At 37.5% G+C, this 132,508-nt stretch overlaps 4 protein-coding genes, 1 long non-coding RNA gene and 1 pseudogene across 5 annotated transcripts in view; 3 read left to right on the top strand and 3 right to left on the bottom strand.

The window, feature by feature from the left end:
- Positions 1-10,401: 10,401 nt before the first annotated feature.
- Positions 10,402-15,357, top strand: LOC139723403 (uncharacterized). Its single transcript, XR_011710350.1, has 3 exons — positions 10,402-10,572; positions 13,760-13,830; positions 15,053-15,357. It is a non-coding gene; the product is annotated as an uncharacterized lncRNA (long non-coding RNA).
- Positions 15,358-25,795: 10,438 nt separating this feature from the next.
- Positions 25,796-27,179, bottom strand: LOC139723402 (uncharacterized). Its single transcript, XM_071634647.1, has one exon. It carries the CDS (start codon positions 27,161-27,163, stop codon positions 26,099-26,101), a length of 1,065 nt encoding a protein of 354 aa, XP_071490748.1. The 5' UTR covers positions 27,164-27,179; the 3' UTR covers positions 25,796-26,098.
- A 12,488-nt stretch (positions 27,180-39,667) lies between these two features.
- On the top strand, positions 39,668-77,456 carry LOC139723386 (uncharacterized). Its single transcript, XM_071634633.1, has 23 exons — positions 39,668-39,807; positions 42,234-42,319; positions 45,067-45,231; positions 50,866-50,948; positions 51,750-51,827; positions 52,806-52,860; positions 53,030-53,128; positions 54,277-54,396; positions 54,802-54,911; positions 55,884-55,965; positions 56,389-56,461; positions 57,429-57,492; positions 58,156-58,266; positions 58,864-59,071; positions 61,646-61,777; positions 62,339-62,477; positions 62,843-62,922; positions 65,777-65,806; positions 68,651-68,746; positions 71,476-71,628; positions 72,163-72,265; positions 74,517-74,723; positions 77,278-77,456. The coding sequence occupies exons 1-23, from the start codon at positions 39,747-39,749 to the stop codon at positions 77,454-77,456; spliced, it is 2,514 nt and encodes an 837-aa protein (XP_071490734.1). The 5' UTR covers positions 39,668-39,746.
- A 6,318-nt stretch (positions 77,457-83,774) lies between these two features.
- LOC139723413 (mitochondrial genome maintenance exonuclease 1-like) lies at positions 83,775-98,521 on the bottom strand. Its single transcript, XM_071634658.1, has 7 exons — positions 98,403-98,521; positions 95,801-96,335; positions 95,275-95,409; positions 89,704-89,796; positions 88,798-88,924; positions 88,224-88,356; positions 83,775-84,962 (listed from the first exon to the last, which is right to left on the bottom strand). The coding sequence occupies exons 2-7, from the start codon at positions 96,315-96,317 to the stop codon at positions 84,789-84,791; spliced, it is 1,179 nt and encodes a 392-aa protein (XP_071490759.1). The 5' UTR covers positions 96,318-96,335; positions 98,403-98,521; the 3' UTR covers positions 83,775-84,788.
- LOC139723414 (pre-mRNA-processing factor 39-like) overlaps positions 94,629-132,508 on the bottom strand; it is a 444,659-nt gene continuing 406,779 nt past the window's right edge. Inside the window, exon 15 of the mRNA XM_071634660.1 lies at positions 94,629-94,765. Coding sequence (XP_071490761.1) covers positions 94,649-94,765 — 117 coding nt within the window. The 3' untranslated portion in view covers positions 94,629-94,648. The remainder of the gene's footprint in view (positions 94,766-132,508) is intronic.
- Positions 109,157-109,709, top strand: LOC139723379 (uncharacterized; annotated as a pseudogene).

Genomic DNA, 132,508 nt, shown 5'->3' with positions numbered 1-132,508 from the left:
GATGTCTTGACTAGAAAGTGTTCAGGTTTGGTATTTGTGCCAAAATGAAGAAACAAACATATGTGTGTTTTTTAAAGGAAATATGTGATTGGTTGGCATGTACTCTTTACATGCTACTTACTAATGTAAAAGAAAGAGGCTTAAATGTGTGTTTGAAGTGCCTTCTCATTGCAAGTAAAAAAAAAAAACCTGAGAGTTATGCAAATGTTTTACTACTGATTTCCCAAATTGAATTATATTTAAAGCAAGTATTTAGCTGTCAATATAGTGATATGTTTCTTCAGCAGTTCTACTCTCTGCTGTTTCTTCTCAAAATCTGTCTGATGTGGAGCAAATTGTACTATAGTCTTAGTCTCTCATCAAGTGATTAATCATGTTTTAAAACTTGATGGTGTCATGGCACCTTTATCATTGGAATGGAATAAAACATAATGTTGTGCAGGATATGATTAGATATACAGCATTTCTCAAGTACTACAGATAATTTCATGTATGGTTTTATTTCAGCATGGTGAGCATCTGAACTCTTTACACTGTCCTGTCATTTCTTCATATGCATTATTTAGAGTTGTTATGAAATGTCACCCATGTGTAGATATTGTAGCAATCAAAGTGTGTGCATTGTATATTTATGTGTACAAATCATGTAAAAGCCATCTTTGGTTTATAGGCATATTTTTCACCATGTGTTTCTTGTATTAGTATGAAGTAAAATACTTGTACACGTAGTTTTTTTTTTTTAAGGCAGGGACTTTGTTTTGTAGTGATGTGTAAGGTCTTAATGTCATACTATTATTACAATCTTGAGGAAACTGTGTCAATGATTTGAAACCAATAACATGGAAAAAAAATGTGAATACAAACATTGTGTGCTGGACCTATTAACTCTCAGTTATACAACCAAGTGGCCTTCTTATACACCCAGAGAATATCAATATCTATTATTAACTTCACTAGAAAGCACTCGGAGAGGGCAGACCTCCGCCAAGCAACTAATTTTCACCCATACACACATGCTGAAAATCGTCCAATTTCCCAATATAGAAGCCTTTTGTTACGTCATCAGCTTCCAGCTTCATGGCGCCTCGCTCGAGCAGAGCATGGGCAATAGAGTGCGTAGCAAACCTCAAATACACGCAACTTGAATTCCCAAGTTCATTGACCCTATCTGCAAAATGATTTTAAAAAATCCTTCGAAAATCTGTAAAAATTCGCGGATTGTGACCAAAATGTAATCCTCTGTTTCTTGTGTCATTATCAACGTTTCCTGCAAGTTTCATTAAAATCCGTCCACAAATTTTTGAGTTATTTTGCTCACAGACAAACAAAGTAACTAACAAACAAACAAACAAATGCTGGTGAAAACATAACCTCCTTCCTTGGCAGAGGTAATTATTTTGCTGGTTATAAACCAGACTTCTCTCAAAATCTTCTTTTCTCATACTTCAGAACATTGCAAATTGTCTTAATATTAGCCTCCGACTGGAAACAAAAAGAGACAGTCTCAGGTTGTTTTGTATATCAAATATGCAATTGTCATGACTGTCATTCAACTTTGGCGATATAGTGTTCAGAGTATAAATAATTATATTTGTACGAGGTATTCCTTTATTTGTACTCCCTATGTTGAGGGTTGCTGTGCTACCAATGCTGATCGTTGTACAGACATTCCGATGTCTTAAATACTCTATAATACCTTAAATTACACAAGCATAACATTTCTGCGGATTGAACTTGTAAGACAATGACACTAGTGATTACATTTATGATTGGGAATCATGAAGGATTTGAGCCTGTAATGGAATTAGAGCCTATTGTCTTTTTCAAGAAGAAAAGTTACCCATTTCCCACCTTCGCACTGATATAGCTACATTGCAGTCTGTTATGGGAGGCAACACTTTGGCTTTTTGATTGAGTGTGTTACTGTGATACATCATGAATTTCAGAATCTTAGTGTGCCAGTTCAGCTGTTAATGTTATGATGCACAGTTGATTAGAGAAATGTTCGAAAATAATAACACTACTGCAAAATAATTTGTAAAAATTATAAAACTACTGCAAAATATATTTACAGTGTACCATATACAGCATTTTAACATTATAAAAGATAAGGCTTTTGTGGTAGTAAGTGTGTAATATTTAGCAGTCAGCAGCAAACACAGGGTCTTGCATTTCATGTTCTATGCCAAGCATTTTATGTCATTATGAGTTATTGATTATTTTTAACTACTGTCTGATTGAATGTGGAAGGTTTGTGCACTTAAAGTGACTATTATCTTGTGCAACTTGATATCAGTTGTAAGGTCATTTCCTTGTCTGCTGTGGTTGAATAAAGAAGTTTAGTTTGACAATACTGGCATAATCTGTTGTTTTTATATTATTTGTGTATGGTAGAGTGTAAAGTGCTGCTTTTTAATTCATATCGCAGATTTATACTAAAATATATCTTTCTAAAAGTGGTTCTTTCTGCGAGGGTTCAATATTTGTGAATTTCACGAATCACTGTTAGGCTGCAAATTTAACAGCACATGAAAATATTGCGACCCGGTCATGATCACATTAAATTTACTGAGTAAACAGACAGGCATTAGTAGGCCTACACTTACGATAGCCTCGATGTTAATCCTGAAAACGACACCTTGCGAAAATGTCTGTGACCTCATCATTAGCAAAAATTGTATAACAGCTTTTACAGTAGGCAACTTGATATTGACATCTTACACATTGGTATGACTGTACCAACAAGAAAACTGAAACAAAGACAAACTGATGAGACCAAACACAACAAACACAATCTCAAGAGGGGGGGGGGGGGCATGGGATACAGTTAAAGGGGAAATGCAGTCCTAATATAATTTAGTCTGATTTTTTTTTTTAATAGTAAAATTTTATGAGTTCAATGATAAAAATCTGACTGAAATCGGATGTAAAATAAGGAAGTTATGACATTTTGAAGTTTTGCTAATTTCTGCAAAACAGATCTTGTTCAGTGGATATGAATATGTGAGTGAGTGAGCTAACCATGTCATGCCCTCACAATTTTCCATTGATCGTATACAAACTAATGACAAAAATTCAATGTTGCTGTCATTGAAGTATGAAACATGATGTTATTCCTGGTTGAATATCTTCAGAATAGTGATCAGGTAGATATACCAAGATTTGAGTCTTGGGCATAATTGCGTTTGAATGAAAAGCTGGAAATGTCACAATTTTATGTACAGACTTTATGGCAAGTTCATTCATTCATTCATTCATTTATTTTTCATTTCCAACAGAAACACAAAAATATATTACAAAAATTGAATACATAGATTTCATCATAATACAAAATAAAGGATAAGTTTACAGAAAAATTGTAAGTATACAAAAATGTTGGAAATGGGGAGGAATGCTAAAAAGTTGGGCTTGTAGGGTGCATTCCCCCCCACACTAAGAAACTAAAAGACAAAAAGACCTATAACTAACCTAACTAATCCAAAACAAAAACCCTGAACAAGTTGTGCACGAGCGAATGACATGCTCATTTTGCCGTTCACTGTTTAAGAACTGTTCTGAAAAATTTGCAAAAATTTGAAATGCCATAACTTTCTTATTTTTCACTTGATTTTGATCAAAAGTTTACCGTTGAACTTTTAATATTTTACTCTTTCTTATGAGACAAACTTACATTTGACTGGATTTCCCCTTTAACACACCTTTGTCCAACTAAACACTGAAAAAATAGGAGGCTAACGTGACAAACATAGAACATGAATTTTCTTCTTTGTGCATATCATGATAAGTAAGCAGGCCACATTCAAACAACACCATATCGTTTAGCCTATCTTGGTGGACATTTTCGGCTTCAGGTTTTTGAAAGTGTAAAATTCCTGTGCTGGGCATCACATAAACTTGATCTGAGTTCAGAATTTACTGAAGCTATGCATGTAACTATGCATACCAGCCGATACTAGTAAAAGTGTACTGATTCTGAAGATAAAAATTCTGGTGAGAAAGTGCTGCATTGTGGTCTCAAACATCATTCAACAAATCACTGAATTAGAATGATCACCTATACTGAAATCATCGAACAAAAACTAAATGTATCACCTATACTGGTTGGAAGTGGAAAAAAGACATACCTTCTCTAAAAATTAAGTAATGGGTCAGTACAAGTTAGATACTTACAAACATAATATATAGATACATCATACAAAGATTAATAAAGTTATAGCTATTAAACCGGTGCTTCATTAAAATGTAAATATCTCATAGTGAAGACAAAAGAAATTTAAATGCCAGTCGAATTTAAAATGAAAGAAAAAAATAATAAAGCCATTCGTGAGTGGTTGAAAGTTAGGTGGTTGTTCTGCCGGTGGCCGGCAGATGGCGCTCTTTCTCATCATGTACGCAGTTGACATTGTGTGCTTATTAGGTTCCACCGTTACTATACTGACGATGTGTACTATACACTGCATTTCCCATTTCCAACTCAACTGTTGTTATCATTTTCCATTGATGTATCCGACAGTTCTGCCTTGAAGTCTTACAGAGTACACAGTTTTCTTTTCTATCTGTCTTTTTTTTTTTTCATCGACATGTGAATTCACAAAATGTGTTTTTTTTATCCATGTTGTTGGTTTGTATATAGTTATGTGTGTATGCGTGCGTGTGATCCAAGAACGTGACAAAAAGGGTGCAAGTCACGAGTTCGACACCCACGAATCATGCAGCTAAAAAGTCATAGAACCCATGAGTCCTACAGTTCACGAGCTATACAGCCCATGAGTTCGACCCGACGCGAAAAAGGCCCACGAGACCGACACATCAAGCCCCGTGTTGTTATATAACTCGTGGATTGTTTTTACCTATAGATTGGGCTGTATAAATCATGGACATTCTTTCAATGTCAAACTCATGGGCTGTATGAGTCGAGAGTGTTGGTCTTGTGAAATGACTCCACAAAAACAACTACACGCTATGCATCGGTTGACATTGGCTGACAAACCATACGAAAGATCATGAGATTAAAAAAGACAAATATGTATGTAATAAGTAAATGGAAAAAAAAAAAACATGCACCGGGAAGTATTCCTCATCTCCCACTGATCTCTGTTTCTATTTCCTGCAAGAACAAAACCAATTTTAGCAGTTTGGGTTGAAAACAGGATGCGATAAGTTTTTTGTTTACCGGTAACCATCACAATCGCCATGATAACACACCACAACATAAACAGAACTGTACTATCAAATGATTCTGAATTATCGTACATTTGGTCGGGAAGAGGGTAGTCATGGCAATAAGGGGGGTTAGAATAATGAAGCTGGTGTAGTGTGGTGCGCTGCGGAAAATAGAAGAGAGAATTGTGCACTGAAACTGAAATTGACCAAGAGATGAAATTTAAACACTGCGGTTAACAATAATCTACACGAAAATGTCATGAAGACGAAGACAACGCAAAGAAAGAAAGCGACGACGGCGACGACGGCGACGACGGCGACAGTGTCATCAACAAGGACCGGATATGGGATGGAAAAAAAAACAGAAACCGAGATGATACGCATTCAACACACTACTAATATTGTAACTTAAAAATCTAATTTCCATGTACTGTTTTCTTACATAGGCCTATTCTACAAATTAGAAAAATATTTTGTAGCAATGCAACAAATTGAGTGTGGTAAATCCTGAAAAAAAAATAGTTTTTTATATTTTAGCGATTAGTTTGCACGTTTGTGCTTTCGTAGGCTTATTTTTACTCAGTATCAGAGACTCTAGTAGTATGATGTCCATCCAAATGAGATTTTCATACTAAAACCATTCTAATACCCCGTTAGACCTTTCCTTAGAGACCAATTACGGAGGCATTGTGAAAGGAGAACATTCCGTGATCAGAACTTTGATCAATCTGTTATTCGTTCAAAATAATTATACAGAATTTTTAGTTGTCCATATTCTTCCCTGCGTCATTTTCCTTTCGGGAGAGGAGACTCCGACGAAAAGGCTTATGGATCACTTCAGGTAAAAAGGACTAATTAAATAAGATTAAATCAATTTAAATTAAATTACATCATAATCTGACCTTCCAAATCTTGGCCAATTGAACAGATGGACCGTATTGCTGCAATTAGTATAATGACATATTTTTTTCCTTTTCTTGGCATCTTTCTGCTGGCCGGAAAGCCGACAAATTGAGTGTTAATCTTGTGACTTCCGGTTAACAATTGTAAGTCGATTCTGTTTTCATTCTATAAGAGGAGATGAGGGGGAGGGGAGAGGTATGCCCGGATGACAGGGTCGAGCTTTTGTGACATACGTTTTATTTCAGCGATTTGATCACGGGTTGACGCTCAGAGGTTATAGCAGCCAAGTGCAACATGCCCCTGCCAGGAATTGCCAAAGCTTGCGGCGAGTTTCTGACAAACCCAAATTTTTGTTTGTCCGTCAATACGTATACGCCATTAAAATAACTTTCTGCGAGGCCATTAACATAACTGTCCGCGACATACCTACAAAACAAACGATAACACATCAAACTGACGTCATCTAGTGCTATACCTGGTGATATGGTCACGCGGCATAATTATGTCAGTGAGTCTACACCGTATCAGATTTCATCAATGACACAGCAAATGCTGATGGTTGCTAAATTCTTTGAGATCATGACTTTACTCCTTTTTTAATTCTTATCACATTGAACTTCACCTATGTACTGCGCATACTGGCAGAGACAATATGCTAGAAGAAAGTGTCACCATGATAATAAAGGTTTAGCAAATGGGGCTGAAAATTAGAAATGAAGCATTTAGCACACACACAATCACACACATACATACAACTATACACAACAAACACACTTACTCCTTGTAGGCCCTACACAAACATGATATAAGCATTAATTGTTCTTGATACTGATAGACAGAATCATGCCACCACATTAAAAAACACCGGCAAAAACACATCTCGATTAAACCTCAAACCCGAAATAAACAAAATGCAAACGAACAAATAAACAAAACAAACACACACAAGCACGAAGTATTATTTTGTGGCGAGGTATATGAAGATCGGACCAACTTTGCCGCTGTTTTAGCTACATCCTGTAATCTGTTAGTCATCGACAGTTCGACGAACCTCTTTTGAGAAGCAAAATGTTTGTGTCAAAATGTCATTCCTTTCAACAAGCCTGGGAATGCCTCAGAAGCATGACGAGGCGAAGGACAACCTCGTCATCCTCCACCGCCCCCTTGGAGGACAGAATCGACGGAATGCTGTACCTATAAAATAGGAAAATATGAGTATTCTTTCACATACAGTAACCAAACTTTACACTGAATAAAGAGAAAAAGAAATTGATATCATAGCATGTCCACACATTATTGATGATTCTGTCACTAAAGTCACTTTAAATGTTGATGGACTTGTATAGTATGAGATATTTCGCTTTCTATCAAAATCCTCTGCAGTGCTGTAATATAGCAGGGCTCGACACTAAATCTTTGCCTGAGGGCCCCGTCGGACCACTGTAATCTGTGAATTTGAAATTTTGGCGACCTGAAAAAGAAATGTAGTGGCCCGAAGTAAAAGGAAATAAGGATTATGGAAAGTCATTTTGAATTTTAACTGCCTGATTGGGCTACCAAAATATACATCTTTTTTTTGGGGGGGGGGGATTTGGTGGCCCGACACCAATTTTTAGTGGTCCCGGGCCACCCAGCTAGCCATCGCTAATGCCGATTCCTGCGTAAATATCTAGCTGAGAAATATTTATAGCTAGCCAGTTACTGGTAAGTAAAACCAGAGAGGGAGAGAGACATCTCAGTGCTTAAGAGATCAATCAGAGTTTTGCCAGAAGTCTTGTGATTTCTCACTTCCGTTTATCCCTGGAATTGCACGTTAAAGTGACGAAGCTACTTTAAGTGAAATCAAACAGAATGGTACAAGTATCTTGACATCAGATGTCAATAAATCAATAAGAAAATCATGTCATTAAAAAAGGACACACATGATTTTAACTAATAGTGATGCTGCTTACAATGTTATGTGCAAATTTAAATGACCTGCAAGTAAACCTCGGGGTAAACCTGAGCAAAAAATTCATTTTAAATGAAATCAAGTTAGCAGTTGCTAAAGGATAACTTGACCAAAATATGATTTATTTCATATTGTTTTCTGTAAACAAATATAAAAAATATTAGGAGATAATATAGTTGTCTCTTCTAGTTTGTAAATTATGTGTATAGGCCCGGTGCGACAGATATCGAAAAAACAAACAAACAAGAAACTATGACACTTTATCAGTTCATGATAAATTTCTAATTTTCATATCCGAGTTGAGATTAACTTTCATTTTCTATTAGTTCGATTAAACGCGCAATAGTTATCATGACAGAGAGTATAGACTATTGCTTTAAAATACGACTCCAAGGATAAACGGAAGTGTGAGATAATACGAGACTGGTATTTTCGTTTTCTGTATTAACAACTTGAATAAGCTGTTTCACATGGCATTATATGGTGTGATGGCAGTTACCATGCGGAAATAACAAACTATAGGGGAAAAGGAGCAGAGAGAGCTGTTAAAAGTTTACATTGATTTCGTTCGTGTTTACTATAAAGAGAATATCTTGTTGTTGGGTCTCTGCTGTATCATTGATTGTTAAAGCCAAGCTTTTCCAAGCGGCTCGTAGATTCATCAATTTACTTTATATCGCCAACTCTGGAGTAGCGAATAATTATTTATGATTATTGAAAACATATTTTTACATATATATGGATGATTTTGTCATTCCATGAAAGCAACGCTTTATATAGGTACCCATAGGGCCTATGCACCTGGAACAAGAGCGACAAAGCTAGTAATGCACCAGATAGGATTCAAATGCAGAATTTTCTGTTGATAAGACAAAATTGAGCACCCTCCAAAACAACAACAAAACAAAACAAAACAAAACAAAGCGAAACGAAATAAACAAAACAATACAAACAAAAAATGGCGAGAAGACCCTGCTGTTGACGAAAAGAATGGAAAGAAGAATCAAAATCAATTTTCACTGAAGTAAAAGTATGATAAAATGTTGATCTATCAGGCTTTCTTGTTTGGACTCTTTTTTTTTCTCTCGACTTGTGACAGCACAAAAAAGCGGGGGTTGACTTGTCATTATTGTGATGATGATAGCACATCATGGCGGCACATGATGCTGATATAACAGCTGTTTCTTTATTCGGAAAAACACACATCAATTCAATTGTGTGATCGAAAAGCAGCATGATTCATGGCGATTATGGTGATAATTCCTGCACGGTAAAATGATAACGACAGTGATAGTATTTATGATGATACTACTATAGGTTTCCTACTACTACTACTACTACTGCTACCTATATCCTTATAGGTATACTTAAGATGGTGATGATGATGATGATGTTAATAACAATGATAATGATAATAATGATAATAGCAATAGTAGTATTAGTAAAAATGATAACAATAATGATAATATCGATAATAGCATTAACAATGGTGATATATATATACTCATGGTACCCATTTCAATGATAGCGTTTATTTTTTTTCCAACTCAAATCAATTTTGTTTCTAACATCACATTTTATTTCCAATATATTTCCAATATATTCTCTTTGCCTAGAATATACGCCCCGGATATGGGAAACTCAAAATTTCAGTGACAGACATTTCCTGATATTGACATAAAGGGAAAACGAAGGACCTGACGGAAAACCCAAGGTGAAAGTAAAGAAATCATGTAATCTGGTAGTTTATCATGCAACTGTGTCTTTAGCAGAACTCGGAGCAAATGCAATCCCCTCAACTGGGATTATCCATTTTATCTTCAGGAGCACTATTCTCTTGAAAGACTTCCTTTAGCCAGAAAGTTCCATATCCTGAAAAGAACGCTTCTGTGAATCCCTTTTACGCCTTCCCCGCCCTTAAACACAATGTTAAAAATGAGCAAATCAACAGAAAACTAAGCAATTTCAATCTCTTGATCCCTCTCTCGCAAACATGGAGCAACGCAAGACTGTAGCAAGTGCACATCCAAACCAGAACCTCTGATTAAAACCAGAGGTAAATCTCCAAGGCAAGTGCGTTGCCCCCCCCCCCCCCCCCCCCCCCCTCATATCCCGCTCCACAGACAAGGTTCATTGCGTTTGCTACGGATCAAGGGCGTGGCCGCTCCCTCTCCACTGCTCGGAGCGGGAAGCTCCCCATGGAGCTACGAAGCAAGAGAAAAGCTCTCTGCTCCAACCACTGCTCCAACCGAACGTTGCGTGCGTAGGAGGCTGACGTGCTGCAGAAACCAATCTGCGCGTTGCGCACGTCAGACGAGAGTGATTAGGCTGCTGTACATTTTACATCACAGCTTTGGCACTCCCCACCTCGTTAGCTTGAATGACACACCGCTCCTTAGCTGCTTGCCATCTCATCTTCTCGCTGGATCCTCTGCATCCAAATCAGCAAGATGCCTGATCTCGGTGACATGAAACCCAAGAAACCCAACAAGTGCAAGCTGTGTTTTCTGAGATGTTGCTTCTGCTGCGTCCCAAGACCATCCATACCTGGACAAGTAAGTGTTTTGAGATTTGCTAGATATCAGTGTGATTAATCATCCCTTGAGCTTCGTTATATTATAGGCCTACACGGTATCTAATAATATGTATAACTCACCATTCCATTCGTACGGTCAACAGTCATATTTCTATGAAATTTGCAGAAGCATTTAGACTGTTTTTGTCACCTGTCTATCATCAACACGAACCACGTATGTTCACGAAACTAATAGTCTCAAAATTAGCATTTTGCTCTGGGAACTCTGTGCAAATAATGGACCGGCGGGTATAGTGAAAAGCCCATCAATAAAACCCAAGTGGTCATCCAATGCGGACAGAGGGAAAAACACGGGGCCCGCAAATGCCTGCATAATTTCCACAATTCACAGCAAGGCTTACTTTCACTATCTAGTACAGTGAGACATTATTAGCCAACTGTCCTGTGTGTTGCGCATGTATCATGAGGGAGATCGATTTGAGAAATATGCCGAACGTGCTGGTATGATAGCTATGGTTGGCTTAATTGAAATGTAATCTGGGAAGTAAATGCATTGCGGGTTATAACCCTCACCAATCACTGAGGAATGGGTGGTATTTCTGTCAGCGTTTTTTTAGTAATAAAAAACAACTTTGACGGCTCCAGCGTAATGATTCGGTATCTCGCCGTGTGACGTAAGTTATAATCGAGATGTTGCTTACTGATGTGCATAAAATATTCCGTGATATATTTCCTCGTTAATATAAACCCCTATGCCGTTTTGAAAATATATCTTTAATTGCGCATCACAGCTCAGGAGAAAAAGACAATAGATTATAACAAATTATTCCCATAAACATATATACACATACAGCTTTTGATATTCTAAGATGAACGTTGATTGCCTAGATAGAGGGGGGGGGGGAGGGATGGGAGACAGATAGATAAATAATTTGGTTATATGCGGATAAACGTGAGAAGGTTGGATACAGTATAGCTTGTGGAGATAAAGATATGATGATATTAAATCCCTCTGTAGGAGAAAGGGGGAAAATTGCTCCAAATTATTGGCCTGTTGTAGCAAACAATAAAGAAAAAGGGAGAGAGATCAAAGGGGGGGGGGTCTGCACCTCAGAGAAAGTTGAGGAAACATGTGACTGAACAGACATGATGAATAAGTTCGAAATATAAGTTATGAGCAAGTAGAATATAAGTTTGACTCACATTAAGTTATAATCGAGATGTTGCTTACTGATGTGCATGAAATACTCCGTGATATATTTCCTCGTCAATATGATAAAAGCCAATTCATAAAAGGAAACTTATGTCCAGCATAACACTGTTGTATTGCCGAATATATCGGAAATCACTAAACACTGCTGGGTCAGCAAAATAACCGCAACAAAATCCAATGTAATAGGACACTTTCAGTAAACTCATTGCCATCGCAGAAGAGTGACCATGACCAGGGGCCCGTTGCATAAAAGTTACTATTATGGTAACTTTGCCATTCAATGGTAACTTCCATGGAATTCTTGATTTTGATTGGCTGTTGAGTATTGTTGCCATGGTAGTTACAATTGGATGGCAAAGTTACCATAATTGTAACTTTTATGCAACGGGCCCCAGCTGTGGTTACGCCAAGTTTCGCTTCAGCATAGATGTATTTGTCAACATGATTATAATGGAGCCGCAGTATGATCAAATACTTTTCACACAAATTGGCGTATAATGGATCATTGGATTTCTGCATCGCAGCTGCTGCGTTTTGGATCTCGTAGATGGTATACTCATTCCAGAACAGGGCGGGATTTCTGCCAGCCTTCAGCATTATTTCCGCACCATTTCCTCAGTCAACACAGCTTTGCCGTCTGCATGACCTACACACACACACACACACACACACACACACACACACACACACACGCTAACAGCTTGGGCTACTTGTTTGTACTAATTTCTACGTTCCATATTCAAGTAATATTTTGAATGATTGCGTAGGAGGTCAATAATAATGAGAATATTCCGGTCAAGTCACGTCTCATTACAGACGAATATAATTCAAAATATCCATTGTATTGAAAGTTGAGATAAACACACAACTCCGTAAACCTCAGTCGCAGTCATCATGGGGAATAGGAAATAATGGGGAGGGGTTAGTTATGGTGAAAAGTGGAATTATGCACTGGAATGACAACAGCATTATAGTCATAGATTTCAGTACATATCAAAATAATCTCCTTCATTTCATGATTATGACTGAATTTTTCTATGCACAGAAATCAATCTTAAGGACGTCATACTCAGTATTTTGAAGATGATATTCACGGAATGGTTTCAAGCAGCCACCAACAGAAAAAAACCCGAGATGAACTTTGACATGACCATTGTGCCTTTTTGAAACCAAATTATCAGGAAATGACATTGTAATATAGGAAGAATAGATTGAAAGGGATGGCGAAACAGGATACCCACCTATATACAGCATATATGTATATTCCCGAGTCAGAAATCGTGGATGGAACATCGTATAGCCCGTATGTATGCATTGCTGACTCTTGGTGACTAATGCAGCGATAGCATTCGTTTAATGCGTTTAATTTCGATATAAGCCCCCTATAGGGCAAACGGGTCCCATGTTAATCCAAACAGATGAAGAATATTAAGTAACGAAAAACACTACCCAAATGCTGTAAAACATTTGCATATAAATTATATTCGTGAATTTGAATTCCTTAACGGTCACAAGTGCGGTGCTAGTACGAATTTAAAATTATGCTGTTTGAATGAAATGAAATGAAATTAATATAGGTAGCAAGTTTGATGTTAATCTTGATCATTCAAATTCGCACAAAATATCGCATCTGATGCTTTGTTGACGAGATTTGGCGGGAAAACTTAAATAAGTAGGAAAGAAACCAAGGTATATGTATCACGTTTCTCTCTCTGTGCGTTGGCAATTGGTCGATTGGGGATGAGCTTGTGTTATACCAGGGAGGTGAGTGTCTCACCTCCCTGGTTATACACGGTGATTTGTATACCGTCCGTGATGGCGAAAGTGAATGAGAACCTGAATTAATGTTGCGGAAATTTGGAAGCTGTGCATTTCTGATGATTATTGTGATCTAACAAACATTGAGGGAAATATGGAGTGTATTCATATGCCATCAATAATAAAAAAATCACTATGAAAATCATCTCCCTTCTGCTTTTATTTCTCTGCACAGAAAAAGAAGACATGCGGATGTTGCTGATGATCTCCCACTCCATGGAGTAAAGGAGCTTCTTTGTAAATAGGGTATGTACCATTCTCATAGCTCATCGCTTGTACACTCCTATGACAGGTCTTCGTGTTCATATTTAATTCGTGCAATGTTTATAGGGGCAAGGGTTGTCGTGCGTGATGTTTATGCCTTTCCCTTTATAAGGAAAGAAAGAAAAAAAAAACAGATTTGGTTTGGGAACATATTAACTGCAGCAGGTAAGATTGAGTCACTGCGGGTAACGATATCAGTAAATACGTCAAAAAAATTGCTCTAAATTGCCACTTTCACTGGCAACATGCAAAGTGACATGCGTAACGATATCAGTGGTGTTTTAAAGGGTGGTCTGGCGCCCGACTGGCGGAAGCGTAGAACCATGTTTCTAATCAGCTCGTGTAACTTGCTAATATGACACCTGACAATTATTACGTAATATCGGTCTAAAAACAAGCAGGTGGTTTTGATAAAAGCAGATACAAAGCTTGGATGGATCCAGGATTTTGGCAGGTCAATTGGATGTGGGGTAGTCCTATCGGTCAAAGAGTGGGGTTGAACCGACACTTTGTAATGGATAATGTTCTTATATGTATTCTATAACGTTTTTGTATCGTGTGTAGAATACAGTGTGTATTCATCTTTATTATTAATATATGTCATAGAAAAGTGACCGTTTCTAAGCAACTAAATGTTTTTGGTCATTTTCATTTGACGAACAATGTCTGTTTAGTGCCATAGAAATAAACTGTTTTGTCTGTGAATGACGTTACGACTCCCACTGCCTTTAGTACTGCAGAGGTTCCATTCATGTTACTTGCGCTGTTATAATGCAGCGAAGAAGGAAACTCGTTCGTTATTTCATTTGGTGTAAGCATTGATGTGGTATGTTTCTAGAACCAAAAGAAAGAGAGCACTAATAACGTAAGACTTCGTGAAAATGGACAGACTGCATAAAATGCACGAGTGATGGTACGTACTGCATTTCACTGTGTTCTTGTCTGAATTACCGTAAAGTTGTTTAATTTTCAACTCTGCGAGAACAGTGTTCATAAAGCATGAAATTGTCTCAATTCATGATAATCAGTACAACCTCGGGAGCAGTAATCATCAACCAATTGAATGAACAATAATAATTCTATTTGATGCCATGGTATAACTATACTCACTGAAATAGATTCCATAATACATGAGACCTGCTGGGATCAGTGAATGAATAAATTTTTGTTTGTTTTGTGTTTGTACAATAATTATCTGTCACAGGGTGTAATTCAACCGGAAAAACAAACTCGTCTATACAGCGAACCTCACAGCCACGCTAATCACTACGATGGAACGCCAAGTTCTGAGTCATCGGTCATCTCACTGTGTATATAATTAGCTTCGTGCCAATCGAAGGGGGCCCTTCATCCTTACAGGGAACACCTGCTGGTTAAGGCATTGGACCAATGGTTTTACCGAACAGACACCGTCCGCCTATCGGCTATTCGCGACGGCGCAGGCCTGAGGGGTGCAGGACGAACATTGGATTCATTTAACATAGGCCATGTGGCGCCAACACCAGAAAACTTCAGATGAACATGGGGGGGGGGGGGGGATGGGGCAGAGAGTGGAATAAAAACTAGTTGTTGTTCAGGGAAACGAAATTATATATAAGGTGGATTAGTGATACGTATATGCCTATACGTTCTTTCTTGTTCTTGAGGGGCAAGCAAACGAAATTAACGGGGCAGTATTATAAACCTACTTACATTTTAGAGACGGGCATGTTAGTTAAATTCAGGCTCTGGTATGAATTACAATGTATATCGTTTTGGATATACTTTAAAGACATTATATAATCGACAAACCTACCTAATTATGGGGCATATATTATAACAAAAGGGATCAGTTATCAATATTCATTCAGTCGACGACAATCAATTATTTCACGTCTTTCTTAGATGTAGGTACATTGTATAGGTAAGGCATAATAGTTGTCGATGATCCGTCTTCATTGCCTATTTCTTAGTGGTACAAAATGGTACACGACTTCTGTAAACAGTACATGATAATACAAATGTGTTTGTGTGCACACGGTCTGGTCTTGTGAATGCGTTCACACGTGACAGTAACTCTGCAATGATGCAACTGTCGTATCACGGAAATATAGAATATTGATAGAATGCGGTCATTAAACGGGAGGCATGCAAGGCTATTAGAGAGAATATTTCTGAAGAGGTGGGAATCATCCACTCAGAATCGACATGGTCGCTACACATCACGTGATGTCATGGCTGCATGAGTTAGTTATTTATTCATCACGTCGCAGTACAGCGACGGAAATTATATTGTAATGACCTTGCAACTCATAAACAGATTAAATATACCGGGTACTGGTACATTGTATTTTAGATTTTAAAGGCCTACCAACATTTCTTTCATTCACGCCTTGATTTAATTCTTTTACCAAGTTTTCTATTATCGATCTTCGATTTGTTACGTTGTATCTTGACCGTTTCTATGCACATGTACAATGTATACAAGTTGTACATGTATTGATTCGAAATAAAATAAGAGGTCTACGACATCATAACACGTGATCTTTGGTCAAAAATGTGTGTCATAAAACTGTTGTCCTGTATACGATCATGACTGTGCATGCAGGCCCATATTCGTTCTATTCAAGACTGTGACATGAAGACATGTGTGTTGACATAGTGTTTGTACGTGTGTGCGTCGGCGAAGGAGAAATTGAAGACAAAACTTTTGTGTTAAAGAAGATGCTGGCAGTGACCCAGAGGTTGAGAACATTATTGAGGATCTATATTTTTACGAGTGCAATACACCATATACACGTGGCACCAGAAAGTGCATTTACGGGGCGGGGAAAAGAACCTTGCAAATGGGCCTATCGTGTTTATGTTAGAGGGCTCAAGATTTTCCCTACTGATGTGGCTAGAGTTGACGATGTTTATTGCCAGCCTGAAACGAGTATTTGTCAACATTGTGCGACATATCCAGATATTTGGTTTAGCTAGGTACTTTATTGGTATGAGAGTATAATAATGAGCGATGAACAAAGAAGTATGAGAACCGATATGAGACAGAAGAGTTTGTGATGACGTAGAAAATTTGAGGAGGAGGGCTATGAAATTCAATTTAATTCAGTTAAATTCATTGAATTGAAGGAAACGAAGGTGAGAATTTTTTTTTCCTGGTGCCACTTCCGGGTGTCATTTCATTTTGGGTTTTTCCTTTTTATTTCTTTTGTTTAAAAAAGTACAAAAGGAGCTAGGGGCGCACCCGGTGCGCCCCTTCTGGATCCGTTACTGATATCCCCGCTCCAGCATCTCAGACTCCTATGAAAAAGAGGTGAACCAAGGTTTGTCGGGTACAAACTCGAGGGCTTTTTGCCAAAATACACCTATAGATCTTCATACACATGCACCACATTTGACTTTAATAGCTTGAATGCTTCAGTTTGATACAAAAAGTGTGGTTACCATGGAAACGCTTTTTCCACTTTTTCCCGATATGACTAACACAATGGTGTCTTGCATATCTACACCACTGAAGATCATACATATACGAAATTTGACCTTAATTACTTGACTGCTGTGGAAGTGTATAATACGATTCACAAGGTTTTGGCAAAGTTGCCTATACCAGTGGAGGATCCAGGAGGTAGCGTACCGGGCGCACCCCCCCTTTTTTTTACTATTATATATATATATATATATATATATATATATATATATATTTTTATTTTTTTTTTTTAATCAAAGAAAAAATGGCGGCGTGCGCGCCCCCTTTAATTCTTGTATAAAGGTGCCCCCTTCCCTTTGTGGAAATCCTGAATCCGCCCCTGGTTACCATGGCAAAGGTTTGTCTGGCAAACACAAAACTCATGTCTCCACATCTATACCTCAATGCCATAATGTCGGGCATAATGTCCACCAAATTCGATTTCAATTGCTTCACAATTAAGGAAGTACAGCTGATGTACAATGTAGTTCACGTCACAGGATTTTCAAGAAAATACGCAGTTACCAATGGCAACGCTTTGTCGGGTATCTTTCATAACTACTTGGATCATTATAAATAGATGAATAAATAAATGAAATAAATTGCTTAAATAGGACCTACTGTGGAAGTAGTTCGCTCTACAAGGTTTTGGTAAAATTGTGGTTACCATGGCAACGCTTTCTCGGACAAACACAAAAATCAGGTCTTGAACATCTACACCTCAATGTCCACAAAATCTGATTTTAATTGCTTCAAAATTGTGGAAATAATTTACTCCATAAGATTTTCAAGAAAATAATATGCAGTTACCATGGCAACACCTGACATGTCGAGTACAAACACAGTGTCCTGCATAACTACACCTATCAGGGCCGGCGCAGTGTTATCAAAAGTGTGGGGGCGGCCCACTTCCGGGTTTCATGAGCTAACAAGCAAAAAAAAAAAAAAAAAGAAAAGAAAAAGGTCCTCAGCTCATCTCTACCCGTCCACTTCCGGGTTTCTTCAGCTGGCAAGCAAAAAAAAAAAAGAAAATGGTCCTCAGCTCATCTCTATCCGGCCACTTCCAGGTTTCTTCAGCTGACAAGCAAAAAAAAAAAAAAAAAAAAAAAAGGTCTTCAGAGTAAAAACATATCCCTACCGCCGCCATACTTCAAGATCCCTGTCTATTTCTATTTTAGTGCCACTTACGTACTTCCGGGTTAAAAAAAGTGTGGGGGCCCAAAGTGATCACACCTTATGTATTCCTTTGTATGGTGCACAAAAAGTGTGGAGGCCCGCCCCCACGGCTGCGCCGGCCGTGCCTATAGATCATTATACAGTACATGTACATGTACATAATGTACATGTACCAAATTTGAAATAAATTGCGTACACTGTGGAAGTAGTTTGCTCCACAAGGTTTTTGGAAAATTGTGGTTACCATGGTAACACTTCCTCCAACAAACACAAAAAAAATGTCTTGCACATTTACACCTCAATGTCATCACTTCCCCAACTTTCATTTAAATTGCTTCAAAACTGTCGAGTTTGCGACGCAAGATTTGCAATGGACCGCCCACGTTGCCGATTCCTATACAGCTGTACTCCCTTATTACACTCAGCAAAAAAGAAAGTAAACACTTTTTCGAGATCATATTTTTTATAGAAGATCTTAATGAAAATCAATGTATTATATACCATATTAAAGGTAATTTAATTGGCTATCATGTTGGTAGGTTGATACAAAAGGAAATTTTACGCATGAGTGAACACATTCATTTTTGCCCGCCAAGACACAAAAGTAAAAATTACAAAATTTGGCAAGTTGTCTTTCATTTGGTAATGCCCTTCAAGATAACAATGACAACAAAAAGCCATTTTAAAACAATGAGAGACATATATGAAAAAGTATAAACAAGTTTTTGTTCTCTTTATCTCTTTATAACCTCAAAGAGAAACAAAATGGGAAACTAAAGGAGAAAAATGAGAATTTCTTGTCAGCTTAGATTTCAAACGACATAGGGAGTAATGGCATAAAGATGATTAAATAAACAGAATTTCTTTATTTTACTCATTTTAGTAAGTAAGTCAAAGATCCATGAGATAAATTTTAGAGCAAAATGTCATTTACAATTCTCCTAATTTGAAAACAAATTGAAATTTATACCATTTTTGTTAATATTTCTTCGTCTCTTATTTCGTCTTAATTTTTGCTTGACCCAAGATTCTTCATTTTTCTCCCTTATTATTTCCTCCATTGATATTTGGGCTTCAAAGATATTATAGAGATCAAAGGTTCATTTTTGCAACTCAATTCATGTGTCTAATTGTGTTAATTTGTCTTTTGTTCTTATTGTTATATGGATAAGCACTTGCGCATGAATGACAACTCATTCAATTTTGCAATTTTTGCTTTTGTGTCTTGGAAGAGAAAAACAAAGGTGTTCACTCATGCGTAAAGTTTCCTATTTTATTGACCTACTAGGCTGATAGCCAGTTAAATAACCTTCAATATGATATATAATACATAATCTTTTAGCCAAATATTCTATGAGAAATATAAACTTGAAAGTGTTTACTTTCTTTTTTTTTGCCGAGTGTACTTTGTGTATGCAGGGGTAAACCTCCAGATCAAATAAAATGTTATGAAATTTTGCTAATTCTTTTATAATTCTTTTACATTTGTACGATATACATGTAATTAAATTTATATTTCTTATTTTAATTCCTCATCTCAACCAAAACTATACAATCCCTTAACTTCCTTAATTTTCTTGCGATCTTGAGCAAATTTTTATTGTAGGAATATTTTACTCCCTTTTATAATGAACTTTCAACTGCACTGAAAATCCCCCGTTACGCCCTTATAAAAGTCATAATTTCCGTTTGTTTTAAATCTTTTGTCGGGCTGTAATGTGTTCCAAAATGTGAGTTAAGGATTCAAATCACCAACATGAAAGTGATTTCCAGTACATGTACATGTTTAAGTTACGTTAAGTATTTTAGAATACACTGTATACATTGTATAAAATACATACACCTGTATGTATAAATCACACTAATTCTGGAGATTTTCCACGGTCGATTCACAAATTTGTAGGCATATCATAGGGCGCCATCACACGGTTGATCACCGATAGCTACACACCATTGATTGCAGCCACGGAACTAAACCATAGCGAGTGCAGCAGATTGATTGGGATGGTCCAATCTTCGCCTTCATACGCCGCAGAGGGCGCATTTTGTGGAAGTGACTACGCAATCTTGGCTGCCATGGAATCACTTGTACAGCGCATATCAAAGGAGAGAGAGAGAAAAAAGATAATTTAACTTTGGAGGGCCACTACATTGTACAAAATGTATACAAACTGTATTATAATTGTCAGCTATGGAGAGCCCAATGTTAGTCATGCAAAAAGGGGAACTCTTCCTCTTTCCATTGATACCTAATTACATGTATTTTGACAACACCATGTACGACTGAGCACATAAACTTAAGACAAATTGCAACTTTGTCTAAGTTTAGTGTTATGTGCTCAGTCATGCATGCCAATTGTCAACATAATTAGGTTTAAATGGAAAGAGGAAGAGTTCCCCTTTTCTCACAACCAAGATTGTGCTCTTCATACCCGACAATTCTGAAATGGTAGTCCCCCAAAGTTGGATTACCTTTTTTTTTTTATACGCTCTGTATAATGTACTCTATTTAGTGTGCAGTTTTGTCTTTTGTTTCCACTGCCAAGTTGTTTTTTTTTTCCTTCTTTTATTGTTGTTAATGTGTTCTTATACTCTGAATGTGAACATTATTTTTATCTGTATTGGGGAATGGGGCAAGAGAAAAAGTAGAAAAGTGAGAGACTGGAGGAGAAAAATCAGTTGAACTGTACATGTACAACACACAAAATGAACATGCAGTGTGCATGTCTAATGAATGGCAGGGTCTTTCAAGATTTCTTAGGTATCCTGGGACATTGTACAGTACAGTGGACCGGCAGTTTTCTTTCATTGTATCGAAATTTTGTTATAACTGAACAAAACAAACAATAAAAATACAAAGAGTGGATAATGTTGCAGCCTGAATTTTACTTCATTGTAACCGGAATGTTGTTATAACTGTGTTCGTTTATATGGGAGTGCACTGTACAGGTAACATGTACATGTACATGAACTACAATAGTGTCATGTACATAATACATGTACATACATGTGTGCCACAGTCTGTGGAACAAAACTTCCATTACACCGTACTTGTGTCTGATTTGTGTGTAAAGTCCAATGCTGTTTAATATTACTCATGATTCTCAGTGTCAACTCACATGCAATGAGGAATTGCGCTTACACTTTGTACAGGGAAACCTCATTATAACGAGCTCGGATATACATGTAGCGACATACCGCTTAAAACGAGGAAATTTTACTGGTCCTATTTTCATTTGCACATATTAAAATGGTAAAAGACGAATACGTTTATAACGAGGTACCTGTTATAACGAGGAAAAAATGGTGGTCCCACCGACCTCGTTATTACGGGGTTTCCCCTTACATGTACATTGTACTTGGAAAAACTAGGATGTCTGTGGAGTACAGTGTACATTGTGTGTGTCTGCAGTCCTGGTGTATTGCAAGACTGTTGATGGTGCAGCACTAAACATACACACTTGCCTGTCCACATGAACACACAGACCCCCACCCAAACCCAAACAGACACACATACACAAAGGGCCCCCCCCCCCCTTGAAAAAAAAAAAAAAAAAACACACACACACACACACACACAAAAAAAAAAAACCCCAAAGAAACACCCCCCAAGAAACAACCCACTAGCATTATTCACTACCAGGGGTGGATACAGGAATTCAGTAAAAAAAAAAAAAAAAGGGGGGGGGGGGCGCAACTAATATTTCTAGTGCCACTTCCGGCTTCAATTCATTTTTTTCTTTTTTTTTCTTTTGTTTTTGAGGAAAAACAAAGGGGGGGGGGGGGAGGGCGTGCGTCAGTTGCGCCCCCCTCTGGATCCGCCACTGACAACCCTTCCCTACCCAAAAAATAAATAAAATAAATAAATAAATAATTCAAATACAAGCTATACATGTAAATACAAATTACAATCTTAAAAAGGTTCCCCCCCCCTCCCATTTGGAAATTAATAAAACAAAGCATTAGATGAAATGTTGTAGGCCAATTGTCATCAAATCTATCATTCCTACAATGGTACCAGGCACATTGTACCTTTGTACATGTATTAAATCTTTGCCAATGTGTTGGTTATGCTCTCAAAATTGTACGTACATGTCACAATATTGTACAGCTGTATCCATTATCATGTTGGGAGAAAATCTTGACGAATTATTGACAAGCTGGCAGCAATGACTATGTTACCATGGTCTTAGAAAACAAACCCCCCCCCAAAAAAAACATCAACAAACTAACTATGACTGTAAAAGCAGATACCTAAATGTGTTATTCAGATATTTGTTCTGTATAACTTGTGTGAACCACTGTGTATCTTGCACAACAGGACCACACTTGACGAGGGTTGGCTGTCTTAATACTTAACCTTTGACCCAGAGCTACATGTCTCCCATTTGACCATTTCGGTGATCTGGCTCTGAAAGAAAGAGGAACCTGCAGAGAAACTTTCACAAGATGTTAACAATTAAACAAGGAAATCCAAGAGGTACCATGTACATACTGTATGTTACAGATTTATTACAGGAACATATAAAGGCACACTTGTTTTCACTTTGCAGTGTATAACAGACTGAGATTTTCTGCAGGCAGTTTGAGAATGTTATCCAAAATTCTGTCACACTATCAACAATCCTTATTCATACTCATTTCCTTACATTTTGCACTTGCAAACACAAACATTTGTAGAAGGAATACTACACTGTACAGCAAGTATCTTTACGGCAACTGCTAACAGTCAATTAACGCTAGATTAATTGGACATTCTACCCACAATGAACATTTTATCTAAAACTACATGAACACCATATGATAGCTGTATGTAAGTTTAACGCAAACGAGTTTCAAACCTTAAGGTAAAAGAAAAGATACTGATCTCGTCATCACTGCTTACTTAAATGATGCCACATGCCCTCATTAGGAAGCTTTGAAAAGGATATCACTATAGGGTTTTACATTAAATATATCTCATCATTACCTCTCAAACTGCAAGGTGAATTTCAAGTGAAGAGTTTACTCATGCAAGAAAATTATACTGAATTCCTAATGCAAACATGTGTACAGGTGTCACCTGTGCATTCCTTACAACACACCTGCCATAAGCAGGTCATACTTACTGTTTATACTTACACACTTGCCTCCGGGTTGTGCAAGGAGGGACAAGCGCTCACAGTATTGTTTTGTTTTTCTTTTCTTTTTTACCTCAAGCTTTTCATCAAATTGTTTGAAAATCGCCCGTACAGGTTCCCGCAAACGAGCAAGGGGGAGGAAAAATGCAAAGGGAAGAGTGTTAATTCATAGAGATCTACAGATCAACAATTGAAGCAACTGAAATATCAACACACAATTTAACTTTTCTTTCCATAATACAGTGCACGATTGTATTTTCAAACTTCAATTTACAAAGGGTATGCAATGTCTATCACTGTACAATTTTGACAAGACATTGCATGTAAACATCCCTTTTTGGTAATGACAATTGTGATTAGAAAATCGAAACAGAAATTGTGTTGATATTTACACGCGACAATTGCTTACATTTGTATGTACAGAAACAAGAGTAACACCATAACCTCATCCCTGGCTTTGTACATTGTAACCAATACTCTAAGACAGAGTCATGTCATAAATTCAGTAACAAAAACTCAATACACTGTACTGTACAAAAACAAGTTTACTAGGTGTTTCTTTTCAAGGAAAAAAAAAAGATTGGGTACTGCAAAGTCTACAGGTGTACTTCTTGTCATGTTACCAATCTATCACACACTCTGTAATCCATTATATATGATGCAGTACACAAGTTCACATCCTAAGTATACCAAATTTCCACTACCTGCAAGTTCAGTTTACTACTCTAAAAAAGCAACTTCAATGAATTGTTTCGGATGAATTTTTTTTTTTCCGAAAAAGGGGGGGGGGGGGGATAGAAGGCTTCACCATTTTCATTCTCAGCCTTTTTGCAATGTGATCTTAGGAGCTTTAGAGCAAGGACTAGAATCTATTAATAGAGAGTGCTTAAAACTTGGATTTTGGATTGAAGAGGCGTGACACTTGCAATTCACATGAACAGGGCCGGCATTTGGGAGACAGGGGAGAAAATACCTTACCAGAAAGTGAAGTGTGTGAAGGTACTGATACAGCTGATCCATGATCACTGCACCTAGAGAAGGAAAAAACAATCAAGTCTTTCTGAAAATTTCATGTTCATATTGATAATAGGACCAGCATGTCAATCTAGTAGCAGGAATATGTGTGCCGCTTCATGGTACATTGTAGATCGTTTGCCATTGGGCAAAGCTAGGAAGTGGCAACAAATGAATGTTTCAATTATGTTTTGCTTTTGTTTGTATTTTGTTTCTGTTCATGTCTCTACCCAAGACAGAAAACAATATGAAAGGGTGCATCTAATACAAAATAATTAAACGTGATACAGTGTATTAAGTTAGGTGAACCGTATGGAAAGATCATAAAAATAAGTTTTTGTGGTATTTTCAGGCTTTTTTCTTTCATTCCTTCAGATAATATGAGAAACAATTTCTTCAAATGCAAGATAACTTAAGTAAACATGTAAGCAACTCTGAACATCCTGCTATCAAATTCACATGTTGATCCAGGAGTTAAACTACAGTACATCTGTAGTTCGATTTTTTTTTCCCCTTCAGTTTTACAAATTGTACATTCTGATATACTTATTGTATTGCCACCGAGCACAACTTATTTTAGTTCCTTTCATCATGTTAAATCATGCTGCATGAAAAAAATTGCAATATGCAACAATGTTCTCAACAGAAAAAAACAACACAAGAATAAAACTGAACATTCAACTGGACAGTAACCGACCATAATGTCCCTGCAATATTTGACAGGTGTACTGTAGGCTGCTTCTTGTTAGTGACAGGATGAAGGGTTGCAACGTGGCTAATTCTGAGGTGAGGCCGACATCTTTGTTTCCCACCCCTCACATCACAGGATTCTGGTGACCTGCACAGGAAAAAGAAGAAAAACTTCTGAAAGCAAGATTAATGAGTGCTCTTATATGAAATAAGGAAAGTGTACACAGAAGCCCTTGGCTTATTTTCACAGGGAAGCCAAAAGCAAGGCGATGAGCGTTGCTGTTGACTTCTCTTCACAATCACCATTCTGTATCTTTGCTTACATACACATGGTAGTTATTGTTATTCTGATTCAGCTTTTTCTAAGCCAGTTCAGTATCAGTTCACAAACAGTTACACTTGATAGTAAAATACATTCGGATACTAATACAAAGTACCTCTACTACAACAGGTTGTACTTCCTTCAAGTTCATCATTCTTCACTGTTCTCTTATAAACATGTCAAAACTTCTATCTTAGATTACTGAGTCTACAAGTCTTGTCTCAACATGAACTTGATGTTACATCAGTAGTAAACGCAGTCAATGCACAGTTTAGAAGTTTGGGGTAACCGACCATTTCTCATGTTCTGATACACATTTTTCCACACCACAGCACTGAAGATTTTCCACAACTGCATGACAGACAGGAACGCGACCATGATCCCGTGTACATCTGCATCACCCTTGATGAAAACGAACGCGAATCCTAGTTCCTACTTGTCATAGATACATGTATTGTTGTATGAATCACTGTCCATGATTTATGAGGAAAAGGTTCTTAATTTTGATTGAGACTGGGCTTCTTTTGATTTCTGACTGCACTTTGAGCAAAACTCCAGAGAAACACAGCCATCCGACACGTGCAAACAGACGCCCGCTCCCTGTGCATCAAGAGAATTAGCTGCAGAATGAGAATGTTCTCTCTTCACACATTGACTTGTGTTGGGCCGAGATCTCTCCTCATATTTGGCAACTTTGCTTGATGGTTCCTCCAAGCAGTAGTCATGGTCACTTGGCCGATTTAGTCCCTTCCTTTTCACAGAGTTATTGTTCTCACCGATGTCTGGTTTCTTGTTCAACACCGATACTGACATTGATGAATGAAATTCCAGTCCTGTAGCCTTTATATTTGTAAGGAGCTGTGACAGAGCACTCTGATTTGCAAGCACACTTTTCACATAATTCAGCTCGCGAGCCAAGACACCGACCTTTTTTCGCAAACGTCCATTCTGCTTCTTCAGGGCGTCGTTTTCAGTACTCAGGAGACCGACTTTTCCCTCAAGGCTTGACAGAAGCTTCTTCTTCCTTTCTCGATTTAACTTCGCCATCACGGCATTCCTGTTTGGACCTTCCACTTCTCTGCGAATCCCATCATCGTCGATGATAGTCACAGTTGTTTTTGGCGGCTTTATTTTCCTACGCACTGACCCACCTTGGCTCGGACTTGGCGATGGGCAACGTGGTGGCGATAAAGAACTGGCGGAATCATGCGATCGCTTGCGCTTTTGCGAAGTTTTGGTTCCATCTGTTTGTCCAATTATGTATCTTAACATCTGCTCTGGGTCGTCGTCGGAGTCATCAGATAAATTTTCCATGTCGTTTGTAAGCGAAAGAGGGGACGATCTATCGCTCTTTGCAAACATTTCCTCGCCACCGCAAGCACCAGCGAGAGATTCTAACGCGCTGTCAGCCAATGCTTCAACGTCCACCATTTCCTCGGGTTCGACACCAGTCAGCTCGGGAAACAATTCCTCAAATTCGCTCCCGTCGTACGGCGGACTCAGGGCGTTTTCGATCATCTGGAAGGTGGAATCGGAAGAAAACATGATTGAGATTGCTATTCGGCATAAAAATGTGAACAATCTTGGTAAATCAAACTCACAAAATCACAAAAATCATGCACGAAGTCGCCCTTACAGTTCACTTCGCTCCTAGACGTCGACGATCTCTCTGGCTGTGTGTGTGAATGCGAATGTGTATTGTGTATACGTACCAAACTAGTTTCCTCGATACGTACATGTACACACAATAAAATGAATGGTGCATGCACGAATGGTGGGTGGCACGTCGAAACGTTGTCCCAACGATTTGTTTCCGCTGGGTACCACGTGATCAGTCAACACGGTACCGTAGTCTTGTACTCGTATTCAAAAGCCTTTTTTGCCTATTCATAAAGGTGCATTGACCGAATCTTATGAATAGAGGTATTAAAATAACACATATCTGCATGGATTGTAACTATGGAATATATTCTACTTTATCTTCATCAGTGCGCCAAATAGATTTAAGTCTTCACGTACTAGTATGTTACAGAAATTTTGATCTCACTTTGCTCTAGGGATTTAGACTACTAGTATTACAAACCCGAAAGTACTTATTGTAGTACATGTACAGTGTACTAGCAATCAGGTATTAAAAACCAAACCAACTACAAAACAACTAATACATTGTACTAGCATAATGGCACTACGTGTCTACGTCATATCATTCGCCAGAAATAGCTTCGTGTCATCGTGGTTCGGTTCAACAAACTTCATGTCCTGGTCAATGTCGTGTGATTGGCTGAACGGCTCAAAACAATACTCAGTAGTCAAATATTAAGAGACGAGGGATAGGAAGTTGATAAAGCTACAATAAATAAGCAGTGAAACGACAGCTGTTGCATTTGTATGTTACTTATACAAAAACGAGAGCAAATCGCCAAATTCATGACAACTCTTTCCACCTTCAGAAATCTGTTTATTATCATGTGGTAGCTATGTTAATTTACATGATAATTGTTTCAAGACTTCAAAGCTTACCATACTGCAGACTGAAACATCATGAACCTATGTATTCCATTCCATTAATAATAATGATAATAATAATAATAATAATAATAACAATAATAATAATAATAATAATAATAATAATAATAATAATAGTGGCTACTTGTATAGCGCACAGGTCCACTTTTCAGTGCTCATGGCGCTTCAAAAATGAAAAGATATCATATATTTACATGCATATACAAATTCAAACACAAATATATACCAAATAAAGAATACAACATATACCAATTAAAAATACAATATTGATCCAATTAATGGCATACAGCAATTACAGTCCTCAGTATGAAAGGAACAGATAAGTTTTAAGTTTGGATTTGAATGACTCTGTAGATGACAGTTCCCTTAACTGAAGAGGTAACTGATTCCACAATTTTGGTCCCATAACGGAAAAAGCACGATCACGATACCCATGTTTTACTCTGGGTGTTTGGAGTAAGAATGCATCTGATGATGAACGTAGCCTTCGTGTCGGATTGTATTTTTGAACAGAATTACTTATGTATATGGGGGGGGGGGGAGAATGAACTGAATGATGTACTAATAACAGAATCTTGAAAATAATCCTTTTTTTCTACAGGTAACCAATGTAAGGAACGGAGAACTGGTGACATAGAATCAAACTTATTAGTAATCGGGCAGCAGAATTTTGCAACCGTTGAAGTTTTGTGACATCTTTTTTTGGAAGATTACACAACAATGAATTCGAAAAATCCAACCGAGAAGAAATCAAAGCATAAATAAGTATCTCAGCTGCAGATTTAGACAAATATTTTCTTATGAAACGTAAATTACGCAATTGATATCGAACATTCCGCTGAATATGAGTTACATGACTTCGAAATGACATTTCCTGATCAAATATGACGCCTAAATTACGGGCTGTTTTCGACGGAGTAATACAAGTGCTGCCGATGTTGACATGACATGACTGATCCCAATAACAGAAACTCAGATTTATCATCATTTAGTTTAAGGCCATTGGATGTAAGCCAGATTTTCAGATCTTGCAAACATGCTTCGAGTTTTGCAATGGCGGATGACAATGAAGACACAGTGGGTTTAAAAGACAAATAAAGTTGTATATCGTCCGCATAACAATGATAACTAATACAATGCTTGCGAAATACTTCACTAATTGGTTGCATATACAGAGAAAAAAGCAGCGGGCCTCCAACAGAACCTTGAGGTACACCAAACTTTGTTATAGTTTTACAAGAGGTAGAATCACCAATTCTGACATAATGAGATCGATCACATAAGTAGGATATAAACCAATCAAGAACAGTTCCTTTGATGCCCAAATATCTCAATCGTTGAATCACAATAGCAGGATCGACTGTGTCAAAAGCTGAGCTCATATCAAGCATGATAAGAGCAGTGATGTTACCACTATCTAATTCTCTGAACACAATATCTGATAAGTTGACTAACAGTGTTTCTAATGACCAGGCTTGTACGCAGATTGAAATGAATCAAGCAATTCATTATCTTGCAGATACGTTGTCAGTTGTGAGAAAACAACCTTTTCAAGCAATTTACTTAAATAAGGTAAATTTGAAATTGGGCGGTAATTTTTTAGACACTCCTGATCTAAGCCTGCTCAAAAGGAAAGAGGACAGATAAAACAGTTTGTGAAATATGCTTGAAGTTGTGGATGCGATGTCAATCATGTGTCAATCACGCACATACTACTTAGTAATATTAATCGTCTTGTCATTGATTTAGTACGTCTCACCATGGTGGGCTTTCAACCTCCCTTCCCACCTCCCTGGCCCACACATATACTCCTCCCCTTTTTCTCCCCCTCTTTCTCGCTAAATAAATACATCATAATGGTGTGATGCTGATATACATGTATATATTGTATGTACAATAGTATACCTTTGTCATCTCGGGAGCGCAGAACAACTGTGATGAAAATGATGACAAGTAGAGCGATGTTGCAGGATGGCATATGTGTGTGTGTGTATATATACAAGTATGTATATATATATATATATACACATATATATATAATTATATATATATATAAGTATACATATATGTATACACACACACACACACACACACACACACATATATATATATATATATATATATATATATATATATATATATATATATATATGTACAGTGCGAGAAGAAGAGCAATCGTGGACGTAGCTAGTGGTCAACGTGCGTGTTTATTGCCGAGCTTTCGGTCCCGTTAGGACCTTCATCAGGGCTGTAACGATACAAAAATGACTCACTCGTACATATACAGTGTAACAATAATAATAATAATATTAATTATACAAATTTGTATAGCGCAGCTACTATGTAAATATACTTTACTACGCTGTCATGTAACAGAGCTCCTGACATTGTTACTGGTTAGACACACAAAAAATAAATAACAAATTAATCAAAGGCTTCTGAAAAAAGGTAAGTCTTAAACAAAGACTCGAAGACAGCAAGTGATGGGGTCTTCCTCATTTTCTCAGTTAACTTATTCCAAAGTTTTTGACAAGCACAATTTATACATATATATATATATATATATAATACAGATACATTACAATGACATAGTTGTACACATCAACTCACACAATGATGCATATCAAATGTGCAGAACCTAGATACATATATAATTCTTCTGTGCAGCAAGAGCTCATGAAGCTGTGTTTGATGCTAAAGTTTGCTACAGATTTGACAATCTTTGCTGATTTCTATTAGCAAGTTATTCCAAAGTTTGGGGGCTGCACAGGCAAATGCTGAATCATGAAAATGTACTCTTAAATGATATATATATATATATATAGTAAGTTGTCCACATGTTTGCGTGATAATATCATCAAAAACAAGACTGAAACAAAGTTCATGCTGTATTCACCAACAGTTGGCACACACATTTTCAAGTGATTCGCTCTTTCTCAAGTTTGATACTCTTCAGTCATATCAACACTTGAGAAAGAGCGAATCGCTTGAAAATTTGTGTGCCTAAATAAACTGTTGGTGAATACAGCATGAACTTTGTTTCAGTTTTGTTTTTGATGATGATGATGATGATGATATATAATTATATATATATATATATATATATATATATATATATATATAAAACTTTGAGCAAAGAAAATGGGGGTTTTTTGATCAAATTTTTAATCATTTATTATTTGTTTCTGGTAATAATAATAAATAATTAAAAATTTGATCAAAAAACCCCATTTTCTTTGCTCAAAGTTTTTCTATGAGATAAAAACCTAAAATGGCAATAGATCTAAAAACGCTTTATCCTGGCGAAATCATGCGCTTTCCTTGACAGGATAAAGCGTTTTTAGATCTATTGCCATTTTAGGTTTTTATCTCATAGAAAACTTTGAGCAAAGAAAATGGGGTTTTTTTGATCAAATTTTTTATTATTTATTATTTGTTTCTGGTCAGTTTTCCCTTTCTTGTTTCAATACTGACATTATACATTTTACACATCATAGGCCTGTATGTGTGTGTGTGTGCGTGTTTGTGTGTGTGTGTGTGTGTGTGTGCATATTAATGCTGTCTGTGTTTTGTTGTGTAAGCATTTTAATGTCAGTGTGGACCTTCAGTTTCTTTCAAAGATAATGTCATTGCATTTCATTATGTTAGACTGCTTTCTTGCAGTCTTTGTCCGTAAAACATTCACTTATTCTTTACGAGCTATTTTTCTCTTATTTTTGACATCTACTTACTACTTACTACAATATACAGCTTTAACTTTAAACTTTGACTTCAAAAACATCACATGTCTGCATATACAGGGCTCGACACTAACGGTGGCCACCAAAAATGAAAGTCGGGCCACCAAATTTTTAAAAAGGGAATATTCGGTGGCCCGCCTCGGCCCACCAAAATTTTTTGAAAAGTATGTCAATAAATTTGTAATTTTTTTGCGCCGGAAATTAGCAGTTAAATTTGTTCAAAGGATGGATGAAAAGGACTGAGTGAGTGTTGCAAGTTTGTTGAAGTTTATTTATGAGTAGATATGTCCAACTTCTAATTCTTACTATCATAAATCTTAAATATTAGACTCATTGAAAAAAAAGGACTTTTAATGTTTTTAATTTTTTTTTTTTCGGGACACCAAATTTTTCTCTCGGGCCACCAAAAATTTGAAATTTAGGATTTTGGTGGTCCCATCGGGCCACCAAACAAAAAAGTTAGTGTCGAGCCATGGCATATACATACAGGTATTCAGTTTATCATACATGATTTCTGTTGTAATGAGTTGGTATCTGGAGTATAAAAAGAAGTAGAGTACACTTTGTTATACCATATGTCTGATACGAGGGTGTGAAGAAGAAAATTGTGTATATCAAGAAACTTTAAACTTTGAGGCAAAACAAAGAACTCTCTTGGAAAATGAATGTGTAATCACGTTCTTTATTATGAGAGTCCACTGTACCACATTCACAAGATAAATGACCAAGTTTGTTACATTTTTGTACCAACTGTTACAAAAGAGTAAGCACCTTCGGGGGGGGGGGGGGGGGGGGGGGGTAAAACATGAAGAAAGTTTGTACCAGCCAAACTTTCTGGGTTCAATATGATAAATACATGCATTTGAAATACAATCATTTAAGTTTTAAAGTCTCTCCTCTTCTTCCCTACCCCCTCTGTCTCCCTGTTATTTAAATCTTTGTCAAATATTTGAAATTCCAGGCACAGAACTGAACAATAAATATGTATAACATTTATGTACAGTGTGTGTGAGTGTGGATTATATGGTTACTTGTGTTATTATGGTTCTAAAAACGGATTAAGGGTGAAGTAGGGCAAGAAAGTCTGTACAGTGAGTACATGTACCCTCTTTGATTCTCTTTTCCCAATTTCTCCCCCTCCAATACTCACACATCAAAATAGTTATGAAATGATATTCCCCACAATACGTGAACAAAAGATATAAATACACACCGATGTACTGACAAAAAACAAAACAAAACAAAACAAAACACCGCTGCTCTGAGGAGAAGTCCACACATTGTTTTTGGAAGAACAGGTCTCATCATCTGCCTTTTTCTTACATGCTGTGTGATACACAATTTACTTGGTAAAATAAAGCATTTGGTCAGATTGTTGAATAAATTCACTTAAATACCTGCATAAAAAATGACTAATATACACAATACACTAATACTATAATCTACACATACCTGGTAGTACAGAAACATGAGCAAGGACAATACAGCGCATGGAAATACCTACAGTGCACTCCCGTTATAACGAACATGGTTCTAGTGAAATTTTGGACACAGCAAAGTAAAATTCATGTCCCAAAATTTTTACCTATATGTCTCATATACATCTTACTGTATCTCATACATCCTATATATCTATACATTATCTGCTTGGCTATAATGAAATTTTGATATACTGTAATGAAAGAAAATTGCCAGTCCCGAGGACTTTGTGGACTAACGGAAGTCACCAGTACGATTAATTCTGTGTGTACAAATGATCAACATAATATACAACTTTTGTTGCCAAAGAATGCCAGCGTTCTTTCATGCTTAAAGGGAGTGTACAGTTATGGTTGAGACCTAATTTCAGGTTTCTAATATTTTTTGGTGAGATAATGAGAAACCTCTTATAAAATGTGAAAGAGCATGTAATTCTATGAGGAATTCAACGTTTATTTGATGAAAATTGGTTTTGAAATGACTGAGATATAAATAAAGAGCGATTCTCATAAAGTGTGGGACCCACACTTCAATACGATCGCTTTGTTTTACTTTGTTTTTTTGATGTTTCAGTCATTCCAAACCCGACATTCGTCAAATAAACTTTGAATTCCTCTTGAAATGGTATGTTCTGTACTATATCATAAGTGTTTCCTTGGTATCTCGCAAAAAGTTAAAAACCCAATTCTCATCTCCACCAAAACTGTACTATCCCTTTAATTTCACACAGCCTCAGATCAAAATGAAATCCTCAGAGCGGGAAAATTTTTTATCCATAATTCTCTTGTTGTCATCGATCAAATAATTCTTGACTTCCTCTTGAAGCTTCTCTCTTTGGTCCATCAAAATGTATTGTCTTGTGTACAGCGCTGAGAATTTCCCTCAGGGTTTCCAGTCTGGGCATGGTATGCTGTATGGAGTAAATATGCAATGATGATAACACACTACAGTCAAACCTGCCTTAGCGGCCACCTCTCTATAGCGGCCACCTGTCCATAGCGGCCACTGAAAAATCCCCCCGAGAGAAAAGCCATGTTAAAGACCCTGTGTATAGCGGCCACCTGTCTAACGCGGCCAGCGGCCACAAATTTTGTTTCCCGCGGTAGATTTTAACCTGTCTATAGCGGCCAAAAACCCGATGGAGCCGTAGCCGAGCTGATAATTCAGGGTGTTTTTCTGCTTTTTAGCTGTGCCAGTCATTTCTGGGCAACATTCAGTGATCGCCACCGTTGCATTCATCACTTAATCAGTCACAATAATGCACTAATTCATGACTGTGCACATGCTACATCTAGTGTACTGTGCAACAATTTCATAAACACCGGCATTGTTCTATGCATGATACACACGTGTGCATACGTACACACATAAATGTACATGTATATACAACGATGATACATGTACATGTAGGCAATGCACACAAAGTTGGATTACCTGTCTATAGCGGCCACCTGTCTATAACGGCCACTTTTTCCGTATCCCTTGGGTGGCCGCTATAGACAGGTTTGACTGTATTTCATTAGACTAAAGAATAATAATCATACTCGTAAATATTTGCATAAGAGCTTTTGTTGAGCAGTAATTTCACTCTTTAGTGCATTGCCATATTTTTTGGTTAAAAACATATGCAAAATGAATATTAGCTCGGTGCCCGGCAATGCCAGCAAAATATAGGAAAGCACATGTATGAATACACATAAATCATTACATTACAAAACTGCAATTTCTGACCATGTCCATACATTGCGGGGGGAAAAAAAAACAATCAAACTTTCAAGGATGTTGAGTGCAAGTCAGACAGAAACTGTATTAACTTGTGCAGCTGTGTTTTCTCATTCAATCTTCATTTCCTAGAGCCAACAGCTGCAGTCCCCATATCTAAAGTTAATGTCAATCAATCACAGACATCATGCAAACATGGTGGATTTAGACTATCCTTCTATAAATGACTGTGAAATTCTGCTAACAGATACAGCCCTTGCATCAAATATCCAGTGATGAAATAGATCATTTCTTAATGTGTGTAAATAAACAATTTTGTGCTGCTTACTGTAAAACAAGGGATGTTTGTGAAAATTCTATGCAGTGAATATATCTTGTTTTTACAGTAAATGATATCTAATAAAGCAGTCTTCTACTCTCGCGGCAGCCTTTGCTTTCTCACCAAAAATACAGGAACGACAGAATCTGGTCGTCTACTGTCTTGACTCTTTCTCAGCAGCACAGCAACATAATACATAACTTTGTGCTGAAAAGACAAACAAACAAACAAACAAACACAGAAACTCTTAACATTCATTCCACCTGAAGAAATGCATGTTTGTTGTGGAAAAAATAACTCAAATACATGTACATGTATGAAGAAACAATATTCATCATCAGAAGAAAGGTATTACATGTATACAATGTTAATTAACCTCCCATGTGCACAGTGAAGTGGTAGAAAACATCTTTTTTTTTTTTTTGCCCTGTTTTAAAGATTTGCACACAATGCTCAACATGCTGTACTCAGGAAATGCAGAAATTAACAATGTGTCTACATGTACCTGTCCATCGAAATAATTTTCCAAGTTGTTATGATGATTTCATCTTGGTGTTTCTGCTACAATCCTGTGGTTAAGGTCTGAAGATCTTAAGCAAGTTACCCGACAACAGTGACTGTATGGACCTGATCAGTGGCAGATCCAGAGGGGGGCGCACTGGGCACGGGCCCCCTCTTTATTCTTTTTTTTTTAAACAAAAGAATTAAAAAGAAAAATGGGGGGGGGGGGGGGAAGAGGGCGCATGTGCCCCCTTTGATTTTTATAAAGGCACCTCCCCTTTACGGAATTCCTGGATCTGCCCTTGCTGGTAAACCACTTATAATATCAGAACACTTTACTTGAAGCCAATAAAGCCAATCAAATGGAATAAAAGATGTACACATTATTGTCCTAGCCACTAATACTGAATTCCCCCACTCAGTCGTTTAGATCCATCCAAATCTCTGAATGCCAAACTCATTTTATATTGCAGTAAAATCAGTGTTAGGTGATTTTTATTTTGTTTTTGTTTTAATGGACGCTTCCAGTTTAGTAGAGATAACTACATATAATGTAATCTTCCCAACAGGTTCACAGCAGTGTAAAGTTATATTATACCTAATGCGAACCATGCGCATTCTTGCTAAATCGGCATGGTACAATTTTGTCACCTTACCATTGTCACAGCCTCATGAATGATAACATCATGCACTGCTTCAAGTGGAATGAACTTTGTGGCCTGGCGACCAGTGTAACACTCAGATGAAATCTGGAGGCCTAGTGATTTGATCAGTAATAGAGATTCTGCAAAATGAATAAACAAAACAGTCACAACAAAATGTGAAGTTGCATGAAAGGGCTGGGATATAATGAAAGGGGCTGCAAAAAAAACAAAACAAAACCAACAACCCAAAATCATAATACATGATAGACGGAATGCCACTTCAATGTACTAAATCAAGAAATATCAACAGCATTTCTACATAAATATATAAACAATGAAACATTACAGGCAAAAGCTTTGATCTTTTATAATTAACCTGCAAAATTCTGTACTTAAAGGACAAGTTCACCTTCATAAACATAAGGATTGAGAAAATGCAACAATATTAGTGGAACACACCAGTGAAAGTTTGAGGAAAATTGGACAATTGATGCAGAAGTTATGAATTTTTTAAATTTTTGTGTTGGAATCGCTGGATGAGGAGACTACTACAGCTTGTGAGTCATATGCGTACAACAGTATAAAGAAAATGTAAAAGAAAATTCAACATATTTTCACTTTTTTCGCATAATAAAAGAGCACTTGACTTTCCTCTTTCTAAAGGCAGGGAGAATAATATTACCCATAACATTTGTCGGTAACAAGTCAGGGGAATGTGTACTTTTTTCAAAAGATGGAATTTCGTGAAATTCTCTTTATGTTTTCCCTATATTGTTGTACGCATGTGACATCTAAGTTATTCATACACTGCAGTAGTCTTCTCATCCAGCGGGTACTGCACAAAAACTTCAAAAATTCATAACTTTTGAACGGATTGTCTGATTTTCCTCAAACTTTCAATGATGTGTTCTACTAATATTGCTACATTCTCTCAATCCTTATGTTTATGAAGGTGAACTTGTCCTTTAATAACAAAAACAATGACAAACATGAGTTGCATTATTATGCGATATTATATGGATGTTCCATTTCTTTTGTGCAAAGGAATACCTACCTTTAGAAATTAAGACGAAGTGTAGATAGAGGAACAGACATCCTATGGACAACGCAGCTATAATACAAGGCTTCCAGGTCTGTATAAATATAATAATATATAATATAATAAAGATGATACAATGCTGAATACATGTATGAGCAAATTTTCTTTAATGATGAATAATTCAATGCTCTAGGAAGTGATACAGATAGAAGAAACAGTAAAACAAAACAAATCAGTAAGAGTAAGACTGAGAGAACAAGATCGAAACAGTATGACTGTAAAAAGTCAAATATTCAGAAATTAAATGTCTGGGAACTTTGTTATTGATACAACAACTCGCTGTATTAAATCTTTGTCACATTGTGTTCCGATAAAATCTGCAAGGCAGACAAGGTCTATTTCTTTATTTACATTACATTGTATGGGTGGGGTGGTCATGTGAAAAAGACTACATGCACCATTGTACTACTTAGCAGTGTTCACAACAATTTTTTGTCAATATACACAATTTGACACTGTGGTTGGTTTCTTTGAGTGATGTTTATAAAGCTTGTGCACCCAGCATGAAAGGCAAAAGCCTTAAAATACTCTACACTTGAAGAGATCCTTTCAAAAGGTGCTAAATCTACTTTTCATCAAATTGGATTTTTTTGGCAGCGATGTATTCATTTTTAGTAGAGTATTCCCACGTCCGTCCACACAGTAAACTCTTCACAGTAGTGAAATTCTTGTGAAAATAAAAGTTGAAAATTGTTCAAAAAGGTGCTAAATCCAGCAGGATCCAATCAGAAGCCTGTGTGCTTGCTTGACTGCAACTTTGGCCCAGAGCGAGCAAGGCCAGCTAGGCTGGCTACCTAGCACTACACTTAACTTACAATGAATGTATTCCTGCCTATGCAGCTTTTCAGAAGACCCATATTAAATTACCTGATAATTGCCTTTAAAATGAAATGTTTCGTTATCCATGATTCTAAGTAACTGTAAGGATCAGAGCTACCTAAGAGCTACCAAGTCTCACGCATTCTGAGTGAGACTCAAGCATTTAGGGGTCGTCTCACGATCTCACGCAGGGGACCCATTTTTCTCACGCATCGAGCAAAGTCTGCAATTTGGGCCCATTATAAGGAGCATAGATCAAAGGATTAAAGTAATAGTTACAATTGAAGGTATATTTTCCTTTTGTCTCTTAAAATAAGTAAGAAATAGTCACTTAAGTATGCACCCGATTGCACCATTAAGACTAAGAGCTAAAATTGAAAAAGCTCCCTACAGTGGGAGGCCACCGGTGGGGGGGCTTGCGCGCACATTCGCTCGCCGAGATGCCGAGTCATGAAAATCTCACTCATAAAAATTTTTTGAACTTGGCATCCTTGAAGGATCCATATCATGGCCATACTCTCCTCTAGTAAGACAGTCTATAGAATATACATAGCAAATACACGTGTATGTGTATCATTATCGGCTGCACAGAGCAAGAGTGAAAGTACATTTTGCTTTTTGAAGTGAGTATGAATTTGAGACGTTAAAAACTAACCATCCACAAATATCCCGCACATGTTGTGACCAACACTGTCAGGACACAAACAGACAACAACGTCTTGGCCCTTTCTATGTTGGATGTAGCAATCACCGAGATTTCACGAACTGTCATTTGTCTAAAACCGTTCTGATCCATATCTTCTTTGTACACCACCTCCAGTTCCGTGTTATGCATGCTGGCATCAACGCTCACTTGTATCTCACTATTATGAACATTTCGTCGGACAACGTTCTTCTCTTGAGAAAGTGAAGCCATGGCTACCAGATCATGATTTTTCTTTGTCAACGATGAACAAGGCCCACTATTGCCGCAGTGCATAGCAGAGCCACGAGACTGAAGAGGGGATTAGATATGAGTGAACACCACACAGAAACAAAGCAATGGGACTGTACACGCATGGACACCGCTCGAACAACCGGTGGTTTTCCGGGTTTATTTGCTAAACAGGTGCAGCGCCCTCACTCGTTGTTTACATCGCACCTGAGCAACCAACAGCCCCCCTTGGCCTTGACGGTATGATGACGGTTTTTGGTAGAGATTGATGTTCGTTCCTGAATTAATAGATGGAAGCCAGTTATTAATTGCACCGGTCCAGGCAGATAATTGAATTTGGATACCATGTCGGCGAAAAACGAATTACCGGGGGTAAAGGCTGCAATCCAGCGCTTGCAGGAGCTAGGTAATATACCACGATGATACGGCATGCATGCATCTACATAACATGACACTGTCTCTACTACGCATCATCTAGCACAGAAGTCTACGTAGCTGTGTAGTAGAATAGGCCTAGCTAAACTAAAGTGAAGTGCAATTTGGCATTCATTACAATTGATAGGCCTAACGTTAGTATGTTGCCATTGGGGCAGGCCGCCATTGGAGTAGAACTAGTATCAGTTGCCAGAGAACATTGGCAGCCCACAACATAAACTCTAGATTTTCTACTAATTCTAGTAGGGCCTAGGTTCTAGATAAGTTGTGATAAGGACTGAAGACAATGGCCAAATGTTGTAATTGTAAGTTGAATGGTCATGGATAACTGTCTTTTTTAAAAATAAATCTGGATTGATATTTGAGCCGGAAGGACTGGTTTGAGCAGATTAGACCTCATTTCTAAATCTAACAAAGTTATTTCTCCTGACGTATTAAAGGGACAGTACAGTTTTACTGGTTGAGGTGGGGATTCAGGTTTGTGACATTCCTAAGCTAAGTGAGATAATGAGAAACCTCTTGAAATATGATAGAGCATGTAATTTTAAAAAGGATTCAACATTTATTTGACAAAAATTGGTTTTCAAATGGCTGAGATATCCAAAAAAGTGATGATAATAAAAGGCGAGAGGCCACGCCTTTTAAGATCTCTTTGTTTCGCCTTGTTTGGATATCTCGGCCATTTCAAAACCGATTTTCATCAAATAAACTTTTGACACCCCATAGAATTGCATGCTCTTTGACATCTCATACTATAAAGTGTAGAGTGGTTTCTGAATATCTCACAAAACGTTAAAAGGTAAATCCTCACCTGGACCAGAACTGTACAGTCCCTGTAAGGTCATAGAATGGATAGAGAAGATGGGCGTAAGCCTTTGATACACCAATGTAGAAAGTCTAGAATGGAAGCTATGTTAATGTATTGTAAATATTTTGGAGTCAAGGGAGTAACACTACAATGTATGCTGTTTGTAAATGATTCATACACATGATGTAGGCCTACCAGTACAGGGGGGTGTTTCATCAATTTAGTCCGCGCCGCGCTGATAAGTTGTCAGTCTCTGACAATTTCATGAAACGGTACCCAGGTTTGGTATTACCGGACAGCATGGTAATTCCGGATGTGCATATTTCTGGGTACTAATGGCATTCAATATGGGCGGGGCTTCGGAGACTAGCTTCACAGAGCGTTGAATGGACCAAAATTTCGAAAAATGCGACACAAAAATGTAAAAAACGCTAGTTTAGAAGAAGATGTCGATTTTCAAATTATTTATCGCTTGAACTGTCCGAAATGTTTATGTTAGATACAAAATTTGAGCCTCATTTGCCAAGTTTTTCTTTGTCGTCCACTCGGTAGGAATGTGTACTGTACAGTGAATCTTGGATATTACTTGTGATTCTGGTGCAAGGACAAGATGTGAAAGACATCAATTAGTCCATTACAAAAATCGTGTCCGGAATTACAATGCGATTTTACACCAAGCAGAATGACAACTTTTTGGAAAGGGTTGTATTTGAAGTCTATTTTCCACAAATCAGAGTGAATAATTTTCACAATTTTGCTGAATTCGTAATTTTCAGGACTTTGTGAATAACTCACAAATATTCTTTTTGGCCAAAATATCATCCTCAGAGTACGGAATTCAGAGCCACAAAAAAAAAAAAAAAAGCGTCCGGTGATACGATCACTTGAACTCCTACTTACACTTAAGTACATTGTATAGCATCTAGTCAAACGTAGAAAAAGGGGATCCCAATTAGAAGAATCTTGATTTTACTTACAGGTAAATCTCCAACTACATGTGGACTTCTACATATGTACAGACTCTAGACATTTATTCTATGACTGTATTTTTTTTTTTTTTTACAGCACACCCCAAGAAGTGCAATGTACAACTTAGTATATTAATATTAGTAGGGTCTACAACAAATATGTTCCTAGTATTTTACCGGCTTACAGATATTTTTTTTTTCTGCTTGAAGATAACATATCAATATTTTGCTGTCAAACCTGAGGCAAAATCTTTGTGTGTATGAGATGTGTGATAACCTTTGATACCTTTTGACTTGTTGAGTAGGTCTTAGCAACTACTTAGTCAAATTGTTCAAGATTTCTCCCTGTTGTACAAGAATTGTAGTGTTCTGTTCAAGTTAGCCCATCACTTATACTTGTACACAGTAACATAGCGGGCCTATGCACAGGCTATATCGTTAGTATGAGCATTTGAGAATCTCATACTAAATGCCCTGTTGAAATGGAAAGTGAGCAGCTTAGATTTGATACACAATCATAATTCATATATTACAATATATAGATTACACTTGGGTTGACTTAGACTTAATAGAGATGGCATCTGCATGAATCACAAACTGTATTTTAATTTCTGCAAACAGCTGCTCGCATGACGACCGATGAGTTTGGCTTCAGGGATGATGATGTCACAATGATAGATCGAGTGACAGAGGCCATCAAAGAACTGGTGAGAAAATTTAATCCTTTTTTTTTTTCTAACCTACACTTTCAATCTCTATGTTACTGAATAGCAGGTCTGCAGGTTAGATTGTAAACACTGGCCTTTGCCATTGTACATGGGGTCACAGAAGGCTGTAATATCGATAAATGTTGTACTGTAAAAGTGGATATTTTCGCGTGACTAATTTTTCGCGCTTGGCGGGGTCGGTAGAGTTTCGCGTGTTTTTAATTCCGCGGAATCAAGACATCACGCACAGGCACATATGGCAAGCAAAAATATTCGCGTGCTTTTATTTTCGCGCTAGTTTCTGGTTGCGCGAAATGCGTGAAAATTTGAACACCGCGAAAATTTCCACTTTTACAGTATATGTTATTGTTTTGGTTTTAATGGTGTGTATCACTCAGGATTGAGTATTTACGCCAGGTTCTTTTTCTATTTTTTTCATTTACTTTTTTTTTTTTTGGGGGGGGTTTGAATTGGTGTGTTTCATCACTTCCCTCGTGAAATTTATTAACACACCCAGGAGAATTAGGCTCCAATCAGCCCCCTCCCCCCCCCCCCCCCCCAAAAAAAAAAAAAAATTAGGTAAATACTGCTACATGTTTAATAAATATTTGTACGTTGTACATTTTTTGAGAGGAAAATAATGACAAACTGAAACTTCTGAGCAATAACAGTGATGGAGAGCAACTGATTTGAGAAAATTTGAATCAAGTTGCAGGGGGACAAATGATTTTCATTTGAACATTAAGATATCAAAACGTCCACCACCAACAGGATTTGCATATTACTGTGTATCATGATCTTACATCCTTGCTGCATTTTTCTGTAGATCTCGGGGCAAATGAATGTGTGTGTATGTTTGTTTTCCCAGACTACAGGACTTGTGTGTGTGCGTGCGTGTGTTATCACATTAATTTAGTCGAATTGTGTGGCATTAAAATGATACTCTGATCATTGTAATCATCAAAACTACGAAAGGTCCATTAGTAGCTAATTAATAAAAAAGTATTTTGGCTGTAGCTGATTAATTCATCATTTGATGATATCCTTGAGAATTGACAACTCTGTTGATGTTTTCCTTCATTGATCAATTGAGCTGTACCTCAGTGAATGTAATTTATCGGGAGTGGTTTGTCATATTCATAATTGTTAATTTTGCAAAGGGGTGAGAGCAGAGCGCTGCTCAGTCACAGCCCACACATATTGTGCATCAATACCTTCATTTAGCAAGGACACAGTGTCTACATACACTGTATCTGTTGACATCAGTGTGGCAACATACATGTATACATACGATACTGTGACAGAGATAGGAAGGGCAATTTTCAAGGCTACTTGAGATCGAATTGTAAGTACACATTTGTATGACAGAATGTCAGATACAGTACTTGACTGATGATCGATCTGTAACTTTCTTGATGTACATTGTATTCTTTCCTTGTAACCCTTTAGTCTATCATAGGGACATTAGACTCTATACCCCTCCTGCCATCTGATTGAATACAGTTGAACCTCTCTTATCCGGCCTCCCTTTATCCGGATCTCTCTATTATACGGACGCAATCTCGCCGTGATTTTTTAAAAATAATTACGGGAGGAAAGGGGGATTCCCAACTCCTTGAGAACTTGAACTCCTACACAAACACACATGAATTACATATTACTTCCAACATGATTAACATACATTACATCAAATTTCCTTCCAAATTGCTTACTGTAAAACATGATATATTCGCGGCATGAAATTTTCGCGAATTGGAGCCGACAGCCTTTTTCGTGGCATGAAATTTTCGCGAATTGCTTCTGGCATTCAATGTATGTAGTGTAGACAAAAGCTTTCGCGAATTTTGGCGCTCGCGAAATTCGCGAAATTAAAATGCACGCGAAAATTCCTGGTTTTACAGTACCTTCAGACATTTTAACATCCCCAAACATCCCCAAATGTAACAATGAAAAGGTTGCAGTATACATATTACTACATGTGGTACTACAATGGGCTACATCAGTACATGTGTATGTATATGTACATGTATAAAGCATTGAGTCTCCCGTATCCGGCCAAATCCCTTATCCGGATGAGCCCCGGTCCCGACTTGTCCGGATACGAGAGGTTCAACTGTACCTGTAGTGTAACAGTGGATATTTTTGCACGAGTAATTTTTCTTGCTCTGCAAAGTAAAATCTGTTTCACGTGTTTTTAATTCCATTGTTTCAAGACATTATATAGTGATACAATGCACTCCGTTATAACAAACACTGCTATAACGAAATTCTGGTTACAATGAAATAAAAATTCAGGCCGCAACATTACAGGCTCTTTTTCTTATTGTTTGTTTGTTCGGTTATAATGAAATTTTGATAAAATGAAAGAAAACTGCTGGTCCAGAGGACTTTGTTATAATGGGAGTCCACTGTACATGTACATATGAGTAAGCAAATATATTTGCATGCTTTTATTTTCACGCTAGTTTCTGGTTATGCGAAAAGCGCGAAAATTTCCAGTTTTACAGTAATAGTATCAGTTTATGGAAATGCCCAGACATTCAAACAAATATATATATATATAATCTATTGTTTTGGGTGTGTGTGTGTGTGTGTGTGTGTGTATTTGTGTGTTTTTATGAATACAGTGATGATAGTGCTAGAACTAAATGAGTGTATACTGAAGGGGAGGGGGGTGCAAGTCAAAGTGAGCAGCTTATAGCCAGGATACTAAATGGTGTCTTCTCCCACCTACTCATGTGCTGCAGGATGCAGAGCGGATAAATCTTCACATGCTCCTGGAGACGGAGACTATAAACTCCAGCATCCTCAGACATCAGCTCCAGTTCTTCCCTGATCAGATCAAGAAGGAGATCATGGCCGCCGTGGATTCAGCCAGGCAGTCCAATGCTGACCAGCTGAAGGACCTTCAGGTAAGTTTAGACAAGTTTCCCTGCCATGTGGCAGTTGGTTAGATGGGTATGGCTTGAGGCGCTTTCATTAGCAGTGTGTCATAGTAATAAATGTCCTTACTTTGAATATATACAATACGTATACAATAATATGTATTAATTCATTGCATCTTTTTCATATACTGTCTCACTTTGGAAGAAGCATTCTTTTTGCATAAAAGTTTTTAATTGTTTTAATGTGAGTTTAATTATCATTATATTAATGATATTATCATTATCATATTTATTACTACTACCATTATTATTATTATTATTATTATTATTATTATTGTCCCCGCCGAACGAGTTCGAGCAGGGGACTATGAAATGGGCTCCGTACGTGTGTGTGTCCGTCCGTGTGTCCGTGTGTCCGTGTGTCCGTGTGTGCGTCCGTGTGTGATCAAAATGTTCAATTTGCTACTTCTCTGTCATTTATGAGCCGATTTTGATTCTGTTTGCTTTATATGAGAGCACTACATGGGAGCTTTGAAACGTCTACACAGAATTTCTGTCGTGACCTTTGACCTTGACCTTTGACCTATATTGTACATTTTGCTACAAAATGCTACTCCTTCGCCATTTCTAACCCGATTTCGATTCCGTTTGCTTTATGTGATGGCACTAGTTAAGGGTTTCAAAACTTCTACACAGAATTCTGACCTTTGACTTCTTTGACCTTTGACCTTGATTTTTTGACCTGTATTGTACATTTTGCTACAAAATGCTACTTCTTCGCCATTTCTAACCCAATTTCGATTCCGTTTGCTTTATGTGATGGCACTAGGTGAGGGCTTCAAAACGTCTACACAGAATTTTGACCGTTGACTTCTTTGACCTTTGACCTTGATTTTTCACCTGTATTGTACATTAGCTACAAAATGCTACTCCTTCGCCATTTCTAACCCGATTTCGATTCTGTTTGCTTTATGTGATGGCACTAGGTGACGGCTTCAAAACCTCTTCTCAGAATTTTGACCTTTGACTTCTTTGACCTTTGACTTCTTTGACCTTTGACCTTGATTTTTGACCTATATTGTACGTTGCATGGCTACAAAATGCTACTCCTTCGCCATTTCTAACCCGATTTCGATTCCGTTTAATGGCACTAGGTGAGGGCTTCAAAAGTTGTACACAGAATTTTGACCTTTGACTTCTTTGACCTTTGACCTTGATTTTTGACCTGTATTGTACATTTTGCTACAAAATGCTACTCCTTCGCCATTTCTAACCCAATTTCGATTCCGTTTGCTTTATGTGATGGCACTAGGTGAGGGCTTCAAAAGTTGTACACAGAATTTTGACCTTTGACTTCTTTGACCTTTGACCTTGATTTTTGACCTATATTGTACATTGCATGGCTACAAAATGCTACTCCTTCGCCATTTCTAACCTGATTTTGATTCCGTTTGCTTTATGTGATGGCACTAGGTGAGGGCTTCAAAAGTTGTACACAGAATTTTGACCTTTGACTTCTTTGACCTTTGACCTTGATTTTTGACCTGTATTGTACATTTTGCTACAAAATGCTACTTCCGGCGGGGACATATATTACGCACCGCGTAATTTCTACTTTTCCTTGTTATTATTATTATTATTATTATTATTATTATTATCATCATCATCATCATCATCAATGCACCCTTCATTTATGGAAAAAAAAAGATTATCCATTCTTCCAACACAGAAAGAAAGTTACCTCTCGTGAAACAAAGTTTGTGTGTGAACATTTATTGCAGTCTCTGACTGCATTAAGCCATGTTTAACTCTTACCATGCTTAGGACTTTGGACAATGTGTACAACGTTTTGGAGTGTTCTGTGCCAGTTGGCTCTCAAAGCACGCAAATGGTTAAGGCACCAAAAGCAGAATGATGAGATATATCTCAAACATTTAGAAGGGTATAAAACGGAAGTTTAGCACCAAATTAGCTTTCCAGTGATAGGGATAAAGATCTGGGTAATTCAATGGGGTTGGGACTGAAATTGTGACATACAAGTTGAAAATTCAAGTTGGGTAAATTGAAATTTCCTTTTTCCCCCTGATTTGTTACTCCCATTCTTCAACTTAATCCACTAGAAATCTGTTTATTACTTTGCACACTTTCAGTCAGCATGGGTAAACAGATATGGCAAAATACCTATGTACATGGACTTCATTTGTTGACATCCATCATAATTTTGTGTTCTGAAATGATAACAATGAACACATCCACGTTTTTTTCGTCCATAGCACATCAACATGTTATTTAAGAGGCGCATGAGATCATTATTAGTAAGATTGTATGTTCTGATGTCAACTGCAAGCCACCTTTATTAACATGTTTCTTTCTACAAACCATTAACAATTTCAATCAAAGGTTTAACTTTTTCATCAAGAGTGACACAATGACAATATTCTTAAAAGCACCACAATTGAAGCAAGTGATTTGTATGGGTATTCAAGTGAAAACATGATTTTATTGTTATAATCAGGGGTTTTCAGTCAACAACCTTGCCCACAGTGTACTACCTATGTTACACGGACAGTGTGTCTTTGTAACATAGGTACACTACGACATATCAACTGATTTCCTTTATTGTGGTGTGAGATGTTAAAACCTACACATATAGACTTTATGTATGTTCCCACAAATAACACTATTGTAACAGTTCTTTGGAATTATATCTACTGCACACCTGTGGAACAATACCTATGTTACACAGACTTCAATTCTTTGTAACTCTGGTATGAGAGAAGGCAGACTTAATCAGAAGAAGAAGAAGAAAGTGAAGCTTTACACAATTTGACCTTATATACACTAACAACATCATCAACTAGTTGTTACTAAGAAAACTAATAAAGAGAAATCATACAAGTCTTCATGTTCTTTGTTTGAAATTAATTTCTGCTCTTTTGTCCAATGTCCATTTAGCCCTCGATTTTGTTTTTCTTCTGTCCATTTTCCCTCTGTGCAGTTTTCTTCTTGTCTAGTTTGTTACATTCGCTCTTCTTGGGTGTTGCTTTGTCGGCTTCCTCTCTGTTTGTGGAGTGCTGTGGATATGTCCTTTTCACTCTTTCATGTAGTTTAAAATGTAGCGGTGGCAGAGGAGGAGCCATGGCAGATTCATCAACAAACTGAACAAAAGGTGTAAAGAGAAATAGAATAAAAAAAATTAAAAGAAAATTTTTGTCGGGATTGACTATATATTCCTGTTGATGTATCTGTGTGTTTATGAATGGAATTAAATAATTTCAACAATTTTGCTTACATTTCTACCTCTTGGCATACCCATTAGCTAGAGTTCCATGTGTACCTCCCACCAAAATTGGGGAAAAAATGGGTTATGCTTAAAATGATGTAAATATTAATAATAATAATAATATAGCATGTAAAACATAGGAAAATATCATTTTCATACTCTATGCCAAAAACTTGTTTTGATGTAAGCTAGGAAGGGCAGGTCGCTGCCCCCAGTGTCATAGCTAAGGTTAGGGCTAGGGTCAGGGTTACGGTTACGGTTATGGTCCTTAATAGACTCCCAAAATAATACTAGGCCCTATTTTATATTCATCCCCCATCGAAATTGTCGCCCTCTTTTTGAATGATAGTGTAGAGCAATAATAGTCCAATTTTGATTGGGGTTCATAATTTTATTGAAGCCTTTCCTACCCACTACCCACCCAAACTGAATAGGACACTGGCATTTTAGCTTTGAGACTTCACAGTGGGTGAACATGGAATGGAAATGGTGAATCCTTGTGAAATGTTAACAACTTCATCAGAGCATCTAACAGGTCAGTGAAATCTTGGAAGGAAAACATTTACATTTTCGAAGTAAATCTGTTAAAGAGAAAGAATTTCACAGCTCCTAGTTCCCTCAATATCACCAGCAAAATAAGGCAAACTATTTCTCTGGTTCAGATGCAGTCTGGACATCTACGTTTTCCAACTAGTATATAGTGATTAATACTAACTCTGGCACGTCTACCTTGGTAGATACCTTATGACAAAAGGGTCCAAAAATTCACAATAATCGGGAGGTAAAACAAATTTATATTGCAGTGAAGATACACTGATATACTTTTGTATGGTTTTCTAAGAGAGGAATTATATGCTCCTTTTGCAGAGACCGGCATGGACGGACAATTTGGCGATCAAAATTATGAACATGAACCTGTAACAAATATCTCAGTATGTGGGACTACAGTATCATCGTCCACAGTATTTTTGGCCAGTTCAGAGGTTTAGATGTCGTCTTTTTTCCTCTATTAGAGTTACAGAATATGACAAATGTTATTATTTTTGTAAAATAGCGTAAAAGCTTACCAATTGACATCAGAAACATCAAAACTCCTGTACCTACGTTACATGGACAACGGCAGAAAAACAGATCTTGCGCTGTCCAGGTAGGTGTATATTGGCTGTGAGTAGTTTTTCTGCCATTGGGGGAGGACTGCCAGTGACATGAATATGATTGCTGAAGTTAGTAGCTCTTCTTTTTATTGCGAGACGCGTCTTTCCTTACCTACGTTACACGAAGAGGCCGGACATCGCACTGAAGTACAGTGATATGTTCCGTATTTTCTCGTTTATTTGGAGGATTTTGATGCTAATTTTTGGATAAGAATACTTCTGAAATATAAATCTCATTATAGAAATAAAGTTTCTGATCATATTATGATGGGAAGTGTATGTAAAACCATGCTATACCTATGTTACAACAAAAATTGCCATGGACATCGTTTGTAACGTAGGTATGAGGTTGCTTGAAGATGCTCTGGTGTTCTTATTTTGTTACAAATGTTTATGTGGCTTATAGTCTTTGTAGAAGTCACCTTGCCTCTCTTAATTATGATAGGCATAATGCTGAAAGGTTGTATATTCCTGTTTTACATTGCCATGAAAATGGCATATATTTATGTCACAACATAAACCACAAAAAAACCATGGGACATCATTAGTGCAACAGTCATAGACAAAATACATTTGTACACAGGCTTGTTTTTTTTTCATCAAATAATTCTTCACACATTTCTCTTCAAGAATAACTGCAAAACACAGACAATTATTTGATAAATTTCTCAGAATATGACTTTTATTCCCTACACCACATGAAAATCTAGAGAAGACCCAACCCCATGGAATGACCCATCTGTCTTCCATCTGAATCCATTATCTTCATAGTGGAAGCAGGTTCGTACCTATGCTAGAGTGGTGACACGACATTTGCTCCTGGGACAGTTACCCCGGTCTTATTTTCTCCAAGGACTTACAGTTAGGGTTAGGGTTGTGATAGGGTTTTAGGTTTAGTTTGTTATGAGGATTAGGATTAGGGTTAGGGCTACGTTTGTGGGTAGAATATATGTTTGGCTTAATAGCATGCAGAAATTTCTTGGGAGCAATTTTCGTAGGAGCAAATGTCATGGAACCCTCATGAGTACACTGTACGTGTGCCTTTGATCTGTGAAGAAGTTAAGTGATAGTGTCTCGGGGCCTATATCAATGCATCCACTTCCTTTTCCAGTCCTGTGTGTATTGTCTGTAAATATTAGAAACTACAGATCAAAGGCACTGCTTCATATGGCATCTCAATTTACATTTTGAGTTATGCATTTTGATTTGGTATTTTCAATTCAGGATAAATTGGAATCAGTGAATCAAGACATTGAGGATCTGGAAGAGAGGCACAGAAAATTCAGCAAGGGGAACGCAATACTGGCGTGAGTATCAGCTTCACTCTTTCTTTCACCGGAACTGTTAATTTGCTAGTATGTGCATGCAAGTTCATTTGTTTGTTTCTTAACTGGAAACCAGATTCTGTGAAGTATACATACTGTACAACTAGAAACATTCGTGCCATGAAACTTTCGCGAATCTTGGCTACTTGCGAAATTCATAAAATTTTCTGGTGTTACAGTAGCCTTATGACACATTTTTTTTTTGCTTTTTTTTGTATGAGGCAAGAAAATTACCACATTGCATAATGCAATTATTGTTGTAGTGACTAGAATCAACATAAAGTACTGTAGCAACAGCTACATGGATATCTATTTGTTGTCATGATTGTAACTATTTAATGTCATATGAAGAGATATTTCCAACAAAGCTGAGGCTCTTTGAATGATGTACTTCTGATAGGATGGGATTTTTCATTCATTTGAGTCTTTCAGCAAACTGTGCATAACACTTCTCTAAGAAAAGAGAAAGAAAGATAAATAGCTGTTACACATGTCTTTAACCATCTTGTTCATCCAGCTTTGCCCCATAGGTAATTTGTATAAATATCCTCTTCTGATCAATACTCAGACTAAAGCAACAATTGTTTACTGGATCACATTACCTTCACAGTAATGTTCTAGTCTTCTTATCTTGTGATAAAGATTTTCTAGTGTTGGCAGCAATTACTTGAGGACAGCCGAGTTTCACTATGTATCGAAAAAAAAAAAGGGGGGGGGGGAGGGACCAGACATCCCTTGAGCAAGACTAATTGTGGTTTCATCTATGTTTTGCTCCTATCTCAGTCCAGAGAGAGATATGGTGAGAGCACAGCATGAGGAGGTCATCTCACAGCTGAATCAAAGACTAGCAGACAAAGCAGGGTGAGTCTGATTCGTGCCAAGTATTCGTTCACTGTGGGGATGGGGAACCCTCACTTCTACAGCACCCTCACAGTCCTCTAACAGAAAACAACAACGACGACGACAACGATGACGACAACGACAAACTTGCCAAACCTAAAACTGACTCATTTTCATTGTAAATGTATCACACCTGTTAAACTGATCACACCTATTATGGTAAGAACAGGCCAAACAGAAACATAAATTCTTCATGTGAAAGGGTCCAAGAGATACCTAAAACAATTTTGGGAGGAGAAAGATCAGGTTTAGTTGTCAGATCTGAGATACTAGTATGACATCTTCCTGTGATTGCAGTTGCTGTGTGCACATTAGATTCTGGAATATTGGAAAGGCTTATTAAAGGGATTTACACAAAATATTGTCTTTCTATCAACTAGCACATTATGCATTATAGAAACATAGTGCGTGTTTGTTGATGCTCGATAGATATGACATGCTACCAAGACTGTAATTAGCAATGTGCCTGACAGTTTTCTGTCTCTGCTTTGCAGTTTTCTTTCCCTTCTTTGATTTTTCAATAGATTTTATCTCCAAAATTATAAGATTGCTATTGTTTGAAATATGTTCATCTACTTTTAAAATGCTTCCAATGTGTATAGCATATGCAACTGCTGGACAACATGAAATATTGTATATTTTCATACCTGTCATTTACAGTAAGAAGTGCATGACATAGCTGTGACGTATGCCATTTTGTGAGGATCAGTATCTAATTCATCATTTGACGATGCATAATTTAGAGTGCAGCTCACCCAGCAAGTCAGTTCATTAGTCAGAGGCATGTGGCATATGAGCAGTGGTTGTCTGAAACCATTGTGTTATATAGAAATGAATTAGACGGAAATACAATTTAATTGTGGATGATGATGAAAAATGATCTGGCAAATTTGGATGATATGTTTTATGTCCCTTCTTTCCTTCTCTCTACTTCTCCAGGAAGCAGATTATGTTGAATGAAACGAGAGATCGTCTTCGAGAAACAAATCAGAAGGTATGGACGCTTCGACAATGTAATTTCGCAAGAGTAATTTTGTTTCGTACTATGTGTAATATTTGTAATTTTACATCGTTTTTTTTTGTGTGTCTAATCTCTTGAAAGTAATCTCTGTGATTCCCTGTCTCCATATCATCGTCTCTGTCCATTTGTCTAATCTCTCCAGATTGTAGATTTTGAGACTGGAATCGTGATTCTCAAAGAAGACATGATCCAAGAGAGAGCTGACGCCAGGCAAGAGAAGAAACGACTCAAGCAGGCAGTGGTAAGATGTCTATATATGTTCCCCAATATAGGTCACATGTTTTAACCTAAAACTCTCAGCATGTTTCTGATAAGAAAGTCCCTCAATAAGATTGTCACGCCAATTCAAAAGGAGTTTTAAACCTGATTAATTAGATATGATCAGAAATGTAGGATGGTAGTAATAAATTCTAAATAATCAACTTCATGCAGGAGATACTGCAGTGTGTTGCATTATGTGCAGCTGGAGTCTTGATATCTATTATATGCATGGAACAATATTTGTATTGATTTGTTAGAGTATCAAAAGTCCACATCAACTGAGTTGAATAAATAATGATTAAAATAGGCATATTCTTCATGATTTGTTTCCACAAATTTTGTGAGTTGGGTGCCACTCGCAAATTTCACAACACCCGAGAACATTAATTAACTAGAAAAGCACTCTGAGAGCGCAGACCTCCACCAAGCATGCAGCTTATTTCCACCACTGATCTTGTTCTTCCATAGAGATATCATACGTACACACAGCATCGGTGCTGAAAGTCGCCCGATTTCCCAATATAGCAGCCTTTGTTACGTCATAAACCCTCGGCTGCACGGCGCGCCTCGCCCGAGCAGAAACTAGAGCACGCACTTTAGTGCGTCCAGGCAAACCTCAAATACGCGCAGCCTGAACTCCCAAGTTCATTGACCCTACCTGCCAAAATATCAAAAATCCTTCATAAATTCCCCCAAAATTCTCGGATCATTACCAAAAGTTAAACGTTTGTTACTTGTGTCATTCTCAACCTTTCCTGCAAGTTTCATCCCAATCCGTTAAATACTTTTTGAGTTATTTTGCACACGGACAAACGAACGAACGAAGGAACGAACGAACAAACCAATGGTAACGAAAACATAGCCTCCTCCCTTGGCGGAGGTAATGATCCCGACATGAATGCAATATGCACATGTACATTCTCCATTCATTTCCATACTCAGATCCAGAAATTTGTTGCAAAGACCTGATTCATGAAAAACTTAGGCTCGTTAAATATATGGCATATACAGTGGTTGTGTTGTGTGTTGAGAAATGAGGAGAGTATAGCTATAGTGTTGCTAACTTCAATCCACTGTCTATCCCTTCCTTCTCTCCTCTCCTCCCCCCCCCCCCTCACACACACACAGCATGACACTGCCAAGAAGACCAAGAAACAGAAAGAGGCCAACATCTCCATGAAGAAACAGATGGACGGACTTCAGGAGGAGCTGACTGCAAAGAACATGGAGCTTGCAGACATCTTGAAGGTGAAAACCAACAATTAGCTCTCCAGTCGACTGTCTCTTTTTGTGACCTTTGTTTAAAAGCTTGAGCTGGTATTCCAGACGTAATTGATTGATTTTCCCCATCTCTTGTGACTCTTTGTTTTCACCTCTATTTATGCCAAAATTGTAAATTCATATTGAATCTATGCAGGTGTGAGATGGAATGTAAAAGATGTTGGCCATCACATCCAGTCTTCCATTTGTCTTTTTAGCTCAGTTTATGCACAGATGCATCTAAGGTGCTGATAAAATTTCTCCAGATCCTTGTAATATGAATATTACTTGATAAAGGTATAGATATGATGATAAGGAATAAACAACTGAGTGATATTTCTTGACCGCTGTGTGAATATGTATATCCTCCATCTCGTGGTGTATCTACATCAGGTCATCAGGCGGTTTGACACCAACCGGGCCCGGGCCGAGGCCCAGGAGAGGACCCTCCAGGATCAGCTTCAGCAGGAGTTGAAGCAGAATGAGGAGCTGAGGGATCAAGGGTAAGGGTCACTGCCATCAACTTTATATCAAGTCTACACTGTAAATGTGAAAATTTTTCATAGTCTGATAGTTTTCCTGCATTTCACATGACGTGAAAGTAGCGCGAAAGTTAAAATGCATGAATTTTGGGTTACCAGTATTCTTTTGCTTTCTTCTTATTTGTAAGTTTCTTCACAATCACTAATCCTATAGCTTATCATTTGCTGTCTAGATGTGGACCAGTTACCTTTCACCGTAGTATGTGCTGCCAAAACCCTTAGCTGCCATGGCAGGGCCGAGCTGTTCGAAATGCTTGCTCAGTCAGTAATGACTGTTCGTAAAATGAAAAACATGCATCTAAGTTCATCTTACCTAATTGGACATGAAAAATAACTTGCACGAACAGTTCCACTTTTTCAGTACTTGACTTGAGTAAACTCCAATGAAAATACTACCACCTCTTCCTCTGAGCAACAGACAGATGGCATGCTTTATGTGAAAGCTGATTACTCTAAAGGATATTCAACTCATGTTTAGCATTTATTTAAAAAATATATATATTGGTATAATGCAGAGTATTCTCATCTGAAGTAATGACATGTCACCTTCTCCAAGGCTGTCTGTTGTAGAAACAGTTCCGTGACATTTGCTCCTGCGACAATTGCTCCCATGAAAATTCTGCACGCTAAGCAAAACGTAAATTCTACCCACAAACATAACCCTAACCCTTATCCTAATCCTCACATCAAACTGAACCTAAAATCCTATCTCAACTCTAACCCTAACCCAAGTCCTTAGAGAAAATAACGCTGGAGCAATTGTCACAGGAGCAAATGTTGTGTCACCATAAAAACATGTTGCAGTGACATTCAGTGGCCCAGTGGATTCAGAAATGCCAAACAGTTAGCTACACTTTAGTTCGGCCAAGAAACGGACAGCATGCTTGTACAACAGATTTGCATGTCTAAGATTGATGACGTTTCCTCCCACAGGGCAAAGTTGTCTCTACAGCTGGTGGACTTTGAGACCAGGAGCTTGAAGGAGAAAGTGAAGCTTCAGTCCAAGGCAGATGAGGTAAGAAATACACACTTACACAACATACTTACCACCATACAAACATACATACTCAAATATACAGACACTTTCTCGCATAATTTCTCGAATTGATTCAATTCACTTAAATTCATTCACCACTGAAAACAATACATACATAATGTGCATAATAAAAACAATGTGTATACATGTACATGAAGTGAAAGCTGAGAACCCTCTAAAACAATCTGTGCTTGTAAATAGGGCCCAAATACAAGGTAACAGGCACACATGGCTGTACGTACCATCAGCACATACATACATACATAAATACATACATACATACATACATACATACATACAGACTAACATACACACCCTGTCCTGCACTCAACCTATTCTAAGGAGTAACTTACATTTCCTGTGCTAACTGCAATGTTCTTCCCTTATTCCTGCCATTCATAGTTGGAAAGAGACATCGCAAAGACTAATGTGGAATACAACAAGCTCAAAGAAGACCATGATGAAAAGAAAATCAGTGAGTATCCTACTTTTTCACTCTTGTCATTTGTGTTCATTACTAAAGGTATGCCACCACCAAAGTAGGGTAGCTAATTTGCTGCATAAAACTCTAATTTTTTCCTGTTTTACATGCATTTGTGTATGTGAACTTAAGATTTATAGTGTATCTGGAATGTAGATCAGATTAGTGCTTCAATGAGAATGCAGGTTTGTAGATACCATAATATTTGACACATTGTATGTGCAGTATATTTTTGCAGTGTGTTATTTTTCCCAAATTTCACGAGTTAGATGATTTTCATAAAATTACCAATTCCTTAATCAGTGATCATTGCTTCCTCCGACACAAATGGGTTTTATGTAATGTCAAAGGTGTGAAATCACAAACTTTTCTTCTCTCTTATTCCATCCTTGTGGGTCTGGATCGCAAATACAACCACTCTTGACACTGTTTCACAAGTCCCAATTCACAGAATAAACTTGTAAGATATAAGGCACATACAGTGTGTAATCCGACTGTTGATATGATGTAAGTATATTTCCCACCTTCCCTTATGAACTATTCCTGCTTGATATTGTTGTATGCACCAGGCCTGCTTTGTCAAACACAATATTTTTTTCTTGCTGTTTTGAATAGCATTATGATAATTTAATTTCAGTTTGGAAACTGAAATATTAGAATATGTAAACAAGGCCTGGTATTACTTTTCAGGCCTAATATTACTTTTCAGACTAAATGACTTGTTAATTTCTTGGTTCTGGTATGTAAAACTATGGTAACTCTGCAGTCAATGGTAACTACCATTGCAACACTATCCATAGCCAATCAAAACAAAAAAATCACTTACAGTAGCCATTTAGCAGAGTTAGCATTAATTGTAAATTAATCATAGTGTTATGCCATGGGGCTCAGCTCTGATTGTTTGTTTGTAACAAAATCTCATACTGTGGCATTATTTTTCACTCCCCTCTTCAACCATCAGTTGTGGATGAGGCACTGGAGATCTGTGAAACTGAAGGCTCCAAAGTGCAAGAAGTGGACAGCGTGTAAGTATTGTCCATATAGATGTCAGGTTCCGTATGTCACCCACCTCCTCAATCATCTCTGATGTATCCAGAGCGAAGATAGATATATGTACTATGCCTTCGTGCATGACTTGATATCAGTCAAGTCCGAACATTTTTTGAAAGGTGCCCAAATTGAATAAATTATCAAAGACTGGTGTGTTGCAAAAAATGAGACAAAGCTTTATTCAAGTATAGAGATTCAGACAAGACAAATATAGTTATTTTACATTTTCAAAATATATAAAGAAAGAAGATTTAATGGTATTAAATCACTCACGAGCTGGTCTTTATTTATTCATTTACTTATATTTGTTTGTTTGTTTGTTGTTGTGTTGGTTTTTTTTTTTTTTTTTTTGGGGGGGGGGTCAGAGATTTAAGCATAGGGAGTCTTTTCTAGCTAGATGTATCTTTGTCAGTTACCTTGAACAAGTAACTGTTAAATGAGGTAATCTGAGTGCAGTCCTGTAGTTGTGACATCCATGTAATCAGAAATTAGTAGTTTGCAATGAATTTCTGTAGTGATTCAATCTTTGTGTGCTTTGCTTGCCAGTTGGTACAGAAAACCCCAGGATAGTTTGTACATACACTGTCCAGAGTCCTCAGCATGGTAAGGGTTCATCAAGAACTTTGTCTTTCTTTCAGGTTGCAAACCCACAAGGAGGAGCTGACAAAGAAAGCGACAGACACAGCCAGGATGAAGCTGGAGAATGATGACATGGAATTAAAGATGAAATCTCTGGATGAAAACCATCAGTAAGTTTGAGAAAACGCCCTGATAGCCCATGAATGAAACTAGGAACATGTAGATGATTAGCATTGATTTTAGCCCGTGGAGTCACATGTTGTGGATTATAGCTTTAGGAGCTAATTGATGCCCACTAGTAGGGTCTGTAAACGAGTAAGCTGTTAAACTCAAACGTTTCTTCTATACTTGTTCCAGTGATGGCATTAACAGAAAAAGGAATTTAATATGAATGGTGGAAGGAATCGGTTTATTGCAATTTTTTTTTTCTAACAATTTTTTTAGTATTGAATATATATAATACCCAGATGGCTTTTGAGTGATTCAGAAAAAGGTCTTATTTTGTCATGTTATACTCTGTTGTATTCAAGTCACCTTCCATACAGAGTCCAAATGAATAGGTATCAAACTTCACTCTTTAAAGTGGAATAGGCCCTTGCAAACACATAGCAGCAGAAAATCTGTTCACCCTACCCCCTTTCCACGCGTAATATTTGTATACTTTGAATACTGAAACAAATATTAAAATTAATTTGACCATTAGGTAAAAGTATTTCTGACCATCATGCTCATTACTTTGTTGTTGTTGTTGTTCTTGTTGTTGCCAGGGTGACTGTCCAGCTGCTGACCAAGCAGATTCAGGACTTCCGTGAGAACCTGACACGCGAGCGCAAGGAGCGATTTGAGCTGCAGGAGAAACGGGACACCCTGAGCCGAGAGCTGGAGGACTTCCGGCAAGCCTTCTCCAAGTACATGGCCATGATGAGTGAACGCATCAACAAGGCCAAGCAGGACCAAGTGGACCTGACCAATGAGGCAAGCTGACCTTCCCTTCTGTGGTCATACATGACTTAATAATATATCATATTTATATATATTTTTAATGACTAGTGCATATCAGGGAACACAAAACCTTCCTTCTTTTAAAAAGAAGGGATATTTCGCTTATTAATTGCTCATACACAGTAGGCTAAGAACTACTATAATTTAATGCTTTTTAACCCTAACCAGGCCGGGCTTTTTTGGGTGTTCTGTGGCCGGGGAGGGGTTGATTCAACCCCCCCCCCTGAGATCTCGGCCGTCGCTCGCGCAATCACCATGAAAATTGGCACATACATTACCTGTTGCGTAATCTACCTAACTATGAAAAAAAAAAAATGGAAATTTTCATCATAATGATTAATTATGTTAATGTATGCGTAAAATAATACTTTTTGCTCTAAATCAGAAATTAAAGCTCCTAGAATCCTTATTTTTTGGTGATAACATTCTTTGTAGCATTCCTAACAATGTACATGAAAAAAAAATCTGGTATCAAAATCAATTTCTTATGTATTTTATTGTTTTATGAATTTCTTACGTATTTCTTTGTTTTTTTTACCTTTTTTATCATTTTTTTTTCTCAAAATTTATGACAGAACCTATTTCAAGCATAATTGTGCTAAAATTGATTAGTTTCAGCCTCTGAAAGTGAAAATAATCATATCTCTATGAATAAGAAGAGAAAACTCCATTTGCATAGACTTTATACACAAAATCATGTTTTTTGAGCCATTTTCGGTCTGACAGGCATGTATAAAAGGTCGCGCAGCGTCGTAATGGTATGCGCAATTTTCGCGAAAATGGTGTCAAAAGATGCGCAAGACTTGAAAGTAAAAAGTCAGCGAACGGCGCGGTCAAAAAATTTCGCGCGGCGGAGTAGTCGCAAAAAATGTCGAGGGGGGGGTTGATTCAACCCCCCCCCCCCCCCCGGCCTTTTTAGGGTTAATAGGATTTGCAGAATTTTGACCCAGTATAGGTATCAATCAGTCTTTGATTTGAAAATTGACATAGGGCATTGAACTCAGTGTGCTGAGCACTCTTCACTTCTGCTTTCTGATTTTCAGTTTAATTTTCAATTGTGGTTTTCAACTCAAAGCAGGAAAGAAAATTGATTTAAAGGACAAGTTCACCTTCATAAACATAAGGATTGAGAGAATGCAGCAATATTAGTAGAACACATCAGTGAAAGTTTGAGGAAAATTGGACAATCGATGCAAAAGTTATGAATTTTTAAAATGTTTGTGTTGGAACAGCTGGATGAGGAGACTACTATAGCTTATGAGTCATATGCGTACAACAGTATAAAGAAAATATAAAGAAAATTCAACATATTTTCACTTTTTTTACATAATAAAAGAGCACTTGACTTGCCTCTTTCTAAGGGCAGGGGGAATAATATTACCCATAACATATATCGGTAACGAGTCAAGGGAATGTGTACTTTTTTCAAAAGATGAAATTTTGTGAAAATCCCTTTATATTTTCCTTATATTGTTGTACGCATGTGACATCTAAGTTATTCATACACTGCAGTAGTCTTCTCATCCAGCGGTTACTGCACAAAAACTTCAAAAATGCATAACTTTTGAACGGATTGTCCGATTTTCCTCAAACTTTCAATGATGTGTTCTACTGATATTGCTACATTCTCTCAATCCTTATGTTTATGAGGGTGAACTTGTCCTTTAACTCTTGAAGCTATAATGAGAGTTTTTGATATGATGGGTAGCTCTATAGATACATGGAATTTGAATTCATTCCTGCTTCCAAAAACATCAGCTTTATTTTTCATCATGTACACTTTTTATATCAGGCAAGTGGGTAAAGCAGTGACTTTCTCCTTAAAGGACAAGTTCACCTTCATAGACATGTGGGTGGAGTGAATGCAGCAATATCAGTAGAACACAGCAGTGAGAGTTTGAGCAAAATCGGACAATCCATTAAAAAGTTATGAATTTTTGAAGTTTCTGCTCAGTCACGGCTGGATGAAAAGACTACTATAGCTTGTGATGTCACATGAGTACAACGATATAAAGAAAGAATAAAGAAAATTCAACATATTTTCATTTTTCTCCCATAACAAAAGAACACTCGACTTCTCTCTTTCAGAAGGCAGGGGGAATAATATTACCCTTAACGTACGTCAGTAGCAAGTCGAAGAACTGTGCACTTTATTCAAAAAGTAAAGTTTTGTGAAATTCTCTTTTTATTTTCCTTATATAGTTGTACGCATGTGACATCATATACTGTAGTAATCTTCTCTTCCAGCAGTGACTGCGCAGATACTTAAAATATTCGTAACTTTTGAAGGGATTGTCCAATTTTCCTCAAACTTTCACTGATGAGTTCTACTAATATTGCTGCATTCTCTCAATCCTTATGTATATGAAGGTGGACTTGTCCTTTAAGAATCAGTTGGATAGTAGTCTCTTGCAGTCTCACTCTGATGCCTGCCGCCTGTGACAAAAAAAAAAGAACCCCACCGCCCCCCCACACACACACACAACCAAATAATGCCAGTGTGAATAGCCCTGTGGTTATAACCTCTGTCTTTCTGTTTTAATACAGGGTGAGCAGCTGACCAAAGACATCAGCCAGGACGAAGTGACCATCAAGAAGCTGGAAAAGGACCTCAAGAAGGCTCAGAAGGACTTTGGCAAGGTCAAGAAGAAACTGGAGGATGAGATCAATGGACTCCAGGTAAACCAAAGATGCACCTAGCATTATCTCATATGTTCTGTTGGTTGGAACTTCAGGTTAAACTTCCTGGCATCCCAAGTATTTCCCTGTTTGCTGATAATCATGTTCCGTATGTTCCTGTATTAATCAAATGCATTTTCTTTATGAGGAAAGCATCAGCTACAATGGAAATCTCATAAAGTATAATCTTTGTGTTATTATATGAAATCAAGGACTTTTATTTGTGTATGTAATATGTGTTGATAGCACTAATCTTCAAATAATGCATAGTAATGATGAATTGTAACAAAAATATCCCATGAGCTTCTATTATATTTTGCTATGACCTTCTCCCTGAAATAAAAGTTTGTGTAATAGCATGATTATTTCAGTGTTTTATACCTGTTTTAAACTAACCCAAACAATAGTATACCTGCTTTATACTAGTTTTTAAACCATATGTGGTATATTATCATCACTTTATTGCCATAATTATTATATCTTATCTGAGGATATTGTATCCCTAGCTTGTACATAGTGGCTAATCAATTGTTCTGTTTCTATCACTAATGTGTACTGCAGAAAAAGATTGATGATGCAGAGGCCCACCTAGCAGCCAAGGTCAAGGAACTGGATGAGAAGACTCCCATCTTTGAGGAGCTAGAGAGGATGTTTGAAGACAAACTCAAAGAGTATGACACAAAGAAGAAAGACATTGTTGGTGAGCAGAATCTCTCTCTATGTCTCAATTAACAGACATTGTTATCTCCTTCAAACTTCAGGTGCTCCAATATATCAATGTATTAATATTTCTGGCATTTAATACGTGCATGAGCAATTTCAAAATACATTTGAGCGCAGATTTATGCGAATTCCTCATGATTTCAAATCAAACCTTGCGTCATACACTATGACACAGTTGATTTTAGATGTTATAGTGAATGTCACCTGTGTTGATAGTATGGAAGGAACAAAGTGATAAGGATCCTGAAATAAAGGAACTCAGATTAACTCTTTAATATGCAGTATATTTTGTGTCTAATGCAACCAGTTATTTCTTGTGAAATGTCACTTATCCTCCCAAAGAGTTGAAGAACAAGAAGAGCACTTTGGAAGCCTCCTCAAGCCGAGCTGCCAGGGAGATACAGAAGCTGATTGCTCCAGGGGTGAGTTTGTGGGCAAAGAATTAAATTATGTTTGGCAATGGCCACTTCAGGCAGTGATGCCATGACTGCTTTCACTGATACAATTAACACACACACAAAAAAAAAATGTACATCACAAACAATCAAGTGCAACATGATGATTTTCAATTGATACGAAGATAGGCTATGAGAATTCCAGCTGAACCTTATAAATGTTCTGACATCCTTTAATGTCATTCATGTGGTGCATTTTTGAAACCAACAATTGAAGCAAAATAAGCATAAAACAAAACAGAGAAAGTGTCCAGTGTCTGAAAATAGTACCATGAGTTCAAGTAAAATGTCAAATGTTTAATGAATTGGTTAAATAAACTTGAACTTGAACTTGAACTTGATGAGCTTAGAAAACAAGCCACTAGGTTTCCGGCATATCTGTTGGCCAACAGTACATGGAGCTCGTCCTAGGTTGCCTAATAAGTCACATTTTAGGGGAAAATCTCAAAACTGTACTCTGACGAGAATGACAAAATTATAGTATCATCATCAGTCCATGCAAAAGCAGTCATGCATTGCGTGCAAAATGGTTGTTTATTTGCTGGGTATTGGCGTAACCATAATATTTACACATGCATCTTTAATGTTTGCGCCTAACATCAGACAATTCCCTTGAACCTTGACCCTTGACCCCAATGCTTCATTAAAGACTCCCTCTCCCATCTCTGCAGAATTTCTTTCCTCCCTACCCTAGAGTGCCAAATATATTCCGAGCTACATGTAGCCATCAATGTTCTGTTACAAGAGCCATGGTATTACATGTAACATATAGATATCAAATGTGGCAGTGTTTCAGAGATTTACACTTTATGTTAGAAGTGATTTTGGCTGAACATTTATATAGTATGCTCCTTTGCAATTGATCCAATCTGTTATTTTGTTGCTTTACTTAAAAAAAAAACAACATACAAACAAACAATCGTCAGAAGGTGCCTCTGAGACATCTTGACTTTGCCTTTTTTATTTGGAATGTGGATAAACATCTATGTTCTAATTTCTGAATTGATAATGGCAGTTATTTTAAAGATTTTTGGCTGGACTTTTCTGTAATTGTAACTTTACCACAGGAAGAAAAAAAGTTGTTTGAATTCACTCTGACCTGAGAATAAAAGCATATAAGAAATATAGATACTTGTTTAATGTTATCTTTGTTTTTAGCACCCCCAAACCTTTCCATTCCATCATCCCTCTGTGTGCCTGATTCAGGATACTAATCATAATGTGCCACAAATGTTTTGATTCCCAAAGCTTAGAATTCCCTTTTCCCCCTCTTTGCATCAGCAGCTTTCTTATGCATATGTTGTGAGAGATGATTTGTGCTTTGATAAAATGATCACATGATTACTTTGTGCTTGGTTTTAAGTCATCATTTCTTGATAATTCATTGCATGTTTTTGAATTTCATTTGTTTTTCCTCTGAGAGCAAATTTCATCTTGACTTTCTGTGTGAAGTTATGCAAGGGTAGATGTTGACATCAAGTTGAATGCAATAGAACTTTTGCCTGTTGTACATTTTTTTTTCCATGGTCTAACATGTGCATGCCATTTCAGTTTGATGCTAATTTCTTTCATTTCTAAAGCAAAGCGTATTACATATTGTTTCAATTCATTGAGTGTTTTTTTTTATAGAAAGAATTGACAATTTTTGATATTGATTAAATTTGTGTATATGGCATGTCTAATCTCCAATTTCATCATAGAGATTCATTCTTGTCAGTTTTGTTAATTTCAGCAACAGATTTTTTTGTTTGTTGCAGTATCATCAGTTGAGCATGACACTAGCCATCTTTTTCTTTTCTATTCGATCCTTTTCTTGTTATTTTGTAACGTTATAATTGCAGAATTTTATCAATCATGAATCAATTATGCGCAATGTTGAATCTGTTTTGGCTTGTTGTAAGATGGATTTTTGTCAATTGCATTCATGAAATGTTCTAGAGTTCTGGATCAGGAACTCCCGATCCAGTAAGTACAGATTTTTCAGTTCACCACGATGGGTGTGCCAATATTGAGGGAGCAGTGGTTCTGAGTTGCACAATTCAGTTGTGATCTGCTTGCTTTTTGTGCATTAAAGTACACTTTATGTATAAAGTAAACTTTCTAGAAGAAAGTTTCTTTGCTGCCAGGAGCCCCTGTCAAGAGCCAAGCCACCTGAAAGAAGTAAAGACATGTTCAGTTCTTTAGAATGGTATTCTTCTTCACTGCTTCATGCAGTCATCAACCATAAACATACCAGGAAAATATTACTGTCCTGTAGTCCCTTACCATTATTCTCAGGTCAGTGCAGTCATTTTTACCAAAACTTACCATGATTTGGAAATTTGAAGCGTTGATGCAAAAACTTATGACCAATCAAAATCTATGAATATCAAAGATCTTAGAAATTGTGGAAGACTTCCTTTTCCTTTTGTCAAACAATACCTCGAAAACAAAGGAAAGAAAGAAAATAGTCAAGGAATCATTTTTAATGTATAGTCAGTGTCATTTCAAGGAACTCTCCATATAATGATGTCATTGGAGGGTAAAGATTTAAGATGATAGTGCTTTTTTTAGCTGGTAGTGAGCATAAAGAAACATTGCTGCTTCCTAATGAAAGCAGCAAACTCCAGTATGAAACAATACCATTGTGAAGAAGTGAACATGTTTATTCATAAGACGTGCAATGTCCGCTCTCTCACAAACTTGCTTTGGCTTTAAATGGGCTTACATTTTCCACAGTACCCTACAAAGTTCCTCGCAATGTATTTTATGAATTATTTTTCTCGCTTCTGATTTGTTCCACCCCTTTGTTTGCCTCTGGTTGATGATGTGGAAATCACAGGATAAGTCACTCTTCGCTTTGCCACCAAAGGTGGAGGGTCATTCTTTATTCCTACACTTTTCTGAGTGCATCCCTAAATCTGCGTGTGGCATGTTAAAATTGCATAAAGCGCACTGTGCTGTGGTTCCTCACTGTGCACATCTGCAGTGCGTTCACTTGCACGCTTAGATACTACCCACCACTGAATTTCTGTGTTGTCTTTTGTGATTATAATATTGTAAATGATCGTACGAGAATGCATCATTGTGCTTAGTAATAGCCTTTTTCCTTTACACGTCTGTACTCTGCCAGTTGATGTTTCAAAGGTATATAATACTGCACAGTATTGATTGACAAATAATTTTTCTTACAGGTATTTTAATATTCACACATTCATGTGTTGGTATATAAACAGGCATTGTCTGCTATATTCATTGTTTGCCGTAAGTGTAGATATTAACCATCTATACACAAAACCAATTTTGATTGATTCTTTCATAATTGGAAAAAAATTTGCAAGGTGTGTTTTTTTTTTTTTTTTTTTTAAAGAAAGATAAGTTTTTCCTTTATCAAGGATGAGGCTTACTCCCATTCATACAGTAATGACATTATGTCTCTGCAGGAATTAAGGAGGGAATATATGACAATGATTGCTATACACATTGCTTTTAAGGGAATAAGGACTTAAAGGACAAGTTCACCTTCATAGACATGTGGGTTGAGTGAATGCAGCAATATTAGTAGAACACATCAGTGAGAGTTTGAGCAAAATCGAACAATCCGTTAAAAAGTTATGAATTTTTAAAGTTTTTGCTCAGTCACGGCTGGATGGAAAGACTACTGTAGCTTGTGATGTCACATGAGTACAACGATATAAAGAAAGAATAAAGAAAATTCAACATATTTCCATTTTTCTTGCATAACAAAAGAACACTCAACTTCTCTCTTTCAGAAGGCAGGGGGAATAATATTACCCTTAACACTACGTCAGTAGCAAGTCGAAGAAATGTGCACTTTATTCAAAAAGTAACGCTTTGTGAAATTCTCTTTTTATTTTCCTTATATAGTTGTACGCATGTGACATCATACACTGTAGTAGTCTTCTCTTCCAGCAGTGACTGCGCAGATACTTCAAATATTCGTAACTTTTGAACGGATTGTCCAATTTTCCTCAAACTTTCACTGATGTGTTCTACTAATATTGCTGCATTCTCTCAATCCTTATGTATATGAAGGTGGACTTGTCCTTTAAGATTTATTCTATATTAATGTTTCATTCCAGAGGTACGTTGGTATGCTTTCATTCATTTATGCCCAACAGTAAAGATAAGGAGCGCTGCTGTGAAACATTTCTTTTTTAGCAATTATATCTTTGCAAGATAAGGAATATCTTACTTGCACAAATTGAGAGAGAAGAAGAGATATGGAAAGACAAGAAAAAGAGATGAAGAGAGAGATAGAGAGGAATATAAGAGAAAGCTGTGCAGGGAATTCTATGCAAACATATTGAGAAAGTAGAACTTGCAGGGTAAATTGTTGTTCTTTGTGTTTATTTCAAATGGTGAGAGAAGTTCTGTGTCTGAAACCAGGTACCTTGTCCATGGTTGGGTCTCATAATCTTTAAAACTGGGGTTGTAGGGATGGATTTCTTATCAAATGGATTCTTTACTGGGGTGCAACAGGTATTAATGGGTAATCTAGATCTTGGTGAATATGAGAGTAGGGATGCAGTTCCTATTGGTGTCAATGGTTTTACCTGGTATGGTAGTCAGTGGTCAACATTTTTTTTTTGTGGTCATTAGTCATTGGAATGTGGTCAGTACATGATGTGTCTGAAACGGGATACAGTGAAGTCTTAGTAAAGTCCCTGTTGTATTTATTCTGCGCCATTGGCAAATCTACCTCAAAAGATGACGTCGATTATGTTTTTTTAATTGTGTGCAGTTCTTCTAACAGGGTGAGACTAAGCAACTTGAAAATAATTGTGACCAATCTCAATATGGATTCTGTTACACTTTAGGCGTGCATATTAAGATATCAATGACGTGAAAATATAGATCAAGAGCTTACAGTTGTAACAAGAATTATACAGTGTATACTATGTTAGTGTGATCAAGGCTCTACTTATAGCTACATTATTGAGGAACATTCTCACTCTCCTCTTAGGACAATTCTCAAAGGATAGCTGACATGGTTCCAACAAAGAGTAGCAAGTTCAAGGCATCAGTGATATATCTGCCTGACATCCTGCTTCTCGAGTTCATGTATGTGCAGATGTCAGTTTGCAGAACAAACATTAGAGCAAGAATACATGGTTGCATAGTTGTTGTTTTTTCTCTTTCCTTGATAGTTTGTGCAATAGGCACAAGAAATGTTTGACTCAAACTAAAGCATGTCAGACTGATGTATGGATGTCTTTCCAGAACTCTCATGATTTTATGTAGTGAACTAAAGAAATCTGTACCCTCTCATTTTGATTTTTAGTTTCCTTCGCAGTTAATCTTGATGCATGTGCATGCCAGCACACTTTCTGTCTAGTCTTTTAGTTTCAAAATTCTATCACAGGAACCTGTGATTTCTTTGCAGAGTTTTACATTGTATTTGTTCACAAGTGCATGCTCTGATGATTTCTTGGTAATTTTTTGATATCTGTAATTCACATCTTTTCAGACTATCAAAAGAAAAACACAAGTTTTATCTAATTTCCAATTTACTTGTATCTCATACCTGGTTTAGAGACTAAACATTTTTAGTTACTTTCTTTTTTAGCTTTTCATTTGGTTTTCTGCTTTTCAATTTCTGAGTTGCCACCCTGTTTAAAATTATTTCTCAACGTGATAGACAGTTTTGTTTGACTTGTTGGTGAGCAACTCCAGATCTGACTCTCTCCTCTAGGACCTAGAGACCATCACTGAACTTCCGCTGTTGGGGGAATCCTTCTTTTCCTCAGAAGACGAGAGCAGAAATAAACGTTTTCTCAATCTCTCGAAGGTACACAAACTGAGCTCATCATCAAAAATTGTGCATGGGATAGCATCACATGTCATCTAAAGATGTAGTTTACAAAAAAAAAATCATCATTCATTTAGACCCATCATAGTACAGTTATTCCTGTTCTCCACAGAAAATTTCTCCATTTCATATCATTATCATCATCGATGAAGTAAGTTTAGTAGACCACTCATCAAAGACCTCATCTGTTAATTAATGCCTTGTGGTATATCAGAATGAGATCTTAAAACATGCCTAGAGGAGGAGTAGCCACTGCGTACACATAACAGCATTATTATGCTGCCATTTGGTTGACGAGATAATAAATCTACAGACACACCAGACTAGATGTAGTGTAGCGAGGGCTGCCCAGACAGAAGGGATATTATTGGATATCCACAAGATGCTACCTGTTACTAGCAATCCTACACATAGGGCTTGATAAATTGGCAACGAAAGTCCATATCATAATACTGCAGTATGAATATAGTTCGTGCTGTCAATACTAGTTCTATATGATTATACTGCAAGAGTGTATTTTAGATGACCTTTTGATTGATACTTTCATAGTGGGGAACCCATTTATATCCATATTTATTTAGTCTCACTGAAAGCTAAATGTTATCTGAAAGGACTTTTTTCTTTTGTACATCAGGTGAAATGAAAAGCATCACCCTTAACACCAGACATTGTTGTACCTTCTCACTAAAAGCTAAATGTTATCTGAAAGGACTTTTTCCCCCTGTAAGTTATGCTTTCCTTAAACAATTAGATCATTGTTTTGAAAATGAACAAATAAACTTGCTATTGTATCCTGTCACCAGTAATAGAAGTATCAGGGTAACTGGTTTTATTAGACAAGTGTCTGAAAGACAAAGAGGTCATTTATTCCTTCATTTACATCTACAATGTACATTGTCTCTCAATACGTCACTGGATTCTTTGAATCATTTGCTCCAGTAGATCATGGTTGAAGAAGTGTTTTCATACTCATGTTCATGTAGTATGTATCTGTTGTAATTCATGATGTGCTATAGCAGCATGGTAGTATACATTGTATGTTCAGATTCATATAGTCTTATTCACATTCTAAGTTATACATGTGTAATGTTTCATCGTATTTTTAAGCCACAGTTACTCTGCACTGTGTATCAAATATTTGTGTGTCCTTTGATTTGTTTGTATGGAGTAGTTGGTGTAGAATAGAAATGTCAACTGCAAGATGTATTCAAGGATTACATAGATCATTGCTTGCATTAGGAATAAGTGAAGTATCTATGCTGAAGAGAATTATGTGTCTCCTGAACAGGTTTGAGTATGAAATACCGGACAGGTGCTTCTTTAACATCCGATGAATTTAAAAGCTTTATCCTCAACACTGGATAATTTTGTTTATTCTTGCACACTTAAATATTTTACTAAAAAATGATAATCATCCTTGACATTAGCATATTTGCACACAGACATTTTTTCTTTTAATGTGTGCATTTAGGGTTGGATACAGATATTCCGATTTCAAATATTCTTTTAAGCTCTGTCATAAAGGAGAGATTTTGTATGATGAAAGAAATAGAAAATTTTATTTACTCAGTACACCTAATATGTGAAATTGAATATGCAGGGAGCAAAATCATTTTTTTTTTTTTTTTTTTTTTTAGGGGGGGGATGGGGTTAAGTACTTATCTTTGTTTCTAAAAGAGTTCAAACTGAATAATGAACATCCACTTAACTTGAAGTGTCTTTTATCTTAATTAACTTAGACAGATATGTGACATGACTGTCTGTGTAATTGTTCGTTCTGTGATTGAATTGCATAGCACATATTGTCAGCAGTCCTGGCAGGTTGCTATAACTCAGCAGATTAGTGAGTTTCTTGTACTGTAACTGTAGCAATAGTCGGAGGTGTGAATTACAAATGTAGTTGTCTTGAATACTGCCAATCATATCAGTCATCTAAACAAATATATCATGCTTCATCTCTAACAAATATAACCCACCCATAGCTGCTCTAACAGCAATGCATTGACTATATATGCTTGAATTTTCTAGTTAACCATGTGCTAGAGGTAAGTATAAATATATCTGCTGACGTGTAATATATAGCATCACAATCTTGCTTGGATATTGTACAGTGTGTATATGTTCTCAAATTGTGGATCATTACTTTGCTCATGTTTGCAGTTTTTAATGCAAAATTGTATGGAGAAACCATTGATGCATTTCCAACGTTATTGTGTATATCTGTTACCTTGAAAGTCCGAGTAAAATGTTTTGGATTCAATAACAATATGACACCAGTAAAAGACCAATTTATTGGATGAATATTCAACTAAGTCTGGAAATTTTAACACAAATTTCTTCTTCTGAGTAATTCTTATGAAGTGTAGGGCCCAAAATGTATCTCATTAGAAAGCTTTGAAGTTTAAATATGTTGCAATCACATACAACAGTAGGATTATGTTGTAACAGAATATTGAAATGGTGTCAAATAATAGTCTGAATGAATGATGCTCTTTCTTTCAGCGATTTCTGATATAAGATAACTGCAAAATCTTTAAGCTTGTTACACAAAAATTATCCTGATTTGCAGTCTCAATATAAGCTGAGGTTATGTTTAAATGTATTTTGAGTTTTTAACATTTTCAGACTTTTTAAATATTCTTAGTAAGTTCTTGGTCCAATGCCCATGTCTAACCCTGCACCACTGGGATGCTCCGTGCAATTTGCAGGTGGCACTGAAGCAGCTGTTGCGCCAGCAGCGCTCGGCAGCCCTCGGTCGCATGAAGGAACAAGCGAGGGAGCTGGAGTATATTGAGGAGAACATCTACCACGCCGGTCGGAAGCTCAAGGCTGTGACAGAGGAGAACATGAAATTCAGAGGGGTGAGATGGGCATTTTGCTAATCAAAAGTTCAGGAGCATTGCATGGTTTATTGAGTATTTTCTACCAAAATGATTAACATTGTATAACACTCCTACGTCTGTACAAAGTATTATGCTGCAATTCATTTCATTTCACTTAATATAGATTCATTTTTGAGAATGACGATAAATAGAACAAGCCTTGCCAAAAATCACAGATTCTTACAGAAAAGCTAGAATTTAGAAAAGAAGAAAGTATGTAGTGCAGAGCATTATTCAGTTAACTGTAGTACATTGTAGTTTATCTGGCAGCACAATCGCACTTTATCGCTTGAAGTCTCAATTATTGCCCTTGACAGGTATGATGTTAAGAGCAGTTCATTTAGTTCATTATGAAGTACTAGTGCACACTTTTATCAATCCATAGTATTGCACTTGACATGTACAGTTGTATAACAAGGTGAAAACCCAACTGGAAAACATCTTCAGTTCCATTTACACGGGAGATGGGATATCCTCAAAACTATATATTCATACCATTATCTCATATTTCAGGCTCTTGAAAAGATGCACAAGGAATGTACCTCCATAGAAGGACAGATTGCCCGACATAGCAGCCTGGAGGAAGCTCTAGAGAGACAAGTTACTTCTCAGAGAGGTGAGTTTGGGTTGGCTTGACATGTCTGAGGCAGTTTTCTTGCCATAATAATAATAATGATAATAATAATAATGATTATGATAATAATAATAATAATAATAATAATAATAATAATAATAATAATAATAATAATGATAATGATAATAATAATAATAATAATAATAATGATTATGATGATGATAATAATAATAATAATAATAATAATAATAATAATAATAATAATAATAATAATAATAATAATAATAATAATGATTATGATAATGATAATAATGATAATATGAATTTATATTGCTCCATATCCACTGTGTAGAGCACTCAAGGTGCATACAATGTACGTGTACATACATGTACTCCTGCGGTCTCTTGATACCATTATTTCCAACCAGCACTGACAGTGCTCACTCTCCACTCCCTGGGGACCATTCCAGCCAGTTGCCATTTTACAGGCACACACATGCTGATCAACCTACATAAACATTCTCATCCTACCGGGTACCCATTTATACACCTAGTTAGCAATGTGGACAAAGTGCCTTGCTGAAGGGCAAACGTGTCAGGCTTCACATGGGCTCGAACCCTCGAACCATACAGCACTCATGTGATTCATTTGTGTCTTTTAGTGCCTATGATATCACAAATTGATTTGAGGGGATACTGTCAGGTAGATGCATTGTAAATGTTAATCATATGTCAACATCTAGTAACACAGGATCAACAGGTGTTTCAAACACCTTGAAGTGGACTATCCATTGTGCTCATCCATCATTGTACATGATGCTGTTGCATGCGTCAATGCAGCTATACAACTGTACTTGTAACATTATACGAATAATTTATGAGTTGTGAGTGCATAGGGCACGAATATCGCACGAGGCGCGAGATAAGCCACTGGTCTATTCAACAAGGCGCGTAGCGCCGCGTTGAATAGACCAGTGGCGAATCTCGCGCCGAGTGCGGTATTACGTGCCCCAATGCACGAACAAAATCATAAATTATTCGTTTTATACAACACCTTGTCCACAATCACAGTACTAAATTAGTGACCGCTAACTCAGGAAGGCCCAAAAATAAATAGTGTAACAATTAGGCCGAGAATTGTAAACCACCCTGTGTACTGCTTTCAAACACTCGTCATGATTCGACCACACAGTCACAGGAATCACAAACTCCGCAGGGTCTATACCCACTACGCTAACGTTAGATCAAGTTAGGCCTAACTGTTAACTGTTAAGCCTACCTGAGATGTCGGTAGATTTAGTAGTAGGTCTAGACTTTCTCTATTTCCGAAAATGATTTTGTATAAAAACACAGAAAAATAATCAAATTACGGTTTCTCAACTTGAAATGAAGTCTTGATTTTGGGATCACTGTGGTCCACGTAGCAGATCAGAGTCAAAGCTAAAAACACAGCAGTAAGTAGGCCGCAATACATGCAACTAGCTAGGTAAAGTAGCTGCGCGTACACGTTAACGTTGCAGTACTCCGCCGCGACTGGTCTGTTTACCAGCAGCGCATCGCAGCGCAGCCGCGCCAGCCGGCCAGCACGTACAATGTAGTTTGCTGGCGCTTTGCTGCTGTGAGCCACAGAACTCTGTGAGCGGCCATGCATTAGTAGCCCCCCACGAAGCCGTGCTATAGTACCTTCGAGCCGTGCAATAGGCCCATGCCAGGGGCCTATTGTATGGCTGTCACTCTCAATGAGTTTGGTAGGTATTTTCTATTGAATGTCATGTGACATGTTCTTGGCCAATCACAATTCGACATCATTCTGAGGTGTTGTATAATCTAGTATAATTCACCTCTGAGAGCTTCTTCATGCATAAAGTCATTTAGAGCCTTGAGATACAATGTACTTCAAAAAGTTTACTTTGAGTTAAATTGGAATTGTTTAGTAGATATTGTCATCTTATGTATACAGAGAATTGGACCTTCTGCATATTGATGTGTCTTCTTCTCACTGTTATTGTGAATATGATGATGATGGTGATGATGATGATGATGATGATGATAATGATAGTGGAGATAGTGATGAGGATGATAATGATGATGATGATAATGATGACAGTGAGGATAGCAATAAGGATGATGATTATCGAGAATTGTTATGCTGGTTATCATCATCACCCTGCATTTGTCTTGCCAATATTAAGCCATTTGTGAGAAAGCCGACCTGTGCATGAGGTGGGATTCCGAGGTAAGACTTTGTGGGACCAATGTCACATTTCTAAGTGTCTTGACCGTCTATTCACAGGTCATTTGGAGATTGGGTGGGAGAAGGACCGGGCCCTCCAGGACGAGTTTGCCCAGCGGGACCAGGTCTTCCTGGATGACATCACCGGTCTGTGTCGCCGTGCCGACCGGCGGGAGCAGGTGGTGTCGGACATTACAGAGAAGCTACAGCAGGAGATCATCATGTTGGCCTCACTGCTGGAGAATGTGGCTGAGAGGAGACCACTAGGTAAGGCATCCCACTCACTCGATGACTGACATCATCCTTCATCCGCATCATTTCCTCTTAGATGTGTCCAGCTTTGCATTAACCTGCTGCTGAAGAGAGCTGAAGATGGCATACATTTCTTTTTATCTTGATATAATACATCTCTGAGGTTTTCAGATGCTACTATGTTACAGCTAGTAAGCGTACCCGATCCATTTTGCCTTTCATTGCTTGTCAGAGATCAGATGGCCCATATTTTTGTGTTCACTTTTCAGCGTGTCATTGATGTTGATTAGAAAGTTCTTTGAAATGAGGAAGTGACATTTGAACATCAAGCAATATCTATATTACCTTTTGTAGGTCATATACAACTATTGTAGGTACAGTTTTTTTTTAACACTAATCATGATCACATAACAAAATTATGTTTTACTTCATGACAATTATGTACTAACTCAATATCTTACCAAACTGTCTTGATTTCAAAAGGACCCATTTGGTAATGTATATCAGTGCACAGGGAGTTGTGTCTTGGTCCATCATTCACCATTCAGTGGTGTCTGGTTTAGTGTAAGATGTTGCATGACTGCATCAGTCTTATTGGTATTGCAATTTGGTATCACTCTTTTGGTGCACATGTCATCATACAGGCATGGGATAGAGATTCTTGTTTTTTCGTACCCCATCTTCCCTCTCACAATATGGCATTGTCACAAATTCCCATGGTTCATTCAACAAACAGCCATCTTAGTTGTTCAACATTGTCAAGTCTGATCTATAATGTCAGAGACTCCAACTCTCCCGTTTTCGACGGAAGATCTCCCGCCGAAAGCCCTTTTTTGCAAAATCTCCCGTTCTCCCGCTTGAGATTTGATTTCTCCCGCCCTGGCTCTGTGTCTCCCGTTGGAAAGGATTTCTTACATTGCTATCGTATGTTGAAAAAATAAGCCTTAGATGGCACCAGAGAACATCTAGAAAGAACCCTAGGAACTTCGCGCTTCGCACACATCAATTTGGAGTCTCCCGTTTGCTAAGGGTTTCGGGTGGGAGAATCTCCAGATCAGAAGGTGCTTGGGGTTGGAGTCTCTGTAATGTGGATGAGAGAAAAAATGTGTTGGAAAAGTATATGTGTCATGTTCAGTTGGATTAGGCATGTCTCACTTCATTTTATATTCAAATTTCACAATGTCAAGAAAATGTCACACACATGGTCCTTATTCTTCAGCCTTGCTGAATTTTCTTTAAACTAACACATTGACTGAGAACTTGTCTTTTTTCAGCATGGAAGTTCATGGTGCTTTTCATTCATTCATTCATTCATTCATCCATCCATCCATCCATCCATCCATCCATCCATCAATTTGTCTATTCATTCACTCATTTGCAATTCATTCATTCATTCATTCATTCATTCATTCATTCAAGTTTTCATTGACTCTGTCGCTCATCTAACTTTTCATTCATTCAAACATGTGTTCAGTCGTTCAATCATTTATTCGTTCATGTGGGTTCATCTTTCTAAGTCACTATGTCATTGTAGAGAGCAATATGAGATATTTGTGTTGGTATTTGGGCTGTCTCACTGCATGGTCCTAGAGGGTCCGGAGGGTCACATCGTTTAGCTCTACGAAATCATTACCTGTGTGTCTCCATGTAATACCCTGCCTTCATTGAACAATGAGTGAATACAGTAGTAGTCTGTCACTACTTTATATAAGAAATATCACTGATGACATTGTGTCATGGGCAAGAAAGAGATGTGGCTGTGATTTTGGATCTTAGGCGTTAATTTTTCAAAAGCTGGAAAACAAGACGCACACACAATGAATATAAACACCTAAGAAGCTTTAAAAATTGGCATTCTAGACACCCCTTGTTTTTGTTTTATGTTTTTGTTTTTTCCAATCCTGTATGAATTAGCCTTTGTAGTCATTTATGGATGTTAAATGAATTGTGGATTCATTTTAGATTTTGAGTATGACTGTAGAGGGTATTCATGGGATAGTTGAAGGTTTTAATTTCTGTTTTATGATGAAACAGTCAATAGTTAGTGATTACAAGAGACCCTTTCAGCATCATGATAACAAGTAACAGTACGTAATTCACAATGACATTAACCTGCCCGCTAAAGTTACATCAAAATTTTAAATAGTTTTTAAAGAAAAAGGTGACGTATTTGCGCACCAGTCATCACTCGAAAACAACCATGCCATAACTTTTTCAGCTTGATTATTTTTTCGGGAGTTGCATTGATTCTTGACATTTTATCTGAAGAAAAAACATACTCTTGCAAAGATGCAGCAAATGCCTGCACTCTTTAATTATGTAGTAGACTAGTTCATTTTTGTAGCGGATGTATGTGAATATGCACATTTGGGCATCATACCAAGAACTGTTGGAATGCTAAGGGTAAACCTCACAAATTTTAGTTGTAGACTGAATTAACAACAGGCATATGAGACCTACAGGTATGCTGTGACAGAGCCTTTATAAGTCTGTACAATTGAACATGGGGAGTTTTGCAGAAGTAGTAAAACATGCATTCATAACACTCTATTCACCATTCTGCCCACAGACACCGCCCAGGGCAGCCGACCCACCACTGTCCCCCGACCACCCACCGTGCTGAGGGAGTATCTGGAGTCTCGCACCAACCTCCTCACCCAGGCAGGAGGTGGGAGAACGGAGACGGCTCTACCCAGTCATGGCAACCTCCTCTCCAGGCAGAAACCCATAACAGCAGAGAAGAAGTGATTGTGTTGACCAGCAGGCTAAGTGTGAGCAAGTCAGCAGGTGTAGATTGTTAGTGACCAAAAAATGTGACCCTTCGATTTGCATGACCAGTGTGATCTGCAGTACTTGATTAACCCATGGAGAATGAGCTGATTTTGCTACAACAAGCGTTTCCCATAGACACCTGCCTATTAAGTATACTCAGGACTAGACTGCAATGGGTGGAATAAACGACCATCACATGTCCACAATATTTTTTGTTTGAAAGACAAAATGTTTTGAAAATCTGACACAATGGCACATCCTGATCACACTGTAATTGCAGTCTTTAAATTCCTGTTTTCACCACAATGCAGATTTACTCTGAATACCTCTGTGGAACTGAAATGCTGATATGATCTTCGGATTGAAACATGAACAAAGGTCTTATTGCCAATATCTTTTCACAGATCGTGTTGGTCATGCAAATCAGGAGCTCATTGTGTGAATTGAAGCCTCTAGCAACTTTGTGCCTAAACTCCCCCACCCCAAACCTGACATTCCCTTGGTATTGCTCACCTAAGGTGGAAAAGTGTCTATTTCAGGAATGTAATCCAATAAAGACACTAATTGCCATGACACAGATCCTCCACAGACCATAACCCCCAGGATTTCCCAGAACTACCATAGCTCTAGAAGGGTTAATGATATGCATCCCTGGTGTGTCTATTGAATGGTGTATTGCAAGCTGAAGAGAGAATGGTGTCAAATGGTACTTGTTGAGGTTAACTCACATATTTTCCTCCATCAATTGATTGAAGAACTAGAAAGGAGAAACAAAATCAAACTCTAGTGTGTCTCTCTCTGCTGTAGGACTGGACAGAAGCTTTGCAGTCAAGCAGACTGACTCAAATCTTTGTGTCTGCCATTCCATGGTCCTTTTGCATAAAACAGGAAGAATATGGTACCAGTCTCCACACGCAAAGCCAAGTTGCCTTCATCCGATTCAAATGACCCATGTTGAGCCTTGCCTGTTCTCAATAGGGCAGAGTCTTAATCTGTGGCAGAAATGTCTCTAGGAAGTAATTTTGAGCCAGATGAACAAAATTTCAAGTGTGCTTAAAAGTGATGTTAAAGTGCCTCACCATCCACAAAGCCATCTTGACTAGACTTTAGTTTGTACCCATGTGCCTTCACCTATTACTCATATAGTGAATATGTGATACCAGTTCTTTGTTTAGCCATAGCAGCAATTAACCTTTCTCCATTTCTGCCATAGTGTAATGCGACTGACGTTATCTATTCCTGTGCTATTTGGATACAGACTTGGCAAATTGCATGCAACTTTGTAGCATGCTTGCTGGACAGTAGCAGTCATTGGGTTGTTTGTTATTTGTATCTTTCTTTTTCGTCCTGTGTGTGTAGATTATTGCTGGTTACCATATACAAGTGCAATATTTGTAGATTATTTCAATGAAAGTGTGTGCAGGGTATGTGTATTTCAAACACTTGTTCATTAGCTGTAAACTTGTTATACTGTCAGTGGTTCTTTGCACAAAGTAGGTCCTTTGTGCAGACACAGTTTATGGTGATGGAGTCATGCCATGAAAACTATTCAACAGCTGTGGCACTGTGTTTAACATAGTGAAGAATTAACCCTTTCTGGTCCAGGGACTTTGGACAGTGTGTACAATGCTATGGGGTTTTTGAGCCAATCAGCATTCAAACCGCAAGAAGGGTTAATATAATCCAGTGAAATGCAGAGGTGTGCAAGAGTTATTTGGTATGTCAGAGAATCTAGCCATGCCCATGGCCTTAAGTTCTTCAATGTGTCTTTACAACTAGAGTTTAATGAGAAGTGTAAATATGTCTATATAAACCTATTCTGTAATTATTCTTGTGTATATAATGTGCCTATCTCTTTTAATTTATACAGAAGTGTACTTTAGTAACATGTATTTGTGCAATGTAGTTATACATTGAGTCATCATTCACACTGTAGATGTATGAGATGAAGTGAGATGAGTTTGAACAAAAATGCATTGCAGTTGGACAGTATTTAAATGTACAATGTACTTGAAGCCAAATACAATTACTGTAGTTGAATACAACATAATATAATCATACTGTATGCATTCAAAGACAAGAGCTTTATGGTTGCAAGTAAACCTAAATCATAAATATTCATTTTCCCTTCCAAGTGTGGCTTACAGATTAATTTCAGCTCAGGCAATAGCTCTGCAAGTGTCCTTGATTTCTTTCCACTATGCAAATTATTTGATTTTTTGATTTTTAGTGTTTTCCAGTTGGTAATTCTTTGATTTCTTATTTCACATAACAGAAAAAATTGATATGCATGAGTCGTCTTCATCACTTGTGCCTCTTCATGATATGTTTCTCCAATGCAAGTCTAAATGAGCAAATTAAAGCCTTTTCAGAGGCTCCAACCCCAAGCACCTTCTGATCTGGAGATTCTCCCGCCCGAAACCCCTAGCAAACGGGAGACTCCAAGTTGATGTGTGCGAAACGCGAAGTTCGTAGGGTTTTAGATGTTCTCTGGTGCTGTCTAAGGCTTATTTTTTCAACATACGATAGCAATAAATAAGAAATCCTTTCCGCCGGGAGACACTGAGCCAGGGCGGGAGAAATCAAATCTCAAGCGGGAGAACGGGAGATTTTGCAAAAATGGGCTTTCGGCGGGAGATCTCCCGTCGAAAACGGGAGAGTTGGAGTCCTCTGCCTTTTGCACAACAACTGTATCACCATGCTGTGCAAAAGTAATAATATTGGTTCAGAGTAGAGTGAAGGTAAAGTGCTATCCGGTGCAGTAAACACTGATCAAATTTAACTGTTGTGCTGTAATAGAAAGAAAGATGAGAGGGAATTACACATGAAATTGTATTGTTCTCACTTCTAATGCGGTACATATCACAAAATGTCTGTACGACCGTTTGATGCAATAACTCTGCCTGCCTATGATGTTCAAGTTCAGTTGCAGCTTACTCTGTGCCTTTCTCTGATCTCAACATGCAGATGATTATACGAGTACTTCAACCATAAATGATTGATCACAAACCCTCGCATCCTTCGTTTGATTCTGTCGTTGTACTACTGTTGTTTGTAGATGAAAAATTTTCAAGGATGAGCCACATGTACTCTGTGTCATGCTGGTGCAATGTCCTTTTCAAATTGTGCATGACGTAATGTATAATTGTAGAATCTAAAAAGAACATGTCTTCATGATTCTGCATCACATGCTATACATGAAGAACAATTTTCTCTATATATTCTCCATTTTTTCACTGAAATGCAGATGAAGTAAGTTTTGGTGTCTGTGAATAAAACAAAACCAAAAACAAAAACAACTAAAGATAAGCAAATCTTGCCTGACATCAGATGAATGATGGATTACCATGCAGAGATTTAATTCATTGTAAAACACTCAACCCACCTCATCCAACTATCATGTCATTCCTGTTTATCGTCACCCATATAGCTTCACCATCTGAAAATTACAAAATTACACAAGAATGTGGACAGCTGGGGTTTATTTTCTTTTGCACTTTTTTATTCTCATTTTCTCTTTCAAACATCTTCTCATTCATCTTTGAATACTTCTCACTTTGCAATTTCAGTCATAATTTCTGCATGACGGCTGTCAAATATTATCTTGTGTACTTGTCACTGGTACTTATATGTGTCAGACATGGAAGACAGTGGTGGCTGTACCCAAAACCACACTGCTCATCAAGCTATGCAAAAAGTTCTCAGGAAATGAACTGTTTTGTCCACACAGTACTCCAGGCTATTGGCACCTTCCTACAATTACTGTGATGTTTACATTACTAAATCATGAAACAAGGACCTCTTTGGCAATTCTACAGTAAGAGCATCTGTAGCACCACAAGTTATTGTACTGTTATATAATGACAATACTTCTTGACATTCACACACCTTATGAAATACTTCTCTGTGATTGGTCAGCATTGGTCTGAGATGACCTCTGGACTACACTGACCACCTCACTACACTGATCATCACCGGTCACTCAGTCTTAAATGTGTGCACATCTTCCAAATACATAGTACTTCCAGGAAATGTATTACCTGTACATGTTACATGCATCAACACCATAACTTGTAAATACCACAAAGTAAGCACCTGGTAACAGCTAATGATGACTAAAAATGTTGGCCATTATGTGTGTTTGTCTCTGCTTGAAGTAAACAACAACAATAACAAAGATCAGTACTATGACCTCATTCATTATGCAGGACAAAGTAAACATATCAAAGTAAAAACTAAACCAGATGATACGAACGGGAGAAATGGAACAATGATAAACGTGTTTAGCTAACAAAAAATGTCAATCCATTTTCTGCACTTTTCATTCCTCTTGAGTTTTGTGCCATATTTCTGCAAAAGTTGGATATTCCGTGTCACAAGACCTACATTTACATTTAAATAACACTATTCCAATCAGTAATAATAATTCCTATTTTAACATGCATTCTTCTCCTTAAAGCCTAGTGCATAAAATCTAAACTAATTGATGTTACAAAGTGTACTGGTTCTTGTTTGACTTCACTGTTTCTCTGCTGAAAATGTTTGAATACCAACATAAATATCTTACACGAGGAAATACATGTACTATGCACAATGCCATTGGACAGTTATGACACTGCAATTCAATACTTTTGACTTGTCATGTCAACCAAAAGATTAACAAACCTGTTTAGAATACAGACTTTACTGGAAGTTGTCCCTCCACTCACGTCTTTGGCAATACAAATATCCCAACATTTTGTGGTGTGAAAATGCTCACACACTTTGCGCACTGTAATACTCAAGAATGCATAAACATGAAAATACTGCAGTTTGTTTATGGGCTTAAGTCCACATACATTAATGCTACACTTAGTTGCATTACAAATGTCCATGCTTTTAACACACAAATTTCATCTAATTTGGCAACAAGTAAAACATTCAATGATGAATACAGTGTTACACACGGTCCTTTCACAGGGCCTTCAATACTAAGGTTGTACATGAACTCGTGACTGGTCACCTTATCATACAAGGAAATGATGTCAAATTCTGGCAATGTTAGTAAGCCTCACAATAAATGTTGATGCACAAACATACCACAGCACTGTGTAAAATGATGAGGGCGGTTATGTGGTGCACCAACTGACCTGTTGTGCATGTCGTCCAAAACAAACACATGAAAAACACTGACTAGAGTTACATCTAAGCATGAATACAAACCACCAGACAGTTTTAAAATTTAAAAGTACTAATATTTGAATGATGCGGATGCAGTATAATAAAGTTTGTCACTCATGCCTCAGGAGAGTGGTAAAATGATGTGTTAAGTTACACACAGTAATGGGTTTAAGTTGTATAGAGGGAGGTGTGGCATGAGTAAGAGATAAAGCCAGAGAGCAGTGAATTCTTGGAATAGCTGATACTGTTGAGACAACATCAGTTAACGCCTTCAAGTCTAAGCTCAATGATCACTGAAAATAGAAGCACAACAAATTTAATCCAGATTGAATAGATTGACAATCCTGTAGATACATCACATGGAACTCTTAATGCTCAGGATTGGATCTTTTGAATGGCCCTCTTTAAGTCTTCAACTTACTGGGCATCATAATAGGTACAATGGTGTAATTCAGGTGATAGGTAATTCAGATGTGCCACCATGAATTTCCACATTTGCTCTCTCGAGATAAGCAAACATCATACATTATTATAATTATACTGATTTGTCCCAAACCAGTCAGTGATTGGATGAATATGATCATGTGTCGGTGAAGCATTTTGAGGGAGGTGTAAAGTGTTCATCTTGAGACTTGAAACCTCCCTAACTGGCATTTCAAACCCTTTGGATTGAACATTCTTCATGTTCCCTCCCAAGTCAATCACCACCCTGATTCCTAAAGGCAACATCATTGCAATGATATACACATGTACATGCTTAGAAAGAAGTGCAAGGAAAGTCATTACGAGGAATATTGCCTAGCCTTACACTTTAACAGCTTATAGTTAACCCTTCCCATACATGACGGTCAGATATCATTAAACACACAGTCTTTGACCTGCAACTGCCAGGTTTCAACAAGCAATGGGTTAAGGAACAAGTCCCCATCACTCTTCCCTCTTTCTCTCTTCCTCTGCAGTTCTCTTCTCCTGCTCCTATTTCTACTGCTGCTGCTGCTGCTGCTGCTGCTGCTGCTACTACTACTACCACCACCACTGCCACCACCACCACTACAGCAAATACAACACGTATGTGTACGATCTGAATGGTGATTGGCAGAGTTTGACAAGAACTTGGCCACACATGACCTCCTTTGGGGTTGTAAGCACCGAAACATTGGCATATGGGAGCCAGTAGTACCATGTATCAAATATATGGGGAACTGCCACATCTAAGTAGCAACAGTGTAAATTGACTTCATGTGTGGTTGTGAGTGATCTTAATCACACTTCCCTGTTAAATAGAACATCACAGGTTCATCTAAAGTAACGAGTGCAAACTTCTGCAAGTAGCACTGTACCAGTCATCATTCCCCACTAAGGTTGAATGCCCACTGACTACTCCATACTGATGTGCTGCAATACAAGTACTGGCATGACTTTAGTTCTTTGGAAGGCCTACTTTTTCTCTTTCAATACTGAGGCTGTAGATTTTTGGTAGTACTGTTTGAACCTGAAAAATGGTATTTTGTTGATATCACTTGATGTATCTAATGATGTTAAAGTAAAGTGACTTTGTTGTAAACGTGATCCATTGGTACTTGTCAAGCCTTTGTCCACTTGTGACTTCTTTGAGCATGGGTAATGCCAAAACAAACATACATTCAAATGTTTGCTTCACAAACAAAAACAACAAATTCAGGTGTCCTCGATTAAACAGCATCACACAGCATCTTAGAGCCAGACTCTATTAGGAACAAACAAACAAACAAACAAACAATTGTAGATAGATGAATCTGTAAGTCCTAACTTGTGCACTAAACATACCACAAAATCACCTAAATAACGATCAACAAATTTCTGTTCATATGAAAAGTGGCACATGTTATACCCCTGGGTCATTTATCATTAACAGAAAGAGACAAAGGCTTGATAAAATATCTCCATTCCTCCATGCTTAAATCTCAAGTTACTCATTCAGCATATTTAACACAGAGCATTTTGAAGCCGATTGCCACTCCCATACTGCTTTTTTTTTTTTGTAATGCATAAAGTTGGGAAGAACAAAACAAAACAAACAAACAAACACACAAAGGATTCTCAATTTCTGTTACTGCCATTACACCTTGTCCAATGTAATCTCCCGTGAGTCTCCTTGGTTTGGCACGTTCAGGATTCCTGTGCTGCTTCCATTTCCTGAGGTCTCCTCCCCTCCATCTCCCTGTACTCCTGAAGTCTTCTCAGCCACCTCTGCCAGTAGAGGTCACAGAGGTCAGAGGTCATGACATGGACATCAGCTGGTGAGCCATTCTTGTATGCTATCACCAACAAGGCCTGGTCAACCTGCATCATCAAAGACACATTTATGTGCAAAAAGGTTCATCATCTTCTATCTCATTTAGTTCTTAACACATCAATCCTGTTCTTAATATCATTTGACCCATCTACCTATCATAACATGAACCCGTTGGGGACAAAGTGATTTTGCTATAACATGTATTTCCCATCGACATCTGCCCATGTATATACTCGGGATTTGTCTTCAACAGGTCAACGTGTTTTCCATTTTTCTTCAATCATCAACCTACGTATCTTTCTATCTATCTGAGCTATTATTCCCTAGCTTTTTTACAGGGGGTGGGGGGGGGGGGGGGGTTAAATAGCACTGAATATGGAAAGTGTTTTCCTGCTCTTTCATTAGTATGGATGGCTATGAAAATACAATGATATACAGTGGATATACATACAGTCAACCTCGCCTAAGTCGACCTCGCACAAGTCGAAAACTCGGCCAAGTCGAAGCTCCAGAAAAGTCCCGATTTTCTCTTTACTTATTTCTTTAAAGTAATCTTTAAAGTAATCAAGTCGAAGTTTTACAAGTCGAATTTCGCCTATGTCGAACATAATTTCAGGTCCAGATTGGTCTAAATACATGTTATTTCCCTCGCACAAGTCGAAGTTTTTTTTCCTCTGTATGTCATTCAAACATCGAAGTAAAAAAAAAAGCATTCTTTCATTCTTTAATAAACAAATGAAGGAAAAAACGCACTACTCTTGTAATAAAATACTCCCAAGGGTCGAATACAAGTTAATCCTAATATCCCTTGTATCCTCGATGTCCAGCTGAGAAGAACATAAATCAGAATCATGTACCAGGTTAGAGGCGAGCCATGTGCGGGCGGTGCAGCAGGGTTTGTGGGGGAAGAGAGAAGAAGAAAAAAAAAATCCTCACACAAGCCACCAATCTCACTTAGTGGCGAATGTTTGCGAGCGTAGCGTGTTGAAAATTTATTTGCGACAACAAAAACTGTTTCCGACAATAAAAACAGTCTGCGAGTTTGACTGCATTTGTTTACGAATTTGCTTGCAAATTCCCTATTCGCTACGCTCGCAAACATTCGCAGCTCAGTGAGATTTCGTGGAGCACGCGAACGATTTGCGAAGGACACGAATGGCAAAATCCAAAATTCGAAAGTGTTCGGACAATGAAGCAAAAAACAAAACAAAATACGCCTTTTTGCGCAGTTTGTGCTAAGTTCTCATGATGTATGTGTAAATGTCGCGTGTACTTTTGCTAAAATACAGTTAGTTACATAAACGAAAAACAAGCGTCAGAAAAACAACCATGCAAATTTTTCAATGATCATAGCAGAATAATGTTTTTAAGTTGAAGAATTCTCTTTCCTGTACTTCTCCTTTCTTTCATTTTCATTTCTCCGCTGCGTATGCATGTGCAGACCATTAGATTGTTGGGGTGTTTTTTTCTAATGAACTAGGCTACCCCACGATTAAGGTGGTCCAAACTTACGTTTGAAATGAGAAAGTGGGAGCATTTGCAGACATTTGTAAACATCCGACATTTGTTTCAGCATTGTAAAGAACCGAAAGTTACCGTTATTCATATTCTGATTGTAAAAGCAATCATCCAACATTTACAAGTATCTTAACACCTTACCGAGCCGAATGTTACCGTTATTAAATCATTTTCAAATGTAAAAGCAAACAACCGACATTCATTTCAGCATCTTACGGAGCTGAATGTTATATCCTTATTCATTTCCGAACGTGAAAGCAAGCATCCGCTATTTATTTTAGCATGTAACAGAGCCGATTGATACCGTGAATCATTTCACAATGTAAAAGCACCAATCTGTTATTTATTTTATCGTACGGAGCAGAATATCACCGTTATTCATTTCCAAATTTGAAAGCACTATGACATCCGACACTTATTTTATTATCGTACGGAGCCTAATGTTACTGCTGTCCACTTACGAAAGTGAAATGAATCATCTGACAATTATTTGAGCATCGCAAGGGGCCGAATGTTACTGTTTTTCATTTTTGACCGTCAAGGCAGACATCATTTACCATCAAACGCAGCTGAATGTTACTGTTATTCACCTCCAAACGTAATGGAAATCATCTGACATTCATTTTGGCATCTTCCGGAGCCAAATGTTATTGCTATTCATATACATTGTACTTTTGAAAGTAAAAACAAACATCTGACATATTATTTAATCATCGTACGGAGTTGAATATTATTGTTATTCATTTCCTAACGTCAAAAGGATCATTTGACATTTATTTCACTATCTTCCTGAGCTGAATGTTATTGTTATTTACTTTCGAACGTGAAAGCAAACATCCGGCATTAATTCTATCATCGTACGGAGTTGAATATTATTATTATACATTTCCGAACGTCAAAGCAAACATTCGACATTTATTTCAGCATCTTTCGGAGCCAAATGTTACCCTTATTCATTTCCGAAGGCAGAATCAAATGTCTGACATTGATTTTAGCACCATACGGAGCTGAATCTTACCGTTATTCATTTTCAAAAGTATAAGCAAACATCCGACATTTATTTTAGTATCATACGGAGTCGAATATTACCGTTATTCATTTCTAAAGCAAACATCTGACATTTATTCTAGCATCTTACGGAGCCGATTGTTACCGCTGTTCATTTCCAAAAGTAAAAGCAAACATCCAACTTTTTTTGATGGCCCGACGTGCATTTGTGGTTGAAATTTAGTTGCCGAATTAAAAACGATATCCCCAAACACATGACGACGCCCCGAACTCCCGCGTTCGTTTAGCGATCTTTGACAGACATTACGTGCAACGCATTTCGATTATCGCAGTCCAATTATTGGGCTTCAGGATTCTTTTTTAAAACTTACACAAAACAAACACACTAATTATAACATATTGATACCGTCTACTATAATTTCACGGCCAATAAAAACATGAAAAGACATTGCATTATGAAAATTCGTCAGGAAATACAAGTCGAAAAAAATTCAAATTTCGCGTAAGTCGAAGTGTTTTCGTCGGTCCCAATAGATTCGACTTAGGCGAGGTTGACTGTATATATATATATATATATATATATATATATATATATATATATATATATATATATAAATATATATATATATATATCTTTTAATTCAAACATTTCCCCTTTCGGCCATCCATTTACACTACTGATTACTGTAAAGGTGGACATTTTCATGGCGTTGAAATTTTTTACACATTTTTTGTAACTAGAAACTAACACGAAATGGAGAGGAAGAGACAAACTACAATACCTGCAGCTGGTATCTGGGGTCAAAGTTGAGGGCACCGACATAAGCCACAGCCTGGAGGGGGTTGTCAAAGCACTTTGCCAGATCATTCTTGGGTTTCCTGGATGTCTTGAACTCTATGACACAAAGCTTTCCCCTGATAAACAAATATAATATCAAAATTGATTTCATTTTTAACTTTGCTGCTTATTCCATACAAAAATTTAAAGAAAAGAAAACAAACAACTTGGAAATGGTGCACATCTTTGTTCAAATCTCAAATCCTCACAACTGGCGGGTTAGTACCTCAAAGGGTAGGTTCTTCTCAAGGATATGACAATTCTACAAATGTTAGCACAAAGGAAAGAATCTTTGGAGACCCAACACAGCTTACACAGGTAACAGGGATATACATACTCACAGGAGCACACATAGCAGTAATATGAAAGAAAAGAAATCACTCTATTACATTAACTTGATAGTTGAGAAAAAAAGAAAGAAAAATGTAGACATATGAGGAACAGAGAACCTTCAAATCAACATCCTCTTGAGATGTTATAAAACTTTCAGTGATGACAGTCTCCCTCTGTTTTCTCACCTATATTGGGTGATGCAGTCCAAGTATCCATGGTAACCAAGGATGGGGTGTCTGACATGGCATTCCAGGATGGGGGAATCATCACCCTTAAGCTCAGGAAGGACATTCTCAATGCTTTTCCAGTAACCTGAATCAGACGCATAGAAAGTCATAGATGACTTCAAAACTCATTTCCCTTGTGTGGGAGCACTGACAATCATCCCGCATACACTTGATTGATGTTTGAACAAACGTCTCACAATGGATGAAGTATTCTTGATGCTGGAGTCATGTGCAACATTTCAGTCATATTTGCCATCAACCATTCAAAGTGTGTACAAAGTGACTGCAGTAAGTTTTCACTTCACGAGGGTACACTGTATAACAAAGATTTGCAATATTGATTCCAATAAAGTACAGCAGAACTCACTTTACTCCACAAGGAATTTTCCAGGCTGCTATACTTTCTGATCCATCCCCATTCCCCCACCACACACACACAGTATGTTGAACCAAAATTATCTAAATTCCTACCACTTACCCATTTATGCACACCCAGGCAGAAAGGAGTGAGGTGGATTAAGTGTCTTGCTGGTAGCACATGCATGAGGTGCGCCTGAGCTTGAACCCTAAACTTTCACGATGATAGTTCACTTGGCCCTAACACCTAAGAACAGCTGTGCCCCTTTGTGCTAATAGCACAATCTGCCAATGTTCCCTCTTTACCATTTGATAGCATAGAGAACCAGTTACACAGACAGAGGTCCACAAACTGATTGTATATCTCTCAGCTGTTAATCCATAAAAGTTTATCATCTTGTGTATGAGTTAACCTGTTGAGGAAGAGCTGATTTTGCAATAACATGCATTTCCCGCAGACACCTGCCCGAGTACACTCGGGACTAGTCTTCCACGGGTTATATTTACCTTGAATTCCTTTTCCAATTTCAACTTCCTCTGGGTTGTCCTTCAAGACCTTGCCAATGTTATCATGAAGCTGACGTCCCTCAGAAAACATCTCTGTGGGGAAAGAAAATAATCACAGTAAAACTCCTAAAACTTCAAACATTGCTTTGTATCTCTTTGCAAAAGAATGGAGAAAGGAGATTAGTACCTTATTCACATCCATTTGTATATGGTCAGTTTTACGGTAAAGGGTGTAACTTTCAATTTTTAGCCTTTTGGCCCACCCTGAACACATAGATTTACAGATCTCAAAGATTTTTTCCCATGTGAGTCACCTTATGAGTAGCCACCTTGGGTAGCATAATCAGGTCCAGGTATTGATGCGTTTTGTTTTGACAGTCACATATGTACCCTAAAATGACTATTTTGTTGCATTGAAATTTATATAACATTTTTGAAATGTTAATAATTTTCTACAGCAACTGCAGAGATCTAATTTTTTATGTTAAAAGCATAGTTGTATGGTCAATTGAAATGACCAAATTAGTTTGGTTTGTATCTGGCCCTTTATTTTAGAATACTATGACTTCAAATTTGAGGTTTCGGAGGCTTCATTTTCCGTTAACAATTGTTTACAAACTTTGATGGACAGTAATGATCAGTGGATGTGTTTTGGTTACTTTCTTTTATGCTGAAAATAGTAAGGTACAGCTAAACTTTCGACTTACATCAAAGTTTACTTGATTCTAGGGCTATTTGAAATTTTGTGATAATTTTATTCCATCAAGTGAAATTTCCGTTAGCAGTTTTGAAGCCTCCGAAACAAAGTGTTTAGTCAAATAATATGAATATAGATAAGAGAAGCGACCTAATCTATATGTCAAAATGTAGGATATGGGGCCCTAACCTAATAGACCAAAAATAGTTAAGATCCGCCAAACTCTCTGAAAACAGGAGACAATACAAATTTTCCGTTAACATGTGAAGCCTCCGAGACGCATTGAAGCCTCCGAAACAGCAAAAACATCTAATTTGACATTTCTGATAAATTCTTTGAGTGTCTGCCCCAAATTATGCCATGAAATCATCAACAGACATAGACAGACAACAAAAATAATAAAAACATTATGATACTGCAATAATTTTTTGAGCTAATACACTTTATAGAGAAAAAGTGGTTTCGGAGGCTTCAAAAGGATGTTAACACTGCATTTTTGTGATTTTCTCTGGACAAAATCAAATTAGATTTATTGTTCACCCACCCAATGATCGCTTATGACATATCTAAAGATATTTAATCACATTCAGTTTTCTGGCTGCTTTGTTTACTCACCAATATAGATTTACTATATGATTTACCTATTTTTCTTAAACAGTGCAGACGTGTCACACATAACTCACCTTTTCATTCAGCAATAAAATATTAGCAGATGAGGATGTTGCCCCACAAATATGTTTAAACAGTGTATATCAACCAAAAAAGACACAATTTACCCATCACTTTCTACATAACATACATGATTTTCATAAAAACATAAGGCATACCAAATTAATTTTCCAGATGTTTCGGAGGCTTCATTTTATGTTAACAGCATGTAAATGGAATGTTTTGATTACAATTTTGTAATTCTAAGTCTATCAAATAACTGTTTGGACTGAATGAGACTTAATGATTCCTAAAGCAAGGTGTAGATAGTTGTTTAAATGTATGAAAAGCATTTATTTTGTAGGTTTCCTTTTGAAACAATGAAACAGGCTAGATATTGTGAGTAATGAAAGTGACTTCCAGCTTGCGTGCATGCCCACATCATGCAACAGTAGTGCAACAAAGCAAGTAGTTGTGGATACATCAATGTTCTTAAGTTGGATAACTCATTTTTACTCTTGAGAGAAGTTGAAGTGTTGTGACCATATTTGTATCACTCTTTTGACTGGTTAGACTTTGATAATGAAGACCAAACAATTACTTGATTATTTAGTGTTAAATACACTTTTTTTTTAAAAAAGAACTGAACACTATTCCTGTCCTGAAGATTCAAGGACTTTAATAGATGGTTATTCAAGAGGGAAGCATACAATTAACTAAGAAATATATTACTTTTGAATTTAAGGTTGTATCTTTTATGCATGATCCAGAGCAAATGGTGGAAAATACTTTTTGGATTTTTACACTTTCGACTCACTATCATCTGAGTGTAATAGTTTCGAAACACAATCTTTTACATGTCCATTTATAACCCAATGACAAATCCATTCCATTGTTACTCACATGGCATTTGTTTGTGCCATACTAAAATCTTGACTTTTTCAGCTTTCCATTTCTTAACAAGTTCTTTGGCTTTCATTTCCAGTACTTATTTGGAGGAAAATAATTAATCAATAAATTTGTGATTGGATTTGAAAATAGCTAACATCTTGCAGATTATCATTTCTGTGGTGTGACTTGGATCACAGGGTACTGTTTTGGAATTTTGACATTTGATTACTTCATTCAGACAGGTTTTCATATCAATCTGTATGTCAGATCTGATGCATGTAAGGTGCAACACAATCTTGATAACTATACCCTATTTTCCATACTTTATCATGCTGGCAGTGACCACTTGACTATTTTTGATTAAACAAAATGTAACTTGTGTTACGAAACATCTCTTCGCATACATGTGTGAGACTCTATGACATGTTTGCGGATGTAGTTCTCAGTGCAGTAAATGGACAGTAATGGTTGGGATAGGATTGTTTATAAATGACATATAGACCTCTACTTATAAAAGCCTGTTGCCATGGGATACATGTAGTTTACATGGGTGGGTGACTGGAGAAGTTATGTTCATGAAGAACAATATTGAAATGATTGAAATCTTTATAATCTGTTTAGTCCTGGCTTTTCTGGAAAAAGTTACAAGCCCCTAACTATTTTGAAATTCAAAGGGTTAAAACTGTAGTCTGTGGGTTTATATACTATTTAAAACAAACTTGTGGGTTTCTAAAAAACTTAGATATTTTTAAACACATTTGCTGCTTTTTAATTTTTTGCTAAAAAGGTTGTCATTTTTAGAAACAGTAAAAGTTCTGTTAGCAATTTCTCAATGCGTACCTTCAAAAACAGGCCTCCTAGCTGTCACAGGAGTCACACTAACTGGAATTTTATAAAATAACTATAAAAAAGAAGCCTTTGAAGAATTAAAAAAAAAAAGAAAAATAAAATGATATGAAACAGGGGTGACTTGTATACCACAGAAAAAGAAAGTAAAATTCTAACTATCATATATTATAGGGAACTATACATTTGGTCAACATTTTTTTTTTAAATTCAAATTCGTACACAGTCATGGGTAGGGTATGTACATTTCTCTTTTCAACAGGCGATTCAAAAAGATGAATGGGATCTTGACCATTTCAATTTCTATTGAGCTCCATGATAATATCACCAATATATTGATTATTCCAACTCCATTTTGATGATGACAGTTTGATGATGACCCTTACATGGAATGGCTGATCGGTGTTTAAGATTGCTGTTCTATGACCATGATCACTGCATTTGATAGCTATAGTAGGGGGTATCAGGCATGGTCATATGCAAAAGAATGTTTATAAGCCTTTTTTCCCCTTTCTATATTTTACAATGCTATGTTGTAATCTAACCGTCATGCCATCACATAGTCTATTTTCTATCCCTTTCTCATCAACAGTTGAAATTGATTTCACAAAATTATATAAAACAATTATGATGGGTGGTTTATGTCAATATACATCCCACAAACTGCACTTATAAAGCAAGCAAACATAATCTTTGCATTAAGTCTATAGCTACAGTTCTAACTCATTGAAAGTAATTCTTACTGCATTATGATGAAAAGTTTGACAAATGCATACAGCTGTACATGTGTGTAGCCTAATCATGTTCTGCATAGCCAAAGTCATGGATATGCTTGCACAGTGTATGTATACAAGTGAGCATAAAGATTTAAAATATTTTTCTTTGTCTGTTAACATATATGTTGGAAAGTCTTTTTTCTGCATACAAATAAATACTATTTTACATGTTACAACATTGTTAGTTATTTGGAAACAATCAGCTGCATTAAAGTACTTCATATCACCTTAAAATGGACCATTTTTGCATGTTAACAGTCATGATGAAGCCTCCAAAACATGCGTTGCTGCTAACTTTAAGCCGCAAAAAAAAAAAGAAGATGTTCCTAATCAGTGTACTTTTATTGCTACTGTTGCAGTTTCCTTTAGAATCATATTGCCTCATGTAATGTCATAAATTCGAACTAAGCATTGCTCAAAGTGTACACAGTTTGTTATTCACTTTTGTGGAAGCCAATTTCCTTATAATTATAAGTACAATTTGTATGAAGGGTATAAAACATTATGCACTGCCATAAAATGTACATCTGTATACTGTTATTCACATTTTATTGATGCCTTGTTCTTATTCTAGCATGTAGTGATAGTTGCTTACTGTAGTTTATCATTTTAAGTGAATACAGGACTAGAACTTTGTGTTACCAGTTTTGAAGCCTCCGAAACACACTAGTTTGTTAACTGAAGCCTCCGAAACTCACAAGTCTGAAAATTTCAACTTTGTCAAAAATAATCAAATTTCTTTGGGATTTGGGTTGATAAATGTTTGTTACCAAGAGATAATTTAGGGCTATGTTTAGAGTGGCTCTTGCTTCTAGAACATTCTTTTAACTTAAAAATGGTTTGTCAGGTACCATTTTTACCTTGGAATTTGAAGTTCACATCCAAATAATTGCAAGAGCGAATATCTGTTGGGGGAAAAGTGTTTTGATATTTCAAATATATGTTCACAGCAAATGAAAAGTTGCATTACCTCCACCATTTATCCTCATTTGGTTGCTGTGGGTGACCAAAACATTCTTGTTGTTTTTACCTAAATTTATCTAAAATCCCATAAAAGTCACTTCATTTTTCATATTTAGCCTAAGAATTAAGCTCTGGAATGACAAAATATTGAAAATATAGACATTCCTATATAAAATAAAGGCAAAGATAAAAATGGAAACACAACTTTAATTTTTGACCCTTGCCACATCAAAGTTACACCCTTTACTGTAAAACTGACCATATACCATTTAAAAAAAAAAAAAAATGATGGGATAAACATGACTTGAAGATGAAGAAACATTCCATTCATTCCAATGACACATTGAAAGTGATTGCATTAGTTTTTTTTTTTTTTTTTTTCATAGAAAAAGGGAGTTATAATGAAAAACAAAAAACTGCTTAAGTGTCAGTATTTTCATGACTGGTGAAGATATACAAAGAATATATTTAATGTACACATTATAGCATAGGAGTAAGGACTGAGTGTACATTTCTTTTAAAGTATCGAAGGCTCCCCTTTGTTTCATTTTTGTCTATAAGACACATAAGAGGCTGGTTCAAAACACCTCATGTTTCAAGCAGTGACATTTTGTGAAAACTAGCTGTGAAAAGAGTACTTTCACACAAGTATCCAAATGCCAATCAGAGCCAAGCACTGTATGGTGAAAATAAGAATTAAATCTAATCATTTGTGGTTATTTATGAATAGTGCATGGATCACTTTCCCACCTCTCCTCAGCTTCTGAAAGGCAGGAACTCCCATCTTTTTGATCATGAACAGCTCCCATCGCATCAAAGCCATAGCATTCTCCGGTGACATCGTTTTCTGTAGAATGTCCGTCACTGACGGTAACTTTCTAGCACCTGACAAATGACAGAGAAAATTGAATGAACATTACAGTGTATCAAGAATATGTCTAAATCTTATTTTTTGAAAGCAAAAAGCAAGTCCTACAATCATATAGAAACAATAACATAGCCATTTTTAGGATTAAACCATCTCATATCACAGTAGTATATCAAGATGCCCTTTTATAAACTGTAGTATTTCACAAATAGGAAATATTTGACAAGTAACATCGTAGAACTTATCTGGCTCTTCTCCATTAGGGTGAGGTTAGGGTAAGCAACACTTGACAAAACCAATTGAGGAGGAATGTGACATTATAACTTTTGATGTGAGATATTTTACGAGAGATAAATCACATTTACATTTCACTACCTATAAAAATCACAAATAAGCACTGTTTCTCACCACTGATCATTTTCTCTCTTTGCTGGTCTGGCAGCATTTCATCATGTCCATTCAACTGTCTCCATGGGAACAGGAGCATTCTCCCAGACTGACTGATGAAGGAATTTTCTTCATCTTCACCACCTTCAAGGTAGTTGTTATACTTTGGTCCCCTATCAGCTTCATTAATAGAGTCGGGGACCGTCTCGGCCAAGACAGATCTGAAGTCTGAAAATGCGACCGAAGATCCCGTGTTTGTTGCATCACTCGTCGATTCCTCTGTCATCTCCTTGGATCTCTGAAGCAGGGATGTCTCCATGGCTGTGTGGTAATTTCTTCGTGGACCAATATCCTTCATCTGTGCCTGTTTCAGAGTGGCTTGGCGTTTGCTGCTTGTCCATGAGGTGTGTCCAGTACCCAAACCAAGTGCACTTTGATGGAAGCCTCTTGTTGTGGCCCCTTGCAACGCCAAACATAGCTGCCACCTCTTGGTGCCAGTTTTCTGAAACTGGCTTCCAAGGGCCATCCTCAGTGCCATTGTCACAGCTGGTCTAGCCTTTGAGGAAAAAGAAAAAGGATGTTATAGATAAAATCTATCAACTGCACGCTCTGAGTCTTAAATGCATACATTTTGAGGATCATCATAATCTGCTAGGCTGTTCAGGAGGATCAAATGGCACAGTGTGGTAAATGGTGCAGGTGCAAGTGCAGTTTCCTACTCCATCAGCATTCTCATCAATACCTTATGCTACAGCTACAGCACATCCTAACACTAAAACCTTACCCAATATCCTAGAACCTCAGCAGGAGCATGGCTGTGCAGGATATTTATTGAGTTTGAAACTGCATTAGCACCAAAGGTGCATTTACCTTACATAGCAAAAGAGCAAATTAAAGTTCCAGAATAAGGGGATTACCCAGAATAGTCCAAAATCCCCTGTTGACCCGTTCCTCCAACAGTTCTAAGAGAGCCTTCAATACAAATATCCTGATGGCAATGAAAACTTATAGTAAAAAAGTAATGGACTAGACACTTCTAATAATAAATCACACAACTTTCAGGATCAATGGGTCTAAAATTGATGAATGTTATGAACACTGACTGTGATTTTCCATTGATACAAACAACGAACTACAATTCAAAGCTGAACAAGACCTCTACTAGTACTAGGACATATTCGGCCTCCTGTAGAGACAGGAAGAATAAACTCTTGAAAAATAGCCAAATTTCTGTGCCATTGTGACACATTATAAGATATTTTTCCTGACTGAAATAAATACCAAATTTTGTTATGCAAGAAGACTAAATTATTGGAAAATATCTATGTTACTTTAAAAAAAAATATTTGAGAGCTGAAGTGAAACTTGAAAATAAGTTGAAACTTCATTTTTTTCACTAAAGTGAATATTTCTCATGGAACTGCCCTAAACTTAGCTTTGATAAAAAAAACAAACATAGCATATATTGAAACAAGACACTCTAATCTTTTTATCAAAGCCATTTTTCTGGTCAACAAAACACAAATAAACATGAATTCAAGCCACGAATGCAGACACTCTTGTCTACATCAGAACAGAATCCTACCACTTTATAAAACCAGGTTCCTGAATCTTTGTCTTTATAGTATGACCCCTGTAAGGAATGGATTAAACATAAGTAAACAATTACAAGCCTAACATTAGATCTACTTACTTAGCACTAAATCAATCTCAAGTTTTAGCGCACATTACTGTATACACTATATATTTCGCGAGTCTAAATTTTCGCAAATCGGGACTTCCCGACAATTTCGCAAGTGGTTAAATTCGTGATCGTGGAGTCCTGTACTGAACGGAGAAATATCATACGCGTACGTCACATTCATATCGGCATTAGAGTCAATATTTTCACGTTTTTAATTTCGCGAATAGCAGCTGACACGCGAAATTCGCGAAAATAAAAACCTCGCGAAATATTCGGCGTATACAGTATATTGTTACATAAAAACAACTCCCATGCACTTATCCAAGAACCGGTAGTTCGTCTACATAGAATAGTAAATAAAATGAACAAAACTAATGTTAACTAGCTAGATGCATCGATCTGCATGCAGCATCAAGTACAAATAGACTTCTAGATATCAAATTCCAACAAGCTGTTATTGCTAACCTGGCAATGGCATTACAACTCTAAGTCTGATACAAAGAAAATGACCGAACGAACTCAATACATAACTAGGCCTACCATCCTTTCAAAATTTCACGACACCTCAGTATTTTAATACACTGTCAAGTGTCACGTCACAATGTATGCAGCTCTATCTCTCTCTCGATCTGTCCCTCCCCCTCTCTCTCTCTAAACTAGTCATTACATTGTCATTCGTGTCAAATATTTACTGACATTCCCAATGCATGGCTTTTCGCCAGATCTTCCATCCTCCCTCCTCAGCTCAGTTTATCTGTTTTAGTGTTTATATTCTGAGCAATAAAAAGCAGCGTGGAGAGGCCTTATTCTGTAGTAGCCCTGAGTTGATAGCTCAACGTTTAGACTCGAGTGATAATACCGCATTACCGGTACACTCACTACAGTACAATTTCTACAAAATCTTCATAATCATTTCTAAAAGAATGCTAAAATACTTACGAATACGAGGCTGCCTGTTACCAATTTACAATAACTGCATATTTCGGCATCCCCTTCGTGATCACATGTGCTCTGTTAAAACAATCTCAAATTTAGCGCGGGTCTTATCTATTAATTTCGTTATTGTTTACAACAGGCCCGTCCAAAGGTCGACCATAAAGTACCGCCAGACGTAGACGACGGGACGGAAGAACCAAAACCATTGCGAGTGCTGCCAGCGAGCTGCTGCTAGCTGCCGCCGCGGCCCGCCCGGCGGAGCTCGCTGGCAGCGTACCAAGTACAGATATATCAGCCATATCATGATATGCGGTGGGTGAGATTTTTCTCAATTCACCTGTTGGCGCCCTCAACGAACCTTTCTGTATGAGGCGAAATGGAAAAGAACCCAAGCAATGTTTACATACACGGTAGCAGTAGAACATAACATTCTAAAAATACAAATGAAATAATAAAAAGAAAAATAACATTGTGAGAATACACACCACAATTTTCTGTTTTATCATTGTTGTATTATGTTTGTTACTAAATTTCTATCACATAAAATTTCATTTTTAGGAAAACAATCATTGACATTTTAAAAAGGTATACATGTATCAAAATATCTATTTTTTTGTAGCGGTTTTTATTTTGATTCTTTGCATTCAAAATTGGTTTTCAATCGCAATCACTGGTATTTGACTAAAATTTTCATCAGCTCTATCAATCTTGATGGGAAATGGAAAATTATCACAGTGAATTTTATCTTAGACTTGTTGAATGATATGAAGAGTTTGTTCGCAAAAACCGATAAGTCCATATTTGCCAAACGGAGATATTTGCGATTAAAGGTCAAGAAAAATAACGAGAATAATAAGAAAATATTTGCTTCTTTTGACCATAACTTCAAAAATGTACCTTTATATGTAGTGACCAATATATCATTTAAAAGGTATTATTTTGTACTTTATGACAGAGACTGTACTTCAAAATCTGAAAAAATGGACTTATCGGTTTTTGCGAACAAACTCTTCATATGGAACTGAATGTTTGATTGCATGTTATCATATAACAAGGACAATCTATTCATTTCATGTTAAGTTTCAAGATTTCCTGATATCAAGATTATTGAGTGGTTTGAATCTTAATATTAAATCACTGGATTTCAAAATTCTCATCAACATTGTACCATAATTCCAGTCCTATGTTTGGGATTTGTAAACTTTTCTTCTTTTCCTTTTTTCCCCCTTTTTTATTGCAGAGGAGGGAGTTTGATGGTAGAAGTGCACATTATATTTATTTATTTATATCTATCTATCTATCTATCTATCTATCTATCTATCTATCTATCTATCTATATTTAATTAATCATTTGTTTGTTTATTTATTTACTTATTCATTCTATCAAGTCCCCTCAAGTCCCCTCAAGTTTCTCCACTGCTTTCCAGGGGAGCCCTGTGTACAAATACATGATAAAACACTGGAGTACAAGACTTCATAAAAATCACATACAAGTATAACACACATAAACTAATACACGCTTAAAAAGATACAAGACTGACATATACTGAAATTGGCCTAGAAGAAGTGATTTATTCAAGAAAAAAAAATTATAAATCAATTGTGTGATTACTGTAATGACCCACTGTAGGTAAAAACTTACTTTAAAATACAATAAAAGGAATTAGTTGGGCAAATAAAAATCATTAAAAAAGTAAACGGTTAAAAGGAATTATTAAAACAATCAATTTATCACCATTGTATCATAATAAGTATTTGTTTAAAAGGTATAACTCAACTGATGGCATATGATTTTCCAAATCTTTCAAGAGAAGGGCAAGTTTGTAAGAACAGTGGTAAAGTATTGAATATATAGGTCCGTATTCATACAATGGTGTCAAGAGTTTCTTTTCATGCATGTCAAGTCATCATGGAGGGCAGGGAAATTTAATTTCTGCCAACTATCTTTGGACCTGGGCGGCATTAGCATTTCTTTTATTACCTCAGTTGCTATGTTCTGTATGTGTGGCTTCAGAGTGTAGGCCCTGTACTCTCTCTTCCCAGTGATGTGTTTGGGTATTCAGGTTTGAAATACAAAAGAATTACTGGAAGAAGTGCAAGAGACTGGGTTTTAAAAAAGACAAACAAACAAGCAACAGACAAACACAAACACACACACAGAACAACAATAGCAACTGCAACCTCAGCCCTGGAGCTAAGTGACTTGGTTATTTGATTATCTTGTACAGAATATTTAAGAACATTTTTCGGTCATTTGAGTTATTCTACGGATTTAAGATTGAATAAATCCATATCTTCTTTTTTCCCCAATTCTTTTTGATATAAATCTATTTGGAATAATTTTACTTAGCAGGAATGAAATTCCTTTTGACTGGAACTCCTTTTCATCAATATATACTATCCTGATATCTGTGTATTTCGTATTTCCGATACTCACCTATCCTTGCCAGATACAGCAATTACCCATTAGATTAACCAAAACCATCATCAAGATCATCATCATCCTCCTCTTAATCATCATCACTATCATCATTATCATCACTTTCATCATCATCATCATCATCATCATCACCACCATCACCACCACCCTCACCACCCTCTTCATCAACACTGTTACAATACAGGGTGGCCCAAAAAGAACGGAACGCCTAATATCTTTAATTTCAGCAACATCGTTGCTAATATGTCATCATGTTGCATATTATTAGAAAGGCCACTTTTTTCCCAAAAGAATAACACCAAATTCTTTAATTTTGGTTCATGCATCATGGTTTTATGACCATTTTTGTCAACCCTTGCAATTTTCAAAATGAGATTGTTTTGCACTCTCAGAGATACAGAAACCAGTGAGAATTCGGCTTACCGTAGAACCAGTAGCGTTCGCAATGTGCGGAATGTGGGGCGGACAGTGCTATTGTCGTCAGGTCGTCTCATTCACAATGGTAACGGACAATGACAGCCACATTCCACACATTGTGAACGTTACTGCTTCTATGACAAGCCGAATTCTCGCTGATTTCGGTGTCTCTGAGAGTGCAAAATGATCACATTTTGAAAATTGCAAGGGTTGACAAAAAGGGTCCTAAAACCATGATGCATGAACCAAAATTAAAGAATTTGGTGTTATTCTTTTGGGGAAAGAATGGCCTTTCCAATAGTATGCAAAATAATGACATATTTGCAACAATATTGCTGAAATTAAAAATCTTAAGCGTTCCGTTCTTTTTGGGCCACCCTGTATACTCAACATCGATATGAATCATAATTATCCTGAATAGAACACAGTCCCACTATCATAATGTTAATCAGAGTCTTCATGCGAATCTATTACGGCAATTTCTACTCAAAGCTACTTCTACATTAATGTCTAATAAGACATCATACTACACAATTACAAAATACATTGTAGATTGTGAATAATCATTCCATGATAATCAACTTGAAGCAATGAAAACATAAACTCCCATTAAAATCAAATCAGAGCACCATTTTTCTTTTTATTTTGAACACATACAAACATATACATATGATAGTAAGTCATCGTTCAGTCTACAGTTCTTAACACACACACTTTCTTGCATCAATATCTTTATTCTCACCATATCATTTACCCATTCAGCTGCAGTACATCACAAGTAGTTTGCATTAGTCTCTAAACACAAAAATCCTCATGCCTCTGGAATATTTCATTCATAAACAAACTTCCAATTATTGTCAGTTACAGTATATGCAGTTACTATGGTAGCAGCTGAGAGCAACCAATCAGACAAGAGTATTCAAATTGTTACCGTGGTAACTGCAATAACAGCAAGTGAAACAGACCCCACAGTGGTCTCAAGTTGAGACCACTCTCAACATCATATTTTAGTCCACATTTATATGGACTTCATTCATTACAGCTTTACTTTCACCAACCCAAGATGGGGGGGACTGGAAAATTCTTCAAAAACAGCCAACTTTAACTGTCTCATCGCCAGCTCCTATCATCAGAATCATCAGGCTCTCTGGGCTTTGACAAACATAGAATCTAAGAAAGGTATAATTATGATGGGTATAAATATTTCATAATGTGGACTACAGAGGACTTACAAATAGACATCACCATGGCAACAGCCTTGTCAAGCACTGTCACATCAGCAGGCTAAGAGAAGCCTAGCTGTTGCTATGGTAGCACAATTCACTGTAACCTTAGCTTTTCTTGCAGGTTTCTCTTAAAAAAACAAACCAAAAAAAAAAAGATCAAGCACTTTGATAAAACTCTATGTATGGTATACTAACAATGAACTGATGAATATGACATTAGAATGTGGTATTATTGGCTAGTATAGTATAGTATGTTCATTCATCCCTATGGCTAACTGTCCTAGCCACAGGGGTTAGGGTTGGGGTTGGGGCTATGATAGGGCTTGTGCTTTGGTTTGGGGTAGGGCTAGGGGAATGTCTTGGGTTTGGGCTGGAATAGGGCTTGGGGTTTGGGTGAGGGTAGGGCTTGTGGATAAAAGGTTGGGGTAAGGCTTTGGAGATTGGGCTGGGGGAGGACTTGGGGAGAGGACTAGGTTAGGGCTGCGGATTTGAGCTGGAGAAGAGTCACTGTTCGGGAAAGTGGTGATTGTATAAACACTCTCATGTGCAGTATAATGTTACCCTTTAGTTGGGATGGGTGACTTGAGGAAAGTAGTTGACCATTTATATCTATAGATTACCAAGACTGTTTCCTGTTCAAACATGTTAAGTAATGTAGGGTAACAACTCAACATTAGGCGTTTTCACATCAGCCGGATAAAAATCCAAGCTCGAGATATTTTTTAATTTCCCAAGTCAGAAAATAGCGCGCTATTTCGAAACATCGGGCTGATGTGAAAACGCCAGGTGTAAACTTTTAACATTCAAAACGACAATTAAAATTCTATTGATAGATGAGTGTTTGACATCCATTCTTTGCTTTGCCTAGAATAACCCTCCAGCACTCACGAGTGCCAAGGTATATACAGGCATCTCAGGAATTTCTTGAACCTGTTTGGAGAAAAGGAAGTTCCCTGCATTGAAGGATGTAATACACCTCAGGTGATGCATCCCCTCTCCCCTGGCTGCTTTAAACAGCCTGCTTGAGGAATATACATCAAATTTTACGCTTACTTTGACAACCACAGCTTGACAACCAGAACACTAGCCCTGGTATTTGCCTGACATAGCAACTACTTATTGTGTTCAGCAGAATTCCAAGCACTGAAATATAGCCAAGAGATCAGGTACATTGAACAGCACACTACTATTCGGGGATAACATATCCACGAATTTGAATACATCAGTAATCCAGCCAATCAAACATATGCTACTCACTTTTGTGTCGTTGATCATTCAATATCTTTGAACACATTAGTTGTCGGTCCATTTTCAGTTTGCTATTCAGAAACAAATCCAGATCTTTACAAAACATTTACCAATACAGGCTGACATAAACAAGACAAAAAAAAAATGTACAATCACACTCTATTGTCAACGGAAAAAATCTACAAACTAAACAGAATTCTGAGTCTCTGAATTTATCAAAGTAGGAAACTCTGATATAACTGATACGTGCATGTACATGTATTGCTATTTCAATAATGTTGATAACATAAAAGAGGTGTATTGGATACAAGTTTGCATACAATGACTTCCATGCAACACATGCATGACAAATAATCAGTATTCTTTCTCTAAGAAAAAAAAACCCAACAAAAACAAAACAAAACAAAGCAACAGAATCTTTGTACACACCAAAACTCATCACCAGGACCAAAAAGGACAAAATCACCTTCATCTACATAAGACAAAAACTTACATCTCTCTAGTTTCATTCTTTTTTTTTTTTTGGGGGGGGGGGGGGGGGAGGGGTCATGGGGCAGTACTTCACCCTGTCAGCTGATACAGATTTATAGTGTCTTCCAGGGACAAAACAACATTTAAATTTGCTGCTACTAAACCTTTCTAAGGTCTCTACAATACGACAATCTTTAAAAAGATTAAATCATGCAGATATAGCATCTTAACTGGCATACTGACACTTGGATATTCTTACTCTTCAATCACTCTAGTCAGTTTCACTTGAGGTTAAACAAGAGTAATCCATGCCCCATTCTAATGCTATTACGATGGAGCATACACTACAAAGAGGCATCAAACTAGGCAGAGATCTTGCTGCAGTGGTTATATTTGTTGGACAACAGGAACAAGATGACACAAGGGAGAAAAATAGGGAAACTTCCCAAAATATCTCTTAAAAAAAGAATATTACTTAGACAATGATGCAACTGCAATCGACTTTCCTACATTTGATATTGAGCACACCTATGGGGTGGGGCAAACACTGGCTCCAATACAGCACTGAGCATCTTCAGTTTTAAAATTCAGCTTTTACTGTTCAATCACAAGGAAAGACTTCCTTACTCTGGTGCATAAGATATAACTCACAGAATGACCACAAACAAGAACACGTAAAGCATTATCATCAGAAATACTGATCTTAGGAAAACTACGGACACTGGGATGGTATTGCTAGGAGCTGAAGAAAAGACAATTACAACCAACTCATCTCACAGGAGACTAAGAAAGCATTGGAATACTGTTGGTTATCATTATTGCACCTGATGTACCAAATATCATGCAAAAAAAAAATTATATCAACCTAAAAATGGGACAGATAAACCTATTCCTCACACATTCCTGGTCATTTTTATGAAGAATAATACTTCTTGAACCAGTATGTGTACAGCAATAAAAAAAAATGAAACAGTTGTGCTTCCTACACGACAATCAAACAATTTTACTCAATTATGTTTTCAATTATGTCTGAAATCAAACCCCAAGTGTCAATCCTAATGACTGCTAGACACTCAACGCTTGAAGTCACGTCTCATTTCATTCCAACATTACGATTCCCATTTTGATTAAAGTGATTTGACTGATTGATTAATTTCATTTTGAAAAAGTGATCGCTCACTCTAATTCAGCACAACTAAACACATTTTGTAATTAGAATACTGAAGGTCTCTGCAATTGTAAGTCATTATACTCAAGTATTTCATATGAATATTACAAGATCATCACTGTTGGTAAGCAGATGCACAGAATCAATACTGTATGGATCACCTCTCATTGCCTGAATATACAATGCAAGTTTAGAAAATGGTGTCTCACACTTGAAAATAATACTGACAGATATATTAGTAAGTTAATACTACACCACATAAATAAATTGGACATAGCATTATCTAGATGCTATGATGTGATCTAGCAAAATGTAAACCGCCATTTGAAATTCTCATATCATTTCCTGTAGGAAAAAGAACTGGCAATCAAAACATGTTTTTAAATCTTTAAGATAAATCTTACATTCAAAGAAGAATTTTGCCTCCAAATTATGACAAAGCCTCTTTCATTAACATTTGACTACACTTTCTGATGATGAATGTAGACCCCCAAAAATAAATAAACTATATCAAATACAAAGGCTTTCCTCATTCACTCTTTTCTTGGTAAATACATTGATTCTAAATTACCAGCTTTGCAGGGCATTATAAGGAAATAACAAACAGGATAACCACACAAAAAAATTAAAACCATTCAAATTTCTCACATGAACTTTAACTTTTCTGATATTGCACATGGCTAGCCTAAATTATTCACAAAAGTAAAAAGTATGATCTATAAGTTTGGCCACATGACTTCATGATAGGGTTTTACAGCATACAACACAACCATTTCTGATTGATTTGTCAAATAGTAGTTTATGCATGATGAAATATCATTTCTAATTTCAGACACTGCAAACTCCTGCTGAAACTTACAGTAATAACAGTCTGGACTTGCTCTGCTTGAACACAACATTTGCATTATTTCAAAGATGAAATCCCAACATGATGATCTGTCATCTTCAGCCATGTTTACTTTATTATTTTCCTTTTCAAAAAGATAGGGATTTTATTGACACTGCATTACTGTGACTTAGCTTCATAATCACTAAATCTACAAAACTAACAAAGTATGGTTTGCTCTAACCTGACATGATTACATTCCACACACATATTTGGCATTCTGAACTATACATCAGAGAATTGACAGAGATTTGGTTAGGGCTCCCACTGATAAAACAAGAGAATCTGTGTAAGTGAATGTCGCTGATAACATACCCTACACAAGTTGATTGCATGCTACCTTCATACATGTTTCATGGTAGATCATAATAACCTCTTACTGCATAGTTGCTGACTGCAGAAACCTCATATCAATACACAAATAGGGGGAAAAAGAAAGGAATAAAGACCAATCTTTGAAGAAATGAGGAACAGCAACTAACAAGTTTTTACCCTGACCTCTCATCAATATTGTACTACAATAAAATACCCACAACCTGAGTAGCAGCTGCTTAAAACATGCCAAAAGTCACACATGTATCTTTATACTATCACTACACACATACTGTAAACGTGGAAATTTTCGCGGTACATTAATTTTCGCGGATTTCGCGCTACGTTCAGCTAGCGCGAATTCAAAAACGCGCGAATATATCTTCGCAATTTTCTACGCACATTTTGAACGGCCTGAATTGTGTGCGCTTCGTCGATGATACTGCTACGTAGTACAGACATGTTTACGCATATAGCAGTATCATCGCACACACCGCACGCACCGAGCCCACGGCCGATTTGTGTGCTACATCCCCGCGACTACAATACTAGTACTATGTATCGAGTAAAATACATGTACAGTGTACTACGTAGTTGAGCGCTTGTACTCGCACTCGCTTTTCATACGCTGGCATCGCTGGATGAAAACAGCGACTGTGTATTAACCCGCTGCGGAACGCGAATTTAAGAACCCGCGAATATGTTTTCGAGCCGCTCAGCGCGAAAAATTAATCGCGCGAAAATATTGGCGTTTACAGTATACTATAGACCTTCCAGGTTAGCCTTACACCTGAATCCTATATCTAAATTATCACATAGACTAAATACTTCAAATTTTACTCCTTTGAAAATTATAAGCTCGTCACAACCAGCCAACAGAAACACTATCAAAATGTCTATCTATACTAAATTTTGACAACAACAACAACAACAACAAAAATCTTTGCAAATTGTAGCATTTTGTCACCTTAATTACCAAACAATACAATTATTAAATTCTGGTCACTGTATTTCCTCGTGTAATGACCACATCATTTAAGTGGGGGAAAACAAAAGATAAAACTGTCACACACACTTCTGACATTTACATACATCATATCTGAACAGTATTCTTTCTGAGAGGGAGGTTGCAGTTGAGAAATATGGTTCCTGGTCTTGCGTTGCACGATCATACTGCCACTGAAGGCATACAGAGACAGAACTAAAAACTACTGAAATCTGTCAATTCTTGCTGCTCAATTCATAGCAAAAACAATATCATCATTGAAGAATATCATTAGTTTCCATGTTCTTCTACCAGAACTCTCTGTGCCTACCAAAGACCTGTCTCTTTGAAACCATTACCACAGCATACAGTACATGTACTAAAAGTAAACTATACAAAAGATGTTTTTTTTTATGTACGCAGATGATGTGGTTTTCATAGTGCCACATCACTTTGGCAAAGAAATTAAAGTTTGTACACTGTATATGGAATGGCTAGGTTAATATTCAAAAAGACAAAGTAAAAAAACAAACAAACAAACAGATGTGTCTGAATATGACCACACTGTACACATTTAAGAGCATTGCATCATTTAGCATTCTACAAACATCACAAGCAATGCTGCATACGAACAACTTCTCCCTACCTCTCATCAAACTGCTACCTATGACATGAATTTCTACATGTGAATTTTTGACGATGAACAATTGAATGTTTTAGATCCTATTACCCCATCAAAATACCTCTAGTACTCTTCTTTCTTCACACACTCGGTTAACAGTGAGGTACTCTTAGGTCTTAGAAAGAAAATTTCACTTCATACAAAGGCAGTTTCAGTCCATAAATTTCAAATAACTCACCACATAATATTCTCTTATAAAAATGAGGGGTAGCAGCTCAAAATTGATATATATCTTTCAGATGCAACATTTAATTTGACTTGTGATTTCAAGTTGGGGCAAATCATTTCAGACAACTTTGCATGTTGAGTAGTCAACATATGCCACATTTTTAGCCATATTTCATTCTTTGAAAGCATGTTGATAGATGAGAAGATTCTGAGGAACTGCTAGCCAGTGGATGTGATTGTCGACTAAAAATATATCTAGTGAGAAACCTCGGAACAAAGGCGTGGAAATATAATTACCTGTAGTCAAATTTCGAAGTTCACTGGCTGAGGAATTGATGCCAACAGAAGCACATCTCAGAACACTTAAGGAGTGCCTGTCTACTTTAGTAGAATTTACCCTTTCTCTGTCACATCGTTTAAGTGTTCTTTATTTCTATCCAATTCATTTTGAGTTGTATTACATGCTACTTTATGTTAAATAAAAGAAATAATAAACTAGCATAAAGAGATAATAATTTCCAGCAGAGAATTATGTTATGTACAGGTGTACTGCATTTCTTTTTTCTTAAAGGTATATCATGCGTAATATTAAATGTAATATATATATGTGATTAGATAGGAATGTGTTAAAAGACTGTATTTTAGTATGTTAAAGGGATGGTACAGTATTGGTGGAGATGAGAACAGGGACAAGGTCCTGATGCACACTCTTCAGAATGCTGGGCAGTTGTGCAGATAGGACAGTGATATCATCATGGAAGGTCCTTCACGGAAATTTGAGGGAATGACCGTTCCCCAGTTAAAAGCTTTTCTGACTGAAAGAGGCATCCCCTGTCATGGCAAACGCAGGCCTGACCTAGCTAATATCAATTGCAGTGAAAGCAGCTGAAATGTATAGTGTCATTGAGCCATGTGACCGGGAGGAATCAGCGAAGAAGCGCCGTAGAGTGGCGGCGGCAGACGGCTCGGTGGTAGACTTGAACGGCAAAATTGTAACGTGGGAAGCTGACTTAAAAACACTACCAATGATCACCTGTGCTGATATTTTTGTTTTTTTGACTGTTGAGTGTGAGTGGACTGCACAGAGACTAAAAAATTATTAAGGTGATGATGGCTATCGCATGTTCGTGGATCAACATGTGGAAATGTTGGAAGTTGGATCCATTCAGGGTGAAGGAGACTTTCCGTACATACAAGGGAAGGTCAAACCTGAACAGAGACAGAGTGCACAGCCATATTTGACGTGGGTGATATACTCATCGGCAGGAGAGATCAAGTCAGGAGGGTGTGAATGTGTTGCAGCGTAAGTGTTAATTCAATACTTTGAACATTAACTCCCAGATGTATTTGTTCAGGGGGTTTGTATATCTTTGGGATTCTCTACACCCATTGGGGCTCCCTTGGGAAAAAGGAGTACTTCATTATTTGGGACAACCAGGAAACTTCTCTCCAACAGATCAGACCAGTATACTGGATCTCCTGGCCATCCTCTGGATGTGAGGCAGAAAGTTGTATCATTCTATGAAGAAAATTCAGTGCCAAGTGCAGATAAGAAGCAAATCAAGAATGTCAATAGGATAGCTGATTTAGTGAGCGGGCACTGATTGGTTTTGAAATATTCCACATTCGTATAAGTTTGGTTATTTCATACTGAGTTGGTTATAGTTTAAGATTTTGAGAGGTGTAGAGTATATTCTGAGAGAATAATCCAGTGCCTGTCATTAAGTTTTTGGTTATATTTGGGTTTTTGCTGTTCGATATTTTCATTGGATAGTTTTGGCTGCGGTTCATTTGTGGAGAGGTATATGGGTGTAGGAGGAATTAAGAATTTGTGATGGTCATTCAGTTCATAGTTTTGCAGTCCCTTAAGGGATGCTTGTTTGTTAGCTGACCAGGTGGCATTCCACACTGAGCAGTTGTTTGCAGAGACCCATTTTATTGTGACATTTCCGCTCGACTCTTATTGTACCGGCATATTCGATCTGTGATTTAATCATGTGATACTTTGAAATAAAATATGTTTTCCACTATTATCTTTACAGATTACATGTGAGAGAAGTTCATGTGTGTTTATTAGCCAACACTCCTATCATCATTCCTGCCATCACAGAAACCATCAACTGTCATACATGCGGAGCAGTCTTCTAACATTGGGCAAATCTGTATCGTCATAAGAGGATTTACCATCCAAGTGATAAACATACTCATCACATGTGTGATATTTGCGGAAAGATATTCAATCGACGCGATAACCTGTTCAGGCATACAAAACTTCATGCCTCTGAGGTGGAGAAAGCAGGATGCCAGAAGTGTGAAGTCAAATTCTCTCAAAAGAATGATGTACAGCGTCACAGACATCCTGATCATCGGCCGGAGATGTACGTTTGCGAGATGTGCGAGAAAGAATTCACCCGGAGAGGCAATTTGCTTCGACACCAAAAAACTGACGATGGTGACAGCCGCAAGACTGAGGGCAGCAGGGCGACACCACCCCAAACAGATCTTTCTCTTCCAACCACAGACACCGACGATGATAACACACATTGCCTACTGAAGCAGATATCCTTGAAAAGCACCAGAAATTAATCCAAACTCATTCACAGACATCAAACAAGGTGCGACATCTTTTTACTTTTGAACTGCAATGCTTTGATGACTGTTACAAGTCATTTCTCCCCCAATCTCTGTTCGTATTCATAATGCATAGCCATTGAGGTTATTTTTATGAAGCCAGTATATGTTGTTGTTATTGTCCCTATGTACTACATAGACCACTGGGGAATGATTAGCATTATTCTGTAGATGGAGATACTTAGCTTCCCCAGCACAGTGCTGCTCTTCACTGGCAGCCTGACACTTGAGTATTTCAGCAATGTGTTGTTGCTAGGCCAGATATCTATACACAGGAATGTTCTATCCAGGTGTTGATAACTCTCTTTTGTTTGTCAGTGGTAGCTTCAGATTTTTGAGCAGGGCGTTACAATAGATCTTTGATAGCAGTAGAAAAATTTTGTCATTTGAAGCTGAGATCTTGAAGAGGCAAGACCGTTATTGTAGAGTGTGTAGCAGCTGCAGCAGCTAGACTGCAGGGTCTGCTGGTTAATGGCTTGAGCCGACGAGATGAAGTCTGGTAACAGCAGCTTCCAGTCATCAGTCAAATTGTAAGTGAATAATTTCATTATAATATCCCTTTGTTGTTGAATATCACAGTTATTATTTGAAGCTGTACTCTGCTAAGGAGAAGTGGTCCTGGTAAATTGACGAGGTGTTTTATGTAAACAGCCTTTCATAGTGTATTACCTATAGCGCAAGCTATTTGAAAACTGTTTGAATTATGTACTGTATGTGATAATGTGTAATGCACGGAAGTTATCCCCCCCCCCCCCCCCCACTTCTGTTTAATGAGATGGTTGAATTTGTAAGAAGACAGTAGATTATTTATAGTGGTTACTTATATAATAGCTATTTATTTTCAGGTCAAGCGCTGCAGGTTTATATGGATAATGTAAAGCTGCAGGAAGTATTACTAAGCAAGATAAATGCTCAACCGGAGTCAGAATGGTTTTGTATATTAGGGGGAAAAAAGGACAAGAGGAACACCATGCTAAAATTCTTGCCGCCCATGGTAAGTACTAAAGTAGACATGTTAAATTACGTGTAGACCTAAGTGTTGAAATTACTCAACAGTCTAGACATCTTTAGACGACTAGTATTCAGTAAACATGCAGGGTCTAAATACTAAATTAAAAGTAAAAATGTTTGAGTTGGCCAAAAAAGATCTGTCTGTATATTGTCGGGGAGTAAGTTCTGCAGAGGTATGTCTAGATCTTACGACATAAATTATAGACCTCTATGATTATGAAACTATGCTGTATATGCATGTGACACGTACCTCATCTTTTCTTAGTATCTTTGTTATTGTGTCTTGCTTCACAGCATGCCTTCCTATTCTTATATCAGTAGAACTGTCTAGACAGTTGTACTTTGTTTACTTTGTAAAGTAATTCAATTTTTCTATTACATGTACATGTACATCAGAGTCCATGCAGAAGATTATTGCAAAAAGGAACAAAATCTGTGATGGACGAACAACAGAGACAGACGTGGACTGGTAGAGGAAAGAGGAGAAAGATTCAACGGAACTTTGACTCACCGATGTCTCTTTCAGAATCTGATTCAGGTGATGAAAAGGAATCGGTACCTGCTCCTGCTGTCCAGGTGAGATACACTATCAGAATTGTGTTGTACAAATGTACATAAGCTTGCAATAAACTTGAACTTGGTTTTCTTTGGTGCAACCATTTTTGAACATTAGCTAGTATAGACACATCATAGGCAGGAAGGTGTGAAAATTTGTCTACAGTGATGATAAGTGAAATCAATTCATACATCCTCAATTTATATGACCATTGAGTTGAATGAAAGATTTTCAAAATGACCAGCTATGATCCGGATGAATTCCTCTGATATTGATTTGTGGCTAAATTGTGAAAGCTGAATGGAAGCTGATGTACATTTTAATAAACAGATTTGTGTAGGTTGAAATTGTAACATAAAAATTTGGAAATCTTGGGAAAATGAGAAGAGACAATGTGCTCTTGACTGGACTGTGGTTCGGGAAAACAAAGCCTGAAATGAGTGCTTTCCTAAAGCCCTTTGTCAAGGAAATGAATGCTCTTTCCACAACAGGCCTGCAGTGGATCTGGAATGATGTACAGAAGTTGTCGAAAGTTGTACCACTTGTATGCAGTGTAGACTCTGTGGCAGTTTAGAGATTATAAGCACGTGAAAATATCTAATTTTCTTCGGTAGGCATCAAAATGATAGGTGCACTGTTAAATCCTTTTGGATATGTGGTTACTGATATGGAATGGTATAGTATAAAGAGTAGGCAGTTTTTATGCCGTGGTGATTTCATTACGGTACTATAGATGGCGTTAATGTTGGTCAACTGCGGGTGTATCTAGACAATCCAGAATCATTATGTTTTGTGCTACTTTGTCTGAGTACCATATTTAAGTAGTAAACACTGGACCAGCAAGCCATCACATGCTTTCGCCAGCTGTGACAATGACAAGGAGATGAAACTGTTGGCAAGACACATATTTAAGGGTAGCATTCAAGGTGAACACGGCATTTGGTTTCATTCTATGGAATAACGAGACGGGGGAGTTAAGATACCAATACGCCTCTACTAACAGTCAATTGTTTCCTACTTCCCATCAGATCACGGACCACACATCTTTTGATTCCTTTTCCTACCTGGAATAAGCGAGACAACAGAGAGCAAATTCAAAATGGACCGTCCAACGCATCGCCAATCTGTCATTTTATATTTACCCATTGCGAGATTTCCCCACTGGACACCAAGGAGGATCTTTACCCGATTACATTATCAGGAACAGGTCTCGTTGATGAATCTTGACATTAATACCAACCTTTGCTTCTTCCATTGCTTTGCTACCCACTTACACAGCAAAAAGAGGAGAATTAACAGAATGGCTTTAAGATATTACTGACAGTACACGTCAGAATCAATGAAATCATTCAAAGGTGTCAGACTCTGTGAACTGGATGAGATAGAAAAATTGTTTAATGTCAACATCATGGTATTTGAGCTTGCAAAGATGAACGAAGATGACCCTAGAACCGGGAAGGAGAAGGTTGTCTTACGAGTCATCTGATGAAGTGTCAAAAGGTATAACGAGACTATGTATATGGGCAATTCCGCAGTTAGAGGGACATGACCATAAAATTTCAATTTGGTTTTTTCCTTGATTTTTGTGTTTGACTTCAGAAAGAACACATTGATAATTCAGGAAAGACTATTTTTTAGGGTATCTTGATAGTTTTAGGTATTGAATTCACCAATTTTGAACAAGTAATCTTTCAGAATGAATTTCATCAGCAAAATCTCCATAATGGCAAAGAAGATAGCTAGTCAAGTTAAATGCCATTTTCTAGCCACAAATATTGAATTCATAGAGGCAATGCAGTGCTTTCATGGATAGATTAAGTAAAATCAACTTACATGTCTTCGAAATGCAAACATGTGTGCATTTCCCCAACCATTGGACAGTCATGTAACGTTACTAACCAAAAAGTGAAATTATTTACCTCCAGAGAGTATAAAGTGTCTATGAATGATAATATTTCAATTTTTCCTGCTGTGTCCAATGACTAACTGAAATATAAAAATAAGTATTACTAATCACTATAGAAGTTAGAAATAACAGCAGTCAAAATGTGTAACGTTACTAACCACGTAACGTTACTAACCACAGCCTGTGTGTATTGTAACGTTACTAACCATGAAATAAGTGAATAAGACTCCAATGGACAGGTCCTGGTCTGGCAAAATTGTGCCTGATGATAGAGCCAGATGTCAACTACAAGATTATGTGGTCATACAGTAAAAAGATATTGGCTTCTTTTTTTAGTAAATTAATTATGCAAATTTACGCATGAAATCATATTTTCACCTGTAACTCCATAAAAAAGCCTGAAGGATTGCTAAATTTTTGTGTAAGAGTTCCTCAAGACATATCAAACAATTTTCTTGCAAAAAAAATAGCATAATCAAAATCAGTTTCTTTTGTTTTTTATTGTTTTGTTAATTTCTTATGTATTTTAATGTTTTTTACCTTTTGTTTTCTATTGTTTTTTGCCAAAATTTGTTGCAGGCACTTTTTTAAGCTTATCTACATTACGACTGATTAATTTCACTGGTCAAAGGTTGAAACAATAATTAATATCAAATTAACAAAAGAACACAATTTGCATTGGATTTGCACACAATATCATGAATTTGAGCTGTTTTCAAGTCGACATGCATTTAAAATGCAAAACATTACATAACTGCAGAACGGTGTACCTGGACGTCGCAAATTTGGTCTCAAAATATGCGGGAGACTTCAATGAAAAAAGTAATGAGACAATGCGGCAAAATCTTTGCGCGTTGCGGAATCGTGGCGGGAAATGATGTAGGGGGGGTCTACAGCATTCGCATCACTACAGAAGGCTCACAAGGTGCACATTGAGCGATTTTTTTTTTTTTTTTTTTTTTTTAACCACTTTCCATGGGAAGGGGCAATTGATGGAATCTGTGGGCCAGCGGAGTATTTTGTGTGGAAAGTAGTGTTAAAAACAATTGAGGCCATCGCTTCAAATTTTCTGTCCCAATTTGAAATTATCATACAACTGTTTGTCAGGGTTAATTACGCTTCAGGTACAGCGAACAGACTTTTGTTTTCAGAACAATGCAGAGATTAGACATTCAAACTGGTCTAAAAGAAAAAAAAAGTACATGTCTCTAGACTTGAATAAACATGAATTCAACTAATACAATGTATTATTTGAGTTAATGTCATATGACTTAAACTACTTTCACAATAATATAAAACATTGCGTTATGCTGGATTCCTATTGTGCAATGACTACGCACACCACAATTGGCCATACACTGTACATACTACATACCGGTACATTAGTTTTTGCTCTTTGATTTCTTTCCCCTTTATTAAAGGTACTCTTGATAAGGAACACATTAACTGTTTTGCTCAAAAAAACAGGCTGCTTTTGTGAATTACTGTGAGTAATGATAAACAGTGATTGGTGAAGTTATGAAACTGTGGATATCACTTGACCTAGCCTTTAAAAGTGGTACGTTTTTTTTAGTTTGTAATTTATGCAAACTTTTTTTCTAGTCTTTTTTAACATGTACAAGTACAATGGCACTATACTGCATGAGTTTGATGATTGAAATAAGAGTTTCATGTCTTATCTGATGTTTCTTAGCTTTAACTTTGCATTCTCATGGGGAAACATGTAATGATTTGAGTCAACACACAATTCTGTAATCACTGGACAAACCGTAACGTTACTAACCGTAACGTTACTAACCATGATTTTTGTACTTAGTTTTCAAACAAAGTTATAATGAGAAAGGATATTTGGGGTAGACATTGCCCTTAAAGCTAGAAATGAAAAATAAGTGTTGATATATTTCAAGCTATACCAGTTTTAGCAAACTTTTTGTTCAAAGATGCTCATCAATTTTTTATGTCCTTTTTTTGTAACGTTACTAACCAGCATTAAAAGCAGACCTTTCTTCTAAAATAATTCATGAAATGATTTCATTCTTTGCTCTGTTCTAGGTCTACACTAGAATGATCTCTGGTGACATTAATGAGACTTCACATCTACAGATAGAGAAATGAGTCTAATCTAAATTATGAGAATGTCCCTAAAATGTAACGTTACTAACCGCGGAATTGCCCATATACTTGAACTTGTACAATGACCATTTCAGCTATATCACCAACATCCAGAAATACTCCAACTGCTATGAATGTAGAAAATGTGGAAAGCTGTGGGAATGCTCTGGTAGACTCATTTGCCATGAAGCTTCACGCTAAAGCAATGGCACTCGGACTGTATAATTGTTATCCTGGAGGAGCGTACATCACACCACCCTCTGTCTTTGAGGACTTGGACGAAGAAGGAATACACGTAATGCAAAGTGACCGCTACTTCCCTTACTTCGCCGTGTTCGACTCTGAGTGCTTTCTTAGATCCCTCCAAAATACAGGTAACACAGAGAAGATGGAACTCTTAAACGAACATGTCCTAGCCAGCGTATTCATAAGTAGCAATGTACTGGGCTATGAATCTCCTCAATGCATCGTCTCTGATGGTGACCCAGCAGTACTTGTAGCAGACATGGTTGCCTATCTCCATGAGATAAGTAGCAGAAGTAGGGAAATCATGGAAGAACATTTCCTTCCGGTCTTGCAGGTGATCGAGTAGAAGATAGAGACTATGAGAAAACTGCCAGATGACATGAGGCCTACGCCCACTGGCCGTGAAGACAAGGTCATCCCCAAAGTCAAGAAGAAGAATCTTGTCTGTGGTCCTTCAATAGTCTTTACTCGCTATCACGAGCGAGGCGTAACGAACATTCGAGGTGGTAAAATGTGTCAAAAAGTGGTCGGATATGATGCCAATGCCCTATACTAATGGGCAATAATGCAAGACATCCCCACTGGACCTATGTACGTCCCATGTCTGTTCAACCAACAGAAATTTTTATTATTGAATGGAATGGCTATTTGATTCAAATATGAGGATACTATAGTAAATGTGAACATGTTCGTCATCTTTCTTTGTTTTGTGTCATCTGCAGGGGATCTTCATCCAAAGAAACCAGGGCTTTAAGGTCAAGCTACAGCATGCTGGGGGACCTCAGGTTGACAATGCCATCAGTGCCAGTTGTAGCAATGACAGCAACCGCTCCAATGGATATGAGAGCAAGGATTTGCTCAAGTTTAGGGATGAGGACCTACGACCACATTGAAGAGTCGCCAGATAATACAAACATAAAACATGTTGTATTAGATGTTGGTAAGACAAGTTTGGATGACATCTTTGAGCCAATTATTGAGAATGTCACCGATTCCGAAGAGATACCTATCGCATAAATCATCATCATAAGTGTGTAGGATGAATATTATTGTAGAGCATTTCATGTCATCATTCACTCAGTCATTAGCAGAAAAAGTTGTTGACGATAGATGTTGTGATGTTTGTGCAATGAAATGTTCATGCTCAGGAGGGAAGTGTTCTGCAGTGATGCCAAGAAGAGAGGCAGAGATTAGAGCATGATTGCCATGTGACACTGCCAAGGAGTATCCTTTACTCGTACCAAAGTCATCGAAGGTGGACAAACTAAGATCTTCTCTAGAAGAGTACTGAGACTCTCTCCTTGTTGAAAATCCAGACCATTTGTACAGTGGTTGAGAGTTTGCCAGTGGCCTGTCCTAGGCCTCTACAGACAAAATTCTGCCTGAAAGGAATAATTTATACAGCTGACAAAGGATGAATTTTCAATGTGATACTGCTATGGAGTATCCTTTACTCACACCAAAGTCATTGGAGGTAAACAAAGTACAAGTTGTAAGATCTTCTCTAGAAGTGTTCAGATACCTTCTCCTTGCTGAAAATCCAGACCATTTGTACAGTGGTCGAAATTTTGCCAGTGGCTGGCCCCAGGCCACCATAGACAAAACTATCAATTAATCCAATGTACATATGACCAAGAATGAATTTCTCAGCAGGTATTTCTTTTTATGTACCGGTACCTATATAGCGGAGTGTATATGGAAACTTTATTACAGCTTTTTTAGGAAGAAGTAACACTGAGCTGTCATCAACAGTCTACCTTGAATTTCATGAACTTTCTTCTGAAGATGGTTCAGATGAGTGGTCTATGAATGAATTTGCTGAAGGACACAAAGAGAAGAGTGAAAGTGATAATGATACGAAACAGGACTGAGTCATGAGCAAGAACAATTTACAGTAAGCATACTGCACGGCCATATGGCTTTAAGTATTTGATGGCCGTATGTCCATATGTCATATCTAATGATAACATACTTGTATGATATCAGTTCAGTCTTATCCATGAAAAAGATGCTGATTTGTTCCAAGCCATGAAGAAGAATATTGTCAGTGGTCCTTAAATAGTCTTTACCCACTATCACAAGCGAGGCGTAACCAACATTTGGGGTGGTAAAATATGTCAAAAAGTGGTCGGATATAATGCCAATGCCCTATACTTATGGGCAATTATGCAAGACATGCCCACTGGACCCTATGTACATCGCATGTCTGATCAACCAACAGAAATTTGCACTATTGAATGGAATGGCCATTTGATTTAAATATGGGGATAGTAAATGTGAACATGTTGATCCTCTTTCTTTGTTTTGTGTCATCTGCAAGGGATCTTCATCCAAAGAAACCAGGGCTTTCCGGTCAAGCTACAGCATGCTGGGGACCTCAGGTTGACAATGCCATCAGTGCCAGTTGTAGCAATGACAGCAACCGCTCCAGTGGACATGAGGGCAAAGGATTTGCTGGAGTTTAGGGATGAGGACCTACGACCTCATTGAAGAGTCGCCAGATAATATAAACATAAAACATGTTGTATTAGATGTTGATAAGACAAGCTTGGAGGACATCTTTGAGCCAATTATTGCTAATGAGGACCTACGACCAAACTGAAGAGTTGCCAGATAATACAAACATAAAACATGTTGTATTAGATGTTGGTAAGACAAGCTTGGATGACATCTTTGGGCCAATTATTGAGAATGAGGACCTATGACCTCATTGAAGAGTCGCCAGATAATGCAAACATAAAACATGTTGTATTAGATGTTGGTAAGACAAGCTTGGATGACATTTTTGAGCCAATTATTGAGAATGTGACCGATTCAGAAGAGATATGGATTGTATAAATCATCTATTGCCATGCAAGAAAGTTAGTACCGGTACCTGAAATATATAGTGTATGTTGCCTTCCACTTTGTGTTAATATAATGTAATACACAGATGCACCAGGGGACATTCACAAAGAGATCGTTGCCGACCTCGCCAAACCAGATGGCAAGATTAGAGTTTGGGTTGCCACCAGTACCTTTGGTATGGGCATTCATGTTGAAGGATTTTATTGTTCCCTCAAGATTGAGAAGCCATCTAAATTGGACGATTATTTGCAAATGTGTGGCCACATTCGTAGAGAGGGCAAGTACAGCCTTTCTGTAATAGTTCAGTACTCAGGAGATTTAGTGGGCCAAAGTGTATCCGGAGCTATGGAAAGGTTTATGAAAGGGAACGTGTGTAGGAGGAGTGTCATTGTAGAGCATTTCATGTCATCATTCACTCAGTCATCAGCAGAAAAAGTCGTGGACTATAGATGTGCAATGTTTATGCAATGAAATGTTCATGCTCAGGAGGGAAGTGTTCTGCAGAGATGCCAAGAAGAGAGGCAGAGAGTAGAGCACGCTTGCCATGCGATACTGCCAAGGAGTATCCTTTACTTGTACCAAAGTCATTGAAGGTGGACAAACTAACTAAGATATTCTCTAAAAGAGTAGATACTTTCTCCTTGCTAAAAATCCAGACCATTTGTACAGTGGTCCACATTTTGCCAGTGGCTTGCCCCAAGCCATCATAGACAAAACTATCAATGAATCCAATGTACATGTGACCAAGAATGAATTTCTCAGCAGGTATTTCTTTTTATGTACCTATATAGCGGAGTGTATATGGAAACTTTATTATACTTTTCTAGGAAGAAGTAACAATGAGCTTTCATCAACAGACTACAATGAACTTGATGAACTTACTTCTGAAGAACAGGAAACCAACATGACATGGATCAGTGATGAAATTAGAGGGAAGAGATGGAAATGGATCAGATCAGAATGGATGGCACCAGTTGCTGTATAACAGCCCTCACATGGGTACCAGAAGGTGGAAGAAAAGTAGGGTGCCCTCACACAACATGAAGACAAACAACAGAAAAGGAATGGACGTCAAGGAGATGGAGATCACTCAACGCAGCCAAGCTCGTGCCAAAGCCAGGGAGCACTGGAGAGAGAACCTTGCAGCCATACAGGCCACTGGGCCAAAAGAGGATACTTGTAGGTGAGGGGAGGTGAGGCATACTGTATTAGAAGTCTACACTGCTTCAATGAGTATGTGTTTCACTGCAATTAATAAGAAACTAGATATATCGCTACGGCGACTGATATGCCTCCGCCATAATGCATGGTTCTCCTAACAGGTCTATAGTACAATGTCTTGACAATGCGTGATGACAGTTTCAAACAATTGGCAAAATATTAAAATGACAGGTTTGACACAAATGTGCTGAATGTTCACTTTCCTAGAACTAGGTTCAATTGGATGAATGATTAAAATGTCAGAGTGCAGGTATTTGGGGAACTGATGATTTTTACTTGACTTTTGACCCTTTTATAAGTTTTTGCATTGAGTGATTTTTCAAGGTATTGAGAAAAAGTATAATTTCAGTATCAAATGGGAAAATAGCATTATCTAAACCTGGCCTTTGACCTTTGACCTCACAGTTCCAAAGAGAATCACTGTTAGGTTGAACATGCATAAATATGTAAGTTTCATGATGATACCTTGGGTTAGTTTTGAGATATGGAGGAAAAAGTGCAATTCAGCACTTTCACTTGACCTTTGACCTTTTGGCAAGAAACTTTCCACAGAATATATATTGGGTAATACATGTAAACATCAAGTTAAAAAAACCCTTCATTCATTGCATAAATATAAGGAAAGTAGTGATATTTTGAGGAGTTGACCTTGACCTTTGACCCCCTGACCTTTGACCCATGACCCCCAACTTCCCTAGATAATCACTGCCCATCGGCACAAGCATATATACTAAGTTCCATGAAGATACCTTGAACCATTTGCGAGATATGGAGAAAAACATGAAATTTCAATTTTTTTTTCACAAAATAACCTGTGACCTTTGACCATTGACCCTGTGACCCATGACCCCCAACTTCCCTAGATAATCACTGCCCATCGGCACAAGCATATATACTAAGTTCCATGAAGATACCTTGAACCATTTGCGAGATATGGAGAAAAACATGAAATTTCAATTTTTTTTTCACAAAATAACCTGTGACCTTTGACCATTGACCCTGTGACCCTAAAATCCACACAAAGTATTATCCCCCAAGGATATACCCTCATACCAAGTTTGATGTAAAACCACCACACGGTTCTTGAGATATCGACAAAAACAAAACGGGACGGACGTACGGACGGACGGACGGACGGACGGACGACCCGAAAACATAATGCCTCCGGCCACTTCGTTGCGGAGGCATAAAAACAAATTCTTTGCACAACATTTGTGTGTATTTATGTGTGACAAATAGCATTCACATAACATTTTATAATTTTAATTGTCAGCGCTAACAGCACACTAACAGCGCTGATAGCAACGATTTGTCCGCACAGAAGCGTGCTGTTTGTCAAATTCACTAACAGCACTATTAGCCTAACATCGCAAGGCTGCACAAAAGCTAACAACAGTGATGCTGTTTTATCAACTCACTAACAGTGCCAGGGGCACCAATAGTGGCAATGTTAGTGTTTCTTGCGAGCGTGCTGAATGCATGCGCTGTTGTTTCCTAAGTAAACCTTTGTCGAAGTTGACGTGTAGTTTCCACTTGCTTGTTTCACCATGCTGAAGTCAAAAAAGAAAAGATGTCCTTTTCCATCAGCATCTACAAGTCCATTACCTGAGACAGCAGGTTCAATGGCTTGTATCGCAGATTTGAAGAGTGCTGAAATAGCAATGAAAAAGAAAAATCTTACTCTTGGATTTGACGCGACCACTCAGGAGGGAGTACATATTAATAATGTTCACCTTACCACAGAAAAAGAATGCGAGGTCATTTAAGTTGACCAATTGCCAGAGGGTACAGCAGAGGACTACACAAGTCATATTACATCTGCCATTGATGATCTTGCAGAGACGTATGCAATGCGGACTTTCACCAGGAAGATTTTCAGTTTGTAGGTCCCGCATTATAGACAATGTCACAAATACACTCAGTGACTGTGTGGTGGTAAACAATGCCACAACAAAGAACTTAAATGAGTGTTGGGGCAAGTCGCTCAATGAGCTCAATTGCCGCCTGCATCCATTGGACACAATAGCCAGCACATGCAGGAATAGCGATACTCTGAAAGGATTAGAGAGTTGCAAGGGCCACTTATTTGGGAAGGACTGCATAGCTGCAAACCTCGTCCTACAAATAAATAAGTTGCGCTATAAAGATGGCAAGGGTGATCCTAAATCATTCAAAACCTTTCTATCAGATAACGGACTTCCCCTTGGTCTCCTGCCCCGATACAGGGGAAATCGCCTACATATTTTGTTTCACATTTGTGGGAAACTAACACAACATCATGGAACACTGAGTGAATTCTTTTGCAGTGGAGAAGCAACCTGTGGTGGCTTGACCCAGTCCATAGTTAAGGACTTCTCAGATCGTCAAGCCATGGTAGATATGCTAGTCCTGGGATTGCTCCGCAAACTTCTTACAGGGCCATGGATGAAGACATTCTCCGTATCCTCGCAGGGTGAAGTATGCCATCTCCTTGGGATTGAGATTGTCAAGGATGTGGTCGATGCTCTGAAGGCTGCTGCAGCATAACCAGAAAACATCCTATGACGCAACACACTAAGTCGACAGTAAGTCGCCCCAAAAATTACAATTAGATTTTCGAATTGATAACACCCAATATGATCGACCTGTCTAAGTGCTCCTTCGGGGTATTGAAATATAACATCTTAGCTCTATTTTGCAGAAAACCCCATTCAAACTTCTCTGATGACCCATGATGGATATAATACCACATTTTGCAATGAAACTCATGTGTAAATATTCACACACTCACACACATAAGGCCTATACTGGCACACACACACACTCACACACAAACACATTATTGGTGATATGCTTTTTAATTGTCCGCTTATGTTAGTTACTGTTTGTCCCACTTTACCCCAACCAATGTCCCACTTCTTCCAGAGGGTGGCACAATTTACCCAGTTCAGAAGCTGTCGTTTCATCACATAAGTTATGTATATCATACGAGACTTTATATAGGAATTTGATGGAACAACCCATCATGTTGCTTAGCATCAGCAGTCTGTAGGTCCAAGACACGAGTGCCCCATGTAGATATCAGAAAAGTTACCGAAAAAAAAAAAAATCAAATCACAATTTTTGTCCCACTTAACCCCACTCTCCCCAAACAGTAAATGTAACTTAATAGAGTAATCGGCTACACATACATTAAATTCCATGTTAATGATGATGAGAATCTTGATCATGTTGAAAATCAACTTTGTGATCAATCTCAGAGGAATGAAATAAGCTGGTAGTATACATGTTACCTGTATACGAATATTCTCTACTTTCATAGGCTTGATGCCATCAAGCCAACCGTTCAACTTTGCAGCGCACTCCGTTACTTCGCACAAGGAGGATATTCACCCATGGTAGGAGACGCACATGGCTTATCACCCCGTGCCACCAGCAATTGCATACATACTGTGGCCAACGCCATCTGTGACAACATGCATTATTTTATACATTGGCCGGATGAGCAAGAGTTGAGGAGATCAAAGTTGGACTTCTATCAAAACGAAAGACGGCCATCTATCGTACAGTGTAGGTCCAATAGACAGGACCCACGTACCACTCTACACACCATTTCGTGCGGCACATGAAGGCGCATTTGTGAACAGAAAAAGGTTTCATTCAATGAATGTACAGATAGTGTGTGACAGGAAATTGAAAATTCATGTTGCCCGTGCTGTTAGTGGCTGATTTGTTAGTGACTTGACAGCGCTAACAAACCTCCCACTTACAGCGTTTCTGTGCGGCCGATACAGGACTCCTTTTAAATTTCTTGGTCATATATGATTATCTGCCAAGGTAGGCCTACATTTACATGAAAGCCTTTTTCCGTTTGTCTTCTCAGTTCTTACAAGGAAAAACCAACATTATTATATGACCTGTGTACTTTTACACACAAGAACAGTACTGGAGCATACTGTAACTTGTTGCTGTAAGAATCACAACTAATCACACTGTACTGTGCACTGCTGCTATACTGCATACAGAATGTGACTTTCATTTGATACCATACCCTGTATCTCAACACAAATACCACACTTGCAATTTTAATTCAAGTAATTGAAGGGCTTAGTTTTACTTTAATAACTATTAATAGAAGTTACGGCTTCAATAGCTTCAAGTATGTGATTTTTTTATATCAGGATTTTAAACAATACTTGCCATATATGTGTATGAAACACAGCTATTGGTATCCATCCATAATTGATAATTTACTAGTAAATGGTGTCCCCCCTCCCACTTAAAAAACAGAAAGAATTAGATCAGCATACTTGAAGTCACAAAAACAGAAGATCTGAAATTGGTGCGAGTGGGAAGAGTGAAATTGCGATTCCATGGTGTATGCGAATCAGGAGAGAATACAGACGCCCTCATCTGTCAAACTGCAAAAGAAATGCTGAATATACCCCTCGCAATGGACGTCATTGAGGCCTCACACAGATTGTCTTCGAGAAAGGATCCAGATCTGTCTCATTTGGGAAACGTAGAGTGACGCAGAGCAATAAACCATGTGAGATAAAATCACGGGTCATAATCATGACATTGTCTCCTACCGTGATTTTCAGCGTAGTAATTATGGCCAGTCATTGTGATAGTCCAAAGTGCCTATCACAACAGTTGCTCCAAGTCCCAAAAATGGCCAATTTATGCAAAAAGAGTTGCAAAAAGTGACAAAAGGATCACATACTGATCAGAAGTATACACTTAAAGGACCGAAGACACACAAACTTTTGCTTAAATAACATGTTCCTCTGGATTATCTAATGTTGATTACCATGATATGAGCCATGAAAATGACCTTGATAGCCGAGGAATGCCGCTGATGAATATTCGAAAGCTCAAGCCCCTTTTGACTCTATTGCACTCCACGGGCTTGCTACTTTTTCTCCTGCAGTGATTCAACTTCCATGCAATATGTTTGGTTTACACAGGTCTGCACAAATTCCTCAGTTTGGGAGAACATGCCCTCCACACCTGGAACCGAAGTACATCGTCTTCGAATCAAAGTTACTGGAACTGTTTCAGATTTGTCGATCTTGTGGCTCACAGAACGTTGCCATCAGCACATCTGTGAAGGGGACATATGTTAAAGTTTCGGCAGAATGTTGGTCCTGCCAGGCTGCAGACGGGACTTGGGAGAGTCAAACCTGGTACCATAACCATCCTGCTGGCAACTTCATCCTGTCGGCAGCGATTTTGTTTTCAGGGCGTAGCCCAGCCAAAACACTGCGCATCCTAGAAAGCATTAGAGTCCAGGCCATATCAGAGCGAACCTTCTTCCGCCATCAAGATGAATTCCTCCATCCCGTCATTGAGAGAAGATGGCAGCTGAACCAAGCTGCACTAATCACCTCACTAGCTGAAGCTGGATGACCACTGACAATTGGGGGCGATGGCAGAGCAGATAGTCCTAGTCACTCTGCAAAGTATGGATTATACACAGCCATCGAACTCTCAGCCAACAAGATTGTGGACATCCAGCTTGTACAGGTGATTTACAGTTATGAATGATAGAATTTGTTTCATTCACTATAGTAATCCATAAACACCACCATATCTCATTTGCATGTAGAGAAAAAGTGACTATAGCTTCTACGTAGATGTAGTAAAGTACAGTGCAAATAATTGAGAATATCTTCAAAGTAACAAAAAAATAATAATAATAATGTTTATGAAACGATACAGGCTTCCACTTTGTCACGTCTTCCCTTTAACAGATCCTTTTCTTCGCTCTTTTTTTTTCTGCTTCAAAGCAATGAGGAGAAAAGTAGCTATCATATGGAGTTAGAGGGATTCAAACGCATGTGGAACAAACTCACTGGGGAAGGCCTGACAGTCAAAAAGTTGGTGACGGACCGCCATCGCCAGCTGGCAAAGCACATCCGGGAGACGACACCAGAGATACGACACATGTATGATGTGTGGCACATTGCCAAAGGTGAATGATTTTACCCAGTTTTGCAACAGAATCCAAAATCATTGGTTGTGAATAATTGATTTAGGATGTGTGGAATGTGCACTGTTTAATATGTACTGTGTTATAACATTATTTTGGACTAGTGCTTGAATGTTTGTAATTGGAATGACAAGGATTTCACTATTGAATTGATCACCCAAATTTGCTTGATCAGCTTGATCTTTTTTCTTTTGCTTCACAGAAAGGAAATATATGTCATGTAAAATGCATGATACTGTATTCTAAAGACTGTCCTTTGTACCAAACCAGAATGTCATGTAATTGTGTAAAAGATATGAATGTCAGCATGCCATGTAAAATGTTAACAAAGAGCGATCGAAATAGCTCACTTGAGCCTTTGGCTAAGGTGAGCTAAAAAGCAAACTTGTACTGTTACAATGTTAGTTATAATTCCATGGCCAGGAAGGGCCTTAATAGTATCAACTCTTGCATCGCCATGTTTTTCTTAATTTTGTAGGTGTGCAGAAGAAGGTGATGGCACTTTCAGAGAAGAAGGACTTTGAAGTCATCAGTAAGTGGCATCAGAGTATTGTCAACCACATCGACTGGGTTGCAGCCTCCACTGTGATATGTTTGTACATTGCATAGAAACCTGCTAAGTACATGTACGTTTGAAGATACTCTGTATAGATCTAGTCCTACCCTCCTATTAAACTTCTATAACTGTTAAACGTACAGTACAGTGCAAATTCAACTAGATTCTAACTGGTTACAAGTTGTTGTAACGTTGGAATCTATAAAAAATTTTGCAAGCCAGCACAAGTGACAAGTCGAGCCTTCAACTCATGTCACATGGCTCAATATCAAGGTTACATTATATGTTGATAATTTGTTTTCTTTTCTAAATAATCATGGCACTTGATAACAAACAGCGCTGTCGACTTTGTGTATTATATCGCGACTACTAGAGTACTGGACTGTGCTGTGCAAGTTGGGTTAGTCTGTTGCAAATGTTGTGGATCAAATTTCTTTGTAAATTTTTTGAGCGATTGACTTGAAATTGTGCACACATGTCTGCAACAATATGTAGATGTGCAAGACACATTTTCTATCAGCAGCAGGTAATGAATTGCCATGATAACGGCATTTTGTGAGCAAAACAACACAAAACAATGTGGAATACTCTCACTCACTCATAGTGTTTGACAGGAAATATGGTTAGTGTGACCATGGACCTACAACGAATGGACTCTCGACGGCCAGATTTTACGACTTGAGACGATTACCATCTGTTTACCAGCCTTACTTCCCTTTGCAGCGTTTTACGACCGATTGCTGGAGGCGTGTTTTGATAAGCGGCCTCTGCGCGAGCGAGATCCGCCGATTTCTATGCTGCCCTTTTGCGGCCAGATCTTGTAAATTTCTGCTCTCGGTTGTAAACATTTTGCACAGCGTTAGATGGTTCCTTCGTCACCCCAGTAGCTACAGAGTCTGCGCAGATGATACACACCTCCAGGTCGTATTCACCATTGCTGCTCAGTTCATCGTGAAAGTTTCTTCGATATCTTCCAAAAAACCTGACCAAATTCGATAGAATCTTTGATTTTTCACGTTTTTTTTCTCCACCTCATTGTAGCATGTGTTCAGGTACGAAACAAAAAGATGGAAAATAGGTACAGAAAGTGTCTTATTTATCGGATTTCCTATCAATTTTGTGTGATTGTATGTGGTATTCTTGTATGTTGAATAGTTATCATTGTCAAAAATAAACATTTTATATGTGAGCATTTGCGAGCGTATTTGTTAAAATCGATTGAAATTGTTCCTTTTTTGGAGAAAAATCTGTGGAATAACAAATATGACAAAGTATCGCTTGTATGCAAATGTGATTTCACAGTACAAAAGAACAAAATCTGGGTCAGTCTAAGATTGCCAAATCAGTAACGTGACACTGACAGTGTCACTGTCGATTTTCACAATTGAAATGATGAATGATGTGCCCATCCATTGGCATTAGAAATGTAATGAAATAGGTCTACCCTAAAAGTTTAAAGTCACGAACAATGTTTACAGTGCTAGTTTTTTGTGTCTATTTTAATTTCGGGCATCTCGCTATGTTTTCAGCCACGAATCAGTTTTGGCCAGTTCTGCGTGTGCAGAGGCCTTCTGTACAGTCCCATATGACTGATTTCGTGTTTGCCTTTCCCTCCACTTTGCTCGGCGCTCAGCTCAGCGTCCTGGACAGCTAACCATTAAACCAGTTGCACTCTGCAGCTCAATATCACTTTTCAACAATAAGATTTTGTAAACTAAAGTTAACATTTCAAATTAAATGATATACAGTTGTAAGTAGCAATTACAGAAATTAATTATGATTAGTCTAGAGACTAGACTGTCATGATTTTATTTTCTTCATTCGAAAGGTCTATGGTAAGAAAGGTATAAAATAAACTTGAAAAGGTTCTGCTGGTGGCATATATTCATCTTTTTCATGTCACTTTTGTTTGTGTGTTTTGTATTTTTGTTGGTGTAGAGTCACGACACTACATAGCTAGCACACACATACCAAAAATGGACTTTCTCTACAACCTACATATTTTCAACCATTTCATGTCATCGTTTGAAGTTCATTTTATGCATTTTGACAATATATTATTTTTTTATTTCATTACCTACCACACGCCTAGAACAGGCAAAACATCAACTCCTCGAGATGGCATCACAACACAAGGAAAATCTTAAACCATACTGCCGCTTATGTGGTATGAAATGGGCATTCCAGAGAGACAGACAGCTTTACAAGAAAGAGAAATACAGCAAAGTCATCTTGCAGGCTTTACAGAGCCGGGGAAGCGAATCGGCTGCAATCGCGTGCATCCTGAACAAATCAACAATTTATTTTGGACTATTAATCAATAGACAAGTCCTCTTTCCTCTGAATACTTTGGGCATGCAAGTTTGTACATCATTTATGAAATATCTACGTTTGGTGAGCCTCAGATTGTTTTCGTATTCACTCACACATGTTGTTACGTGTGCCGCACACTGCAATAGTACACGTACTTTCATATTTGCAGCTGCAGTGCATTGAACATTGACTTTGTACGTACGTCTATCGCATTCCGTGCAACCGTGACATTTCGTCTTGCTTCCATCATGATGAGCCTGTAGACTTCTACTAGCTAGGGCTGGGGATAAACGGCCTCAAATATGCCAGTTAAACATTTTACATCTTATTGATTAGGTTAACCTGGATCACAATGCCTGAGACTGAGAGTGAGTCTGAAACTACTAGCAACACGTTTGACTGTGACACAAACTCAAACATGCCCAGTAAAAATAAAGGTAAACCTGTTGTTGGCACTAAAAAGAACACGCAAAGTCAGGTAGCTCCATCTCAAGCAAACACTGCTGACATTCTTAAAGAGTTGATCAAGGATGATCATTTCAAAAGCATTCTTCGATAATCGGTCTCATCGATCGTTACATCTGTCACAGCTGAGGTCACTACTCAGCTGAAAACACTCATCTCACAAAATAGAGGTCTGATTGATCGTCAAGCAGGAGAGATACATGACATCAATGTAGCTTTGGATCGCAGGGGTAGAGAGATAGACCAGATATGGAAGTTACTGGAAAACTCTAAGACTACCGCTAAAGACCTAGAGGACTTAAAGCAGTATTCCAGACGTAACTCTGCGCGCATTGTTGGCATCCCTGAAACCAAGGATGAGCATATTGACAATCTGGTATTGGATTTCGCTAAAAGTAAGCTAGGTATCATGCTACAGAAGAATGAAATTGACAGAGCCCACCGTGTCGGTAAGCCCAAAGAGGATCAGCAATGAAGACCTAGGCCCAGACCGGTCCTTGTTAATTTTTGCTCCTATCGCACCAAAGCAGTCAGATTGATGTGAAAGGAGACGATGACCAGATATTCCCACCTTTTATTTGTAAACCACGCACATGCAAACTTGACCGCTTCAAGCAAAAGAAAGCAAAGAAACAAGTGACTAAATGTTAATATTATGGCCCATTTATATCTTGAACATTCTGAAGGATGTAGCATCTGCAGTGAGAGTGGACACATTGATGTGGGCGTGATTGTGGAATCCTGTATAGAAGCTGCTTCATCCGTTGGTATGGCTGTCAGCAAGCAGGGAGACATAACTTTGTTTGTAACTATTGCTAGAAAATCAGAAAATATTCTCAAAATTCCAAAGTGTGTAACAATTTACAATGATGCCAGATGGCATGTCTCTATTGCAGAACAGCCACTGAAACCAAGCCATCCTCTACTGGAAGAATTCCCAGAAATTATTAATGTTCATTCAGCCATAAAACTAATACATGCTGTTGGTACTAGTACAATTTGTACAGGAAATGCAGACTTTGTGGACTTTGTGTCTTCCAAGGGGGTCATCTAAGATATTCATATTAGATAGTAGTACAGGTCAGACAACAGTACGACACAAACACTGTCGGCTAATTGCAGAAAGTAAAGACGAATGTACTACTTGCACCTTTGGAAGGGGAGATTTGATGTCATGGAGAGAGAAGAAGGAAAAAGACCAGGACAAAACATCTCCGCGCTCTCCAACAAAGTTGAGTTATCTGAAAACCAAGGACCTTGCTCAACGTGCAAAGAGATTACACCAAGAAAAGGAAAAAACAGAGAAAAAACTCTGTTCTCTTCAGAAACGTGTTGCATCATTCTTTGAAAAGGAAAGTGTGATTGATGACGAAAATGAGCCGTTTGTTCAAGACCTTGTTGGAAAGTGTAGCAAAGACTTAGATGACCTCCTTCCTCCAAAATCAGCTGGCCGCTATCTGTAGGAAGAACAAAAAAAAAAGCAATGTAGGTGAAAGATCGCAGGCAGATGAGATGGTCGCCAAAAATTGTCCGCTGGTGTATAGCAATATATCACAAATCTCCAGCAGCTCATAACCTCATGAAAGAGAGCGGGATGCTCATACTTCCCGCTCAAAGTACAATTCATGATTATACCCACTATGCGGAAGCCAAGACCGGCATTCATAAGGAGATGATCGAACAAATGATCAAAGATGCAGATTTAACAGAGGAACATAAAGCAAATGTTAACCTGCTGTTTGACGAAATGAAATTGCATTCACGACTGGCCTTTTCTTCCTTGACAGATCGACTTGTGGGATTCATAGATGTGGGAGACATAAATAATGAATTAAGAACATTCCAACAGGAAATTGAAAATGAAGATGACTCTGTTGAGGCACCTCTCGCAACGCATGCCTTTGTACTTATGGCTAGAGGCACTTTTTCATCCATGAAACAAGCAGTTTCCTTTTTTCCAACGAAGACTCCACGAAGTAGTGAGATTTATGACTGCGTTATGGAGACTATTTTAGTTATAGAGTCAGTAGGTTTGAGACTGAGGAGCCTGTATCAGATGGGACATCAATGAATAGAAAATTTTACAAGATGTGTGGAAACAAGAACTGGATAGTACATCCGCTTGATCACGAAAGAAAGATATACTTCTTTTGTGACGTTCCCCACTTGATCAAAACAACTCAGAATAACTTGGAGAACTTGGGATTTCCACGCAAAAGCCAAAATCTCCAGGTATTGAATTATATATATTGATTATTGACTAGCATA

This window comes from Diadema antillarum, unplaced genomic scaffold, assembly GCF_040938485.1.
Source record: "Diadema antillarum isolate AM-2024a unplaced genomic scaffold, OU_Dant_1.0 scf00000188, whole genome shotgun sequence".
NCBI lineage: Eukaryota > Metazoa > Echinodermata > Echinoidea > Diadematoida > Diadematidae > Diadema > Diadema antillarum.
This window is presented reverse-complemented; position numbering and strand designations above follow the sequence as displayed.

Coding starts and splice junctions, on each gene's coding strand:
- LOC139723402 (XM_071634647.1), bottom strand. CDS start 27,163: ATGTTTTCTTCCGATTCCACCTTCCAGATGATCGAAAACGCCCTGAGT.
- LOC139723386 (XM_071634633.1), top strand. CDS start 39,747: ATGTCGGCGAAAAACGAATTACCGGGGGTAAAGGCTGCAATCCAGCGC. Junction 39,808..42,233: donor CCAGCGCTTGCAGGAGCTAG/GTAATATACCAC, acceptor TTCTGCAAACAG/CTGCTCGCATGACGACCGAT. Junction 62,923..65,776: donor AGAAGCTGATTGCTCCAGGG/GTGAGTTTGTGG, acceptor TGGAAATCACAG/GATAAGTCACTCTTCGCTTT.
- LOC139723413 (XM_071634658.1), bottom strand. CDS start 96,317: ATGGCACTGAGGATGGCCCTTGGAAGCCAGTTTCAGAAAACTGGCACC. Junction 95,410..95,800: donor AAGAGAGAAAATGATCAGTG/GTGAGAAACAGT, acceptor GTCATTTGTCAG/GTGCTAGAAAGTTACCGTCA. Junction 88,357..88,797: donor GACTGCATCACCCAATATAG/GTGAGAAAACAG, acceptor TTTGTTTATCAG/GGGAAAGCTTTGTGTCATAG.